We start from the raw sequence: 135,000 nt of genomic DNA on the forward strand, positions 1-135,000 counted from the left end.
ATGCAGAGAGAGAGAGAGAGAGAGAGAGAGAGAGAGAAAGGCTGGCTGTAGGAGTTAGGAGAGTATCTTGTGACGAAGTATAAGTATGGTAAGGTCAATCTGTGAAGTCAGCTTATGTTTTTTTTTGCGTAATAATTTGTTTTTCTTTTGGAATTTTCGTTGATGGTTTTTTTTTATATCTTACATGTTTGTTTGTTTTAGTTGTTGCGGCTATTGTTGTTGTTGTTATTGTAATCACACTTAAATTGTCGTTTTTTCCTTTTTGAAGCATGAATATTTGGCAACAGCGAGTAAATTTCTAACTACCTTTTAAAAGAATTTAATTTATATGTATACACACACACACACATACACACACACGCAGAGAGAGAGAGAGAGAGAGAGAGAGAGAGAGAGAGAGAGAGAGAGAGAGAGAAAGAGAGAGATTTAAGTACGCCTGTATTTAGTTGACCTTTGACATCAACATCATCTGATGTCTGCATAGGTTGTGCACGTGCTACGAATTATTTAGACATTTAATGACACTAGGATCAAGACATCGAATACACGCGCATCAGACACACACGCATACAAACTCATACATACTTTCATAAACATACATCTATCCATCCATCCATCCATATATAAATACATATATACATACATATATACACACACATTCATAAACACATACATACATACATACGTACATACATAAATACATACATACACAATGTACATATGTTGTTGGCACTCCGTCGCTTACGACGACGAAGGTTCCAGTTGATCCGATCAACGGAACAGCCTGCTCGTGAAATTAACGTGCAAGTGGCTGAGCACTCCACAGACACGTGTACCCTTAACGTAGTTCTCGGGGATATTCAGCGTGACACAGAGCGTGACAAGGCTGGCCCCTTTGAATTACAGGTACAACAGAAACAGGAAGTTGTGGTGAAAGAGTACGGCAGGGTTCGCCACCATCCCCTGCCGGAGCCTCGTGGAGCTTTTAGGTGTTTTTCGCTCAATAAACACTCACAACGCCCGGTCTGGGAATCGAAACCGCGATCCTATGACCGCGAATCCGCTGCCCTAACCACTGGGCCATTGCGCCTCCACTCAATGTACATATACAACCGTATATACACCCACGTTCAGGAAAACATCCACAACTTTGCGCCTCAATAAACCACTGTTGTTCCTGAAAGTTCCTACACCTCGAACCTTGGATCTTACAATGATACACAAACACACACACACACACATATATTTATATACGACGGGCTTCCGCTGAGTTTCCGTCTACCAATTTCACTTACAGGCAGAAGACACTTGCCCAAGGTACCATCCAGTGGGACCGAACCTAAAACAAGCAAAGCGAGATTCTCAAGCACATCTATGCCTGCACCTATAAAGAAAATATTTTTTTCACGTCTGGAAAAAATAGATAAATAAAATATAAAAAAACACAGTTGGAACCTCTTTTGATCATGAGGTCTCCGTGATCATTATTGACCCGAGGTTAAACCACAATAGCAACATGTCTTCAAACATCATAACGGAATCACTGGAGCAGCATACGTCTAAGCGCTTAAATCTCAACACGTCACCAGCCACTTATATACGCAGACAAGAATGGGCCCTTTAATAAATTCTGTTTGGTTTTAGTTAAAGGTGCAATTATATACACGCGCGCACACACACCTATACATACTCCAGCGTACACATGCATATATGTATGGTAGAAATCGTTTATTGTTATCAGTAATAATTTCGTCATGTGATTATCGTTTTCAAAATTAGTGGATTCCAAACACGTTCAGAATATTATGACCTCTATATGCTTCATGTTACTGGTTATTGTTATCAGAGAGTCTGCTCTATAAACTGATCGCAATAAGCGGCTTCCAGTCTCGCTCCTTCTATTTTTCTCTCCCACATACACACACGTGTGAGTGTGTGTGTGTTTGTGTGTGAGTGTGTGTGTGTGAGTGTGTGTGTGTGTGTGTGTTTGTGTGTGAGTGTGTGTGTGTGTGATTGCATCTTTCGGCGGGGAAGGGCCAAATGAAATAAAGTTACATATAAGTTCACGCGCACGCACATACACACACACATCCGTACACACATACACACGCACACACACACAAGTACATACACAAACGTACACACACGCTCTTTCTCACATACACTCACTCTCTCACAAACGCACACACTCATGCACGAACATCAACACGTGCACTCATACATACACTCACATACACTCTTCCTCTCTTTCTCTCTCTCGCTTTCCCTCCCTCTCTCTTCCACACACATTGAGAGAGGATGGAGGACAGACAGACAGACAGGCGGGCAGATAGACAGGCAGACAGACAGACAGGTAGGGAAGGAAATAGACATGTATATGGATAAAGAAAAGTGTCTTTTAAATAGTCTTTTTGTTAAGTGGAAGACAAATAGAATGTACCTAAATGAAACAATGAAGATATGTTGTTACAAGCGGAGAAAGTTTGTTAATAGGAAATTAAATATGAAATAATTGCGTTGGGAAGTGGGACGAAAAATATAAAACCCCTGACGTTTGAGAAAACGAATGTAAAAACAATGAGGTAAACAAAGAAAGAGAAAGGGACCAAAGACAACACAAAATAAAAGAAGGAAACCAGAATGGAACTATAACAAGTGGACTATAAAGACGAAAATTTGTCAAATATAAAAGGAATTATATATAAAAAAATCTTTTTCTATGAAAATAAACTGTTGATAGATTTCAAAGAGACCCTAAAAGAATTGTAAAAAAAAAAAAAAGAAGCTTGTAGAAGGTTTCAAATAAATACTAAGAACTTCCAACTGTAGTTAGATTAGCAATTAAATGAGTATTTTTAAAAATCTTTGTTCGCTATAAATAACTTTGAAGATCACAGATTGTAGGTTTAACCCTTTAGTATTTAAACCAGTGGTTCGCTACAGGGTTCCATATGGCCCCTGAGGGTCCATATAAGATTGGGGGGGGGGGGGACATGGTTCGAAATTTTCTCAAGACACCTGATGAAGGCTGGAGGGTATATCAGCCGAAACGTTGTGTTATCAACAAACAAGATGAGGACAAATATCTGTCAAATGTAAATAATGTAAATAATGAACATAATTCCTCATCTCCTAAATATAGAACTGAAAGAATCACACCATTAACACCTCAAATCTATGTAAATGTAAATAAATAACAGAGTAATCTGAATGCTAAAGGGTTAATATCGTCTGGTAGCGGGTTTAGACACTTGAAACAACCTTAGGATTGTACAGATATACACTAGTACAGATATGGGCCAATGAGAATATGTGTGGTTTAATCTTACTGCACGACACCTTCGACAACAGTCTTCAACTATAACCCTCGGGCTGATTAATGCCTTTTGATTGAAATTGGTAGATGGAGACTGTATGGAAGCCCGATGAATGTGTGTGTGTGTGTCTTTGTGTCTGTGTTTTCCCTAACATAGCTTGATAACCAGTGTTGCTTTGTTTACGTCCCTGTAACGTGGCAATTCGGCAAAAGTGACCGATCGAATAAGTACCAGAATAAGTTCCGTGGTCGATCTGTTCGACTAAACTCTTCAAGACGGTGATGCCCCAGTATGGCCGAAGTATAATAATTGAAGCAAGTAAAAGATAAAAGATAACATCACTGTAAAAGTTGAACATTTTTAAAGGATGAAGGGAAGAACAAAGAAGAAAAGCCAAATATTTTGAAATAAACAGAAAGGAAAAATGAACAGAGGAATTTATATAAATAGTTTACATTTTCTTTTTTAAAAAAAGTGTTCTGTACACATTTTCCATAGTTTTATTGATTCCTCCTAAAACTCAGAGAAAACTCTTTGTTACATAAGGACATCATACGTGGAATTCTTCCAAAGCCACAGCTGCTGAATACTCCGACAAAGATAAGAATACATGTATCATTATTATTCTTACATTTAATGTATTCCTAACTCATTCAGTTTACAGCAGCTGGCAGCACCGTGTGATGGGTGACTTCATGTCGCTATTGAAATTGTAAGTAATTCTGTCAATGAATCAGCCCCATCACAACTTTACGCAAGTTGTAGCCACTTAGAAACTATACAATACAGATTTCTTTGAAATTAGTCACAGTGTCACGATGTTTGTTAAGTGAAGGATGTATGTGTGTGTGGGGGGGGGGGGGAAGAAAGAAAGAAGGAAGGAAAGAAAGGAGGAAGGAAAGAAAGAAAGAATGAGAAAAAGAAATGGTAAGATAATTTGATTCAAAGTACATATACACAAGCATCTAGATGATGCTAATTGATAGATGAATATACATCTACTTTCACTGGTAGTAAACACGTAATTACTACTACTACTACTACTACTACTACTACTACTACTACTACTACTACTGCTGCTGTTGCTGCTGCTGCTGCTGCTACTACTACTACTACTACTACTACTACTACTACTACTACTACTACTACTACTACTACTACAGCTGCTATTACAAACTTTCCAAATGTGAACCAATATCGATTTCAAATGTTGGCATAAGGCCAACAAGTTCTGGGGGGGGGGGGGAGTAAAATCGATTACATAAAGCCCAGTGTATAACTGGTACTTAATCTCTCGTCTCTGAAAGGATGAAAGGCAAAGTCAACCTCGGCGAAATTTGAACTCAGATCGTAAAGACAGACGAAATGGCGCTGGGCATTTTGCTCAACGTAATGGGATCCTACATTAAGTAGCCGCACCACAGCAATACACTTTTAGGAACCGTTGTTTCCTTTCTTTTCCTCTAACAATTTTTTGAAATTCTTTTGTCTCCGATTTGGCAAGAGATAGAAGAGATAGAAGAAAGGCGGTGAGCTGGCAGAGACGTTAGCGCGCCGGAAGAAATGCTTAGCGGTATTTCGTCTGCTGTTACGTTCTGAGTTCAAATTCCGCCGAGGTCGACTTTGCCTTTCATCCTTTCGATGTCGATAAATTAAGTACCAGTTATGCATTGGGGTCGATGTAATCGACTTAATCCCTTTGTCTGTCCTTGTTTGTCCCCTCTATGTTTAGCCCCTTGTGGGCAATAGAGAAATAAGAGATAGAAGATCACCTATGACGCCAGACTCTCACCTTCATTTTTACCACCACCACCACCACCACCACTACCACCACTAACACCACCACCACCAACACCACCACCAACACCAACGCTACCACCACCAACACCACTACTAGACTAACACTTCACCTCTACTAGAACTACTCATGCCACCACTACCACCACAACTACAACCCATATCACCAACAGCACAACCACCACTATCACAACTGCCTCCACTACCATCACTACCACCCATACCACCACCACTGCCACTACCACCACCACCACCACCACCACCACTTCCACAGCAATCATCACAATCACCACAACCATAACCACCACCGGTATCATCATCACCGACACCATCATAACCATCTCCACCATCACAATTAAGTATCTTATTTAATATGCGTTTTTGAATATCTTCCAATACCATTTACTGTCCGTCTACCCTTTGTCCCGCGTGTCTTGTGGCTTGTAAAGGAGTCGGTGGATCGTTAATTAATAGCTGTAAAAGTCATAGAAGACTGCACGCTGGCTTATTAAATGCACTTGATTACTTCCGGTCGCACACAAGTAAGGAGTTCCGGTCTCCTATGAACGGAGTCTTTGAACTTATAATGAGAAGCTGTCAAAGTCTGAAGTGCTGACCATTTTCTTCTCTTTAAATATTTGTGTGTTTACAGCACACTTTTCTTCTGCGTTTAACGCGCGCGCGCGCATAAATGCATACATGCACGCACACACACACTCACTCATTTACATATATATATATATATATATATATATATATATATATATATATATATAGATAGATAGATAGATAGATATTTGTTTGTGTGTGTGTATGTGTGTGTGTTTGTCTCCACTACCACCACTTGACAACTAGAGTTGGTGTGTTTACGTCCCCGTAACTTAGCGGTTCGGCAAAGTAATAAGTACCAGGCTTTAAAAAAAGTAAGTCCTGAGGTCGATTCATCTGATAAAAAAAACTCTTTAAGTCGTGCCCCAGCATGGCCACAGTCTAATGACTGGAACAATAAACGATAAAAGATATGCACACACACACACACACACACACACACACACACACACACGTACTCTCATATCATCCATCAGTAAATATTTATATGAGCATTTGTTGAACACTTTTGGTGTAAAATACCTCGTTAGGACTAATTATTGATTACCCATTGGAGTAATTAAATATCTTGTTACCGAGTAATTACATCCCTAGAACAGTAACAACGAATTATTTTATATCTAGCAAGATTTTTCTTTCTTTTTCTTTTTTCTTTTCTTATTTTCTTTTGTAAATAATCTTTAGAAATATACTTATATCGGTTTACGCTTTAGATAAACGCTTATAGGGTAAGCAGCTTAATTTTCTAATATATTTATAACGCTTGTGGTGCAATAAAATGTAACCAAAAGTTTGAAATTAAAGATATAAAATTAAATAATACATTCAAATTTTGGCACAAGGCCAGCAATATAAAGGAAAAGAGATACGTGACTGGTACTGTATTTTATCATTCTTGAAATGAGGAAAGATCACATTAACCGCAGTGGGACTTGAGCTCAGATCACAACGAACCGGGTGAAATGCCACCAACCAAGCATTTCGTGTGATGTGTTAACGGCTCTACTAGCTCGCTCCCTTTGTAAAGATAAACTGCTCATAAGATGATAGAAATAGTTAACTTCAATGATATTTTGTTGCGGGAATAAAAAATTTAAGAAAAAAACAGTTGCTTTAGTGTTGGGAATAGAGCATTTAAATACAGACGTCGTATAGCCGAATAGTTGAGAAGTTGACCTCGTATCTAGAAGATCCTGATTTCGGTCCCAGAACTAACATCTCTGACAAATGTCTACTTTCTTCTTATTTTTTCAAAATCCCTGGTCTTCTGAGTGACATAGGTCACATGGAAACTGTATAAATTACAGGTATAATCTCCATCGGGAGATTATACCTGTAATTTTAAAAGTACAACTTTACCTCGCACTCCGTCACTTTAGAATTACTTGTAGATTACCCGTAACTGTGTCTGTGGAAGGCTCAGCCACATATATATTACTTCAGGAGCAGCTAATTCAGTATATCTAACAATTGAATCTTTATCGTTTCTTCTTTGCGTTGTTTCTTCTTTGCGTTGTTTCTTCTTTGCGTTGTTTCTTCTTAACTCATTACGTTCTGAGTTCAAATTCCGCTGAGGTCGACTTTGTCCTTCATCCTTTTAGAGTTGATGAAATAAGTACCAGTTAAGTAGTGGAGTCAATGTAGTTACCTTGACCCACTCCCCTCAAAATTGCTGGCCTTGTTCCAAAGTTAGAAAGAATAATAGAACAATACTTCATGTGACTACTTTGATGAGAAAATGTTGAAGTGTGCTTTTGCAAGAATTGTGGGAGCAAGAAAAATTTTGGCAATGTAATTCTACACTCTCAGAATCTATGAGGAATTGACTGCTTCTTTTTAATCTTACGCTGTATACACATATATTATAGCTTCAAATAAATCACAATTTTTATGAAGTCATTGAGCTCTTTTGGTGAAAAGAACATCGTCGGGACGACTAATTATGAAATATCCTGCGGAGTACGACTGTGTCTGATTACCAAATATGTATCCTCCAAGGAAGTTTTTTTCCATGTTGATCACTTTGAAGTAGCTTTTACTAGCAAGATAGTTTCATTGGGTGGGTATATAAATGCCTGTTTTTCAATACGTTAGTTCGTTCTTGACAATTTTCTTTTACTTTTTATCGAGCACCCTCTGACTAATAGCCGGGAGATAAAGTCCGTGAAACAGCATTTTGTAGCGGATCATATACTATAGAATATTTCAATATAAGTACGCAGAACATATTCAGAGCGTAAGAACATACATACATACATACATAGTTGGCACTCCGTCGCTTACGACGACGAGGGTTCCAGTTGATCCGTTCAACGGAACAGCCTGCTCGTGGAATTAACATGCAAGTGGCTGAGCACTCCACAGACACGTGTACCCTTAACGTAGTTCTCGGAGATATTCAGCGTGACACAGAGTGTGACAAGGCTGGCCCCTTTGAAAATACAGGTACAACAGAAACAGGCAGAAAGAGTGAGAGAAAGTTGTGGTGAAAGAGTACAGCAGGGTTCGCCACCATCCCCTGCCGGAGCCTTATGGAGCTTTAGGTGTGTGAGTGTGATACATACATACATACATAATATGTGTGTGTGTGAGAGAGAGAGAGTGTGTAAATATATGCTCATATGTATGCATATTAACGCAATAGAAACAAATCAAGAAATATACCCACATATTATTATATGAATTAAATGCAGGATAACTGAAGAATACATGAAATCGTTTTCAAAACTTCATTTGGTTATACGAAACTATAAAGTAATAATATATTGATTTCAAATCTTATCCGAAAAGACAAAAGGCAATTTGAACTCTGAACGTTAAAGACAGACAAAATAACGCTAAGCATTTTGTTCGTATATTACGAAGCACAAACATTAAAACTTTTAATAACAATAATAAAGTACAAACATGCGAACTCGCGAACCAATAACTAAAGATCAATGTAATTCATGAATTCAATGGTGAACGCGAAGGTGGTAAACTTCACGACTGCAACTGTTATATTGACTACATAAATACAACAGCCGATTTATCATACGCTTACAGCAAGAAGCAAATTTAATGCGCAACACAGCATAACACAAAGCAAAACTATTTAGGGAAACATTAGCAGACAACACTCCTATGCGCTACAGACGGTAACTGATGGAAACTTTCAATACTCATAAAACAGCACAATGCCAGAATAAACAAACAAACAACATATAAGGTCGAAAACAAAGAAGAATGACGTATAAATTTTCAAATATTGGCAGTAATGTTTGTCCCAATCATATTGACTTTTTTTTATATATAAACAACAGCAGATGATAAATTTAAGAACGTCACTTCCCCACCATAAAAAAGCAAATAGCGCATAGGAAACTATGAAGAAAAATAAAGACTTTATAAAAGATAAAACTAGAACACAGTCGTGTATTCATCATGACATTTCCACATAGATAGCTAGATAGATAGATAGATAGATAGATAGATAGATAGACAGATAGATAGACAGACAGACACACACACACACACGCACATACACGTGTGTATATATATATATATATATATATATATATATATATATATATATATATATATATATATATATATATATATATATATTATATAACATGCATACATATATAGATGTAATATAAAATACACTCTTTCATTATGTGTTTATTTAGTTGCTGCGATGCTGGGACACAGCTAAAGATGTTATGATATGCTGACAAAACACATAGAAATTCCTGCTCTGAAAGGAATGCTGAACCCCAATCCGTACTCATATATAGTGTCATCTCGATGGGTCTGACGCTGTTGTCTTGCTGAGCAATTTCATGGCTTCTGATACTCCGGCATGTGTCTGACCTTTACAATGTACTCTGTCTGGATTTGTGTTTTCCAACCAGGGTCATGCAGCACTTTTAGGTGTCACTATCATAGCCAAGAGGCGCCTCGCAAGCGTCTGATATGTAACTCTATATCATCTAAAATGCTTGAGGCTAAGAGTGGTCTTTGATACTTTGATTTTATATATAAAAAATGTTGCTAGTAATATTAGCAAGTCAAGGATACCATCGGTATATGTATTCTTTCTTAACCGGAACACAATAAGCTATGGGTCAAAGTTCATGTTGCGAACATGTAGGCAAAGGCAATCTCCTGTGTAACCAGAGCTTTCCTTCCTTCATGGGACATAGCAGCATGGCTTAGATACAATTGAATCGTGTCACGGTCATACTCAACAAATGAAAATGAAAATTCGACCTTATTCACGAGAGAAGTAAAATATTCCCGAGCTCAAAGCTCCCTTCCCGCAGGTGTGCATCAATGTTGTATGTTTAGCTAGGGTGGGTTTTTTTTCCGGTTGTTGCTAGCGGTGATATGTCTTGTGTGGAGGCGCAATGGCCCAGAGGTTAGGGCAGCGTACTCGCGGTCGTAGGATCACAGTTTCGATTCCCAGACCGGGCGTTGTGAGTGTTTATTGAGCGAAAAGACCTAAAGCTCCACGAGGTTTCGGCAGGGGATGGTGGCGAACCCTGCTGTACTCTTTCATTACAACTTTCTCTCACTCTTTCTGCCTGTTTCTGTTGTACCTGTAATTCAAAGGGTCAGCCTTGTCACACTGTGTCACGCTGAATATCCCCGAGAACTACGTTAAGGGTACACGTGTCTGTGGAGTGCTCAGCCACTTGCATGTTAATTTCACGAGCAGGTTGTTCCGTTGATCGGATCAACTGGAACCCTCGACGTCGTAAGCGACGGAGTGCCAACAACAAGCAAACAACAAACAAATATGTCTTGTACGAAAGGATTATATGTGGCTTGTGGGGTATTTCTTTTGAAATAAGTGTAAAGATGTTTAATAAAAGTCCCCAGAAATGGTCTTACGTCATTTGGGTATTTTTCTTTTAAATCTGTATATGAGATGTTGTCTATGTATATTTTATATTTTATATTTTCCGGCATGTTTGGGTGTGTTGGGTCTGCATACGGGGTGATATGTTTATTTTTATTCATCAGTTCTACTAAGTTGGTGTTGTTCGTGTTGAATGCGGTTAGGTTTATTACTATACCTGGGGATAATGGGTTGGGTGTTTGAGTTTTGTGTGTGGGGTGCATGCGGGTGTTTCGGTGTTTTTGATGACAGTGTGTGCGGGGGAGGTATTCATCCTTTTGCATCATTTTTGAAAAGAGTGAAAAAGATATAAAAATAAAGACGGTCTGTGTTACATCGTTTTCCGAATTAAGTGTTATATCTCGAAACTAATTACATTACCAACGTAAGTTTAAGGTATGCTTGGTATACCTCTACTCCTTTCCAAGAGAGAGAGAGAGAGAGAGAGAGGACATTTAACTTGGGTGGCAAATTTAAGCAGTCACCCAGTCGAACATCACCATACAGCCCTTGGGTACCTTTAACTGCAATGATTCAAGCCAGATCTCAGCTTTGAGGATAACTTTCTCCCTTTACCCCCTCACTCGTCGCCACAAAACTCCCCAAAGGTCATCAGCGTTGACCTTCCTCTTATAAGTCATTAAAAAAATTACACGCAGTCGTTTATTCGAAAGAGCTTTCACAGCAGAAGAGATTTCTTTTTCTTTTCCTTTTTTGTTATACTTCTGTCATGTATCAGCTTTCATTTACTTGCTATTTCTCACATTAACCACGCCGAACCTTCTCATCCTTCCAAACAAACTATCGGCTCTAGAAGTCTTTGTGTTCACAATCACGGATCAAAGGAGACACAAAGGCGAAGACGTGGGTTTCGTTTTTAGTTTCATTTTTATTTGCTCATTTTTTTATTCCTTTCTTTTACCTGTTTCAGTCATTTGACTGCAGCCATGCTGGAGCACCGCTTTAAAGGGTTTTTTTTTAGTCGAAGAAATCCACCCCAGGACTTATTCTTTGTAAGCCTAGTATATAGACACTTACACACACACACACACATTCGTGGAGGAAGCGCTTCAACTTTTTCTATCCAAAAAGGTATTTTGCTTTTGGCGTTCGTATTTGTTACTGTCTTTGGTAGTTGTTAGTCTCCATGGGACTTCAACTGTACAATATATCTATCTTCTATATATCGTTCATCGCTACCGACCCTTTTATAGAGAGAACATCTCTATTAGACCTGAATTTCTCAATTTCAACCTCGTTCGTGCTCATTTCGTTTGTGTTTTCGCACATATCCACGTTTTGCGTTCAACACTTGCTCCAAATATTTCATCAAAGCCCACACAAACCTTTTCTTTTTACCCAGAATTACTAACATGTATTTTCTGCAATCTTTTGCTTTCTCATATGTATATTAAATAAAATCCTTTATTACACCGAAAGAGAGACCTCCCACTTCACACGCTTTATGTGTGGTCTTAGGTCCTTCGTTGACAACTCAAAGTCTGTCTCCGCCCTACTTTTAGTCTCCTTATTCTCACGGAGAGGCAACAATACGTTTATTATACTAACTACATCACTTAGTATTTTTCCAGAACTTCGTTTGGGAGTGTAACACCCTCCTTAATATCTAATATCTTACTGCACTTCCTCTGTCTTTTACAGACACCATGGTGCAGTCAGACCTTATTTTGTATGAAACTTAATGCACCAGCATGGTCTTCTATTTCGACTTTCTGTTAGTATTTTCGTTTGTACGATATTTCCCCCGAATTTCTGCTGTTGAGACGTTGATATTATCATTTTATTATTGTTTCTGATGCACTTTGCATAAGGTCGCCATATCTGAACAGTCAGATACAACACTTTATACCTTCATTGACAGCTGCCATGAATCTCCGTGGCCCCCGATCAATATACACTTTGGGCCTTTGACATTATATCTATCTATCTATCTATCTATCTATCTATCTATCTATCTATCTATGTGTGTGTGTGTGTGTGTGTCTGTAACTTAGCGGTTCGGCGAAAAGATTTCCAATAGAATAAAGTACCAGGCTTAAAACAAAAAAAACATAAAAAAAGTAATGAGGTTTAATGACTGAAACAGATAAAAGATATATATATATATATATATATATATATATATATATATATATATATATATATATATATATATAAGGACGCTGTCATTACAGACTACAGTTGTTTATAAATCTTTGAATTCTGGACTTTTGGATAATTTTAAAGAATTTTCTCGGTCGTAGATTTTGACTCCTGAATCCAGAATATGTCCTGGAAAATACGGGCGTATGTTAACTCTAGCTCTACCCCATATCAGCGCTGATCGAACAGACATGCAATCACAGGGTTTTCACCCGCTATAGTATTTTTGTTTATCCAGGTCACCCCTGGGGGGGGGGGGGTCTGTGAACATGTTAAGCTGACAGACCTTACAATATCCTGGGGTCCGTGGGAAAACTCAATTAAATAAAAAGGGGTCCTTGGTAGTGAAAAGACTGGGAACCACTGATATACATTCTAAGTAGGTGTTGAAGACCTTCACAAACATGATACTGCTGACCTTTTTATTCGTTCTCCCTTCTTATATAATCAGACGCTGAAGAATTTCGTGGAGTTCTTTTCTTACTTTTTTATTTATGAACCTTCTTTTGTTGCTGCGTAGCCTCGATCTCACCCTATTCTCACCCTCGATCTCACCCTATGGCGGCGTTAAAACTAATTAGAACGACTTCGTCTGCTTTCCATCGTTCATCACTATATCAATTTACGAGCAACGGGAATTTTGAAAAACTAAAACAACAATACTAGCAGAACAGTTACATGCGTGCACACACACACACACACACACACACACACACACACACACACAAACACATGCACATATCCTGCCACTAAATTTACCGAGCGAAATTATTAGTGGTTTTTGATATGTCCGTCCAACCATCGTTACTTGCCAGCTTTACTCAGTACACCCGGTTTCGGTCCTGCTTTTCGAGGTTGTTATAGCTTCAATGTACAAAGGCATCTATCTACTCGATTGTCCGATTAAATGTTGTTGTTGTTGGCACTCCGTCGCTTACGACGTCGAGGGTTCCAGTTGATCCGATCAACGGAACAGCCTGCTCGTGTAATTAACGTGCAAGTGGCTGAGCACTCCACAGACACGTGTACCCTTAACGTAGTTCTCGGGGATATTCAGCGTGACACAGTGTGACAAGGCTGACCCTTTGAATTACAGGCACAACAGAAACAGGAAGTAAGAGTGAGAGAAAGTTGTGGTGAAAGAGTACAGCAGGGTTCGCCACCATCCCCTGCCGGAGCCTCGTAGAGCTTTAGGTGTTTTGGCTCAATAAACACTCACAACGCCCGGTCCGGGAATCGAAACCGCGATCCTATGACCGCGAGTCCGCTGCCCTAACCACTGGGCCATTGCACCTCCACCTTCATTATATATACCGCTTTATTCGAGTAACACACGTCCGTCTATAATTCTTAATATTTCTGCTTCACAATATTTAGTTGCTTTTGTTTAGATCATGATTTCAAATCCCATCCAAGTGAATTTTGCCTTTCGTACTTCCAGGGTCGGTAAACTAAGTCTCAATCTATAAACTGGGGACTTCATTAATTATATACCCCCTCTATTCAAAAACGTGTGCCCTTGCTTCTGTATTGATTTCAAATTTTGGCACAAGGCCAGCAATTTCAGGCAGGGGCATAAGCCGATGACATCGACCGCATTGTTCAACTGGTACTTATTTTATCGACCCTGAAAGGATGAAAGGCAGAGTAAACCTCGGACAGTAAAAACGGACGAAACGCCGCTAAGCATTCCACCCGCTCGCTGCCTACCCTTGATTCTATATTCTTTTCTACTCTAGGCACAAGGCCCTAAATTCTTGGGGGAGGGGCCAGTCGATTAGATCAACTTCTGTATACAACTGGTACTCAATCTATCGACCCCGAAAGGATGAGAGGCAAAGTCGACCTCGGCGAAATTTGATCTCAGAACGAAATACCGCTAAGCATTTCGCCCGGCGTGCTAACGTGTCTGCCCGCTCGCCACCTTCTCTTGATTCTATATTAGAAATTTTGTATATGTTCGATGTCAATAGTACTCCCCCGAAAAATAAGAAACAATTCTTTATATAATTTTATAGCCCATACCCTTGTAGTTCTGAGTTTACTTTCTATTTCTCTGGAGTTCATAAAATAGGTTTGTTCTACAAAAAGTTGTGTTTATCAATAAGAAACTTTTCTGTTTTGAAACAGAATTCGTGTAAATACTCATATGAAACACATATGAAAAATATATTATAGTGTATCTGTTAAAACCATGGCATTCGTAAAATAGGAACTGATAACAGTGTTTCAAGTCCCTTGGGTTTCAAATGTAGGTTTGAAACTTTGCTAATCTCATTCTTAAAATTGTCACCGTTTAATAACAGTAACAACAAAAAACCAACACGGAAACCTCTACGTAGCCGCTCGTTCTGCTAGAAATACCAACCAAATTGACCTCAATCTACTTATGTCACACAAAAGGGAAAGACACATTGGACACGAACACCATGTCGCAGCCGGAATGATCATAGATTTTATGGAGAATTGCTGACCTGGAACTAAACCGTAAGAGCAGGAATAGCAACGGCTTCCAGATTCATAGGAAAACTATTCAGTTTACTAAGCTTTCTTTTCCTTCTTGTTAACACAAGTCTGGAAAATTGCGGTCATAACAGAGTTGATCACTTGATCTATGGTTACGGATTCATCACTTGAACGACACACTTTCCATAGATGACAAGTTAGTCGAGGGAAGATACCCCAGAGAATATTCTACCTACTAAATATAAATTCTGTAGGGTACCACAGTTACGTTCAAGTGTTGGTGTTCTTCCTGAAATAATTCGGCAATTTCTCAACGAAACTTCACCAAAATTTGCTAACATACCTGAAATCTTCCCAGAATAATGCACGAAGGAAAAGAAAAACAGGGTCGAAGTTCTTCCTGAAAAAAATGTCTTTTGTAAGTGTCATTGGAAGTGTTTCCATTTCATGTAGCATACCGAGTCTTTTTTCTTTCTTTCTTTTTTTGTTTTGTTTTGTTAAAGGCAGACGGTAAAACCACTTTCCATCGATAACGGTAATAAAAAAGTTTGAGCGGATATATCCACTTTTCGCGTTGAAAGGGATAATAAAATTTCAGTCCATTGATTCTGTTGGAGTTATCATCCTTGCTTGTTATCTCTAGATTTTAAACTCTCCCGGAAGAATATTTTGCATTCTAATTATCTGGATATCCTCATTTAATTCACTTATATCACATACATATTTCATATTACATGGATATGACTCTATCGTATATGTATCCTCATAGAAGAACTCCGTTCCATGAAGCTATAAAGCTAAAAAATGGACGTTCAGAGTGGGAATTGTTCAGCAGAGGCAGTACAATGTTAGACCAGGAGGAGGGGTTAAATACGGAATGCAATTGGTAGTAGTAGTTGCGCTGTGATATTAAGCTTGTAGTGATCACAGTAGGGATAACATGAAATTAATGGCAGCGACGGTTGTACGGCGGTCAGATGTGAGACGATGAGTAGTAACGATGGGGAGTGTTAGTAAAATGCGAGATTTAGAGGAATTGTAGGATCTATTTCAAAACGGGGGCACCAGTATTTTCTTAACGAAACACTAACGAAACACTTTGAAGCTTGGGACACTGGTAGAATGTGTCATATAAAACATCTTTTACTCTTAGTCTTCTTAACAAAAAAATGTACATCGCAAGTTATTCCATGTTAAAGTTGTCGTATTTCTGTAATTTCAACCAATCACTGACGTCTATTCAGCTGAATAGAGTTACTGCTGGGCGGTCATAAAAATGTTATTCCCTGTGACATATTTCATCCGGTTTAATCGTAATTTATACGCATATATTGTTTATATAATAAATTACGCTGTGCGTATCTATGTGTGTAACAATTTTAGAGTTCGGATTCTAGAGTTAGGGTTAGGGTTAGGGTTAGGGTTAGGGTTAGGGGATTAATACGATATACACCGTTACAGTGCTAACTGTTTTCAACTGAATAGACGTCAGTGATTAGTAGAAATTATCGAAATAAGACAATTTTTTACATGAAATAAATTCGAATACAAAAATTTTTTTCTGTTCTATAACACAAAATAGATAAGTATACGAAGTTTGAAAGTCTTTCAGTACCAAAAACACTACGTAAAACATTAATGAAAACTGGTGCCCCCGTTTTGAAATAGATCCGAATTGTATTGGTAGTAGTAAAGGATGGTGGCAGTGGTGCAGGTGATGGGTAAATGTGAAGCTAAGAGTGGTGGTGTGGTGGTAGTGACGGTGAATTGTAAGAGTCAGGTTGCTGGTGGTGGACGTGGAGGCAGCGGTGCTCGTAGCGATGTTGGTAAGGGTTAGGGTTAGGGTTAGGGTTAGGGTTAGGGTTAGGGTTAGGGTTAGTTATGTTTAAAGGTAAAAACTAACACTAAGCAGTGTTAAAATGTAATGCTGAGGGAGTGGCAGTGGTGGCGACGGGGGTTAGAACTGAAATTTAAAGAAATGGTGATAGTAATGGTAAAATGTAAGATTTACGGTGGTGGTGGTGGTGGTGGTGAGAGTGGACAAAAAAAAAATTAGCTACCATGGGTGGTGGGCAAAATCACCTATTTTGGGGAGGGGTAGTAAGGTAATAGAGCTGTTGGTGGTGGTGGTGGTGGTGGTGGAGGGGAGGTCAACGTGTTTCATCCATTAAAAGATCGGTCTAGCATTTTATCTATTCCCTTATCCAACAGTGTTCCTTTGTTTGGAAACAGTACATAGCCCACCACTACCATCACCGTACATAGCTTACCTCTCTCTCCATTATAATCGGTAACATACCTCACTTCACCCAAACATAATCTTTTCCCCTTAAGACTCCCAAGTTTGTCGTTTTGTTTAATCCTTTATTTTTATATTTACATCTTGTTTTGTTTTTCTCTCATAGGAACTCAGTGATATCAACTGTTTTTCGGTAATGTTTGACGTATGACTTAAGTGTGTTTTGTTGTGGCGAGACTTAACTCCCAGCATCTTTCTCTATCTATCTATCTATCTATCTATCTATCTATCTATCTATCTATCTATCTATCTATCTATCTACCTACCTACCTACCTATCTATCTATCTATCTATCTATCTATCTATCTATCTATCTATCTATCTATCTATCTCTTTTCTCTCATACGCGTTTTCATTTTATCTCGTCAAAATGTCCTATCCCCTCCGCTTCTCTCTCTCTCTCTCTCTCTCTCTCTCTCTCTCTCTCTCTCTCTCTCTCTCTCTCTCTCTCTCTCTTGCTCTCTCTCTCTCTTGCTCTCTCTGCTCCAATACTTTTCCGCCAGACCACCACTGGTGGTTCCAACGGCATCAGCGAAATATTACTGAACCATTACCAATGCACTCAGTATCTCTGCCAGTTATCAAACGTTTGTTGAAAAAAAAAGTATGAAAGTATGAAAATATGATCTATCACTTACTTCGTCGTTGTCTTGCTGACACTGGAGAGAAAGAGAGAGAGAGAGAGAGGGAGAAAAGAAAGGGAAAGAGAAAGGAATGAAGAGAGAAACAAAACAAAACAAAAAAAGAGACCGCCCCATTGTAAAGTAGAATAATAATTCAAAGAAAGAATGGTAGGGAAGGAAAAAAAGATAGAATGAAAAAATTACAAAAATGAATTTGAAAAAAATCACAAACGCCCATCTTGAGAAAAGAACAGAAAATATAATGGTTTCTTTTTCTTATTTTTCAAACAAGAGCTGTCTTGTAAGAATAAGATTGTATAAGATGCAAGACGCAAAGTCTCCACTACTACTACTACTACTACTACTACTACTACCACCACCACCACCACCACCACCACCACTACTACCACCACCACCACCGCCGCCGCCACCACCACCACCACTACTACTACTGTTACTACATGGTAGGTAGTAAACCTTTTCAGTGAATTCATTTTCCTTTTACATTTAGAGTTCAAACCCTACCGAGATCGGTTTTCCCTTTCATAGTCTCAAGGTTGATAACAAGAAATACCAGTAAAAAAAAAAGAACAAAAAACCCCCAAAAACTTCGGATCGATATAATCGATTACACAGCTCTAATCCCTAATCCCCTAAACCATAGGTTAATCTTTGAAATCATTATCATGCTGGGATGATGATATTCTGGTCGTTGTTGTTGTTATTGAGTCTCAGGTTTGCTCCGATTCGAACTCAAAAAGTAACGATAATAATTTTATTTAAGCTTAGCGTTGATATCTGTTGTTGCCCAAATAACATGTAGCATTGTTAACATGTAACCACACATCGTGAAAATACATTGGATGGTCTAATTATGATATGCTTCTTAAACGGGCTAATAATATTAAAATATTCTGCTTCTTTTGCACTGCCGATTCTATTGTTGGTTGATATCTGGAATTTTTTTTTTATCAAGAGATTAAAAGCGATTTGAATTACAAACCACGTCCTTTACTTTTAATATATATATATATAAAAAGTCATCCATGACTACAAGAAAATTAACCGACAGACAGAATTTCGCGTTTATTATTATAGAAGATATAATTAATCGTAATTCTGGCAAGAACGTTTTTGATAATAGGACTTCTAGACTAGCATTGAACTGAGATTAAATAACAACTTAGCTCACGCATAGAATCAAACAAATGAACAGAGAAATACAAAATCAGTTTTCTAAAAAAACATGCGCGGTGGCTCTGGATCACTATTATTATTATAGACGTTCATTTTCGACCTTCTTATAATCCTTACAATCTGAACTGGAATTGGAATTTTGAATACGAAATCAAGCAGTACAGAAAGTACACATATACAAAGAAATATACATTTGAAATTATTTATTATCTCCCCCTTTGGGAGTTCTATTTATTTATTTATTTATTTATTTATCTATTTATTTGTTATATCTTTCTCCGTTTTCTTCCTCTGTTTAGACGAACTTTCCTACCTTTTCGGACAAAACCTTTTGTAACCTTCGTCCTGTCTTTGTCCTTACATGTTTTTAATTGATATTAGCCCTTGTGGCTAATAAAACGAATTAATTATTATTGTTATCATTCAGAATAAGTACCAGTTGGACACTGAGGTCGATGTGATCGACTCATCCACCCTTCTCAAATTTTCTGCCCTTATGACAAAATTTGAAACCATTATTATTATTATTATTATTATTGTTGTTATTATTGTTGTTGTTGTTGTTGTTGTTATTTATGAAATTCAATTTCGTCTCTCATTGTTCAATGTTCAAGTCCTAATTATCTCAACTTCACCATTCGCCGTTCCAGTTTCGACAAAATAAATACTACATATGTATCCCAAGCCGAATATGACCGTTACCAATAATATTTAGTGTTCTTGTGTGAATTCAACTAATTGTTATTACTTCAATTCCAGCAATGATGAATTCGCAGAACTAGTAGAACACTGAACAAATACCTTGTCTGAAATCAACGAAAGTCTTCCTGAAACATCTCACTCTCTAACTCCGCCAATACGCCGCCTTCACTAGGGGATCGAATTACCTTATGGTTCTTAAAAGGGTTAGTACTAAGACTCTCTCTCCTCTTCCTCCGGTGATTCTATTATTGGTTGATACCGTATAGAAATATTTCTATCAAGGGATTAAAACAGAGTTGGATTACAACCGACTGACATCGCGCTGGGAGAAAAGGAGTCGGATTTTGATGATGGCTCTTTTTAACCTGCTCTGGAGATAATAGAAGCCTATCTTTGTGCTGAATGTTAGAAACCTTGCAGCTCTTCCTTACACCCTTTCTTCTACCTTTTCTTTCTCTCGCTCACTGAAACAAACACACACGCATACATAAAGATAGATAGATAGATAGATAGATAGATAGATAGATAGATAGATAGATAGATAGATAGCCAGATAGATAGATAGATAGCCAGATAGATAATGCTCACTTACATCAAGCTTCGCAAATATGAAATATCCTTAATTGATAAGTCTAATTTAACCAAAATTAGATGTGCTTGATTGATCGGGTTGAAATAGTGTGAACTACAGAAACACTTCCAGAAAAAAATAGAGTAGAAGGGAAGTAGGGGAGAAGGCAAAGGAGGAGGAGGAGGAGGGGAGAGGGAAGATGTTACGTAGATCCTGTTAAACAGTAGCTTGTCGGTTCAAACATCTTGTCCTATCTTTTTGTTTCTTGACGTTGATTTTTCGACCTTCTTATAAATGTTAGTAAAATATATATCTGTAATATATCAGGTCAGTTTAATCTTTATAACTTTGTGTCGCTACATCAATGTGAGAAATCATTTATATCCAATTTTCAGCGTAGCCAATCAGGCAATATCTGCTCGTTTATCTAAACATCCAATCACAGCACGAAACTAATAAGACTTCCATTTTCTCATTTCAGTTTCCATGTAAAAACAAATTGGGATTTAGTCCTCTTGTTTATATTTCTTCGAGTTACATTCTCTGTAGCTATTAACGTCCTGTTGAGGAGGTTATTGAACAGAAACGTAGACACATAAAAATCTATGGTGTTCTGAAATGTCCTCAGTAGGGGTTTTTGGCGTCCAGCGCCATCTGTTGATCTTTTAACTCTTCTGACTGTCAAAATTGAATGTAAAATATAGACATGGCATAAAACTGGCGCAAGCGTGGCTGGGTGGGTAAGAAGTTCGCTTTGCAACCACAGGATTTTTGGTTCAGTCCCATGCGGATGGGAAAGCCTTCTTTTTTCTGTCGAGGGCTTATATGCTCCGTTATTAGACTATTTTCGTTAGTCATTGGACGGTGAAAGGCATAAGCTTTAAGCTTATATAAAAATACCACTATTATTATTTACAGGATTGCAAAATACGGCACCGTATAATAAAGCCATATTGTAAAAGGATGTAACAAAGTGCTGCCAGATATTTTGCCTGCCGCGTTATCGATTCTGCTAATCCACCGCCATTTTATAAAAGTCTTTTAGATATTTCAGTCTGAAATACCGCCGTGAACTTTCAATGAACTCGTGAAAAAATGCATTACAACTGCTTTTGCTTGATATCAAAGTTTCCTTCGATGAATCAATATCATATTTTATTTATTTGATTCTTTTATTCTATTTCGTTTCATTTCTTTATATCAGGAATGTTCTGGAAGACAGCTTATGTTAAGAATACCATAGTTTGTTAGAATGTCCAATTTCATACTTCAATATTTGTGTGTAAAATAAGCTGTCCGTTTCTTCGTTTCATTTAATGCTCTACTTGTACAATGTTGCAAGGCGAAAACATCATTGTAAAATCAATTATTAGGAATAACTGACTATTTAACTTTTACTACATGAAATATTCTAACATTAACTTAACTATTATTTTTTCATGCGGACGCGGATGACGTCTTTGACGAATTAATTTCAGAGTTTTGTTGTTACTTTTTAAATATGAATACATTTAAATATGAATACAGCCTAGATACTCAAATGTAAAATCTATTTGTTCATTCGTCTAATTACTCATCTTTCTATGTCAGTCTGTCTGACTTTCAATAGCTCTATTTATCTGTCTATTGATTGATCTGTCTTTCTCTCTGGCATTCTATTGATTGTCTTTCTTTTTCTCGCTTTCTTTTCCTTCCTAATTTTATAACAGAAAGATATGATTGTTAATGTTTTCCAATCACATTTCCTATTTCCTACAAAACATTACGAAATATAAAATGTTGGCGAAGGTGGGAAAAGAATGAGAGTCAATTGAAATGTTCTGAGTTCAAATCCTACCGATGTCTTCTATGTACTTCACCACTCTGCTGTTGGTAATATAGTTACGAATTAAGATGTCCTAAGTCCAGCCAAGTTGTCATTATCAATTGTTACAAAAATTAAATTTCACTTAAATTAAAAGAAATCGGCAATAATCTTTTCTACTGAAAGTACAAGGACTGAAATTTGGTTGAAGGGGTCCAGCCGATTATATCTATTCTAGTGTTTCACTAGTACTTGATTTATCGACCCCGAAAGGAGAAAAGTTAAAGATGACCTCGGCAGAATTTGAACTCAAAATGTGAAGACGGACGAAATACGGCTAAGCATTTTGTCCGGCGGTAGGGGGGGCGGTGATGGCGGCGGCGGCAATGGCAGCGGCAGTGGTGGCGGCGGCGGTGATGGCGGCGGCGGCGGTGGTGGTGCTGATGGTATAGAGGTAGACGTTATGTTGTTGTTGTTGTTAGTGGTGGTGGCGTTGGCGGTGGGAACAGGGTTACTTAGTTGTGCTTGTGATGTAGGTGGGCTCAAAGATGAGAACGTTAAGTAGTGATGGTAGTGGTGGTGGTGGTGGTGGTGGTGGCAAATGTGGTAAGGATGGGGGGAAGGAGGGGATGCGGGCAACATGAGAAGAAACGCTTCTTCCATTCCTTGTCCCATTCTTATTCAATTATCCCAGCTGCTCTAATATTGTGTTCTTCGGTGTCTATAAATACTTGAAACTACTTGAAGACATAAAACATCTGATGTTTACTCTCGCCATTCGTTCATTCTTTACGTGACATAACCATCATCATCATCATCATCATCATCATCATCATCGTCATCATCATCATCATCATCATCATCATCATCATCATCATCATCATCATCATCGTCGTCGTCGTCATCATCTTCAGTTTCTCCTTCGACTATGTCTTTAGGATTTCTGCATGACTAAGTTGCTAACTAAAGAACAATAAAGCTGGTTATGTACGGTATTTCATTGTTATTATAAACCCTGTACGTAACATTTTATATATGTATATATATATGTATGTGTATATGTTTATGTATGTATATATGTATATGTATGTATATATATATATATATATATATATATATGTATGTATTATGTATGTATATGCATGTATGTATGTATATATATATATATATATATATATATATATATATGTGTGTGTGTGTGTGTGTGTGTGTGTGTGTGTGTATGTATGTATGTATGTATGTATGCGTGTATGTATGTGTATCCATGTGTGTCTGCGTGCACATGTATTTATGTTAGGTACACAGACACACACACATATATATATGCATGTGCGAGTGCGTGTGCATACTTATGTACGGGTATGGCAGTACTCATTAGAGTACCACCCTTTACTGAAAGAAAAATGCGGTTAATCATCATATTCAATGTTAACTGGTTTCAAGTCGAATGCACGCCACCCACAAACCCACCCACCCGCCCACCCACCCACCCACCCACTGACCTCCATCACTACCACCTCCATCACCACCACCTCCATCACCACCACCTCCATCACTACCACCACTTCAACCAATTGAGATGACCTCATCAATTAACCCGACCCTAATAAACTTGCTATAGTTTCGTTAATCTTATGTTAGTAATCTTATAAGTGTGGGACTACTCTTTACTCTTTTACTTGTTTCAGTCATTTGACTGTGGCCATGCTGGAGCACCGCCTTTAGTCGAGCAAATCGACCCCACGACTTATTCTTTGTAAGCCTGATGCCGAACCGCTAAGTTACGGGGACGTAAACACACCACCATCGGTTGTCAAGCGATGTTGGGGGGGACAAGCACAGACACAAACATACACACACACACACATATATATATACATATATATACGACGGGCTTCTTCCAGTTTCCGTCTACCAAATCCACTCACAAGGATACGCAGGGAACCATTGATAGTCACATTGAAACCGACGACGTTATGGTTCACTGAATACTATACAAAATATGATAAATAAAATTAATAGCACGTCAAAATTCTCCAGCCGTTTCGTTGTCAATCAAATATACAGAACAACAAAAATAATGTAAAGCGAAAAAATAAGAGTCCAATGTTAAGTTTTACACTTGTGATTTATTGTTAGGAAATTCTTACTCTTAAATTGTATTTCATCTCAATGATTCTATAAATTCAAAATATGGTCTTTGATTAAAACGCCCTTATAATAGTAAATAAAGTGATTCCCGTCTTTTTACACGAAAAGAAAAATTACACTTCTGAAGTACTTTACGTCAAATTCATTCATTCCGATATGATTTTTTGATGGATTCATTTTGAATTGGTATCAAAATCATATTTTTTCAACGTGTCAGCGAATCTAGCTATATTTCATCCCCAGAAGACTAAGTGGGGAAATGAATATTTTATAGAATATGTCTTATTTAATATTAGATATAAAAAAGAAAGAGGTATTAGTTTACCACAGAGATGTTCGTTGATATGAATTATTGTTTTATTCCATATTAGCAATATTTTCGCAACTGAGCCTCATCGCAAAAGATTGACACAAGGATTAAATATATTTATTAAAAACGTATAACTTTGTAATTTCAACCACTTCTACATTAGTAACCAAATAGAGCAGATCAGAGGAAAATCTCACAATTTTTCGACTGAATAACTTGTTATAGAGGACGAAATTTGTAATAACTAATTAAATTACCAATATATGCGACAGCCATGAAAGAACACTGTTAATTCAGAGTGTCTCGGTAAGTTAGACATCTACTCCTCGAAGTTGGTTAGTCTCACGTTACCTTCACTAAGGCACTCCCTACTAATTCATATCTCCTCTTCTCGTGACCCAATGGTCTTCTCCGCTCAGATCCCACACAGACCACTTACCTAGTCCTTTCCCACCTACGTGTGTCGCATCCCACTGAAATTTCCTTTCTACGCATTTCTTTTTCTACAGCCATTGGCTTGTAAATGTTCATGGTGAACGTTCAACACGCCGATATCACGATCTGGGAGACCTCCAAAACTTACGAGAACAACCTCTTCCATCCCGATCAATGAGCAAAACACGAAAAAGCGAAAAACAAAGGCAATACCTACTTAGCCAGTACTTACTTAGACAATCCAACTTAGACAGACCCCACTTAACTAAATAAATTTCTATTTTCCTGCATTCGAGTATGTTTTTGCTTGTCTCGCAGTAAAGCCTGGCCTAATTTCTTCAACTTTGGTATTTGTCAAAATAACTAGAAATAACATGTAATCAATAGAAAACAAGCAAATGCCAAACATCTTTTAGTATCAGAGAGAAAACACCACATGCACACACACTCACACACACACTCATACACACACACACTCACACTCGCACAAACACACACATGTATATGAATACATACATGCACTCAAGCATATACACATACATATACACGTACACACATACACCAAACATACGCACGCACACACGCATACACACGCACAAACACACACACACATATAGTGTATATGTACTTATGCGTGTGTATCATGTATACAAACTCTCAAACTATATAATGATATTCTAACAGCCACCATTCCAGTAAATAACGGCGGTCATTTTGAATATTTTTTTCAAGAAATATTTTGATTTAAATTGGTTGCGGTGGCGGTGGCGGCGCGGTGGCGGCGCGGTGGCGGCGGGATTGATGGTAGTGGTGGTTGTTAACAGAATTGGCGGCGACGGCGGCGAGTATGGTAGTGATGGTGGTGGCTGTGGTGATGGTGAAAGAATTAATTAATTAATGTCTAATGACATTGAGTTAATGGATAAATAATAATATAATGAATAGATATTTGAATTTTTAAAAAAATAGTAAAAGATGAAGTCGATCGATCAGGAAGTATTGATCGTTTTCTAATTAATCACATCAAAGCTAATACAAAATAAAGTAATTAATCACCTTCAAATAACTCCTTAACTTCAGAACGACACGGATAATTTATGAGTGATTTAGTTGTTATTTCTAGTAGATCGGATGACCGCATATAGGCTCACACTTTGATTCGCTTATAGTCTAATTTTTGTTTCTGTTTAGCTCCAGCTTATCTCTGATCGTTGGAGGCGCAATGACCCAGTGGTTAGGGCAGCGGACTCGCGGTCATAGAATCGCGGTTTCGATTCCCAGACCGGGCGTTGTGAGTGTTTATTGAGCGAAAACACCTAAAGCTCTACGAAGCTCCGGCAGGGGATGGTGGTGAACCCTGCTGTACTCTTACTTCCTGTTTCTGTTGTACCTGTAATTCAAAGGGTCAGCCTTGTCACACTGTGTCACGCTGAATATCCCCGAGAACTACGTTAAGGGTACACGTGTCTGTGGTGTGCTCAGCCACTTGCACGTTAATTTCACGAGCGGGCAGTTCCGTTGATCGGATCAACTGGAACCCTCGACGTCGTAAGCGACGGAGTACCGTCAGCAACAACAACAAGCTCTGATCGAGAAGACGTTCCATTCACGAGTATTCTGTTTATTTTTGCAGATAATAAAGATTCAAGGATCACATTATTCAATATCCAGTACTTATTCTGTCGGTCTCTTTTTGCTAAGTTACGGGGACGTAAGCAAACCAGCATCGTTTTTTAGACGGTTGTGGTGCGCAAAGACACACACACACACACACACACACACACATTTATGCAAAAGACTTCCGCTCAGTTTCTGTCAACGAAATTCACTCACAAGGTTTTGTCGACCCGAGGGCTATTGTAGAAGACACTTGTTCAAGGTACTAAGCTTGACACTGAACCAAAAACCACATGGTTGCAAAGCGAGCTTCGTAACCACTTAGCCATACATCATGGCGCCTGTATCAAATATCAACAAGGCATCAAACGCCAAAGGGAGAACCTCTATGCCGCCGCCTTACTAGAAATAGCTATCAAATATTTAATACGTATCTGGGTAGCCAAATTTTCCTGTGAAAAACTAATCTATACAATTCTTGTAAATGTTTAAGATTTACAGCTTAGATATTTCGAAATTTGTGCCTCTAACAGTCGGATACACCACGCCAGAATGGGCCCTTGACTCATCCTACTTGTAAGAGGAAGTGTAAGAGAATGAATTGAATGTAGGAGCTAACAGAATAACGGAATGAGAGAGAAAATGAATGCAAGCCAAGAGCGAGAGAGAGAAAGAGGGGGAGAAAAAGCATGCGCGCGAATGTACGTGTGTATATGTGTGTATGTGTTTGTGCCTGTACGCGCATTTGTCGGTAGAAACTGTGTGTTACTAATACGTTAGATACTCGACTCCTACACAAACTTGGAAATCAAATATTGCTGTTGAGTATATTATGTGTAATATCATGTGTACTATCATCGGCTTTCTTCAGTCTAAATAGAAAACAGAAAACTACCGTAATGTTTGATGTGTAAAGCTCTGTACTATAAAAAGAAGAAAAAGAGCATGAAACCAAACCAAGCCAAACAAAAGATCTTTAAAGAGGGCGGTAACAGAACAAACAATGGAATGTAGTGGATGAAAGTCACAACAACACGTGACCGACATTATCTACCGCCCTCAGTGTTTTTTTTTATATTCCAATAAACTATCATATTTCTTCCGTTGGTTCATCTCAATGAAAATAAGCGACAGTTTATTAAGAAGACCTGAAATGCCTAACGATAAAATCTTCGTCAGGTTCTTCATCATTTATCCATTCTGAGGACATGCGCTTGTGTGTATATGTATTTCTATGCATATAAATATGTATGAGGTTATTTTCATTATAAGTAAAAAATACATAAACTTTCGAAATACAATCGGCACCAATATATAACTGGTACTACTCTGAAGTAAACCAGGGATACAAAAAGAGAATGAAACAAACAGATAATAATCCTTTCCTTCTGTCCTCATATTTGAATGTTGAAGACGATACTGAGTTCCCATGTATTAGCATAACGCTCGGGAATTGAAAAAGTCTTTAACGTTTCGAGCCTACGCTCTTTCACAGAAAGGAACACAGAAAGAAACAAGGAGAGAAAAAAATGTGTGTAGTAGTCACCGATCTATGGTACATATATATGTATATATATATAGAGAGACTTAGAAATATTAATCTCTCTCTCTCTCTCTCTCTCTCTCTCTCTCTCTCTCTCTCTATATATATATATATATATATATATATATATATATATATATATATATATATATATATATATATATGTATATATATGTATATATGTATATATATATATATATATATATATATATATATATATATATATATATATATATATGTATGTATGTATATATATATATATATATATATATATATATATATATATATATATATATATATATATATATACACACATGTATGTGTTCGTATGTATGTGTATATTATTTTTTCCACTTATGGCCATGCTGGAACGCCGCCTAGAGGAACTTTAGTCGATCCCAGTACTTATTTTCTTTTTAAGCCTGAGCCTTGTTCAACTGATATCAAAGGTCAGAAGAACAAGAGTTATGATGTCCAGACCTTTCGAATGTCTGGAGTGAAATGAAGTATTTTCTACAACTTAAATACGAAACGGGCTTGCGATCTCAATTTATTTACGTAATTTAGCATATTCTTTTGCTATCTACTGATGGTTCAAAGAGAGAAAAATAACAAGTATTAGGAAATATGTAAATCATCAAAGAATATATTATCAGATGTTCGAAAAAAAAAGGGGTGGGGGAAACAATCAAGTTTAACGGATTAGTCACTTATATAAGCATCAAACGTACACAAAGATAAACACACGTGCACTATCAGTCACAGTTCATGCACGCAAACTCATATATACATACACTTACACAATTATTACAGGCATGAGATTCAAATTCGGTGAAGATAGGAGACGTATGTTGCAAGTTCAGTAGGTGTAAGCTGCATGTGTTTAGAACCTCTTCATTATTCGGTTTATACTCCTGCCTGAAGTAATTTCATTTCCTTTTGTATTCTTAAAAAACACTTAAGATAATCATAAAGATCTTACAGACTCATCCTAATACTACCCTATAAAGCTATGACCCCGTGAGCTTGTAAGCAATCAGTATTTCAATTGCCGAACACCATGGAGTTAAGGATTGTCAGTGAACCGACTCTACTACGTCTATGTAAGAATATAGAGTTAAAGGAAATCAAAGGATAAAACCAACCATATCTAATGAGAATCGTGGTATTTCTGGCACAAAACTAGGTTTGGCTGTTGTAGTTACTGCAGGAGACTTCAAGAACTCCGTATATATATGTATATATATATATAACATAAATGACAGTGATAAAGACATTTCAAGATAAATGTCCTGCTGCTAAAGAATATGCGAGATATATTGGTACGTCTATTAACGTGCGGTCTACCTTAGTCTACCGCAGTATTTCTGGCTTCTGCTACCGTAATGCATGGTCTACCAAGACCACATTTCACCTCATTATTTGTTTTATGTTATTTCCATTACGCTAACTTCTTGTTAATTTTGTTCTTTCTAATGCCAACATCTTTACAACCATCATCATCATCATCATAGCCGTCGAATTCTTTTCTCTTTTTTCATCAGGAGTGGCTGTGTGGTAAGAAGCTCGCTTCCCAACCACATAATTTTGGGTTCAGTTCCACTGCGTAGCACTTTGAACAAGTATCTTCTACTATAGCCTCTGGCCGTCCAAGCCTTGAGAGTGGATTTGGTAGACGGAATTTGAAAGAAGTCCATCGTGTCTTCGAAACGTCTAGTTAGAATAGAGGCAGCTGCCAAATATTAATAAAAATATGTATATACCCGTGTTTTGAATTCTATTTTACTTTACTTGTTTGCATCGCGAAACCTATATCTATCTATCTTATTTCTTTATTGCCCACAAGGGGCTAAACATAGAGGGGACAGACAAGGACAGACAAAAGGATTAAGTCGATTACATCGACCCCAGTGCGTAACTGGTACTTAATTTATCGACCCCGAAAGGATGAAAAGCAAAGTCGACCTCGGCGGAATTTGAACTCAGAACGTAGCGGCAGATGAAATACCGCTAAGCATTTCGCCCGGCTTGCTAACGTTTCTGCCAGCTCGCCGCTATCTATCTATCTATCTATCTATCTATCTATCTATCTATCTATCTATCTATCTATCTGTCTGTCTGTCTGTCTGTCTGTCTGTCTGTCTTATATGGCGAAGAACAAAAAATTACAGAAAAAGAAAACGACAAAAACAGGGGTTGATTTTACAATCCGTGTTACTAGTCTGACGCTCAGGAATGGAAGCAACTAATAGCTATAGACATGTATCTTTAACCGCAGATATTTGGAATCTGGAGGTGAGATTCTTGTAGCTAATATATGGGAAATGTCACGTGTCGTGTACAATTTTTATTATTATTTTTATTCTTTCTCTGTCAGTTAATGTTGGTACCATAAGCAGAAACAGCTTTGTCAAAACAAAAGATCACCACGATAAAACGGGCAAGAACCGAAAATACATAGCTTCTCTTCAATCATACATCATTGGCACCGAGAGCAAGAGAAAAAAATAACACGGAAACAAAACAAAAAACAAAACAATGGCTATCTCTTTTTTTCTTTATACAAGAGCAAAACTAAAGTTTGCTACAAGAACAGGGTTAAAGGATAAATGGCAAAAGAATGGCGGTGGTGGTGGCAGCGGCGGCGGGGGGGGGAGGAGGGGGAAGGAGGAGTGGTTAACCAGGAACACAAAGAAGTTAGATCGCGTTCAGGATGTATCGCAAAATAGCAAGCTCAATCAATAAATAAATTTGGCACAGTTGCTGAGGGTGAAAAAAAAAATAGTCCCAGAGCGAATTGAACTCCTGTCAGTGTTCACCGGACACAACGTGACATTCATCAATCATAGCTGACAACGAAACAAATTCACGTTTGACGACAGAAGCGAGGGGAAAGAAAAAAAACAAAATTATGATAAGAAAGAGAACCATTCTTTACTAGCTATGAAACAAATCAATCGAGGTGTCTATGGCTTATTGTGACGCACCAGCCTTTCGTGCTTCAATATAAAATAATAAATTAACAGGAATTTTCAGTCAGACCCATTGCTTGGCACCTTGGGCAAGTGTCTTCAACTACAGCCCGGGGCCGACCAAGCTTTGTGAGTGAAGTAGGTAGAGGAAAATTGAAAGAAGCCCGTTATATATATATTTCTTTTTTTTTTTTACTTGTTTCAGTCATTTGACTGCAGCCATGCTGGAGCACCACCTTTAGTCGAGCAAATTGACCCCAAGAGTTACTCTTTGTAAGCCTAGTACTTATTCGATCGGTTACACATACATATAAACGCACACACACACGTATATATATATATATATATATATATATATATATATATATATATATATACTTTATTTAAAAGCAGCAGAAATATAACAAAAAACTGTTACTCGGAGTTTCACGTTCCCGATTAACGTGAACGTGAAACTCCGAGTAACAGTTTTTGTTATATTTCTGGTGCTTTTAAATAAAGCATATTACTCTACCTCTGGTATTTGAGTACTCTGTTTTCCACCTTGTTGCATATTTATGTACTTACTCCAGTATATATATATATATATATATATATATATATATATATATATATATATATATATATATATATATATATATATATATATACATATATATATATATATATATATATATATATATATATGTATGTGTGTGTGTGTGTGTGTAGATATATGTATATAAATATGTATGTACGCATGTGTATGTGTCTTTGTGTGTATGTTTGTTTGTGTGTTTATCCGTGTGCGTGTGTCTGTCTGTGTGTGTATCATCATTGCTTGACAAGCGATGCTGGTTTGTTGACGTCCCCGTAATTTAGTGGTTCGGCAAAGTAAAAGATAGAATAAGTACTAGGCTTAAATATATATATATATACATATATATTATTGAGGTTGATTTGTTTTCTTCTAAATCCTTCAAGGCAGTACTCCAGCGTAGCCGCACACCAAAGACTGAAACAATTAAATGATAAAAGATAATATCCGGCGGGCAGATAGAACCGGTTGTTATCAGTTTTAAAATCATTGAGCGAAACCTTGGAAACATTGTTCCAATATGGCGGACGTCGAACGATTAAAACCACAAAAAGTGTAAGATAACAGCAATGAAGCGTTTGAGTTTAAGAAGGCTTCGCCAAGAAATACTTTATGTTAGTTTGTAATTCACATTTGACTAAACATCAAAGAGATTTGTAATTCACTAAGTTATATGTGAGTCACAGACACAGTAGGAATGACCTTTTTATTAAAATGTTTGTAAATGTTGTCAAAGCATATCTGGAAACCGCTATATTAATTATGAATCGTACAATTTAAGAGAAATATTTTGAATGAAATCATAAGTGACGGCAGCTGGTTACTATTTCCTTCTTACTATACTGACTAACGTTCTCTCTCTTTCTCTCTGTATCGCTTTCTCTCCCTCTCTCTCTCTCCATATATATATATATATATATATATATATATATATATATATATATATATATATATATATATATATATATATATCTTTCTCTCTCACTGACTCACTCTCTCACTCTGTCCTGGGTACAGGACGTCATAGAACGTAAACAACATGAAATACGAAATATGAAAACATGAAACACGAACTTTTTTTGCGAACAACGAAAGAATCAAATGGAAAACAAGACAAGCAACATAAAGAACGAGCCTTCATCAGTTGTCGGCTTGTTTTCTACTCCGAATTTCGTTCGAGCAAGATACGTCTTTGACAAAACTGTTGCTCCCGCAAAGCAAATTAAATAAAATTTGGGATTTTGCGGAGGGTCAAAATTGGTAACAAAAACAGGACAGTGAAAACAAACAGAAAGGGCTGCTAAGCCTAAACAAGGGGAGATGGCGAACGCTGGAGGAACAAGCTTTGCTGGGAGCCAGACAAGAATGCGTCTGATCCTTGCAGCTGATCGGAAGGAAAGAAAGAAACTCAAGTTAGGAAAAGAAAGATGGGCGATGGTCACGTGTAAGCAACGAGAGAGCAAAGGAGGAAGAGTGAAGGAGAAAGAGGGGCAGACAGAGAACGGCAAAGGGGAAAAGAAAAGAATTAGAGAAAGGATGAGAGAGAAAAAACGATGAGAGAGAAATACATATATATATTCTGTTGTGTCTGGGGAGAGTCATTTTCTTATCGTGCCTTAAAATTTAACACACTCACCGTTAAAATTTCCACTTATTTTTATTTTCCTAAAATTTTCGTTGCGTCTTGCAACCTTTTCAATAGTCAAGAAAATGACTCTCCCTAGACACAACAGAATATGCTTCAACACACGAAATCACATAAAAAATCTTGCAAACCAAATCCAAAAACGATATATATATATATGTGTATATATATATATATATATATATATATATATATATATATATATATATATATATGTATGTATGTAGGTATGTAGGTAGGTAGGTAGGTGGTGATTTTAACGGTGATGGTGGTGGTGGTGGTGGTGGTGATGGTGGTACTTATAAAGTTTTTGATTTCTTGTTTTTTTGCTTTGTTCCTCACCTTTTTTGCATAATTAAGGCGCCTTAGCGACTCCATAATGATTCTAAATAACTTTGAAAGGTAAGGAATGTAGTGCTAAAATGATGTCACTTAGTTCCTCCAACCTGAAGACTCAATCATATCATAAAGTGAAAAGCAAAAGAATATATAATAATAACCCTTAAAACTTTACCCGCCTCTCTTCTCTCTTTCCCCATCTTCAGTGATACACTTCCTTTCTTGCACCATCATGTCGACGAACGACCCCTAGTGACTTCCTCGTCAAGCACACAAGGCCTGACAAGGAAGAATTATAGAATACAAAAGGTAGTTTCCTGGCAACTCTTCTTCTTCTTCTTCTTCTTCTTCTTCTTCTTCTTCTTCTTCTTCTTCTTCTTCTTCTTCTTCTTCTTCTTCTTCTTCTTCTTCTTCTTCTTCTTCTTTGTTACCAGACATCACCTTGCCAGTCACGGTTATTTCCGAGAAAGAAAAGAGTCGTTATCAATTCTTTACTGGTACTTTATTTATCGACCCTGAACAGCTGAAGGCTTTAAATGAGCTTGGAAATATCTGACTTCAGAACGCAGAGATCTTGAACAAATCCTACCAAATGATTCTATTCGAACTGACAACGTCAATTTTCCACATTACATACATCTAAGAGAGAGGTAGATAGACATTAGAGGTATATGTATGTTTGTATGCATGTGTGTAAGTGCATATACTTTCTGTGTTAGTTTACCGATGTATCGTTTCCATAAATTTAAGATCAATTAAGTACCAGACGGAAATAAAAATACTAGTGTCGATACCAATGAAGGCGGTGCCCCAGTATGGCCGTAGTCCAACAACTATAACCAATAAAAGAAATATAGAAGAAATTTCGGTCGAAGATTTAACTGTCAACGAGCTCTAAATTTCCAGTTTCTTATTAACTTTGTTCATAATATCATGTTCAGTTGCTTGTTTTGTTCTGAATCCTTCTTTAGCATTTCAATCCGTTTACATTATCTAAGACGTTCTTTTGCAAATATCATACTTTTTATGTATATTTTTTTGTTGTAATTAGCAGTAGTGATTCTAGCATGCTGTGCATCGTATACAGCAGAAAATAGGCTAATTTTCTCTCTCAGCATGGAACATTCTTCGTGAAACATTCTGGCTCTCGCATACACAGACAAACATACACATACACGCACATACACAACTTCACTCCCCCCCCTCTCTCTCTCTCTCTCTCTCTATCTATCTATCTATCTATCTATCTATCTATCTATCTATCTATCTATCTATTTATCTTTCTTTCTTTCTCTCACGCACATAGACACACTCAGTCACGTACGCGCACGCATACACACAGAGCTATCTGGAATAATTTATATTAAACGGAATGTATGACCGTATCTGTGTGCTCCTCTAACCGCCGCTTTCACGTGCTTGTTTAAGGGCTGGTGAAATGCATGTAATTAAGCATATAACTAGCAGAGATAAGCCGACAACGACTGAATGAAATAGAAAGCAAACAGCAGAAAATGATGTTTTCATAGAGCCGTTTCTCTCTCCCTCTTCTTCGCTATCATTGAATCAGGAATTGTGCTTTTGTTAGACGACAGGAAATTCAGACAAACCAAGTGGTATTTAGGCATTTATTTACTTTTCAGCTTTCGTTCACTTCATATATTTGTTGTTATATACTTCTGTTTCAGATTTGATATATTAGCCATATATATCTCATGTGCATCTTTAACTCTGAGCCATTCTTGGATGGTTCTAGCCACAAATCAGTTTTTCTACGAGAAGTTGTTTGACCCTCGCTCGGGAGAAATGGATTCTGTTGACAGTTTTCCACGATCCTGTTCACAACCGATTCAGTAAGATGGGAAAAAGGCGGTGAGCTGGCAGAATCGTTACCACGTCGGACGAAATGCTTAGTGGTATTTCGTCTGCCGCTACATTCTGAGTTCGAATTCCGCCTAGGTCGACTTTGCCTTTCGTCCTTTCGGGGTCGATAAATTAAGTACCAGTTACGCACTGGGGTCGATGTAATTGACTTGATCCCTTTGTCTGTCCTTGTTTGTCCCCTCTACGTTTAGCCCCTTGTGGGCAATAGAGAAATAAGATGGGAAAAAGGAAGAATTTGACTCTAGTATTTGACTGGTACTATATTTATTGACTCTAGAAGGATGAAAAGTAAAGTTCACTTAAGTGGGACTTGAACTCAGAGCAAAGAGAACCAAAACTTCTACAACAAAATACTTTACTCCTACGCTTTAATGACTGTCAATTCGTCGTCTACTTCATTAGTTGGAAACTTCCTTCGATTTATCAATTTCAACCATTTCACGCTACAAGGGTTGGGGAAAATAACGGGAGCACCAAAGGTTACTTAACTGTTTTTTCTATTGGCAATGTGATAAATTCAAAACCTATACTTTATGATATTGCCCTGTTTTTCTTTTCCTTTTTAGCAATTATTTATATTTAAGCAAATTTTATCTGATTTCCAAAGAGGTAAATGTAGTAGTAGTAGTAGTAGTAGTGGTGGTGGTGGTGGTAGTAGTAGTAGTAGTAGTAGTAGTAGTAGTAGTCTTCAGCATCAACACCAAAACCAGTATCTTCACTATCGAACAAGCAAGAAACTAAATAAGCGATCGCTAGAGTTGCGTACTATAGCAACAGGAAGTACTGTTGTTTCACTTCCCAACGTCACATACCCATACATATCTGTTCAAAAATGCGCAGCAGCTTGAACCATAACAAAAAGCATTAACAATCTTACAATATCAACAGCATCAAAATCAACTTTATTGCGCTACAGGATGTTATCATCATCCACGATATTAATATAACAACAATGGAAGAAATATCCTCACTACTTTTAATAGAACATCTAATATTTGTAATTAACTTAGATTGGTCTAGACAGATCTTTTCCTTTCACAGCGGGATAGATAGGTTTTATAACATAGATAAAATAACACATATAGATATCACAGATATTTATAAACTAGTCTATGGTGTCGCCACAAAGGAAATGCAAACTTCCAAATTAAAAACCAGCAACACGAAGCTTTTTAATATAACAAACAAGCAAGGCAGAATCCTTAGTGGCCGAGCTGGCAGAATCGTTAGCGACGTTTCGTTCGTTTTTACGTTCTGAGCTTAAATCTTGCTAAAGTTGACTTTCATCCTTTTGGGGTCGATAAAATAAATACCAGTGGAGAACTGGGGTCGGCGTAATCCTCCTTGTCAAGCCAACTGCAGCGACTTCCTTAGACATCACTTTCTACCTCAGGCAATTGAAAAAAAAAAAAAAAAAAAAAAAAAAACGAGCGCTTTTATAAACTTCATAAAAGTTCAATGGAAGTAATTCTTATTTCTTTATTGCCCACAAGGGACTAAACATAGAGGGGACAAACAAGGGATTTAGTTGATCACATCGACTCCAGTGCGTGAGTGGTACTTAATTTATCAACCCCGAAAGGATGAAAGGCAAATTCGACCTCGGTGGAATTTGAACTCAGAACGTAACGGTAGACGAAATACCGATCAGCATTTCGCCCGGCGTGCTAACCACTCTGCCAGCTCGCCGCCTTTCAATGGAAGTAATTCTACAAGGAAGCAATTACCGAGGCTTTCAAAATTCAATAATGTCATAAACAACAACATAGTTCAATCTCGAGTTCAAAGACTCGTAGGACAGGTTACCTGGTTTCCATATCGGACAGGTGATCGAGATCATAATATCTTCCCCTGAAGGAAACATCAGTCAGTTGCCGAATTACTCGTTTACAGCTGAGCGGACTGGAGCAACATGAAATGAAATGTTTTGCTCAAGAACACAACCCACCGGTCGGTCCGGGCATCGAAATCACCATCTTGCTATTGTTTGTACAATGCCGTAACCACAAGGCCACACGCCCTCACTAATCAACAACTTATATATATATATCTGTAAAAATATGTGACACTTATTCAGTAGCCATGATAAAACTCCGAGTTTCGGATGCCAGGGTGGGAGCCCACGCCAACATCTCTTCAGTTATCCGTCCATTGAAAATTCCTGTGAAAAGATGCTGGTGTGGGCTCCTACCCCGGTATCAGAAACTCGGAGTTTTATCATGGCTACCGAATAAGTGTCACATATTTTTACAGATAAATTCCTCTATTTACATAATATCGAGGTCTCTTTCTTTCTTTTGTTGTCCTTCCTATCAATATATATATATATATATTACAGATCGTACCCCTATCACCACGACTACTATTACTGCTCCAACCAAGAAACCGGCCGACCAACCTATAGGCCAACCAACCTATAGGCCAACCGACCTATAGGCCAACCGACAAGCAGCCGACCAGCAGCCGACCAGCCATCCAACCAACATACGACCCAACATCATACATCCCAACATCCATTAACCACTTTGTCTGAATCTTAGACAACAACACAAAAAAAGCACACCGAACAGATTCAGTAACGCCCTCCTCTTTCACTTCCTCCTCTTCCTGCTACTCTCTACTTCGCTCACTCCAGTTGCAGCACTCCCACCATCACTCCTCAGCCTATTGTTCTGCTATCTTCCTTCTCTATAAACTCTGCTTCCTCCTCCTACTACTAATGCTAACCCCCCACCATCACCACCACAACAACAGCACACACACACACACACACTATTTCTCCTCCCACCACAATACTATTTCTACTACTACTGCTACTGATGCATCCGCCAAGTATTGCAATTTTCAATGTCTTTCATTTGCAACACTCGTGCGTGTGTGTGCGCGCGCGCTTCTTCGTATATGCATACCGATATCATGCACGCTTGGCAAGTATTGTAATGATTGCTGTACGTACCAGTGTTCATACGGGTGTGTGCGCGCGCGTTTGTGTGAGTCATTAACTGCTTGAGAGCGAATTGAGTGATCTTTTCATATATTTGCACGCTCTCACATACGCGCGCACGCACACAAAAAATGTTATAGTTAAACCCATATATATATATATATATATATATATATATATATATATATATATATATATATATATATATATATATATATATATATATATATACATACATACATGCACACAATAACACAGATGGGTTGTGGTACACTGCATCTGTTTCAGATGTGTCCTTTATTACTGAAAAAAAGTGTTACATTATGCGAAAAAACCGTTTTCTTCGGGTGAATAAAGAGAAAATTTAACGATTAGAAGTTTTCAAAATGGAACATAGTGTAAGACGACCCAACCAACCGTGGATCGTCTTACAACCGCAACCGGGGCAGTTGAGTCGCATGATGCAACACTTTTGTTCATCAATAAAGAACACGTCTGAAACAGCTGTAGTGAACCGCAACCCATCTGTGTTATTGTTTATTTTTCACCAAACTCGGAAGCTTCCATACGTTTGGATCTCGAGTCTATTCGACTGTGGAATACGTCTAGTTAATGTACCCCTGGGTGGGTGCCTTTGATGACACGTTGTGTATTCTTTCCGTATTTGTGAATGTATGCATAACTGGAAGGACAAACCCGTATTTACTTTGGTACGTACGTATATGTCCGTACACATTGTTGGTACACAGGTGCGCTATCTTCCCGATTCTACCTTTTACTATTTGAATACCTGATTCTTTCGGATCCGGAAAAACACCCCCCTCCCCCCCTCTCTCTCTCTCCCTCACACACACACACACATACATGCATTTCAGGATCCGTAAGAATCAGGTATTTAAATAGTAATATATATATGAGTGTGTGTGTGTGTGGTGTGTGTGTGTGTGTGTGGTGTGTGTGTGTGTGTGTGTGTGTATTATCGGGTAATAAGGATTAATAAATCCAGGCAGATATCGTGTAAGCACTCAAAGTTTAAGCGAACTTGGTTAACCACATCAAACGATAATATACCAATTGATCCAAATTGAATTAACATATACGGTAACTGTTGTGGAACTCGCGGAGAAGCTTGGATTTGGTCATTCAACCATTCATCGATACCTGCGTGCCATTGGAAAACGACCATCTTTGGTTTCCAGATGAAAGGTGTTCTTCCATCATGATAGTTCTCGACTACGTAAAGCGAGAATGGCATTCCAAAGGCTGGAACGGTTTGAATGGGAAACGATGCCCCACCCACCATATTCGTCGGACATTGCTGCATCTGATTATCGTTTATTCCGCAATCTTCAAAACCATTTGGACGAAAAAAAAAATGAATTCTGTAGACGGGGTCAGAACAGTATTGGAGAAGTATTTTTCGCCACGGACAAGTAAATTTGCAAGAGGGGCCTTGGAAGTCTATCAGAGAGATGGAAGAGAATTGTAGAAAATAAAGGGAAATATATTTTAGATTAAAAAAGAACTTTATCTTAATTTTGAAAAATAAAAGAAGTATGAAATAAACCGCATTATTTATGGGATGACCCAAGAAATTCAAAGATCGCTTACAACAATTTTAAGAAGTCCAGAGTATAACAATACCAAGAATGGAGAATATCACATCTGGATAAAGATGCGATATTCTCCATTCTTATTGATGTTATACGTTTGTATGTGTGTGTGTATGTGTGTGTGTGTGTGCGTCACCACCGCTTTTCAACCGATGTTAGTTTGTTTACGTTCCCGTGATCTAGCGGCGTTTCGGCCAAAGAGACCGATAGACCAAAGTACTAGACTTTAAAAAACAAGTACTGAGGTCGATTCGTTCGATTAACAAGTGCACTAGCATGGCCGCAGTCCAATAACTGAAATGAGTGATAAAAATTATAATGTACATACATACATACATACATGCATACATACATGCATGCATGCATGCGTGCACACATACATACATATGTACATAAATACACACACAAATATATGTCTGTGTGTGTGTGTGTGTGTGTGTGTGTGTGTGTGTGTGTGTGTGTACATGTACGTGCATCTACACTCTAACGCGCTCGCACGAGCGCTACTATTTATAAGTGTGAGTGTGCGCGTACATCGAGTGATTATACGCATATGCCACTCACAGACATATACGTGCTGTTGAAAAAATAAAAGGCGTTGGTGGGGGTGATGTTTCTAAGTAGTGGTAGCAGGTTGTGTTTAGCAAAAGACATAGGGGGGAAGTTAGAGAAAGTGAAGTGATGTGGTGGTAGTAGTGTGAGGAGTGTGCTGACGAAGGTAGCAGTGGTGGTGGTGGTGGTGGTGGTGGTAGTACTGCAGCCCTGTTTCACAGTGTTCATCGCTGGAGCACGACATGAAATACAGGCGAACGAACGAAACACTAACTAAATATGTGGAGTAAGTTGAAGACGGATATTTCCGAGGGTCGTCTACTACATATGTTGTTCAACAAATACCACGATCGGAGAAGGCGAATACGAAAGTAGATTTACAAGAGAGAACAAAAGAAGAAAGAAGGCCGACGGTGTTTACGTCCGAGAAAATGAGAAAAGAAGCGGAAGATGAATGAAAAGTAAAAGATATTCAGTTTTGACATCATTTTGTTTCTACTTTGGATGTAATTAGAAGTGTCCTGCTTGTGTTGAAGCAACTATATGGGGATTAATTAATTCATTAATTAATGTTTGCATTTATCCGAACTTTCAAAGCGTCGTCTAGAAAAGAAAACTCATTTAATGTTACACACACACACACACACATTAATAGTCCGTTTGCTGTTCTAAGATTTTAAAAGACGTGTTCGAAACCGTGCAGGTTACGGATTATATATAAAAAAAAATATTTCTTGTTGTTGTTTTCTTGTAATTTAAACGCATCTTTAGATACGTGTCTAGGATAAACAGGAATTAACACAAGTTTTGGATTACCTATCTTTCTGTTGATATTGATAAACTAAAGAATAACGATAGAGCAACGGAACCATAAAGAATATTCGAACTTCTTTCAGGGCAAAGTTATTAGATTTCTTTACTGATTACTTTATTTGCTTTTTCCGTTACTGACTTTCTGTTTATTCATTTTTTCCTCTCTCCACTTTAATTCGTTTTTATTTTACAAAACGTATTTGCACCACAGCTTATTAAAAATAACATGATTTGTAAGCATTCATAACATCTTTATAAACTTTGACATTGCGGCGAAATGTTAATGTAAAGCCTATATACACCTCTCTCTTTCTCACTCGCTATATATATATATATATATATATATATATATATATATATATATATATATATGTATACTTGAACATATTATTTAACCTTATAGTAAAAGATTGAACTAATGCTTAATTGTATTCTTAATCTGCACCATTAATAGGAAATAAAGTAATAAAACTTCGGAAATTAACGAATGAGAAGCGAGTTCTAACACGCCTCGATTCAACTACTAAAACATTTAGATTGTTTTTTTAAAAAATTTAATTAAACGAATCCAACATTTATTCCAGCCGAACATTCCTTTTCAAATACGACACTGTATAAAACGTATACGAGTGTATGGGTGTCAACGGTTAAGCATCGTTGACTTTCTTAATGGGTTAAACTTATTCATATCTTCGACTAAGTAACTGGACTAATGAGCATTAATTCGTGGCTTTCCGTCAGAATTATGACTTTCATATTGTTGAATAGTTGTCTATATGTAACACCATCTCCTACACCAGCAGTTAGCAAGTTCGATCCTCTGTCACACAATGGACAGCGGAAGTTTCAGGAATCTTACCAATACCAACAACAACGAAGACGTCTGCAGAGACAGTTGGCTCAACAACCAGCCAGCTATTGTTTAGAAATCTGGGACGACACTACTGTACCTTGTGAACAGGACTTAAATAACATATGCGTCAATGAAAATTGGTCTCTTCTGGATTTTACCAAACGGAGAGACCATGCATCTTTAATCGCATCGTCATTTATAAACTCGATTGATTCTAACATTGACAAAGACAGCAACATCGATACCAATGTCCAAGAATATGTTGGTCTTGGTCTACAAAGCCATCAACGCAAATTAACCAATCATCAAAACAATCCATTATTTTCTTGGGGTCAATGGAAAAATACATGTTTTCAAAGATGGATGACCTTATTGAGGCGTCGTTTGAGTACGGCTCGACTCGGCGACTTAGTTATTCCAGGCACTCATAACAGTGCATCTTTTTCTGTATCACCAAATGGTACTTTGGTGGAAAAACTTTGGATTTCACGAGTTGCTTTAAGCCTTGGATTTAGTAATTATTTCAGCTCGTGGGCCCGAAACCATGACGACGGATTAGGTGCGCAGCTTAATGCTGGTTACCGATGTCTTGATTTACGAATCGCCTTGCTACCAAATGGAGGATTTTACTGGTGGCATGGCATATCTGGAGAGGCCATTGAGTCTGGCTTAAAAGAAATTGCTAATTTTGCGACAGAGAATCCAGGAGAGATTATTATACTTCTAATCTCTCACTTAAATGCACCCGGTAACGGAATTCAAGAGAAATTACCAATGCCAGGTGAGTCTAAGATCAAACTTGGTAAATATTTATTATCTATTTTAGGACCAAATCTTGTCCTAACACGAAACATTTCTTTAAATCCTACCTTATTAAGTGTCATCTCTACGGGACGTAATATCATTGCTCTGATCCGGGAAGATAAAGATTTAGTAAATGCCTTCCCGGATTATTTCTGGAGCGATGTCAACAACGAAACAGCAGTGGAAATGTTTGAACGAAGAACTAACCCTCGGAGTATGTTTACACATCGTTCTGACATTATGCAGAAATATAAGAGGAATTTTCCTGACAGGTTAGCCATCACACCGGCTTTTGTGACACACAATGTTCCAAATGTGTTGGGAGGAATATTAAGAAGCAAACGCGTGGCTTGGGCTCTTTCGTTAGTTTTGACAATTATGTTCTATCGATTAATCCAATCGTCCGAAAACAGGAACTTTACTAAATTCTTTTGTACCGGACTAAAAAGACGGAGTCCCGTAAAAGCTGCTAAAGTCACTGTGATATACATTATGATTATTATGATATCTGTGTATTTAGGGCATCTGCAGCATAGAACCATACTCAAACTTTTTGGATTCGAGGGCAAAGCCAGTAATTTGCTAGAAATGGCCCGAATAGCCAATCTTTGCGGAGACGATCCATCGAAAGCTAATGGAGAGATAATGTATAAAGGTATTAACACTATGATCCGACACTGGTCGGATAGAGAACAAGAATACAGACTGAACATCGTTCTGGTTGATGATTTTTCATCCAGTCAAGCGGTGAGGACAGCTATACAAGAAAACATTCGGAGAACAGATGTAGACAGATATAACACGAAAACAAAACTTAGTTGACGAAATAACAGCACTGAACGCATCACACAACTAGATACATTATCGTCCATACAGTATTATATATATATATATATATATATATATATATATATATATATATATAAACAAAATCACAACTACAAACAACAAATCAATGCAATTAAAAAAAAACAATCCATTCCAAAAAAATGTTTTCTTTTTATTTTTTTTATATTAAAATATTTAGATACTGTTTTGTTTTAGCTTTTGTTTCTTTTAAATGCACTTGTTAAATTATTTTTTTCTCACATTTTTCTCACATATTGTCCGCAACATACTTCTTAAAATGTCTGTTTCCATGCTTTCTCTATCACACACGGACTTTCGGACTAGCAGTCCACATAAGCTCGAATTAATCTGTTTTAGCAGGGATTTTTACAATTGTTTTGTATCAAACATTTCAAAACAATCAGGAGTAGAGGGGTGGCCTTTAAAAAAAAATAAATCTTATTCATGTTTTAGAAACGTTTTCTACCTCCTCCTCATCTTACCTTTGGTGGAATCGCAACCGCGACTAAAGTCATTCTTTTTTTTTTCTTTTTTTATTCTCGTTATTTTTCGTGATTTTATTGCATTCCACATTTTGAAACAAATGTTCTTCGTATTTTTTCAACCCTCCATCCCCACTTTCATCGAATTTTTCACGATTAAAATGAAATTGTTTTGATATTTTTTTCGTTATTGCTCGTCGTCTTTTTCATATATTTGTGTCATAAATAGCCTAGTACTTATTCTATCGGTTCCTTTTGCCGAACCGCTAAGTTACGGGGACGTAAACACACCGGCATCGGTTGTCAAGCGATGTTGGAGGGACAAGCACAGACACACATACATATAGTGGCTGTGTGGTAAGTAGCTTGCTTACCAACCACATGGTTCCGGGTTCAGTCCCACTGCGTGGCATCTTGGGCAAGTGTCTTCTACTATAGCCTCGGGCCGACCAAAGCCTTGTGAGTGGATTTGGTAGACGGAAACTGAAAGAAGCCCGTCGTATATATGTATATATATATATATATTCTAAAAACATTTCAAAATTTTCAAATTTGGTATATTGAAATATTTTTCCACGTTAAATCCGATTTTGTTATCTATTTGTTCCAGAAAAATAGTAGAAAAATGTCACTGAGGTTTAAAGTTTAATCAATTTTGCCTAATCAGAAAACAAGATTTGAAAGTCGGCATTTTCTGCATGATAACCGTCTGTCACAAAATGAAAGCAAAATCTTTACGAGGGGGGATTTTTTTAAACATACGAAAGCCAAGCATTACGACGACCAAAGTTGTAAGAACTTCTGAAGTTTTGATAAGTTTTAATGAATAAAGTCATGTGAAACGGTCGAACAGAAATGTAAATAGTTTAAAAAGGGAAAAAATCGTCAGCGAAGTTTCTTTGCGAAAAATTGCACAAATCTGTCCTGATCAAGAGACCTATCTGTCAGGGAAGGCATGGCCTGGCATGGAATAACAAAAATTTATATAAGACATTCTATTGTAAAAATTACCCGGCAACGACGGGCTATTCAGCTTGTATACTTATATAAAAGACCTTGACACGTACATATACTGTTACGCAGACATCAACACTTACATGACAAGAGTGAATTATATATAAATATTGTAACTTCACATTTAATTACGGAACTCATCTGTATAGTTTCACATTTTCGCTTTATCTCTCTTACTTTTAGAGTTCAAACCGCTGGTGTTTTTGTTTGGGTTTTGTACGTGTAAAACATTAGTTCTCAACCAGGGTTCATGTGACCCCTGGTGGTTCTTTTTACTCTCTTTTACTTGTTTCAGTCATTTGACTGCAGCCATGCTGGAGCACCGCCTTTAGTCGAGAAAATCGACCCCAGGACTTATTCTTTGGAAGCCTAGTACTTATTCTATCGGTTTCCGGGGACGTAAACACACCACCATCGGTTGTCAAGCGATGTTGGGGTGACAAACACAGACCCACAAACATATACACACATATATATATATACATATATACGACGGGCTTCTTTCAGTTTCCGCCTACCAAATCCACTCACAAGGCTTTGGTCAGCCCGAGTAGAAGACAGAAGGCACTTGCCCAAGATGCCACGCAGTGGGAATGAACCCGGAACCATGTGGTTGGTAAGCAAGCTACTTACCACACAGCCACTCCTGCGCCTATAGGATATAAGATTTTGGTCAGTGGTGGGGACACTAGCAAAATAGTAAAATTGGGGATCCTCAGTAGTATTTTAAAGGTTCTTGAAAATAATTTTACTTTAGATGTATCTATTGCAAGGCACAGTTAGATTTCTTTCTCTAACGTTTTAATGTTTTTGGCCACTGAAACAGGTTCTCAAAGTATGTGCTGTTGTAAACATGTGAACATGTGAAATTTTGAAAGAAGTATCTATAAAACTGTGGAGGCGCGTGGATTAGTGATTAGGGTGTCAGCGTCATGATCGTGAGATTGTAGTTTCGATTCCTGGACCAGGCGACGCGTTGTGTTCTTGAGCAAAACACTTCATTTCACGTTGCTCCAGTCCACTCAGCTGGAAAAAATGAGTAACGATGCGATGATCTGGCGTCCTGTCCAGCTAGGGAACACATATGCCATTGAAACCGGGAAACTGGGCCCATGATCCTGGCTAGGCTTTAAAAGGGCGCGTTTATTTATTTTATTTATCTATAAAACTAGTTTTTAAACATTGAATGGTTATGAGTATCCACCAGAATAAAATAGGGCGGAATTCTGCTTTAAGTACGCCATATAACCCCTCATAACTTTTAATTTTGGGGAATCTTCACGGAATTTTACTTGCGAATTTGTATTTTACACACGAAAATTCACACGACTATTTTAAAAATATTTTTCGAATTAAAACTTTTTAAAAAATTTTTAAAATTTTGTTTTTTTCTCAACCAGAACCGACCTGGTGCTAAACAACAACAACAACAACATCAACTACTACTACTACTACTACTACTTACTCTTTGCTTTCGTGGCTGTTTCTGTGACACATGTGGATGCAAATGTCATATTAATTCATAACAGTTTAATAACCGGAAGCTGGAACACGACTTAGAAAATATGAATGAAATCTCTCTCTCTCCCCCTCTCTCTCTCCCCTCTCTCTCTCCCCCTCTCTCTCTCCCCCTCTCTCTCCCCCTCTCTCTCCCCCTCTCTCTCTCTTTCTTCCTCTTTCTATCTCTTCCTTATCCCCTTTTTGACATTGTACCTTCTTGTTTTCCTTTCTCTCTCTCTCCTTCCCCCCTCTCTCTCTTCCTCTCTACTTCACAGTGTGCAGTAATAACTTCATTTACTAAGGTTGAAGGACGACATTATTTTATGGTACTGTACTGTAACATTTATTCTGAAGATTGTTATGATTCCCCCCCCCCTGCAATAACATTTTGATGCTGGTCACAAATAATGAATACAAAACAACGCATTCACAGGCTCCGCATATACCACACCTACCCAGGGGACTCCTTACACAACGAAACAAAACAACATCAATGAAAAAAACCCACTGGATGGAAGATCAGAAGAACAAGCTACGTATATGGGACATGTATAACTATGAGAAGACGTCGGGACTAGAACCCACATGTAATGAGTCCTATACTAGGTTCCCCTTGGGAATCAATCTTCTACATTAGCATATATGTTCAGTCAGTTCTTGTAAAACATCCCAGATACGTTTGTACATTCTCAGAACCAGGCTACTCAAGACGAAATGCTGTGCGGTTACGCGCTTGCTTTGCGAAAACGTGATCTTAGATTCGTTCCCACTAAACGTCACCTTGAGCAAGTGTCTTTTACTGTAACCCCGGATCGACCAATGCCTTGTGAGTGAATTTGGTAGAATTTGCCAACAGAATGTGGCGGTCCTATAAAGGACCATATTACTGTTCTTGAAGCCCCAGAAAAACATCATTCCCAGCTGGCTATCGACACACAATCTGTGTCTGTATAGTATTTGCAAGGGAGGTGATCACTCCCTTCTCCTTTCTAGGACCGCCACATTCTGTTGGCAAATAAACTTCACTATTTGGTACTGTTACTGTATATCCCTCGCTGAGAGATTTAAAACAAGTTATTTTTCTCCATACGAGATCAGCAACTGTGTGTCGCTTAACGAATACATAGTGTTTGCGAGTGGAGAAAGCTTTCATCAACAGCCAGTAATTGTCTCTACTGAGGACGGGTCTGTGAGTATCGCATGATCTGTGAGTATCACGTAAGGCTGGAGGTGGGAGCGATGACCTTCCTATACGGACACAGACTGTGTCGATAGCCAGCTGGAAAAGATGTTTACCGAGGACTTAAACAACAGTAATATGGTCCCTTATAGGACCGTCCCATTCTGTTGGCAAATAAACTTTACTATTTGGTTCTGTTACTGTATATCTCTTGCTGAGAGATTCAAAACAAGTTGTTTTTCTCTATGTATTTCCTATTTGTGTATTTCCTTTTCAAAAACGGCAAAATGTGGTTTGAGAGGAAATTTGGCTGCTTTTGCAAGCGTGGAGGCTCATTCGTTAGTTCAATCGTCGTCGTCGTCATCGTAGTAGTAGTAGTAGTAGTAGTAGTAGTAGTAGTAGTAGTTTCAGATGCTGATGCTTATGTTACTACTGCAGCTGTTATTGTTGTTTAGTTTCACGTCTTTCTTCTCCTAAATGTGCAGGCGTATAATCAAAGGCATCCGTGACTGCCATCACATCTTTTATTCACATTATCTAATGTGTCCGCCCCCCCCCCCCCATGGAATGCGATGCGAAGAAGACTTGATTATTACATCTCGCATCCAGGACTATTATCTATTGTTTTCTTTTCTCCAAAGAACGTAGGTAAAGAGGCGCGGCCCGCTTTACTGATATGGGGAGGGGGGGGGGAAGCACTAGGGAGTCTGCTGTATAAGCTTTACATAAGGCTGGGTGGCCCGGAAGGCGGGGAAATCAAGGGCTGCCCAGGGCGCCACACGCCCTTGCTACACCACTGCTTTCACCTATGTAGCGTGACAGGAAGAGGTTCTGGCTTCTGTGTTTAGCAGGTCGAGCAAGTACATAGAAGCTCACCCTGATTGTGGGAATTAGAGAGTTAATATACATTCGGTTACATTAATCGCGTCACGTGGGTTTAATTTCGGTCGTTGGTGTATTCATTAAAAAATGTAAAACATGAAGAATTCAAAACTTGGAATAACAAACCAAAATATGAATTCTGTATATTATATATACATACATAATATATATATATATATATATATATATATATATATATATATATATATATATATATATATATATATATATATATATATATACAGCAAGTGTCATGTGTGTCCCAGTTTCAGGCCTATCAGGCGTCAGCCTTGTTAAAGGGGTTATTTGTCTATAAAGTTAAGCTAGTAAGAGCTGCCTTTCAGACACACCCTTCTCTAATGGTACCAGACATTTAACTATTTCTGTTTGATACGGTTTTTTTAATGAATATATATATATGTATATGAATGAAACTTTTTCTTTCCTTTTGAAGCGTGTTTTTGTGTTGCTGCTACTAATTACACGGACACTCACACAATCACACACAAACACACACACACGCACAATTATATGTCTATCGATGTAATGTATGTGTGTGTGTGTGTGTGTGTGTGTGAAATCGTATACATATATATGTGTGTATATATTTATGTGTATCTGTGTTTGTGCCCCACCATCGATAGAATAAATAACGGGCTTTAAAAAGTACTGGTGTAGATTCATCCAGCATGGTCGCAGTCACATGACTCACACAAATATAACAATAAAATATAGAAGATGAAAGACGGTCATAGTTGTAACACCTTTCGTTATCAGTATGCGTGAGTGTTCCTGTGTGTGTTCGTGTTTGTGTGCAGATACAAGTCCTTGTGCTTGTCCTCTGCCGCTTGACAACTGGTGTTGGTTTGTTTATGTCCTCGTACGCTAGTAGTTTGGCAAAAGAGATTAATAGAATAGGTACCAGAATACATTTGCATGTGTGTATATCTATCTATCTATCTATCTATCTATCTATCTATCTATCTATCTATCTATCTATCTATCTATCTATCTGTCCGTCGATCTATCTGTCTGTCTGTCTGTCTCAGACAGACAGATCGACAGATAGATAGGTAGGTAGGTAGGTAGGTAGGTAGGTAGGTCGTTGACTGAACACTATTCAATTTTTTTTCTCCGTGTTTTTCTCCTTGTCTCCGTATTCTTTCTGTTGAAGAGCGTAGCTCGAAACGTCAAAGACTTTCCGTATTCCCGAGCGTCATACTAATATATACTTTTGTTATTTACACCACCTGTCCTCGTCTGTTGTTATTATTTGTATATTCTCCCATAGATAGATAGATAGATAGATAGATAGATAGATAGATGGGACATAGGATCGGATACCTTCACTTGAGAGGATCTCCTTGGGAGCCTTCACGAAGTGTCTGAAGTGCTACGGGAACTGCATTTAAGACAGATGACCCTACTGTGTAGCGAAAGGGGTTAGAGTTTGTACTTCGTTGAAATTAATGTATGTCTCTCCTGAAAAAGTTTCAAAACTTCCAGAATGCAACTTCTATAGCCCACCCCCTCTCTCTCTCAGCATCGGGCTCACTATCATGAGGTAGTGAGTTCGATCCCCAGACCGAGCTGCATGTTGTGTTCTTGAGCAAGACACTTTATTTCACGTTGCTCCAGTTCACTTATAGGAATGACTTGCGATGTCACTGGTGCCAAGGCTGTATCGGCGTTTCCCTTCTCCTTGGATAACATCAGTGGCATGGGAGAGAGGAGGCTGGTAGGCATGCGCGACTTCTGGCCTTCTATAAACAAGCCCGGACTTGTGCCTCGGAAGGGTTGCAACCCCATGGTCATTCATGACCGAAGGGGATCTTTATCTTTTGTGCCTTGTGTGTGTGTGTGTGTGTGTGTGTGTGTGTGTGTGTGTGTGTGTGTGTGTATTTTCTCTCTCTCTCTCATATATATATATATATATATATATATATATATACATACATGCATACATACATACATATAGATATATATATATGAGAGAGAGAGAAAGAGAACAGAATAAGCGAGTGTGAGCGAGAAACTATATAGCAATATCTTTTGACTTGGCCACATGTTATTCTACTGCATTTAAAGTAAGTTGTGTGTATGTGTGTGTGTATGTGTATATGTGTGTGTATGTGTGTCTGTGTGTGTGCGTGTGTGCATGTGTGGCCTATTTTCTGGGGAGGGATGGTTCGTTCATTTCATAATTTCTCTTTACAATTCCATTTTATTTCTTTCACTTTGATTAATAACGGTTGTCTTAATAACTTTTAAAATGTCATTGTGATATATTAGCGTTAATACATGTCCACTTGCGCCAGCTGCAGCAGTCTAAGAAGGTCAAATAAGTAAGCATGTTTTAAACTCATCCTTTGTCCACTGTGTTTATGTGCATCTAAGGGTATTTACGATGTTTCATATAGGTTTGTAATATATGCTTGTTGTCTTTATCAATTTGTTCGTTGTTACATTATATATCTAAGACTACATATGCATGCTCTATTATAATATATGCATTACAGGACTTAATCCCTGTGTGTATTCTTTATTCTTTTTACTGATTCCAGTCAGTTCACAGCAGCCATACTAGAGCATCATCTTCAAGAGTTTTAATCAATCATATTGACCAAGGATTTTTCGTCAAATGGATAAGTTTATTGAATGTATAAGTTATGGTTTTTAACCTAAAGGGATACGATTGGAGATGGCTTACACTGGAAAACATAAATGCTCACACACACACAAACAAACAAACGAGCAAACACAAACGCAACAGGTTTTGCTCCAATTTTGCCAATCTAATTCAACTTACAAGCTGTTGATAAACTTCAGTAGAAAGTAATTCCCCAAGGCGCTGCACTTTGAGATCGAACACGGAATCATGTCGTTATAAAGCGAATTTTTTAAACTGCATTGTCGGACATATACTGTTTTTTATTGATTTATTATGGTTTTATCAGAGTACCATTTTAGAGGATTTCTTAAACAAATGAGAAGGTATCCTCCGACCGGAGAGATGCCCTGATTGCCTACAATCAGGATTCCGTTACTGACATTCAAAAGCCAGGGAGAGATGTTAAACTGGGCGATGGAGTAAGCCTTTGTTTAAATAGTCTTCTTGGATCAATTTTTGATAAATAGAATTCTGTATCTGCCATATAAAAAGAAGACTATGTAAACATGTGTACTTAAAAAAAATTCGTTTTACACGAATTTTTTATTTACTGAAGAATTAATACTGCATTATCTGTCTTATTAATACAGAGTGAGGACTGACAGAGACATCTTACGGGCAATATATCCTACGATATTTGGATCCATTTACTTTCAAGGTCGACTTTGCTTTACCTCTTTCTGAGATCAATAGAGTCTCGTCAACAACTACTGGGTCGCTTTAACAGATAACATCTCACCTCCGAAAGACTGACTTTAGAACTGTTAGGTCTTATAAATAAGTCTCTGTGCATCTGTGTGGATGTGAGTGTGTGTATGTGTGCTTGCTTGTGTCTTTGTGAATGTGTGTGTGTGTGTGTGTGTGTGTGTGTGTGTGTGTGTGTGTGTGTGTGTGTGTGTGTTTGTGTGTGTGTGATCTCTTCACAAGTGAATAGTTGAAAACTGAGAGTTAAAACTTCGTCTCGAAATGTAACTCGAAACGACAAACAATAAAGAAAGAAAAAAAGAATGAAGACAATATGCAGTTTAATTTTTGAGTAAACCACCAAAAAGAACATAAAAGAAACATACGAAATAGTTCATTCAGATTAATATATCAATAAGTTATATAAATATCAACTTCAATTCGATTTTAAACAGCAGAAAAGAAACTTTGTATGAATCACATTGTTATGACATTATTACGTCACTGTGACGTAATAATTACTTGGAATTCTCACAGATTTTAAACAAGTAGGAGACGGTGTTTGATGCCTTGAGAAGATCATCTAATACAAGTTTATATTTGGGACAATTGACGTAAGTATAAAAAACGATTTTTCTTCTTCAGCTTTCTAACTTTTCAAAAACACCCAAACAATATAAAACGATTTTGGAATAAACATAATTTAGCTGTAGCTGGATAAAACTTGGAGAAATGTTTTTACTATGTCTATTAAAAGTAGCCTTCGTTACTATGGCAACAGTCCGGATACTTAGTGATTAGACCTCGTATATGAAAAGTAAAACTTCAATCCATTAAAAATGCTTCATAAAATATATATATATGTAAAATAAATATTCCGATATGAGAGGCAAACATACGCATTGAAGCAATACATATTCAGTGATATTTAAATCATATATATTTGAACATACAGGATCAGTTCGTCGCATTAGAGGTGCTAATATTAAAACTCACAAGTGTATATGGAAAGTTCGGAGAGAGAAGTCCAAATTAAAATCCAAATGTGAAAATTAACGTATACAGCCTACGACCATTTCAGGAACGTAGTGGTAAGAGTAGATATCGATTTAAAATCCACTCGAGTGTCCCTATTTCCTTCATCAGGGATACTAATTGTTGGCATGAATCGAAACATCGCGACTCAACACATCGTTATAAACACGCCATATCTCTTTATTAATACACAGTACAATTTTCCAAATAAAAGTAGTTTCTCCGTGACAATAAGAAAATTAACAAAGGTGAATATTTTTTTAAAGGTGATTTGTTTATTCAGAGACTCTATCGAAACAATTTTATTGTTTTGCTGCATAATTTTTGGTTTCTCACATAGTAGAAGACACTTGCCCAAGGTGTCATGCAGTGGGACTGAACCCGGAACCATATGGTTGGGAAGCATGCTTCTTACCATAATATCACGCCTGCGCCTATCCATACAGCCACACCTTCGCCTATATGTATATATTTGTATGTATGGAAGCACTTGCGCGTGCGTATGTGTGTATATTATAGCCTTAACTTGATAGCTCAAGCTGCTGGGTACCCACTTCATTTTGAAGTTATTGTAGAGCACTTACATGTTTTGTTTTCTGCCTCACTTGGGCGATGGCATGTACTGAGAAAACATGTTAAATGCCTCACTGCAAAACCTTTATGTGAGACCAGATGGGAGTGCAAATTAAAATGTGTCAAAGCCATTAAATATGAATCATAGGAATTCGGGAAGATCTTTATGAACTTTCAGAAATTCCTGTCTCTGATCCTTGCAATGCGACATTAAGCAGAGATTTGTATGGCAAAACGAAGATCACAGTTTACTCGTATTTCTGATATGATATTTTTAGGCAGAGTTAATGTTGTCAAGCAAAACTATGCACAGTGGCAATATACGAAACTATCCACTGAAATTTCGTTAAGGAATACTCTAATTAATTACTCTATTACCGTGCAAATGGATATGAAAGTGTACTAGTAGCAGTAAAAGAATTAGTTATAGAATAGATGCAATACCCATTTATAAAAAGAAAAGAAAAAAGAATGAATACACCGAAAAAAGGCAGTTGGAATATGAGTGCTTTGCTAAGATTCCAAATATAATGTATTAAAAATAAAATTTTAAAATCATTTTTTCAATGCACATTCGATACAGCTATTCATTTAATTATCAGAGATTTGAATATTGACAATTTCAATAACACGAAGCGATTTCTAAATAATGTAGATTTGAGAAATGACGTTAAACTGAGATTAACATGTTAAGATTCGGCGGATAAGTTAAGTTGTCCATAATAGCATAAGTATTAATAGATATGATCTTTTAACTAAATTTTATGTTACAAAAGAATTATTTCTTAAAAGGTTCATAGCTTCGTTTCGAAACAATTAAATTAATCAATAAGAAAGTTACAGGCGTTACAAAGTCAAAAAAGTTGGCGCAGGTGTGGCTGTGTGGTAAGTGGCTTGCTTACCAACCACATGGTTCTGGGTTCAGTCCCACTGTGTGGAACCTTGGGCAAGTGTCTTCTACTATTGCCTCGGGCCGACCAAAGCCTTGAGTGGATTTGGTAGATGGAAACTGAAAGAAGCCCGTCGGTGCTCCAGCATGGCCGCAGTCAAATGGGGTGGCGGCGATGGCAATGGCAATGATGATTGTGGTGATCTAAAACCATGAACAGATTTTGCGATTACACTTACTCTAAAGCATTTTGAGAGGGGGGAAAAAAGCGTTTTCTCTTCCCTTCTGTACTACAAATATTCGAGGTCAAATGCATTCACTTTAGTTTTGCAATAACACAAGAGCTATCATAACCCTCGTACATCATAGTCAATAATTAGTTTTAATAGCTGTTTTCTACTATGAAGCAGTTTGCCATTTCCAGTGCTGCAGTTATTCAGTAAGGTCTTCAGTTTTATACAAATTTCAGCATATTAAAGTTAACCTCATACACAACCCGTTCTGCGATATACACACTGAAATGACATTTTCAGATATAAAGAATAAACAACAAAACACCCAGCGCTAAATCGGAATTATACATTCCAATCTGAAATAGAAATACCCAGAGAATTATTATAGAGCGGGTACATACAGAAATACTTTATATATTCTACGGTGTGTTATCTATTTACCTCGTTCCATAAATACCAAATCAACAACACCGGATGTTGCATTTTGGTTAATGAGCAGACTGACTGTGGGAATATTTGGTGTTCAAACTGCATTCAGCTTGCATCCTGCTGCTGTTCAGCCTCAAGTCTGTTCTGATCAAGTCTACGCATGATCAAAAGCGTTCCAGCCATGACATTTCGTTATGCATGTATGCATGTGTGTGTGTGTGTGTGTGTATATATATATATATATATATATATATATATATATATATATATATACTTTTACTTTTGTCATTTGCGGCCATGCTGGAGCACCGCCTTTAGTCGAGAAAATCGACCCCAGGACTTATTCTTTGTAAGCCTAGTACTCTTTTGCCGAACCGCTAAGTTACGGGGACGTAAATACACCAGTATCGGTTGTCAAGTGATGGTGAGGGGACAAACACAGACACACATATACATATATATATACATATATACGACGGGCTTCTTTCAGCTTCCGTCTACCAAATCCACTCACAAGGCTTTGGTCGTCTTTGTCTTTCATCCTTTCGGGGTCGATAAATTAAGAACCAGTTTCGCACTGGGGTCGATGTAATCGACTTTATCCCTTTGTCTGTCCTTGCTAAACTGTTATAGCAGAGACTCCAGGAAAGAAAATCTGAAGAAGGAATTGTAATTCCGAAATATCATCGGACTATAGATAACCAAATTACAACAGGTATATAGTCCATGTTTTGTTCTATAGTGCATTGTTGTACCATTCTAAACTTTTTATTCTTTCCTAATATATATATATATATATATGTACGAACGTATGTATGTATATGTGTATGTATATGTATACGTATATATAAATATATGTATGTATGTTTATGCATGTATGTATATGTGTATGTATGTATGTATGCATGTATGTATAACCACATGTGAAGTGGTCTACACCTATCTGGGTTTGTTTGAGTCTAACTTCTTGTTGCTGTTCTTGCTGTTGAATGCAAAACAAAAAATTAAGTGAAGACTTTACAAAGCGAAGCTATATAAACAAATACAGAGAGGATATATAAGACATATGATACTAGATTATATACACACGGTGTCGTGTAGAGATGTATAAACAAGAACAGAGAAAAAAACCCATCTTACTCGCTTTTGTTTCTCAAAAGTCTATTGAATTTTTTGAATGATTCTCTGAAGTGACAATAGAGGTTTTATTTTCAGACAGCCTTGGGGAAATATTGTGCCTTAACCCTAAAATAAACAGAATCCAGGGATTTTTGTCCCTTTTTGTGGTTTGGGGCTAAGGTTGTCTATCTATCTATCTATCTATCTATCTATCTATCTATCTATACACTTTACAATACGGTTTATTTCGTTGTTTGTTTATAGTTCTCAATGCTTCGCTTTCGCTTCGTAAATTATCGTAGTATTTATATTTTTCGTTTATTTTCATTTTATTCATTACTTTTTACATCTCTTTGTAGTTGTTTGTGAAACCCCTACTTTTCAAAGATGTACAGTTTGTATAAACGAACCTGTGCAATGTACACTAACGCGCAAACGATGCTCAAATGTTTACGAGAGCGCGAGCATGTGTGTGTTTTGAAGATGGGTGGTGGTAGCATTTGTATGTGTGCGTGTAAAAATGTGAGTGCATTTACAACATATATGTAGTCTCCCCAATCATGCCATAAACAACCAGGGGTCGATATGAACAGTTTCTACTTTTATATTAAACTTTCAATAGGAAAAATTACCCATCCTTTGTCGATGGAGCCTGGTTATACAAAGTAATTAGCGCTTAATCATATATATATATATATATATATATATACATACAGAATTCATTATTTTGTGGTGTCAAATGCCACAAAATTCCATCTGTTGCAAATTCTAGAAGCCCTTGTTCTTCACGTCCAGCAGCAAGGACTCCCTTGCGTGTGCGTGTGTGTGTATTTCTCTCGCACTACCCATCCTTCGCAGCGTCTGTAAAGCCCCTGCTCCGAATGTTTCATATCGCTCGCTTCTGGTTCGAAGCTATTATCGCGAAGTGTAACACAGACACTTCGCGTAACATACATATATATACATTAGTGAAATGTCATATTAATTGTCTTGTAACTACCATAAAAACGTTCTAAAAATGATCAATGTTTTGCTTCTGTGTTTTTTTAACACAGACAACGACCATCTGTTGGCAGTATAACTGAAATGGTTGAGGTTCTATCCTATATATGTCTCTGTGTTTGTGTGTGCGTTTGCGTTTTTGTGTGTATCTGTGTGTGTGAGCGCGCGCGGCTTTGTATTTAGATAGGCAAACACTTATACTTACATGTATGTTAATATGTACATACACACACATATATAAGTATACATATATACACACACAAAAATATATTGTGTTGGCATGAAAGTAGTTTCGGCTTTTTAGTGTGAAATAAGTCGTTTTTTTTTTCATACAAAGAATGATCTTTAATCAATTATATATTTTCCATTTTTGTTCGATGACCTTCTGCCATCTTTCTGGCAACTTCATGATTCCGCGCTCATAGAATTTCTGGTCCTCATCAACCAAAAACTGAAGTAAGTACGATTTTAGGTCATCATCATTATTGAAAGTTTTGTCATTCAAAAAATTTTGCAAACTTCGAAATAAATGGTAATCTGATGATGCAAGATCAGTACTATATGGTGGATGTATCATCACTTCCCAACCAAACTCCAATAATTTTTCACGAGTTAACAAAGATGTTCGTGGTCTACTACTGCTATTTAGCCATAAGCAAAAACTCAGAAACATGTCCCTGAATGCAGGCTGGGCTGGGTGGAGGAGTTTGTCTCCCCCTCGCAAAGATAAGGACACAGGAAATGTGTCAAGGCCAACAGAAAGCGGTCCAGCTTCCTAGGGCTAAATAGCAGTAGTATATTCCCTTATTGGGACAGTCACGTTAAGTTGACAACATACAACTACTTTATCGCATCACTACTGCTTAAGTCTCTCTGAGAGATTTAGAAATGTATTATTTCTAATATATATATATATATATATATATATATAGAGAGAGAGAGAGAGAGAGAGAGAGAGAGAGAGAGGAGAGACAGACACACACAAACACAAAGACAGACAGACAGATAGATAGATAGATTGAATAGTAACACACAAATTGTGTCTAAATCAGCGACAACAGTCTCGATAGAATTTCATTCAATGTAATCGTAAAAGATTAAATAGTATTATGCGATTCCACCATCATCAGGCATAATTTAAACGTTCAATCAAGGACATACCTTGTCAATCAGGGACATAGTTCAACTAGTGTTAAATGAAGAGAGATAGAGATAGATAGATAGATAGATAGATAGCTGCATAGACAGAGAGAGGGGAGAAAGGGAGAGAGAGAGAGAGAGAGAGAGAGAGACAAGTAGAAAAGCACACATGCACACACACACACACACACACACAAACACACACAAAGGTATAAACATACACGAAAGTGAGAGACAAAGAACTAGATTAATCCGTCACTATGCTAACCTGATACTACATTGAAAGTAAGAATGATAGGACACAAAGTGAAATATGCAAAACAATTCAGACAAAATATGCACAAAATTACAGAGGAGACGTAGAAAATTGCCGTTTATTATAGCAGAATCTAAGCCCTGTATAAACTTACAGCTGAAAGGTCATCTCCATGTCGTTAAATTGTTTAATTATCTCATTATTCTATCCACTATGGCAAGTCCTTGGTATCAGTATACACGAAATGGTTCCAGCTTTAAAATGCGTGTATTAACCATGTGCCTTACTTATCTTCCTGAAAACTCAAACCTTCACAAGGAAATATTGATCCTGTAGAAAGGGTGCTGCTGCTACTATACACAGAAGCCTTTTTATCGCATTCAAAAGGAAGCTTGTTAAAAATTATATATTAGCGACGGAGGTAGTACTGATATCGAATGGTAATATTTGTTGTTGTTGGCACTCCGTCGCTTGCGACGTCGAGGGTTCCAGTTGATCCGATCAACGGAACAGCCTGCTCGTGAAATTAACGTGCAAGTGGCTGAGCACTTCACAGACACGTGTACCCTTAACGTAGTTCTCAGGGATATTCAGCGTGACACAGAGTGTGACAAGGCTGGCCCTTTGAATTACAGGCACAACAGAAACAGGAAGTAAGAGTGAGAGAAAGTTGTGGTGAAAGAGTACAGTAGGGTTCGCCATCATCCCCTGCCGGAGCCTCGTGGAGCTTTTGGTGCTTTCGCTCAATAAACACTCACAACGCCCGGTCTGGGAATCGAAACCGCGATCCTATAACCGCGAGTCCACTGCCCTAACCACTGGGCCATTGCGCCTCCACTGGTAATATTTATGCCCACTTAAACGTGAATGTTCTGTTAGAACAAACTATACTGTGGTAGATATCTCGAGAGAAACTCTTATATTGGCTTTTGGTACAAAATGCTCTCTTGTTCATATCGCTAGCGAAGATATAAACCTTCGCTGTCTCCAGCGCCGAGACCACCAGATCACGGGATTTCGACCTTTCTTAATGTCGTCAATGATGGACGCTCGACCGCAGTGGCACTGTAATATTTAATAACATTTACATTAGAATTAGTCTGTCTTGCTCAAAACACACGCTGTACGAAGATTGCTGATTCCTTCGAACTGTTCTCCCTAGACCTCACGATCTCAGATGCTTCAAATTTCTAATGAATTTTTGCAGCAGCTGTAGTGCCACATCATTAATGTGAATTATGGCTGGTAATGTTTACTAAAGATCTCAAAAAAGATCAAACACTACAAGTTTAATCAAGCTGCTAATATCGATTAAAATGTTTGCGTTTGAAATTCAAGCCAAAAGCTGATATTAACAGGACTAAAGTAGTTGTTTGTGAATAAATCTTGGAGAAATTATTGAACTTTATCAATCTATATGATTCCGCCAATTAAAATTATAAGATAATGCATCAGTTCTGTGTATCATCAATGTTTTTTAAATAGCAAATCGCATTTCATCTTGTAGTTGGCATGTCGAGTAATTTATTCATGCAATATGCAATTAAAATATAAAATTACTGTAAATATTTAAAACTATTGACGGTTTCATAAGTGAGTTTGCCCGAAAATAGCAGTTCTTGAACCACGATAAGTTATACACATATACATGCACACATTTACACATTTGTGACTCCCTGACCGAAAATCATAGTTCTCGAGTTATACGTACGTACGTACATACATACATACATACATACATATAAGACTTGATGAAGATAGTAACATTGACATGAAACGAAGCCTCCGTTGGATTCGTGATCGCTACATCACATCACACTTCGAGGGCTATGCATTTGCAGTCCAAGAACAGGAGATTTTTACTAAATACCTAATCAATGTATTGCTTATATATATATATATATATATATATATATATATATATATATATATATATATATGTATGTATGTATGTATGTATGTATGTATGTATGTATGTATGTATGTATGTATGTATGTATATATATATATATATATATATATATATATATATATATATATATACATAGGCACAGGAGTGGCTGTGTGGTAAGTAGCTTGCTTACCAACCACATGGTTCCGAGTTCAGTCCCATTGCGTGGCATCTTGGGCAAGTGTCTTCTACTATAGCCTCGGGCCGACCAAAGCCTTGTGGGTGGATTTGGTAGACGGAAACTGAAAGAAGCCTGTCGTATATATGTATATATATATATATATATATATATATATATGTGTGTGTGTTTGTGTGTCTGTGTTTGTCCCCCTAGCATTGCTTGACAACCGATGCTGGTGTGTTTATGCCCCCCGTAATCTAGCGGTTCGGCAAAAGAGACCGATAGAATAAATACTAGGCTTACAAAGAATAAGTCCCAGGGTTGATTTGCTCGACTAAAGGCGGTGCTCCAGCATGGCCGCAGTCAAATGACTGAAACAAGTAAAAGAGTAACAGGAATTACAAAGATTTACATATTAGATTAAACATGTAAACGATTTCCTATTCAAAAATGTACAGACAGAGATTCGAATAATCATTCTTATTAGCAAATGAAACGTATGTAATGGTGAATAAATAATATGAAAAGATTTTGTGTTTTTGTTATATGTATATATGCCTTTATCACTCTTCACATATGCAGTACAATAATAGCTTAAATGTGGATCGAAAGCAATCATATTGATATCAAATCACAAGTTTTACTTCATAAGAAGTTACTACTCGCTAATATTATGAACAAAATGAACCGCAAATAAGCTTGCAAGCATGAAAAACCCAGGAATTAAGGAGTAATCGCTTTGTTTCGAGATGTTTTTATTATAGTAAACCTCAAAGTTATTTGAGTGAAACTGCTTTGTAAACATTAAAAACTGAATAAAACCAGCTTGTTATCTCGATATCATGTTGTTTCTACTAATTATTTTAATTTTGACTCCGTATAAATGTCTCTTAAGTACGGGCTGTCACAATGATAGAAATTCCTGGCAAAACAACATTATCGTTGGAGATGAACCATAAGAAGAAACAAATGTTCTTTTAAGCTGCTTGAGTGACTTTAGCTGCTCTCAGTTCTAGTTTCGTTCATAACAGGTTGCTCCCCACCACTCTCTTTCTCTCTAACCTTTCTTTCCTTCTTTCGTCCTTACATTCACATATGTTTTTCTTGTACTCGCCAAAACGATTTATTTTTTTTACCAGTTGTTTTACAAGTCAAGCCCGGCCCGACCAAACAGCTCTGGCGATTTCGTCGTTTTCCAAAGTATCTAGGTGGGCTAACAGTATTATTCTTTCAAGATAGTATGATGTTATTTGAGGGAAGGAAATTCAGCAGCTATTTTTAGCAAGCCGAGTAGCCATGTTGAGACTCCCTTATTGGCTTTATTTGTTAGTTTTCCTTGTTGTTGTAATTGCTAGCAATTATGGCTGTTGTTATTGTTATCAGTTTTCCTAATTTTGTTGCTTAGCTTTCAGTTATTCCCTATATTATTTCAACGATAATACCGCACAACTTCATCCTTTCCATCATCATCCTCATTCGCTTTATCTTCTATTGTCCATTTCTTTCCTTATCTTCTTCCTCATCCTCCCCCATCTTCTCATCATCGTATCCGCCTCCTCCTTTTCTTTCTTCCGTTCCTTGTCATCATTTTCATGATCATCATCTACCCTCCCCCATTTCACTCTTCCCCGTTCTCCCCCTCCTCATCTACAACATCAACGCCGACAACCCTACCAACGAGTAAACAGAAGTATGCGATAGTTAGTTCCCCTGGCAATGTTAGCCTGCCCTCGATGACATGTTCACGGAACGCTAGACGTCATCATGGCTATTATCTTGCTTCCTCAATGATTAATGTATTCAGACATTTTCGTTTTTTCCCCAAGGGAAAACATCTTGCTCGAGTCTTACTGCTTTGCTACATCAACGTTTTCTGTTTGATTAATACCGGGTTTTTATTTTCGTTTCATATATTAATCAGAGATAACATGGAGCATAAACGCGCTCGTACACACACATACGCACAAACACATATGCGCGTATATATATAGATAGATAGAGAGGGTGGGGGTGGGGGGTAATTATGCGGATAATCAAATTAGATATATTAAATATAACAGTTTGAGTATGAAATACAAAATATGCATATATGTATGCATGCAAAACGAGAGAAAGTGAAAAATGGAGACTTTCAGAAGAATACATGAATAAAAATATCTAGATATCTATATTAATAGATCCGACTTACACAGAGCACAAGAAACAGAGTAGAGATGTCCACCTTACATCACTCCTTGTCTCTAAACCTCAAAACTAGTGGTTTCTCATTGCCCCATTTACTAACTCAAGAATTCCAGCCTACAAAATATGTGTGCTCTTCATTATGAAACTGAAGAATTAATACAACATCAAGCTTTTTTATTCTTAAACATTGTCTTTCAATTCTAAAATTTTTTTTTCTTTCCAGAAGTGACCCCATTTTTAAATTCAGTGATCTTTTAATTGATTCCAACCTTTTTATGGAACAAAAACTAAAGAAAATTTGTAATGTTGATTTATCAAATAATTTGAGCACAAACCACTTTATCATTGAATAATGGGGATTTGGGGGTTTGTAGCTGTAGAGACTATTCTTTTCCTTGCTACTGGGCATCTTTCTAGAATTGTTTGCCTTTGGAGAACTAAATTCTTTCAAACATTAACAAGAATTCAAGTACCTTCAGGGAGATGTGGATACCCTTCACAGAGTGAACAAAGAACATTGCATTAAAGGTGAGACTCTGCTTTGTCAATGAATAGTAATTAACAGACTCGTAATAGTAATTAACAGACTCAAGTACTAAACAACACACTCACACACATATTGAAGAAAAGGCGGTGAGCTGGCAGAGACGTTAGTGGGCCGGGCGAAATGCTTAGCGGTATTTCATCTGCCGCTACGTTCTGAGTTCAAATTCCGCCAAGGTCGACTTTGCCTTTCATCCTTTCGGGGTCGATTAAATAAGTACCAGTTACGCACTGGGGTCGATATAATCGACTTAATCCGTTTGTCTGTCCTTGTTTGTCCCCTCTGTGTGTAGCCCCTTGTGGGTAGTAAGGAAATAACACATATTGAAGAAAACAAGAGTGATGCACTTTATAAATTCAAACAGCAATTAAGTTATTTGCAGTAAAAATACAAATTTACTGAAACCTAAAAGCTATAAAGAAACTATTACATCATGTGTATAAAGTAATGATAACAGGAAAAATTTATATATATATATATATATATATATATATATATATATGAAAACTTTCATGATATTAAAATAGAGTTCTTTGAAGACACAGAAAGATGTTCACACAATGAGGTTGCTTCCTTTACATTTCAGAGGTAGTTGAATATTTCCGGGAGTTCACTGTAAAGTGCAAAAAAAAAAAAAAAAAAAAAGATATCATTAGTAAACAGAAAATCATAAAAAAGTAAGCCAAATAGCTGAGATAGTATAAAATGTTCTGTATGGGGAATGAACTGTAATTTTTCTTTAAATTATGTTGCTTGGTAGGAAAGAGATTCCTTTTTGTACAATCCCAGATCAGGAAAGTTTCCGTATACAAGAGTTTTTAATGGCAGACCAATATTGGTCATGCACGCAAGCTTCCCCTTTCCATGCCACCAGTGTTATACAAGTCTGTTACTCTAAAAATTCCACCAAACTAATTATGAACTTGAAAGGGTGAAAAGTGAAGTTGATATCAACAGGATTTTAACTCAGAACATAGAGGGCCAGAACAAATACTGCAAGACACTCTATTCAATGATGTAATGTTTCTGCTAATTAACCACTTTATTATAGCTGCAGTTTGTATCTATACATAGTTACAGGTGGAGGAAGTAATTGATGATAATGTTATCATAATGAGAGTTGCAAAATTGTTACTGGGTTGCAGAATTGTTACTGTGTTAGTTGCATAAGTGAGATGACCTGGCTTCTTGCAAATGAGCCACTGGATTCTTCTTCTTCAGTATTCATCAACTTGTTTATTATTTTGTTTGAATTCATTATAAAAAAATAATGTCAAATTAGTATTACTCCTTGTATACTTGTTTTATTCTTAGAGTATTTCTTCCTGAAATCGGGAATAAGGAAAGTGGGATAGAGTTAGCAGCAACTGCTAGATGTGGAATAGATGTGTTTTGCTTCCATTCAACTTACCTGATTTACTAGCAGATGTTGGTCTTGGTACAGAATCAGAATATTTTGGAGTTGGTGGAGATCTGTTTTGTGTATTTCGGGAAAGAGAATTACTGGAACCTTCTACCGGTGTTCTCAAAATTCTTGGACGGGACATAAAAGCTTTGGAGTAATTACCACCTCTGTGTAACAAAAGAATAACAGCATATTGTTTTGTGTTGTTGTTTTTTGCTAGTTGACATTGGCAGGAAATCGAATTTGGAAAAGATTACAATTAAATACCACAAATCACTTATCAATTAATCAATTACACTGAGTAACACAATTTTTGTCCTTGGGTATCAACTTTTATTTCCTATTTGCTTACCCCTAGAAAGTATGGAAAACGGCTAATATTTCCTTCAGACTTTGCTTTTGTGACATTTATTCAAATCTCAAAGAATCCCTCTCAACACGTGGCTATGAAGCTCCCCCACTACTCCTGCCCATCATCAGAGATGCACATACTCTCAGCAATTGAAGGACATGCCCAAGTGGTTAAGGTCAAGCAACTGAAAAGCAAATCTGTAGTATTGAGCAGGATATTATTTTGTTTATTTTGCTGTAATGATATTTCTGCTTCAGCAACTCTATGCTGAATCTGTCTGGAAAATGTAATGGAAAATGGATCAGTTTCAAAACATTGATGTCCAGGTTACGAAAGCAAAGTTTGAAGGGAATAGCAGTTATTTAATTTTGATTTCTAGATAGAAGCAAACAAGAAATAACACTTACTAATCAAAGACAAAGAAAGAAAATTAAAAATTTTGTTACACAGTGTTACCAAAATTCTTATAGGAAAAGCAGTATAGTGGAGAAGTATAATGTAAAACACTTACTCAGCAATTGATTCAGCATCTTGGGTTTTACTTTTCTTTGATGTCGTTGATTTAGAACTCCCTGTTGGACTTGGAGTATTGTTTTCTCCTAAACAAAATAATAAACAAATAATATAAACAAATTCTTTCTTATAAACCAAAATTTTCCTGAATTCTCTTTCATAGAACTATAGAAATTTTTTACCAGAAAAGTATTAATCACATACTCTCAAAAAAATTAGTCGTTAAAACTATTTCCTAAACATTATTACCCAACAATTATTCCCTAAGCAATATTCTTTAACCATTATTTCTCGAGGCCATTTCCTAAATATTGGTTTCAAATTTTGGCGCAAGGCCATTAATTTTGGGGAAGCGGGAATGTTGATTACATCACTCGCCATGTCCAACTGATACTTACTTCATTGATCCTGAAAGGATGAAAGGCAAAGTCGACCTTGATGGAATTTGAACTCAGAGTGTAAAGACAAAAGAAATGTTGCTAAGCATTTTACCCCACATGTTAACAATTCTGCCAGTCCCATTTCCTAATTATAATTCAATCAAATTATTCACTAGACATTTTTTTTTTAATGGTTTAGTCAGGTTAGGAGCTGCAGTTTCCATGGACTTGCAAAGCCTCAGAGCGGTAAAAGAAACAAATCAAGATGGTTGTCAAGAGAGCTGGAACAAAATCTTGCAACAGACTGGGCTTTTCTAACAAATTACAATATTTACTTACTGGAAATTGCAGTACTGGCAGTAGGTGGTGGTTGACTCCCGCTGCGAGTTGGTGGTCGCTCCAAGGTCTCGTTAATCGGTTCAATTACAGTATAATTTGGAACTCTGTCATTACTAGAAATCACAGCATAAAATAATTTACAAGAAAAATTAAATAACACACATATAGTAGACTTTATGAATTAACTGAGTCTACAAAAATATTTCTAGCCTTGCTTTAATGAGGTCAACAACAGAATGGTTTTATATCAAATCAAAATAAATTAGATACAAGAGAATGTTACTTGTTTTGTACTAAAGATGAGCCTCATCGTCATCATTGCTTTACATCTACTTTTCATGTTGGCATGAGTTTGATGAGTTGATACTGTTCTTCAAGATAGATCAGAGAATTACATCTTGCCTTAAGTTTCAGTTTGGGCTTGATTTCTATGGCTGGATGCTCTACCTAACACCAAACACTTTAATGAATGCTTTCTTTGTTGAACCAGTACTAGAGTGGTGGTCAACAAAACCAAATGGTTCGTTTAACTCCATACTTAACAGGGTCTACTACGCAAACTTTATCATAGTAACAGCACCAGAAGGAGTGGGGAAAGAGAGGATGGTAAGAGGTGGATAAAGGGTGAGGAGGGTAAAGATTGATGTCCATATCAAATGGCGGTACTGGCAACGGCCACGTTCGAAATGGTGTATTTTACGTGCCACCTGTACAGGAGCCACTCCAGTGGCACTGGCAACGATCTCACTTGAATGTCTTTACACGTGCCACCGGCATGTGTAGCATTTTGTCACTTTTGCAGACGAGTGCTTTCAGCTCTTCCAATACTTACTTTGTTTTAGTTGGTGATATATCAGTATTCTTCATTTGGCTTGGTGTCACTGGACGTTGCAGAGGTTGCTGTCGGCCCATGATGTGATCTTGGGGCTGCTAGAAACACAAACAATATAATGTCATACTGAATAGACTTACAACAACAACAAACAATATTGGATAGGATTACAACAAACAAACAAACAAACAAACACTACCTTGTTTATTTTTAGCTACAACTAACAACTACCACCAACTCCTATTATGGGTCAAATCATGTACTGTATAAATGAGTGAGCTTCTACATGGTCACTTGACCTGCTAAAAATAGCAGCTGACTAATACTTATTTCATCATTCCTTGACAGATGAAAGGCAAGGTCAACTTTATGAGGATTTGAACTCTTAATATAAAGAGATGTGACAAGGTATTCTAAACTTTCTCCAACCAATTCTGATATTTATTGCTCTTTGTTGCTCTCAAGGTGGTACAAGGCCTCAGATCACACATTAAAATTTTATAAAAGAAAGACTGGGGCATTAGATAGTCTTTCATAGTTGTCTTAAATATGCTATTTTTGAGTTCAAATTCTGTCAAGGTCAATTTGTCTTTCATCCTTTCAGAGTCAATAAATAAGTGCCAGTTGAACACTAGGGTCAGTGTAACTGACTTACCCCCACCCCACTGAAATTGCTGGCCTTGTACCAAAATTTGAAACCAATATTGAAATGGCTCTCATTCTTGAAGACTTACCTTTTTCCTCAAAAGATATTCGGTTGAAAGCAGTTCTTCTCCTGCAAGTCGTTCAGAATTTCCTGGTTTCACTTCATCATCTTTATCAAGATCTGGTTCCATCTCGAGATCTTCCTAAAAACAAAAATGAAGAAGAAAGTGTCAGCTGCTGTAATTTTATTTTAATCTTGTTAAATGGAAACTATGTAGATGCCCCTCATATATTTATATACATGTATGTGTGTGTGTGTGTGTGTTTTATTATCTCCTTGCGTTGACATAGCTGTAAACAAGTGTCACCATCATACAAGCAGTGGCCATCATTTTCAATCTCTCATATAAACATTCCTGGCCACGGGAAAATATTATACTGCTTAGAAACTGGTGAGAATTAGTAACAAGAAGGCGACTGGCTACAGAAAATTCTGTACAACTTAAGTACAGAATGGCTTTGCAAAATAATAAGTACTGGGGTCAATTTATTCAACTAAAATTCTTCAGGCAGTTGCCCCAGTATGGTCACAGTCTAATGACTGAAACAAAAGATAAAAAAAAACTATAAAATAACAACCTCATCCTCTTCATCATCTTCCTCTTCATCCTCAGAGTCTCTGTCATTAAATGTTTGATCTAAAAAACAGAAAAAAAATGATTTAAGATTTTCAGATACCATGGCTAACCAAAGAACTGAACTGTTTTCAAATTGTATATGTGTTACATTTAAACCACCAAGAGAAGTCATTGGTAGAATTGGTATCTCAGGCGGTGAGCTGGCAGAAAACGTGAGAGGTTAGATGTAGCTGGCTTGAATATTAAATAAGTAGAGTATTTGGGTTGGCTATGGCCAGTTTAAATGCTAAAGGTTTAAAGGACTCAAAATTCCAAGACTCAAATACATCATGATTTGGAAAGATGTTTGAATGTCTACACTACATGTTTGCATTATTTACTATGTCAACTTGTATGCTGGAAAATATGGTCTCTGTAAGTACAACAACTGCACCAACAACAAAGATAATAAAAATGTCTCTCACCTGAATTTAACTGTTTGATAATATATTCCAACTCCCTTGCTGAATGTCCTTCTTTGATGAAACCTTCAACAATTTCTTCAATTCCCTAAACAAACAGGAATAATATTAACATATTAATCTTTTCAATTATAGGCACAAGGCCTGAAATTTTGAGTGAAGTGAGGCTAGCCAATTACTTCTACCCCAGTGCTCAACTGGTACTTGTTTCATTGATTTCCAAAAGAATGAAAGGGAAAGTCAACCTCAGTGGCATTTGAACTCAGAACATAAAACCAGAAGAAATACCAGTCAGCATTTTGTCCAGCATGCTAACGCTAACTTGCCACATTAATAGTAACAGAGTAATGCAAACTAACATGTAACACAAGACAATGATAGTTGTAGGAACTGTGCAGTTGTAGTAGTATAGCTATGGAATGGTCTGCCCTAGACAGTGCTTTTATGGGAGCAGCATTTTTGGGTCTGCTAGATAAGCCTGTATATGGAGCAGGAGAGCAAGGAAGGGTGGAAAACTCAAGGCCTGCCCCAGATGGAGCACACTAACTATGTCACTATCATTGCTGAAAGTAGTCAAACCTCCCACAAATTACACACTACTGTTTGAAAAATAAGTATAATATAGTCATAGGTAGAATATGCTTGAAAACATAACAAGATGGTCATGGGTGGAACCTTTTCCCCATAAGGGAATCAGAGCTGAACAAAAAAAACAACAAAAGTAGTATTACCTTGAACTCGATATTAGTATACAGCAAACAACATTGAGAAAAGCATAGCACAAACACGTTTGTGTTTGTTACCCACCATCATTTGGCACATAACATAGCAGGTAGCCAAAAAGAGACTGATAGAATAAGTACCTGGCTGAAAAATAAGTATTGGGGTCAATTTGTTCAACTAAACCATTCAAGGTGGCGCCCCACCATGACCATAGTTAAATGACCGAAACAAATAAAAGATAACTCATTTCAAACCTTTCATGCACACAAGATGTTTTTGAGTCAGAAAATTCTTACCATATCTTTGGCAGCTTCACGTACAGAGGGAATGGCTAAAATGCTGTACAGAACACCATTCACATAAGGAAGAATCTAGAAACAAAATGAAAAATTATTATTCAATGGAGATATTTAATAAAACATGTTTAATAGACATGTTATTCAATAAAAGGTTGATTCAATTCAACATTACTAATGCTCCATGAGTGCAGAATATGTCTATCTAGGAACTCTGAGACTAAGGAAAGGACTTCCTTGGCATAACTTAGATCCTGATCAACCTTGACAAGACACCCACCTTCTCACTCCTTACTCACCTGGATTTATAATAGCCAACATTGCTTCCATGAGAAACAGCATTCGCTCCAGCAGCAGTCTGAAGTTTTCATCAATAGGAACACTAACCAACCATGTTATTGACAGTTGAGATACACCATGTTAAAAAACTTTAAGCCATTGGCTACTGATAAACTGGAAATACCACACTAATGCCCTAGACCAGTTACCTCTCCATGTGGGAACTGGTGTCAAACAACACTGACTAAATACTGACACCAACATCCCGTTTGCTCTACCACATAGGGCATGTAATGAAATGGAAGCCTAAATATTCTCACTTAGAAGCCATTTTAAAATCTCTTTTATATTCTCTTTTGTGACAAATATAGCACATAATCTGACCAGCAATCACAATACCAGTAGCAAGCTTAAATGTTAAAGGGTTAAAAATAGAGACAGAACCTGGAATAAAAAAACTTTGCAAATTTTCTACTGTAAAAGATTTTCAAGAAGTAATAAGAAAGTAGTTACCTCTTGATAGTCATTCCCAAGTCCGAGAAGGTCAGTGAGGACTTTCAGTGCAGTCGTAGGGTTGTTAGCACAGCGTTTCTTACCTTAAATTAGAAATAAGCCACAAATGAATCAACCCTCTTGACACCAACCTGCATGCAACCACCTCTGGTTCATCATCATCATCATCATCATCATTGTTTAACGTCCGCTTTCCATGCTAGCATGGGTTGGACGATTTGACTGAGGACTGGTGAAACCAGATGGCTACACCAGGCTCCGATCTGATTTGGCAGAGTTTCTACAGCTGGATGCCCTTCCTAACGCTAACCACTCTGAGAGTGTAGTGGGTGCTTTTTACGTGCCACCAGCAGGAAGGCCACTAGCAGAGATACCTGGCATGGTTCAACATTCCAGAGAGGGTGATTTGAGGGTGGAAGGGGAGGAAGGAATGTTTAACATTCCAGAGAGGGGGATTTGGGGGCGGGAAGGGGAGGAAGGGGTGGAAGATTTGTGCAGAGAAGGGGAGGAAGGAATGTCCAACATTCCAGAGAGGGTGATTTGCAAACGCATTGGATAATGCAGTCCTAGAAAATAAGATGAAATGGTCATAGCTGGAACAATTTGATCACATGTCTACTTGCTTCATGTTGACCCAGGGTTAAACAACAACAACAAGAACAGCAGTGGTAACAACAGCTGCAGACAAAACAAACACAACCCATCATTCGTCTTACCTGCCGTACGGAAACAGAGATTCATTAAAAGTGCCACAGCATATTCCAGTGTGTAATCAGAGACTAAATCATATTCTTCCAAAAGACTGATTAACCATTCCACAAGATCAACATTAATCATCAAACTCTGGAAGTTACGCCTGATGATAAAAACAGAAAATCAATATCTATTTCAGATCAATAAGTATTTCTGTTAAAAATTAAAACAAAAAAAGCATATGAATAACAAAAAATAAACTTAAGTAATAATTATGAGTTGCATGGCCTAGTGGTTAGAGTGTTCAACTTATAATCATAATATTGTGAGTTCAATTCCAAGACAGGGAAATATATTTTGTCCTTGAGCATGGCACTCCAGTTCATATTGCTCTAGTTTATTCACCTGAAAATAAGTACCAGCCAAGTGATGGAGCAGTTGGAACTGCTGCTGTGAAAGAGTCAAGAACAGATCTATGTCTGCTCACAACTACCCAGGCACCTAAAGCAATTAGTGAAAGCAGGGTACCTGTTAGCAAGTCATTTTCATTCATGGGTAACAGCTGGAGTAATAAGACTCAGACCGACCAAAGCCTTGTGAGGGAATTTGGTAGATAGAAACTGAAAGAAGCCCATCACATATGTGTGTGTATGTGTGTGTGTGTGTGTGTGTGTGTGTGTGTGTGTGTGTGTGTGTGTGTGTGTGTGTATGTATAAGTTTATGAGTCTGTCCCTCCCACCATTGCTTGACAACTGATGTTGGTGTGTTTATGTCCCTGAAACTTAGCAGTTCAGCAAAAGAGACTGATAGAATAAGTACTAGGCTTACAAAGAATAAGTCCTGGGGTCGAATTCTTCAACTAAAGGCAGTGCTCCATCATGGCTGCAGTCAAATAACAAATAAATGAGTAAAATAGTAATTGTCTGACACTTTCCTAAATCAGAAGATTTTCTACTCAGCAGGTCCAGTCCTTTGTTGTGTAGTGTCAGTGTTAGCAATGACTCACCTCAAACTCAGCTTCTGGAGAGTCCCAAGAATCATTCCACGAGTCAGGGAATTGCACTGTTCAGCCTTCATATTATCAATGAGAGATGCCATCAAGCCAGGATTGCGAGCCAAATATGACCGACCTGAAAACACAAGCAAAAAGGAAATGATAAAAAAAAAAAAAAGAAAAAAGAAAAACGTATTGAAATTAAATCCCTGCTGTTTACCTCAGTTTCTAAATCAAAATATAGTGACAATAATTATGAAGGTGGTTCTTGCATGGTGATGATGATGCTGGCAGAGTTGGTGGTGGTGGTGGTGGTGGTGGTGGTGGTGATGATTTCTGTAAGAATATTGCTCCATTCTCGCATGACGTTCTTTAGGTTTAAAATTAATATTCTGGAAGGTTTTTACTTTTATTTATTCATTTATTTCTATTTTATTTTTTCCCCAGAAATCCATAATGGCCTTCCATATTTCAGCAAACCATAATTTGTTACTTGTGTTCACCAAGCAATATAGCAATATTCATATATATATATGTATATATATATATATATATATGTATATATATATATATATATATGTGTCTGTGTGTGTGTGTGTGTGTGTGTGTGTGTATGTATGTGTGTGTATATGTATATGTATGTGTGTGTATATGTTTGTGTGTCTGTGTTTGTCCCCCCAACATCGCTTGACAACCGATGCTAGTGTGTTTACGTCCCCATAACTTAGCGGTTCGGCAAAAGAGACCGATAGAATAAGTACTACGCTTACAAAGAATAAGTCCTGGGGTCGATTTGTTCGACTAAAGGCGGTGCTCCAGCATGGCCACAGTGAAATGACTGAAACAAGTAAAAGAGTAAAAGAGTAAATAAGCATTACATTTGACAGATTAAACTAAATGCTGGCTAAGAATTGCTTCAATGCTCCTCTAATCCCTGGAACTCCCAACCTAGGAACCTCACTTGTATAAAGTCATACTCAGGACAAATTACCATGGCACATTCACCAACACTCACTGAAATATAGGAAAATCCTCACCAATTCACACAACAGTATGTGTAAATACTCACCAACACTCACTGAAGAAATGGTATTTATGAGACGAGACATTGCGCCAGTCAAATCAGCTACTTCAGAATTTAAGATCTTTGGTATAATATCCTAAAACAAAATATTGAACAAAGAATAGTTAACCAAGCTAGTGAGTATATGTGTATGTGTGTATGTATGTATATGTGCAGGAGTATGTATGAGTACAGAGTTGTACAGAGTATGTAAGTGTACAGAGTTTAGAATAAACAAGGAGGGAAAAAGAGAGTACTCAATACAGGGAGTTGCCAAATGCATCAAAGATGAAATTTCAAAATTCTAGACTCACTTTATAAGGACCAGATGCAGCAGCACAGCCTAGCAAGTCAGAATGTACATAACTTGTGATGTTTATTGTTCTTTGCTGTGTGTTTGTACGGGTCAATCGCTGCAAACAGAAATAGATCCCATGGATTACAAGAATTTCTCTCTTTTAATTGTGGCAGAACGGTTAACATTGCCTGTTGCAGGAAGAAATTAGAAACAACTGGGCCGAAGGATTTAAAAAAAAATATTCATTCGTTCACAAACTAAACATGCCATTTTTTTGTTTTTCCTTTAGTCAGGTGTGTTTCTAATCACTAACCCTTACCTGTTTCCAAGTAATAGCAGCATATATATATATCTACAATACACAAAATATTTTAAGAAGTTTTTAATACAATTCCTAATAATACTGTTAAAACATATGATCTTTTTTAAATGTTGAACGGCTAGGAGGGTACAGAGGTATGAGAAACATTGCTATACATCGCTGCAGAAAGTCCTAGATATACAAAAAGATGAAAACTGTAAAATAATTATTGAGCATAAGAGAACCATCAAACAATATTTTTTCTTTAGAAAAGTACAAAGAAGTTGAAAAGATCCAGTGAAAATAGTAAAATGCTGCACCAAGCTTTTACTCACCCATCGTAAGGCTTGCAGTAGCAATGATTTGCGGTGATTGTTAGCTGACAAGAGATCGGATTTCACTTTGGGGAAATCTAAAGGCGTGTCCCCTTTTATCTTACTTGGAACACTGCAATGACAGAGATCATTAAAAATTTTCTTTAATATAAACTTATGACAAAACACTGTTCTCTATATTCAGAAAAGAAAAAAACTTGATACATGCTTCCCAACCACGAGGTCTTCAGTTCAGTCCCACAGCATGGCACATTGGGCAAGTGTTTTCTACTATGACACCAAGTTGACCAAATGGATTTGGTAGATGGAAGCTGAAAGAAGCCTATCCTGTATATACATTTGTGTGTGTATGTGTGTGTGTGGAGGGGTGTATGCCTTTGTTTAGACATCATTTAATGGTTGTAAATTAATATTAGCCTCATACAAATGAATTTGTCTGTTTCTAGTCACCAAGGGAAAATATTACCTTCTTTAGAAACAGGTGAAGGTGACACAAAGGGAAACCAGTCATAGAAAATGTGCCTCAACAAATTCTGTCTGACCCATGCCAACATGGAAAAGTGATGTTAAATAATGATGATATGGTTAATGGAAGCAACAAAGATGCAGGGCTGATGGAAGGAGAAGAGGAGTTTATTTGGCTTATAGAAGGCATGAAGGACTTTATTTTATTATCCATATTAAAACAACTATTTTAATTTTTTCTTTTGGCTTATCAAAAGCAAAATATAAAATGCAGAAAGTTGTTGCTTAGGAAAAAGGAATCTATTTAGCTAAAAGTAGTAGTAAAAAAAAGTGGGGTGTCTTTTGAAAGGAGTCAAGATTGTATTATCTTTTGGGGATCAATAAAATAAGATACTAATCAAATACTAGAGCTGATTTAATTGACTAACTTCTCACAAATTTCTGGCTTTTATGTTTATGTTAGAAAATTTCTAAAGATCAACAAGCTTCAATAATGCCAACATGGATTTTTACATCTCAAGAGTCAAATGTTTCAGAAAAATATACAATTTTCAAAATAACCATGGAATTTCCACAGCTACTGCTAGTAACTATCATCATCCCCATTATCATTATAACCTTTTATTCCAGTCAATTAAGTGTGGGGTTATTGAGCCACCCAGTCAAGCCATCCAGTAGCCCCTTTGTTTATTAACGACAATTAATTAGACTGTCATAGATACAATGAAATTAATGGCAATTCAATCAGTACACAATAACATAATCAACCTTACTCAATAATAGATGTCCGAAGAGCTTTTCCAGCAGTTCCAGGCCGATTGAAGTCAATGGATGGTTGCTTGGCATGTGTAAATAGGCGTTTGCAGATTTGTTGGAGCATTTCTGGACTGACCTGAAGAAAATGAAAACCAAAAGCAACAATTCTTAATACTGAGAGTTGCTATGTAGAAACCTTATCTCGTGAGGGAGTCTTTATGATCACTTGAGTCAACAAAAGAGTCTGTATGAAGTCACTTGAGTCAACAAAGGAGCATGTATGGAGACACTTGAGTCAACGAGAGCCAATATGGAGTCACTAGAGTCAATAACAGAGCCTGTATGGAGACACTCAAATTGACAAGAGAGTAATGAATGTAATGAATTAACAAAATTGTAGGGGACCCCCTACAACCTATTGGACCAATAGCTTCATTAGGTCTAAATCTAGCCCCCCCCCCCCACACACTACATAAAGTATAATATAACAGAGTATGCAATGTTTTGTTTTCTAGATTTACAAACTTACAGTATTTCCTAATGCAGTTTCTTCTAGAGCATCAACCAAATCAGCTGAAATTCCAATGAGGTCATGGTAGTCTCCCTGAAATTATAAAATACTTATTGAATGAAGTCTCAGTTATGTAATGGGACTGGTATAACCTACTATAACTTCCAACCCCCTTATGGACAAGTCTTTGGGAATTATTAATTGGCAGATTGGTTAATTTGCTGATATATAGACAGACAGACAGATAGACAAACAGAAAAACAGACAGACAGGCAGATGAAAAGAAAAACAGACAAACTGAAAGATAAACAGTGAAACCTAAGAGATAAAAGGATTGACTGATATGTGACTGATGGAGTGATTGATCATTAAATAAGTTGACTGAGCAATATATCATTGACTGACCATTAGTTAAATAGATTGAGTGATGTATAGCTAAATTGATTGAGTAATCATTTTTGGTTAATTGATGGATATATTGATTGATTCATTCATCAATTTATATATTTTATTGAATGGCATCACATGATAGTTGTAAATGAAACTCACTTCCATACAAGCAGTGTTGTTCATTTCCAATATTCTATGAAAACATGTATTACTATGGGGAAATATACCCTTGCTTGGAAACAGGGAGGGCATTCAGCTGTAGAAAACCTGTCTTAATAAATTCCATTAATCCATGCAAGTATGGAAAAGTGGACATTAAAATGATGAAGTTAATGAATAACTAAATTAATTTATTAACAAACTGAATCAAACATTGGTTGATTAATTTTTAGAAGGATTGCTTGATTGATTACCTGATTGCTTATTCGCTAATTAATTTTAGGACACCTCTGATGAAATATTTCTTACTCTTTCAGAAAATAGTGTGGTATTTAGTATTCCTAGATCAAACAGGATGCTGCAGTACCTGTGACTTTTGCAGAATCTGAAATTGGTTTTAAATCAATACATTTGCTGTTCAGAATCAATATCCATAGAGTTGACATCTGTATGAGACATGTGGATGGTGAGGGGATACTGGGGATTTGATGATCCAAGTAGGAAGGAAGGATTAAAGTTTTCCTTACCAGATAACTATCTTGCTAGCATTCAGTCTGAATATTAGTTAACTCTGTAAATATTGATGCCGTATTGGAATAGTTGTATGATTAAGAAGTTTGGGTTCAATCCCACTGCATGGCACCCTGACACCTTATGCAAGTGTCTTCTACTATAGCCTTGAGCTGACCAAAGCCTTATGAATGGATTTAGGAGATGGAAACTAAAAAAAGCCCATCTTGTGTGTGTGTGTGTGTGTGTGTATGCACACATACACTTGTCTTGACATCATGTGATGGTTGTAAATGAGCATGTTGTTCATCTCCAGTCTTACATGAAATATTACCTTACTTGGAAACAGGTGGGATTTGGTGACAGGAAGGGCATCTGGCCATAGAAAATCTGCCTCACCAAATTCCTCTAAGCCATGCAAGCATGGAAAAGTGACATTAAATGATGATGATGATTACGTGTGTGTGTGTGTGTGTGTTGTCTGGAGTATTGTAGAATTAATGAGAGTATCAAATAAAAAATGCCATCAACCTTTTATATCCATCATCTCAGTTTTGTCTTTCACCCAATCTAGGTTGCTGAGGTAAGTACCTCACAAAGTTCTGTAGCTAATATAGTTGACACAAATCTCTTGGGGGTGGGGTGGGGGGCAGTGCCATAGTATGGCCACAGTTCAATCAATGACCAAAACCAATAAAAGAATAAAATACTGAAAGTGTAGAATGAATGAATGAATAAAAGAATGTACCTGAAGTTTGGCATTGCTCTTCATATATCTATGCAATTCTGTGTTACTGAGATTTAATTTTTCTCTAGCTTCATGTAATTGTTCACGAAGTTCTGAAAAATGGACAGGAGTTTATCTCAAGTTATCAATAACTCTTACCTGGTTTATTTATCAATCTCAACTTCCAATCTTTCAAACATAATTTACATTAGGTTTATCAATAACTATTTTTGTATGTAGGACTTGTTTATTTCCTGCAATTTATACTTTCCTTATTACAGCACAAGGAACTGTACCTGCTTCGCAAAATATAAGGTATCTTCCTTACTACACACAATATAGGGTACTTCTATGCTATACATTACAGGACATTTGTGTACTGTACAGAATATTGGGTACTTTCCTTCCATGCACAACAAAAGTAACTCTCTGGACAAGGCACCACACACACACACACACACACATACACTAGAAGGTATTTCCCTACCACACAAAGTTGATACACCATACTTCAAATATAGATTTGTGAGAGATGAAATTATTTACTGAAGGACATTCAGCTTTGCTCACTGTTGTAGTCCTACACAGACAGAATGATGGCCATGGCTTGTACATCTGTAATCATAAGTCTGCTTCAACAGATTTGACCCAAGTAAATATTAGCAATATAACCATAGGTCTGCTCAGGCAGTATATCGTGGCACACTGGTGTGCCATGAAACAATGCTAGGCATGCCACAGTGTAAACTGAATATAAATTTTTCCCTATAATTTTAGTTGTATTTTTAGTTCAGGTGTGATAAAAATAAGTGTACTGCAAGTGAAAAAAGGTTGTGGAGCCCTGACCCAATGGACTAAGCATCATCAGAATGGCTGGAATGTTTTTCCAGTGGTCCTGAGAGGAAATATCAGCAACATAGTCACAGCTTAAACATCTATGATGATAGGTCTGCATAAACAGAGTTGATCATGGTTCAAGTATCTGTGATCATAAAACTGCTTGAATATGGTTGATCTGGGAATAAACACCTGTAACACAACCACAACTCACACACTTTTGGTCATAAGCTTGAACTGGGCTGACTTAGAAATGAACAACAATAATAAATAAACAGGTACTTGGTAAAATAAAATAGCAGTCATATACAGGGGTTTATTTTGTCATATACAGGTATGTATTTTAGCAACCCTTGAAGAAGTAAATAAGATTGATAGCTGTAATATACTAGGGTCAATTCAATCAATAATAAACATGTATCATTTTGGCCAATGTGAGAAATAGTTATTACTACATACCTTCAGTTTGAGCAGGTGATCCTCTCTAAACATAGTTAAGGTGTGAATAATAAGGAAACTAAATAATAGAAGTTATATATACACAACAGTATTTTATGGAGCAGATATTTTCCTTTTCCTTTACTGAGGGAAGTGATCTTGCATGGATCTGGCTGTGGTCACTAAACAAATAAAAGAACTGAAAAAACTTTTAGTCTTTTGAATGTAGCCATACTAAGGTACCACCTTCAAAGCTTTTAGTTAATTATATATCCACCTAGATATTTTATCTAGTACTCATTTTATCACTTTCGGTTCATTGAATGGATAAGTACTCGTTGGTATAAAGGGATGTAACTTACACAATAAATACTTCAATATATCATGTGATTACATGACCAACCAGGCTATCATATATATATATATATATATATATATATATATATATATATATATATATATATATATATATTAGATGAGATTCAGTACAGCCTTTGTTCAGTTAAATCAAGGTTAGAGAAGAAGACATTAACACAAAGTGCTATGCAGTGAGACTGAACAAGAAAGGGAAAATCCACAATTAAGTAGATGTTCTCAACTAAATTTTATAAAGAAGATAACAAGTAAATCTATATTGCCTAATAAATCTTATAAACATGATAGCCTCATGTAAATTTCATATAAGAAATATTCAAGAGACACTATACTTATCGAAAAAAATTCAAAGTGCTGTTGTTATTAAAGTAGAGACAAAAGTGGAAAGCTAACAGAATTGTTAACTCATGGGGCAAAATGGTTTGTAGCATTTTGTCAGGCTTTACATTCTGAGTTCAAATGCTGTTGAGGTTGACTTTGCCTTTCATCCTTTCAGGATCAAGTACCAGTTAAGCACTGGGGTTGATATAATCGACTTATACATTCCTACCAAAACTGCTAGTCTTATGCCAACATTTGAAGCCATTATTAAAATAGAGACATCTAGATGTACACAAGCAAAATTTTTTATGACTCCCAACAAATAAAAGTAGAGAAGAAAATATTTGACATCGAGAAAAAGATACATAAAGTTGAAACAACTGGGGTTGATCAGCTTTTGTAGAGAGCAGCCAAAATTGTTGGAAACGGTTACGCAGATCCTCTACCCAGGATGGCTGTGGAAGAAGAGAAATAAAAACATTTTTTGAATACAAGAATACTAAGCAAGAATTCATTTGAATAGTGGTGCATGCCCATTATTTAGGGGGTACACTGGACAGCATTTCCCCCTCACTATTCAATGGTGTACCCTCAGATTTACAGTGATACACTTATTTCGAAATTCCACTTTAGCACTATTATAAATTTGTGTCCAACCAGAATATTGTGTGTGTATGTGTATATATATATATATATATATATATATATATATATATATATACACACACACACAACAGGCTTCTTTGAGTTTCTGTCTACTGAATCCACTCACAAAACTTTGATCAGCCCAGAACTATAGTAGAAGACATTTGCTCAAGGTGCCACACAGTCGGACTCCAACCTGGAACCATGTGACTGGGAAGCAAACTTCATCCTATGCAGTCCTTGTTGATATTTAGCACCAGGTCATCAACCCAATCCAGAAAATCAGTTATCAAATAGGCATAAGTATGGCTGTGTGGTTAAGAAGTTCACTTTGTGACCACACTGTTTCAGGTTCAGTCCCACTACATGGTACCTTGGGTATCCAAAGTGATACCCAAAGAGGGACGGAACCTGAAACTACATAATGTAAAACAAACCTTTTAAACCAAACAGCAATGTCTGTTAATCTGGATTATATAGATGAGATTAATAACCAAAAATGTATCTTGACTCTTACCCATGCCGGAGAACCACTTTGACGGGTTTAGTCAAACAAACTGAAATCAGTCCTGTTTTAAGTCTGATGCTTATTCTCTGAACCAAGCTACATGGACAGAAACAAACCATCACTGGTTATGAAGCAGTGGGGGTATAAACACAAAGAAACACACACATACACTCAAACACGCACACACAATAAGCTTCTATACAGTTTCTGTCAACCAAATTCACTCACAAGGTATTGGTCAACCCAGGATTGTAGAAGGCACTTGCTCAAGGTGCTACATAGTGGGACTGAACCCAAAATATGTGGTTGCAAAACAAGCTTCTTAATGACACAGCCACGCTTGAGATTTAATAGCCTGAAAGGTATTATCTATATGAGAAAAATAAAAGTAAAAGAAAAAGACTGGCATTCCATCGGTTATGGCAACAAGGATTCCAGTTGATCCAATCAATGGAACAGCTCGTTTGAAAAATTAACATGCAAGTGGTTGAACGCTCCACAGACACATGTACCCTTAATGTAGTTTTCAGGGAGATCCAACGTGACACAGAATGTAACGAGGCTGGCCCTTTGGATTATAGGTACAACTCCTTTTAGCCAGCTTAGAAGACTGGAGCAATGTAGAATAAAGTGTTTTGCTGAAGGACACAAGCACCGCTAGGAATTGAACTCATGATTGTACAATTCTCAGCCGAATACCTTAACCACATGAGAAAAATAACTCACCTGAGTACTGTACACATTTAATCAGAGCAGGTAAATCACCTTACCTTGAATAGTTCCTTATAGGAAGGATGACTTGTTGGGTTCTGAACAAAAGGTAAGGCATAATATGGAAGGAACGCTGGTGTCTGGCTCAGCTCAGCCCCTTGGGTTTCTAGAAAGTTCTTGAAAGTAGCCATTGCTTGTTCACTATCCTAAAACAGAAGACAATATGGAATAATGTAAAATCAGTTTCTTGAATATGGATATTATATAGGAGAGTATGTTTACTATTTTGTTGTTGTTGTTATTTAGATCAAGGTCAGCCCTAATCTATCATCAAAGACATTCTAATGGTGACCATCCTGTCTTTTGCTTTCAGACAGTGTATCTAGAACCTCATTATTTAATACTTTGGTCATTAGTGAGAGAAAGGAAGGTTGATTCAACCCTTCTAGATACCAACCCACCCAGGACCACCCTTGGTTCTATAATACAAAATTGTTTTAAAGAGATCTAAATTAAATTAACATGAAATTTTGATGGAAGGTTTTATGTTTCAAATGCTTGCTTAATACATTCTTCATTATTTTCAAAATTATTTGAAAAAAAAAAAATCACTTTTCCACAGAAATATAGTTGTAAAAGGGTTAAGGTACTGAACAACCAGTCAAAAAGTTGATGGTTTCAATCCTAACATTATCTGAGCATTACAGCTGGGACATTATCCTGACATTATCAGAGAATTACAAACATTTAAGACCCAAGCACCACACTTCACTTGCCAGTTACATCAGTTTCTGTCATGGAAAATTTAACCATTCAATAAATGGAGATCAAAAAAATAACAAACAAAGAATCAAGCACTTGACTGGATGTTTGATTTTTTATCACTCTTGGTACATGGTTTGGGGACACAGCAGGCCAACGGTTGTTCTGTGTCTGTTCACTATCTGATCCTGGCAGAAATTTTTGTTGTTTGTAAGAAACCAAAGCTTGGAAAAGTGGACTGATGATGATGATGATGATGATGATGATGATGATGATGTTGATGATGATACAGATTTCAGGAGTACTTCATACTTTTGTTGGTAATTTGTGACGCATTGGATAAACAGCAAAATGAATCCATAGTGTAAACTCCAGTTTCTTAGCAACCATGTCAGTACTGCGAATATCTTGAGGAATATTTGTATTCCACTCACGCAGAAAATCTTTCCTCTTTCCTAAATCGAAATATTCAAGGACATTTTTCTGCAAAAAGAAAGAAAGAAAAACAAAAAAAATGTTCGTATTTATATAGCACTAGCAGAAATACCCGGCGTTGCCCGGGTTAAAGAGAATAATGAAATCTACAAACGCCGTCTAGACTACGCATCATCTTTATATATAGAGATATATATACACACACGCACCCAAACACACGTATATATATGTATATCAATATAAATATATGAAAGTCAATGAAGTTTCGTAAAAGAAGGTGATCATGTACATACTTTCTTGCTGTTGTGATTATAACACCTCATTGTAAACTATGTTCCTTGTTTTCCCTTGTGGAGCATATACAAATAGGTTTTTTGTTGCTGCCCACTCTTGAGCAGCCAACATACAGTTGTCCATGTGAGAAGCAGGGCTCTTCCAAGAGAAGACCAGCTACAGACAGTGTTTGACCCTGATATTTGTTTATGGACATGGCAAAAGTCACACGAAGGGGGAATTGTAGTCTTCTGAATGTAAAAGGAATGTCTGCTCCTGATGGAGTAAGAGGAATTCTTGGAATAAAGACGTCATCCCCTTTTGCACATCTAGAAAGAATGGTAGCCTCGATAATGTGTGACATCATTTTCTAAATAATGCTCATCTGTTATGTTCGGGTTAAAATTTCATCAACATCAAAAATATATGAATTTTCATGGGAGTTATGGCCGTTATGCAAAGAATATAATTTCCAAATTTCATAAAGATCCATTCAGTACTTTTGACGTAGTTTTGGATAAGAAAACAAATGACTAATGTGTGTGTTTGTGTGCATGTGTATGTGTGTGTGATGGGTGTATATATGTATAGATATCTGTATGCATGTATATATATGTATATATGTGTACATATTACATGTACATCTATATATATATATACATCTACACATATGTATACATATATATGTATGTATAGATCTATATATATATATACATATACGTGTACATCTATATGTATACATATACATCTCTCTCTCTCTCTCTCTCTCTTTCTCTCTCTCTCTTTCTCTCTCTCTCTTTCTCTCTCTCTCTTTCTCTCTCTCTCTTTCTCTCTCTCTCTTTCTCTCTCTCTCTTTCTCTCTCTCTCTTTCTCTCTCTCTCTCTCTGAAAGTATCTGTCATTACAGTATCAAAATGGTGTACATATACATGTATATGTATACATATACATCTCTCTGTCTCTCTCTTTCTGTCTCTCTCTTTCTCTCTTTCTCTCTCTGTGAAAGTATCTGTCACTACAGTATCGAAATGTGATTGTTTCAGTTAGTGGAATAGTTTCATTTTTAAAGTGAAAGTATTTGACATGAGTGTTTTTGTTTCACTTTTGACACGTAATACTTAAATAGTGGAGGAGATATTATGTTGCCGTGTGCTCGAACTCTGCAAGAAGTTAATAATTTTTTTTGACTAAAACACAACTGGAACCCTAAGTAAGGCATGTGTAAAATTTGAATGAAATTGGTTGCGTAGTTCTCGAGTTTTAGGGATTCACACAGACAGACAGACAGACAGACAGACAGACAGACAGACAGACAGACAGACATTCTCATTTTTATATATATAGATAAAAGTATATTCAATTATACATGTACTAGCTCAATTGAAACACTGCCTACAGCTGTTCTTCCTTTCGGCAGTTCAAGCTGGAGTTTAGGTAGGAAGTCAACTTGAGTACTATCTATATATACCTATTGTCTGTCTCACTGTCCTGTTCTTGTTTACACTTTCACGCTCCGCAAAAATTTCCAAATTTAAATTAATTTGCTTGCGGGAAGGACTGCTCCAACGAAGTCACGTATTGTCCTTGCCTTCGAAACGCGGAGTAGATGGAACAGGGACAACTGAAGAAGGGTAATTTTCTTTATGTTGCATGTCTCGTTTCTCTGTTAGTTTTTTTCGTTGTTCGGAAAAAAAAAAGTTCGTTTGCTGTTTTCGTCTTTATGTTTTCGTTTCTCATTGTGTTCAACGTTTTTTGTGATGTCCTGTACCCATATATGCATGTGTGTATACATATAGATGTCGGTATGTACATATATGTATGGATATATGCATATATGCATATAATTATATATTATATATATGTGTGTGTGTATATATATATATATATATATATATATATATATATATATATATATATATATATATATATATATATATATATATATATATAATTATTATTTTTATTATTAAGAAGGCACTGAACTGGCAGAATTGTTAGCATGTTGGGTGAAATGCTTAACAGTATTTTGTCTGCAGCTACATTCTGTGTTCAAATTCCACCAAGGTTGACATTATCTCTTATTCTCTCTCTAGAGCGACAAAATAGGTACCAATTGGAAACTGGGATCAATGTAATTGACTTCCAAACTTGCTAGCCTTGTGCCAAAATTTGGAGCTGAACAACCACAGCAACAATATAAAATAAGTACAACACTGAAAAGTAAGTATGGTGGAGGAGGGGGTGCAGTTTTGTTGGACTAAAACCCTTCTAGGTAGTGCTCCAGCATGACTACAGTCTAATGACTGAAATAAGTATAAGATAAAGCTGCACAAAAGGTGGTGGGGAGAAACAATATTTAGAGGAGCAAATTAATAAAGGATAAAATAATTACTTGAGTCGCTTTCTTCTGGTCATCTAAAACTAATTCAGCTGAAATTTCACAAATTGGTTTAGACTTTTGCTGGCATTCTTCAACAAACGTCTGTTGAGCTTGTTCATAACCGCCAAACTCGAGGTACTGCAATTATAGAATAACAGAAAATATCATGAAGTGTCGAGAGAAGAAATGTCATGGGTTTCATACATACATCAAGAGAGAGAGTACATCAAGAGAGAGAGTACATCAAGAGAGAGAGTACATCAAGAGAGAGAGTACATCAAGAGAGAGAGTACATCAAGAGAGAGAGTACAGTGAACTGACTCACATCCTCTAAATCAATCAGTGACATAGTGATGTGTTGTAAAAGATTCTCCATCAGTGATTCTGAAAATGAATGTATAGGTGCAGCCGTGTAGTAAAAAGCTTGATTCCGAGTTCAGTTCCACTGTATGGTACTTTGGGCAAGTGTCTCCTTCTATAGCCTCAGGCCAACCAAAGCTTTGTGGGTGGATTCAGTTGACAGAAACTGAAAGAAGTCCATCATGTGTGTGTGTACGTGTGTGTGTGTGTGTGTGTGTGTGTACATGCACCTTTGTGTCTGTCCCCCCCCCCCCCCAGTACCACCATGTTTACATTCCTGTAACTTAGTGGTTTTGCAAAAGAGACTGACAGAATAAGTACCAGGCTTAATCAAAGTAAATTCTGAGGTCAATTCATTCAACTAAAAATTCCTGAAGGTAGTGCTCCAGCATGACCACAGTCTAATGACTGAAACAAGTAAAAAAACAGAAGATAAAAAGATACACTCAGAAGTACGTATGGTATACAAGCACACACACATACATAAAGACTAATGAAACACATGCATTTGTCTGATAAAGAGGCAGGCATACTCATTCCAGGGCTCAACGTCACTTTTATGGATGCAGAGGGGCTGGCATGGGACCACATGTGATGGAGAGCGCTGGTGAATTTGATCGGCTCAACAGATGATCTCTGGAACCACTAACCTGAGATGGTCCCAGCCCCATCAAGTTAGAGCAGAAACAAAGCACTATATAGCTAAGCCCCTGCAAGTTATTAACAGAGTAGATACCTATATAAATTCCAGTCTGATCTACAGATTGGATTTGGTTTCTACTTTAAAGCGAGTGTTACGTGTTCAAACATGCTTGAGACATATTCAAACCTATAAGAAAGCCGTTCACTGTATTTTGTCACGGAGAACATTTTCACTGCAGACAGATAGGTGTAAACACACTGAATCAGCATGCAGTGTTCCCTAACCAGACAGGAATGCATGCATTCCTCTTCAGTACCAGAAACCAAAGAGGCAGATATTGCAAACTAACAAGAGAGACAGGTCCTTTTTTATTATATTCCTGTCATCATACAATGACCGGTTGCAGTATTCAGCACTTTGTTGTAAATAAAACAAAGGGTGACAGTGTTATGCAGTAATGTGTATAAATACAAACTTATTACCAGATCAAATGTGTTTGAGGCATATTCGAACCCATAACAAAAAGACATTTACTGTATTTTGACAAGGAGAAAATTTCCTGCTGAAGACAGACAGGTATAAGCACACTGAGTCAGTTCACAGCACCTACCACAAACACACACACACACACACACGCACACACACACACACACACGCACACACACACACACACATCATAATCATTTCACATCTGTTTCCATTCTGGCATGGGTTGGATGGTTTGACAGGATCCAGTGAGACACAGGGCTGCATCAAGCTCCACTGTCGAGTTTGGCATAGTTTCTACAGGTGAATGGCCTTTCTACATGTTGGTGTGTGTGTGTGCTTGTGTGCTTGTGTGTGTGTGTGTATGTGCATTTGGAAAAACATGACAACACTTACCTCTTTCACAATAGCATTTAACTCTCCTTCAAATGCAACGACAGGCCAAGGCCTCACAGAACCAGACATAACCTGAAATATACATGTGTGTGTGTATATATATATATATATATATATTCCATATAAATTCCATATTTTGTCATTTTGTCCTTTTGCTGAATTCCTTCCAACCACTTGAAGTTTAGCTCTGATGTAGTTTAATGAATGTGATTTTCATCATTAAATGCAAAACTACATCAGAACAATAAATTTGAAAATAATCTAGTGAAAATTTGAAAAACTTCAAAAAGTTGGAAGAAATTTAACAAGATCTGCTTATTGCTTATTTCTATTTTGATGCATATATTTACACATTTACAAGATTGTTTTATGTTAAAAATTTGGATTATACCTTCAATTTTGTTCTATACTTAAAAGTTGCTAAAAGCCAATCACTTGAAACTCTTATATGTAGAAAATTTGGACACTGTCTCTGATTTTGTTCCACAGTTAAGGTGTTGTAAAGCATAAACACATAGTTTAAGTGATCAAACAACTAAAAAAAAAAAAAAAAAAAAAAAAAAAATCATTGTCAAAACTAACATCTGTCCATTTACAACAGAGCCCAATGTTGTTTCTGTTGGTGAGTCTTTCCCTTTCAACTGTCCAGTCTGTCTGACTTTAAGCAGTTCTTGTTAATGCTCTATAAAGATAATAAGTTTGTTGATTGTTTCATTAATTATTTCTAAATACAATTAATTGCTAATTAAATAAATAGAACACTGCAGATTAGCCTAATTCATAACAACCAGTGAATTATTAATTAATTTTCAAAACATGTGTATTCTTCTGTAATTCTAAATTTCGTTTTCTTTTTGTTCCTATTTTGGCATAATATACCAGCCTAAAAAGAATGGTGAACTGACAGAAATGGTTGAGACCACGTGGTTTCAAATCCTACAGGCACTGATTTTTCTTTCATCCTTCTCAAGTTAATAAAATTAAGTTCCAACGAAGAACTGAGTTTGAGCTTAATTGAATACGCCCTTACCAAAAATTACAGAGCTTGTGTATATACTAGTGTAGTGAGGCTTCAGTTGAGTTTTGAACCATTACTCTCAACTCTGCCCTGCTCAGGGCCATGACATTCCATCATTAAAGGCAACATGTTGTTATAAGAGGCATTGATGCCTATACAACTATGGTCCAACCAATTACTATTGCTACTTGTTATGGCTGATTCAGTGAACTTAAAAGGAAGTGAGAAAGTTTTCCCATCAAATCATCAAATAGCTTGACCAAAAGTTCTAGACACTTTTACTTACAGTTATAAAAAGTTAGCCAATTCAACCTCAGATAGAGCCATCCAGAACCTGCACTGAATTATGTCACTGTATGTGATGGTCCCGTACCCTCTTCCGCTTTTCATTACTTAAAATCTTTGTCATGTTTGACAAAAGAGGTTGGCTTTGGGTTGTAATGTCAAATATGCACTCACTGTTCCTTTAAATTAAAAATATGTTACACATGTAAATATAATTGATGTGTGTTAATAGGAATATATGAAAATTCAAATAGTAGTGTGACCATTCTTGACTTCACATGGAGCCACCTAATATTGTGTACTACTAACAAAGGATTAATGATTAACGCCCTCCTAAACTAGAAACCAATATACTACCCCTTACAAACTTTGCTGGATGATGAATGCAAGTTTATATACATATGGGTATGTGTGTGGTGTACATTCATACATATGTAGATGTGTGTATTTTTTTCTATTTTAATATCCACTTTCACATGTGTGTGTGTGTGTGAGAGAGAGAGAGAGAGAGAGAGAGAGAGAGAGAGAGAGAGAGAGAGAGAGAGAGAGAGAGAGAGAGAGAGAGAGAGAGAGAGAGAGATTTCCTACAAATACCTTTACTAATATTGTTGCAAATCACATATATCAACAAAATGCAACTTGAAATTTCGAAAAAAAAAAAAACGATGCTATGCATGTCAGTAGATCTGTGTGCGTGACCACCGTTTTCTTTTTCATAATACATTCCGATATAATTGTAATTTACACCATCTGAAAGACATTCATAGAAAATTTCATAAAAAGTAATTATTTGTCTGAGAGTTATGAGGAAACAAAATCGAGAGAGTACACTTGCGTAGGTGCGCCATATTTTCTTTAACTTTTTAATTATAATATACTATTTTGAATATTCTATGGGATTTTTTAAAAACAAACACCCTAAAAATGAATAAAACTCTTCGATAAAGAAACGTATTTAAAAAGGGTTCGATGAGAATAAATTTTCGTTACCTTAACAATCGATGTGAATGCTTAATTATATACACAAGTCTTATTTCATATACGTATACCTATAACAAATATTCTCTTTGTAATAAATCTGTCCCGACATATGTCCGGATAAACGTCATTTTCAATGAAATAATGTGTTATTGTTATTCATTGCCTAGCAACCATGCGAATCAAAACATCCGTTTTATTCCATCAATACATCCTACAAATCATCAGTGCTTATAGTTAGCGAAGGTGAGGAAGCGAGGGAAGGAACATGCCTACAAACATCAATGGTGCCTGAGAAAAATTCATAATGACGAGTCCTGTTCTACAGTGAATTACCGTCGTAACACACACACAGACACGCACACACACACGTATATAAAATACACCCTCGCCCACTATATATACTGCTTAAAAAAAACCATTCGCACACACACACACACACACATATATATATATATATATATATATATATATATATATATATATATATATATATATATATATATATATATATATATATATATATAAGTAAAAGGGGGGGGGGGAGAGAGAGAGAGAGAGAACACAGCTAGTATTTCTCTTTATCATTGTTCGAAGTTGCTTGTTTTCACTCATCGACTGTGCGAACGTTTAAAAACTGACAACTCCGAGTGATGGCAACACAGATGAGGAGAAAACAACCACGAACCATAACTTATACGCTTTGAGTACTTTTTCTCTCATTTGTGAAAATAAACCTCATTCCATAAACACACACACACAAAGTGTATATAAGTAATAAATACACACACAAAGTGTATATAAGTAATAAATTTAAAACAAATTGAAGCTGACTACTAAAATGAAAATAATAATAATAATTTCAAAATGGGTATCAAAAGAAATTGTTTTGTTATTTTAGAATTTTTAAAAGAAAATTTCCGCAATTAACGCGAACATATCTAGAGTTATGTGCCCTCGATAAGGTTACCATAACAACGAAGTAAACAAAAATATTTCTTTAGTTTTAAACAGTCATTTCGCTCTAGAGTTCAGAATTAATCCCGCCACAAGGATTTAATGCAAGCTTAAATGATATTTTTTTTGTTTTTGTTGACCGTTATTTTATTGATTATTGAGATATATTGTGCTTTGCAAGCGATATGATTTGCAGTCATGTGTAGGAACTATGATGCTCACACCGTGTGAGACTTGAAACACACTCGTACACACACGAAAAGCCTGAGCTAAGATTATTTTTCTTTAATAACGATGCTTATTATAGGATATCAAAATTTGTCACTGACCATGTATGACTAAATCACTAGACATCTTTTTACTCCACTTATATCGTCACATAATATATTTCCACATTTTCTGCTAAGAGTTGCGTCCCTTAGATTATATTTATCTCATTCTTTAACTTAACTATTTTGATATCAACCCGCCCAAAACTTCCTGTTTTAAAATGATCCAAGTTAAAGACTTAATGAGGACAAAATTATTTCATTAGATTTTCCAAACTGTGCCTATGTTTAAAAATCAATACTCTTAGAGTGTCAGATTGCCGGAGCATCGAACAAAACGATTTGTAGTATTTAGTTACACTCGATTTCAAATCCTACAAAGGCTAGTTTAGCCTTTTTCCTTCCAGGAGTCGATAAAGTAAACATTAGTCAAGTTCTAAGCCCAATTTTATCGACTACAGCTCTTTCTAAAAAGTGAGTGACCTTATACTCATTTTAGGAGTCTTATGTAAGAAAGTTTACAAACTTAAAACATTAGGATTGTTAATCATCGCTTCTGAATAACTTTAATCAAATTCATTCAATTTTGAAATATTTACATAATAAAAATATCGTTTTTAATTAATTTCGGATTTTTAAAGTTAGAAATTATAGTAAAACACAGCACTAATAAATGTTATTGGTTTCTCGAGAATTTTCACTTTCTTAAATGTATTTTTAAAGACAAATCAATGTTTCAAAATCTAATATTATCATTAAAAAGAAATAATGGTAGTAGTACCTAAACAAATTATCTTTCAATGAAAATGTTCAAATAAACTGATTGCTAAAAAAAAAAAAAAAAAAAAAAAAAAAAAAATATGTACTGTGTTCTTACCATTTCAGCTGCCTAAATCATGTTCACTCTACTTCACATCCAGGGATTCCACTATACACCATAAATATTAATCAATAGTGGCAAAATTATTCCTAAACTCTTAGTATCGACGAGAACAATTTCAACGGCGACTGAACAAATCTATGATATAAGGCATTCCAGCCATGACCACCAGGACATAATCTGATACGTTCTTCCTTCTTTAAAATTTTAAAAAAAAAAAAAAGGGCGTCTTGGAGGAGAAAATTTGATTTAATACAACAGAACACAAAAATGCTGCATGATGAGAGATATAGAATCGTCGAATGGTTTCAAATTTTGGCACAAAGTCAGCAATTTTCGGGGTTGAAGTGAGTTGATTACATCGACTCCAGTGTTCAACTGCTACGTATTTTATCGACCTCGAAAGGAGGAAAGGCATAGTCGACATCGGCAGAATTTGAATTCAAACGTCTTCAAGACGGGCGAAATACTTCGCGTGCTAACGATTCTGTCAGGGTTTCTTTATTTCCCATAAAGGGTATACACAGAAATTGGCACAACACATGTGGAGACATAAAAAACATAAGACAGACAAATAAATAGATATAAAAATTAAAATTAAAAACGTATGATGTACATGCATGATAACAATGAAATGAATATGAAAATGAACTACTTGCCCCACCAAGCAGTCTCATTTCTTCCTTTTACCATTTATAAGGTGTGTCCCTTAATATATCCCCTCAATGCTCCTTTATTAAGTCTTTGTACTTCGAACTATCTGGTAACTTTTTCATGTTCGCGTACAATCTCCAATATAGGACTCCTTTTTTTATATTTGGATATCACATCCTTTTGGCTTTGAGCCACCATTACACACAATTGCAAGCCTATAATATTTATGAATTCCTCCATGTTCACAAATTTTGCCTTTTACCACCGCCTAACCTCACAAATCAAATCCTCTTCTGCCTCTTCTGTCAACAAACAAACATAATAATTCTCACGCGGAGGGAGCTTTTGTAAATCCTGTAATGTCTGCTTTCTTTTTTCTTTTTGTTTTGTAAAGTAGGGGGATGGGTGGGTTTGGTGTCTGCGGGTAAAGGGTGGGACTGAGTGGGTGTGGGTGAGGGTGGGGCAGTTTGGGGTTCCATCTCGTTCTGTCCTTTCTTTCTCTTTTTGCCAGCTACTGTCCATACTTCCTCCTTTCTCTGCGTTTCCTCCAATATCTCTTGTATTTTTTCTGGCCCCTTTTCCTCTTTTTCTGTTGCTTTCTGTGTGGTACAGTGTGCCCTAATGTGGCCCTTCTGGCCACATTTAAAACAACGAGGGACTCTTCCCTCCACCCACACTCTTAGAATCCGATCGACACCGTTTCTAAGAGTCCTTCCAGCGTTTCTACTTCAGCTTGAACCAGTAGGTCTAGCGTCTTGCCTTTCCATTTTGTTCCTTCTATTTCTGTGGCCTGGATGACGTCTACCTCCTCCTTATTTCCGAGAAGGACCGCTGCCGGAACCCAAGCCACATCTATATTGGGCGGGATTTCTTCTACCCTAATCTTGGAAGTCTTTCTTCCAAGATAAGTGGGTAGAAGGATCACTTTATCTGCTCTTGCCGTAGTCACTGCCTGTTGCCTTGGCACTTCCTCTGTCCTAAAATGGACAACAATAGTTCCCTACGAATTTCCCCTTCCTAAATATTTTACCTCTTTCATTACCGAGCATAACGCCTTTTCAATTTCCTCCTCCTTCGCATGTTCCAATCTTTCTTTTATCGAATATACCTTATACACCACGATCTTTTTTTCCATTTCCTCTATCTTCTTGGGTGTTGACAACTTAACGTCACCACACTCTCTGTGCGCCATTTTACCGTCTTTGTCAATATTTGCTAAGTCTACCTCTCTTCTTTTTTCTTTTGTCACTCCTGCGAAGTTCTTTTTACCTAATACTTTGTCCATCTTATTCACCACCATTAATTAGTTCTCCCTCTGAAGAAGCCAACTCAGTGCCACTAAGGTCTGAGTAAAACATATTTCTTTTTGCCATTATCCTGGCTAACTCTCCTTAAAGCGAAGAGAAAGCACCTCCAGTAAAACCGCTGCAAAGCAGCGCAAAAACAATTTACAAAGTGTTAAAAAACACTGACACAAAATTACAACTGTAAAAATAACTTGCAAACACTCAACGGCGTGGTAACGATTCTGCCAGCTCCCCGCCTTAGACTAGTCGAATATATATTGGCTATGTCTTTGTAATTCAGTATCTCTTCCACGCATCTATATGCTTGTAAAATAAAAGCAGCATAGCACCTATGATTCTCGGAAACCGCTTTCATGCTCAGAATTGTCGAAGCACGGAATGAACTACCCTCGTCAGCTGTTTAAGTCAGGACACCGAATATAACAAAAATTCTATTCATCCAACATTGCCCCTGACGTATCTGCACCATTTCCTCTTTGTGGATATTTTATTATTTCTGTCTTTTTGTGTTTTGTTCTGTGTACAGTGCATACACTTTGGGCTTTTCTTCAGTTGGCTTCTTGTTGCTTTTTATCCTTTCTAATACTCTTTTTCCGACACTGTACAATAATCTTATTATCATCACTCAAGTAGCGAGCTGGCAGGATCGTTAGCGCGCCCCCAGACAAAAATGCTTAGCGGTACTTCGTCCTGCGTTCAAATTCCACCTCGGTGGAATTTCAGGGTTGATAAAATAAGTACCAATCGAGCACTGGGGTCGATGTAATCAACTTAACTTCTCCCCCCGAAAATTCTGGCTGTCTGTCATAATTTGAAAATCAGTATTTTAATGGCTATTGACAAAATGCACTATCAGTTTATTTTCATTTATTTCTCTCAAGGCCAGATTTAGGGGTAAGCTAAATACGATACAGTTAAGGGTTTCACATTCAGAAGGACCCTCTCAAACTCTTAATTTCTTTTTTGTTAGTCTTCGATTACTATTCCAGTCCCATTCGCCTCATAAAGCCACAAGGGAGCTTTATGGGATTATTAGTTTATTCCATAAGCACACAACCTCAAATCTGTGTGAAGAGAACAGTACTTGACTAGTATTTTATTTTATCGACTCCGGAAGAATGAACAGCAAAGTTAACATCAGCATGATTTGATTCTAAAGCGCCGCTAGTAAATACCGCAGATATTTTCCCCGACGCACCAACGATTCTGCCAACCCATAGTTTTATTTTAATTTATGTTTAAATACCGGTTTAATCCAATTAACGGTAATTAGCTTTATTAACTAATTAGCCCTACTATTTTGTTTTAATTCCTTAATTACACAAATTTGAAAGATTTTTTTGTTCTTTTCATAATTATGATTAAACGTCAAAAGTTAAATTTTGCGTTATTTTCCTTATTCGGTCAATAATTACCAAATATGGTTTATAAGGTCCCATAGAGACAACTCTCTCTCTCTCTCTCTCTCTCTCTCTCTCTCTCTCTCTCTCTCTCTCTCTCTCTCTCTCTCTCTCTCTTTCAGGGACCACCAAAATTTTGAGAAAGATCTTCCTCTCCAAAGAGGCAAACAATTTAGGTCTTAATAGACACAAGATGTGATCTATTTCTAGCACATTGAATGTCCACGTTAGTGGTCAACGTTATATATATATATATATATATATATATATATATATATATATGGGAATGCATGGTGCTGATTAAAAAGGAAGAAAGGATAAAGGTGACATCGCCTTTCTTGCGGCCGAAAGCCTCTTTTCGCATGTCGAGCGAAGGGAAGTGCTGCTTTTGGTTAAGGCTGACGCAAAAGCGGGTGTTGCTCCTTGGTCTGGGAATATAGATTACAATTTCGCACAGGCTGCTTTCTTGGCTCACTTCTTCAGGCTTCTACACGGTGTCTGCCGGTAAAATTTCTCTTACTCTATTTGGCTCGACCCGGAGCTATGAGAAAAATTAGCACAAAATATCGAATTAGTGTACACATGCTTAAAGTCAAAGGTGTCTCAGCCTTGACTATTCCCTCTTTTGTTTAGTACTACATCTAGGTAATGTATCTAGGACTACATTGCCCAATATGTTGATTTAAAAACGACAATAATGATTTGAGTGACATTTGGCTGCTATTTCTAGCAAGTCTAGCTATCGTGTAGAGTGTTTCACGTGAACCAGATTGTTGTCAACCTTGGTATGCAATTCTTGGTCTGACCTCTTTTAATGTTATCACATAAAGACGTATTAATAATAATCTCATCTAGGTCATCCCATAGGACGTCCCATTTAAAAATAAATCACTTTTCTTGGTTGTATTTTTATTGCAAAATTATATTTATATGATAATACTTCTTGTTTTGTTTTGTTTTGTTGACAACAGGTTGTGCAGAGATTAGGGGGACGTAACTCTAAATTTATTGATAACGATCATAGCAACGTTATGAGTTTTGCGGCACGTTAGTGACAAATGTCTCCCTCGTTTATGAGGGGAAAGTGCAGTCAGCTAGGACTCTGCCCTCTCCTTCTTGCTGATAATGATAATAATATAACAGTAAAAAGACAGGGAACAGTGTAATCTCTTTAAATATTGCTATAACTTTTAGTTATATAATTCGATCAGAATACACTGTCTCTGAGTTTAATAAGATATCCCGCATGCGATCCACTCCTTTCGTACTCGATGGTCATCTAGAGGGTTGCAAAACTGCTAACGTTCTTTGTTTGGGGTTAAGACAAAGCAAAACAAGGAAGCAAAAAAGACCAGAAAGAGAAACAGAGAAAAATCATTCAACATAGCTATGAATCTTCTTGTCATCGGATCTGCGTGTGTAGCTATTTTAGCGATATATAGCTACTATTCCCAAGTCCGCTACTTCAAAAACTTACCGAAATTCATCGATGGTTTTGTTGACCCAAGATTTAAGCAAGTAGAGGATGCATTTAGGTAAGACTAAATCCATTAAATTCCTCAATCAACGAGTTCAAATCGAATTGTTTTTGCTCCGTTAAATTTAACCGTTCGATTTTGTCGGACACGAGTTATCGTTCTTGTATTTATGTCGTTCATTGACGAAATTTCTCCGACTACTATATTCACATGCCAACTAAAGTGCGATCAGCTGTGTATAAGGTCAGTTGACCGACTAGAAATAGCAGCCGTATGGCACTGTCATGGTATTAGCTGTCAGAATTGAAAGTAGAACTGACAAGGAACGTTACTGCTGGTTTGAGTTGATTCTTTGGCTACTGACTAACCGGAGCTATCTATCTGTCTGTCTGTCTATCTCACTATCTCTCTCTCTATCTATCTATCTATCACTCGTTCACCTCTGTTTGTGTCCGTAGAATTTATCAAATTAGAAAACGCAAATTTAATATAAAAATATATTTTCTGAAATTGCAAATTATTTAAAATATAAAAATATAATTTTCAACAGAGAGAATTTATCAAAATAGAAAACAAATGAAGTTTGAAGTTTAAAAATAATAGGATCGACCACTCACGATTAGCTAGCGCGGACGCGCGACTGCGCGTTCGGGACCACTCTGCTTTAGTAGTACCTTTATACTCTGTGTGTTTTCAAACGCATGGATATAGGTGTCAAATTTGTTCCAATAACTTTCGAGTGATAAATAGATAGAGAGAGACAGACAGACAGACAGATAGCTCGCTCCAGCCAGTCATGGTATTAGCTGTCAGTAGCCAAAGAATCAACTCAAACCTTGTCAGATTTTTCTACTTTCACTTCTGACAGCTAATACCATGACAGTAGAACTGACAAGGAACTTTACTGCTGGTTTGAGTTGATTCTTTGGCTACTGACAGCTAATATCATGACTGGCCGGAGCTATCTATCTGTCTGTCTGTCTATCTCACTATCTCTCTCTCTATATATATCTCAGATTTTTCTACTTTCACTTCTGACAGCTAATACCATGACAGTGCCAGCAAATCACATACCATTCCGTCTTTAATGAAGAAAATATTTTTTCCTTTTTTTTTTTACGCTGGCTGGTAGTAGTAGTTGGCACTCCGTCGCTTACGACGTTGAGGGTTCCAGTTGATCCGATCAACGGAACAGCCTGCTCGTGAAATTAACGTGCAAGTGGCTGAGCACTCCACAGACACGTGTACCCTTAACGTAGTTCTCGGGGATATTCAGCGTGACACAGTGTGACAAGGCTGGCCCTTTGAATTACAGGTACAACAGAAACAGGAAGTAAGAGGGAGAGAAAGTTGTGGTGAAAGAATATATCAGGGTTCGCCACCATCCCCTGCCGGAGCCTCGTGGAGCTTTAGGTGTTTTCGCTCAATAAACACTCACAACGCCCAGTCTGGGAATCGAAACCGTGATCCTATGACCACGAGTCCGCTGCCCTAACCAGTGGGCCATTGCGCCTCCACAACGCTGGCTGGTAAGATGTGTATAAAGGACTTTTAAGTGACGTTTTCACTTGTCTTTTCTTAAGATTCTGTTGTGTCTGGGGTGAGTCATTTTCTTTTTGTGCCTTATAATTTAACACACTCACCGGTAAAATTTCCACTTATTCCTTATTTTTATTTTCCTAAAATTTTCGTTGCGTCTTACAACCTTTTCAATAGTCTTGAGATGTTATCTCAAAGAGCTTTACTCTAACCAATCAGCCTAAGCAAACGATAGTAATTTGTGTTAAGTAGATGGTTCTTGTACATGGTGTGGAATAGTGTTTTGTTTACTGTTTACAACAGTCACCATTTTAGTTGATAGATATTTGAATATTCTTGGAGTCTTCGTTTAGCATCGAACGAATCATGTATTATTAGGACGATTATAAAATAAGTTGTCAATATATCACGGTTATCCTACCAACGTGGAGGCGCAATGGCCCAGTGGTTAGGGCAGCGGACTCGCGGTCATAGGATCGCGGTTTCGATTCCCAGACCGGGCGTTGTGAGTGTTTATTGAGCGAAAACACCTAAAGCTTGCTGTCAATAAATATAGTACCCAATGCATTGATTTGCCCAGTGGCCAACTATAGCACCAGACCAACCAATGCTCTGTGAATGAATTTGATTGCCGGAAACTGCCCTAACCACTAGGCCATTGCGCCTCCACAGAGTAAAATATAGAGAAGAGTAAAAGTAAGACTCTTGGATAGAGGTGGTGGTGGTGGTGGTGGTAGTGGGGATCATGCACAGTTTGTTAGGTCAATAGCAAAAGAGAGAGAAAGAGAGAGAGAGAATGTAAAGCAACAGTAGTAATGTGTTGGTGAATGAAACATGACAAACTGGTTCTTATCATTCTTCATGATTAAAGTCCTGAGTGATAACAAACATTTAACTGGAAATGTAGAACTGCTCCACAAAGGCCCAACAAAGAAGACACTCTGTGGGGTGGTTTGACTTCCAAGAAATCTCTCAGTAAAATGGAAAAGAAAAGAAAAAAAAGACTTTGTTTTTATAAGAGAGAGGACATGTTGGATAATGTAGTCCAATGTACACTATGCCAGGAAGAAAATAAAGCAAATATAAACAAATAAATAAAATGTGAAATGATCACTGCTGGAATAATTTTAATGATAGGTCTGCTTCACCAAAAGTAATGTGTGTTTAAACAACAACATGAACAACAAAAACAGCACAGAACAAAAAGAAATAGAAGCAAAAATTCCACTCGTGCATAGAGGCAGGCATGGCTGCATGGTAAACAGCTTGCTTTCCAGACTGCATGGTCCCGGGTTCAGTCCCACTGCTTGGTAACTCGGGCAAATGTCTTTTACTATGGCCTTGGGCCAACCAAACTCGTGTGAGTGAATTTGGTAGATAGAAACTGAAAGAAGCCCATTATGTGTGTGTGTGTGTTTTGTCTTTGTGTCTGTGTTTGTTCCCCCTCCACTGATTTGAATGTGTTTACATTCCTGTAACTTAGCAGTCCAGCAAAAGAGACCAATAGAATAAGTACCAGGCTTAAAAAAAAGAAACATTGAGGTCAATTCCTTCAACATGAAATTCTTCAAGGTAGTGCCCCAGCATGGCCATGGTCAAATGACTGAAACACATAAAAGATAAAAGATACAAGGTGGAAAATGATTAAGATAAAACAGTAAAAAAATAAAACTTAATTATTGAACACAGCTTTGATAAACACTGATATAGCTTTAAAAAAAAAACATTATCTGTTCTTGGATCATTTACCTACAAAACTTAAATTTTAAACATCATTGTCAAACTAAATATTCACAACAATGCTAAGTTAGCCTACTTATTAACCTTTGGGTTGATAAAAGAATTCACTTGTAAATATTAAGTCTAAAATCTAAACATAGAGTGTTGCAATGAAAAGCAAAATGTGAATATCTGATAGCAAATGATATGTAAGATTATATATATTTTTAGGTAGAGGCATAGCTGTGTGACTGAGGAGTTCATTTTGTAGATACAAGGTTCCTGTTTTGAAATTTGCAAGATAGCATGTATGGAGATTATACACACACACACACAAACGTGTGCATATGCACACACATGCATGTACACATACACACATGCACAGACACACACACACATGCTCACACACACACATACTCACACACACACACACACACACATCATCATCATTGTTTAACATCCACTTTCCAGTTGGATTTTTACAGTTGGATGCTCTTCCTATCACCAACCACTCAGCAGAGTGGACTTAGTGCTTTTTATGTGGCACAAACACAGGCGTGGTCAGTTTTGGCAAGGTTTCTTACCAGTCTTTTTCCAGTACTTATTTTATTGGCCCAGGTGGAGTGATAAAAGGTGAAAAATGTCTTCCCTAATAAATAGTAACTGGATCTCTGTTAGTTTCAACAATGAGGTTTCAGTTGTTTGATCAATGAAATTGCCTGATCATTGTGTAAGTGGCTGAGTATCCTTTAGACAAAAATATCATTGATGTAATCCTCAGGTAAAATTAACATGATCTAATGAGTTTGCAAACTTTTTCTGTCAGTCTCATTTCACTCATAAGGCTTGGGTCACCCTAAGTCTTGGGGTACTTGCCCAAGATGCCATACAATGCAATTAAACCAAGGATCTTGTGATTCAACGTAAACTTCTAAACTATTTGGTTATGCTGTATCCACAATAGAAATTGTTATCTTGTCCTGCTTATGTATATAATCATGTTTTTGTTTTTTCTTTTTGTTTTTCTTTTTGTTCCTTTCTCACAGGCACAACTAATAAATCCCTTCAAACTCACCTTTTTGTACTTTTATTTCTTTTCTAGACAAAATGTCAACAACGAACTTGAGCTTGGTGGCACCTTTGCTGCCTATTATAAAGGAGAATTGGTGGTTGATCTATGGGGTGGTTATGCAAATACAGAATCACCCTGGAGAAACGACACACTAGGTACCATATTCTCTGTTTCCAAAGGAGTGGCTGCAATATTAGTAGCCAAATTTGTAGAGAAGTAAGTATCTATTACAAACAAGTTCACATAATGGTTTAAATTAGTTTGCGAGGAGAAAGGGAGATGACCTAACATTTCAGGCAGGGCCCTTTATTTGTTGTGAGTAAAATAAAGTGGTTTCTTTTTTAGGACAGGGGTTTTATTTGCAGTGAAGAAGAGAAGTGTGACATTTAAGGCAGACGTCTTCTATCAAAGGTCCTACAGGAAATCTCAGCCTACTCTTCTTATTCCATTACTCCAATTCCTGTACTGCTTCTATTTATTATTTATCAACACCTCTGCCAGGGGTGTAGCCAGCCCACTTATGCGTACCTTCCTTCACTGGACACGAAACTTCGCTTGTGAAGACCGGTTGAGGCAAGTGAAATCTAAATCAAACTAAATTCGATGACTGGCACCCATGCCAACGTCGTCTCCTTCATTGGACACGAAACTCGGCTTGCAAAGACCTGTTGGGGCAAGCGAAAGTGAAATCGTGATAGCACCTGTGCCCAGTGTCGCCTTCCTGGCACTTGTGCTGGTGGCAGGGCTACCTCAGATGGAGAGAAACAGGAGAGAAAGATAGTGAAAATGTGACAGGGAGGAGGCAGGGAACCATACACTCAAGTTACAGGTTGAGGCATCTATCAAACTAGTCTGGGAAATTTCTGATACTACCTCGTAGTGAAGTGGACCAGGTGTTGGAAAGGTGAGACTTGTAATAATAGTATTCTGCTAAACTAACCTCTGTTACTGCAACAGAACACCTGAATATGTGTTGACACTATTTCTTTGCAGGGGTTATATTGATTATAATCAGAAAGTCAGTCACTACTGGCCAGAATTTGCTCAGAATGGTAAAGAATCCATTACAGTTGGCATGTTGGTTAGCCACCAAGTAAGTTTCCTAATTATTTTTATTCTATTTTTTTTTCCTTTTCTTTCACTTGTTTCAGTCAATGGACTGCGACCATGCTGGGGCTCTGCCTTGAAGGATTTTTAGTCAAACAAATCAACTTCAGTACTTGTTTATTCTATCAGTCTCTTTTGCAGAACTTCAAATTTATGGGGATGTAAACAAACCTACACCTGTTGTCAGGTGGTCAGGGTAGAGAAGAAACACAAAGAGACATGCATGTGTGTGTGTGTGTGTGTGTGTGTGAGAGAGAGAGAGAGAATTTCACATAGCTCCATCTACCAAATTCCAATCACAAAGTATTGGTGAAACTATGGTTATAATAAAAGACATTTATTTGTTCAATGTGCTTTAAAAATCAGATCTGTCCTTAGAAAAACCAATGAAGTCCGCACTCTTGATATATTCTCACACTTGCTTTCTCTTCTTTTTTTCAGTCAGGTATAATTGGCTTTGATGACCAGCTGCAGTTCTCTTTGATGTCTTCAGACTATGATCGTTTTCTGTCCATCTTGGCTGCCCAGAAACCCCAGTGGACACCTGGTAAGTAAATCCATCACATTCTTTTTCTTAGTATATGTGTGTGTGTGTGTGTGTGTGTGTGTGTGTGAGAGAATGTGTCTATATAAATTGTGATACGGCTATTGTTCACAACAGAACATGTGTGCTACCTGTGGAAAGGTGTGCCATTCAGTTGGAGAATTAAAAAGACATGTCAAAAGACTTCATTCTTTGGCACTTGTTCCTTCTGTCAACCAGCACAACTGTGCATTATGCAATAAAATGGGAAAATCTTTGGCAAGACTCCAAATCCTTGTTTGAGTGTCCATGTAAAAAGAGTAAGGACTGGCTTACTTGAAATGTCTTAACTGAGGAAGATGTGCATTCAAAATATTACTATTTGGTTTAAATTTATTATGTATGTATATATATATATATATATATATATATATATATATATATATATATATATATATATAGATAGATAGATAGATAGGGTGATAAATTGAATATTAATTCAATTTAAAACCAAGTGGCCTAGCATATAAAAAAATCTGAAAATTCAGAAAAAAATTGTATTAGACGTGTATAAGGGATGACCACTAGGTGGACATCCAATATGCTAGAAAGAGGTCATCAACGACCCAACCAAAAAGAAATCAGGTTATTAGTTTTGTTTTATGGTGCTGAAACTTTGACCCTCAACAAAAAGCTTGAAATTTACAAATATAGGAATGTTAAGAATGGTTCTGAATACTACATGGTTCTGAATACTACATGGTTCTGAATACTACATGGTTCTGAATACTACATGGTGAGCTCGCCATCTTAATCGCCATCACCACCACTACCATCATCATCATCATCATCATCATCCACTGATGTCATTGCTGTTGTTATTAACATCAACATCATTACCATCATCACTGCCATCATCATCATCATTGTCATCGCAGGGTTTTAATTAATTATTGATTAACTCTTTTATTCATTGGTTGTGTATATATTTTTGTGATACAGGAACTAAAGTTGGATATCACGTAATAACTTATGGCTTGTACATTGATGCATTGCTGGCCAAGGCAGATCCCTACAAGCGTCCAATTGAGAGAATTTTCCGAGAAGAGATTTCAGAACCATATGGTATGTTGCCATTCTTTACATTTTTGAGTGTGTGTATGAATGTGTGTGTATGTGTAAATATATGTTAGTATGAATGTGTATATGTATGAATGTGTGACAACATTTAAAACAATCTAAGTATGTATGTATGTATAGATAGATAGATAGCTATACATATATAGAACAGGGATTAATCTTCTATCTTCGCTCCTTTGCGCCACATGGGCTCAACTCCCCTCCACTCTTCATCTAACCCCCTCCTCCTGTCTCTCTCCCCCACCCTCCCTCCTACCACCCATCTCTCCCCTCCCCCACCTCCTGCTCCGACTCCTACTTCTTTGTATGTCTCTTCACCTCTCTTCATACTTCTCTCCACTCCCACTTCTCTTCACCCCTACTCTTTCTCTCCTCTCTCTTACTCTCACTCACTCTCTTCTCTCGTACTCCCCCCTCTCTCACTCTTACTCTCTACACTCTTACTCTCCTACTCTCTACACTCTTACTCTCTCACCCTTACTCTCTCACTCTCTTCCCCTCTCTCTCACTCTCTTTCTCTCATTCTCCCCCCACATACCCACCTTCCCCTCTTTCTCTCCCCCCATACCCACCTTCCCCCTCTCTCAATCCACCTTCCCTCTCTTATACCCACCCTCTCTCCTCTCTTCCTCTCCCCTCCTATACCCATCTTCCCCCTCTCTTACATCCACCTTCCCCTTCTCCCTCCTCGTCAACACCCCCTCATAAGCTCATCCCACCACACCCCAACACACTCTTACTCTACCTTCCCACTCCACCCCATCCAATTCCTTACATACACCACCCACCCCTACCCACATACCCCACCCTACCCACAGACCCCTACCTCTACCCCACCCTCAGCCTAACCCACACTCCACCCATGCCTTCCCCACCTCCCAACACCCTCACATCACACCACACCAATACCCTCGCATCACACCACGCACACCACACCAATACCCTCGCATCACACCACGCACACACTACAACTGACCAACTACTTTCTCCCTTTCTCCCTTCCCCATTTTCACACTACATACGTCAAGATCACCAGCATTCTACCTCCCACACACAGCCCCTCGTTCCCGATCACCGTTTGTTATCTCCCCCTTTCTTAGCTCTCCTGAAATAAGAATTTCTAACTTCCTGTCAGCCATTGTTATGATCGGCCATTATTATGATTGACCGTTGACTGAACACTATTCAATTTTTTTTCTCCGTGTTTTTCTCCTTGTCTCCGTATTCTTTCTGTTGAAGAGCGTAGCTCGAAACGTCAAAGACTTTCCGTATTCCCGAGCGTCATACTAATATATACTTTTGTTATTTACACCACCTGTCCTCGTCTGTTGTTATTATTTGTATATTCTCCTACATATATAGAAGATACATAAAAACAAAGTAAGTGTTCTCATGTAAAATTTTATGAGAAAGACAATGAGCTACATGAAATTTACTTTCCATTGCGATTAGGGGGCTTAAAGGGGGCAAGCACCCCCTGTAAAATTTCAAATACCTCCAATTTCAATGAAAATAACAACATAACTACTAGGTACTAAATAAAGATGATTTCCAAAATTTCACCATCTTACAATATTATTTAATCTCACCCAATAGGGTTTATAACAGAGGACAGAGCCCCTTTGAAAGTGCAAATACATCCACTTTTCATGGAAGATGCATAAAATTGGTAGAATCGGTTGTATAATTGATAAAACGATTTGTAGTGATTATTGTATTTCCCTGTGTTCAGGACACTATTTTTTTTAAAGTAATATCTCATGAAAATTTACATGTTGAAGACTGTCCATAGCAGAACTCACATCTCTTATAAACATGACAGGTGTGCTTATGACATCAACAGTATATATATATGTACATATATTCCTGTACTTCACCAGGTATTGACTTTTTCCAAGGAGTCCCTTATGAGGAACAGTATCGTGCTGAAACAAGAATTTACATCAAGTCTATCTGGGACATTCTGCCTTACCTTTTCTCAAAACGGTTCTTAAAACTGTGTACATCAATGTGGTTGGACAAAGACAACTATTTAAAAACGAGTGTCACAACTTTTCAGGTGAGTTGTTTTATTTAAATCCCTTCTCTCCTTGGGATAGAGTTTTTATTGAAGCTTTGCTTCTCAGTTGAAGCAGTTGAGAATAGGAAGTTCAGCCTTTTATTAAGAGTGGTGAAATTGCTGGGGCTAAACAGGCACAAACTCTCAGTATGTCTCTGAAGGCTTGTGGCAAGAACCAGGAGAAAACAAGTGTTATTTCGTCTGCTGTTACGTTCTGAGTTCAAATTCTGCCGAGGTCGACTTTGCTTTTCATCCTTTCAAGGCCGATAAATTAAGTACCAGTTACGCACTGGGGTCGATGTAATCGACTTAATCCCTTTGTGTATCCTTATTTGTCCCCTCTATGTTTAGCCCCTTGTGGGCGATAAAGAAATAAGAATATAATTATTTTATTGAATGTTGATGTCTAATTCAATGCAAATTTTACTTTTACAGATTGGTACATCATTGTATTCCCTGTCAGACCGACACATAAAGCGACTGCCATGTTCCAGCTTCAACGGTTATGCCACAGCGCGTGGTTTAGCCAAGTTATTTGGCAATATTGTCAATACGGGAAATAACAAAGAAGGAGATATCCTCTCAAAGTCTACTGTTGAAAATATTGATGATGTTGTATCCAGTCAAATCGATGCTATTTTAAATTTCCATATCGAATTTGGTCGGGGTTTCACAATTCACAAAAATAATAAGGTTAGTATACATTTGGACACTTTATGTATGTATATATAAATATTTTTGTATATGTATGCAATTCAGAAAGTCCCGTGGGCTGCAGGTTGCTCATGACTAAAATTCTGGGCAAGGGACTAGTCGATTATATCGACTGCAGTGTTTCACTGGCACATGATTTATCAGCCCCGAAAGGATGAAAGGCAAATTCAACCTCGGCAGAGTTTGAACTCAGAACGTAGCGACGGACGAAATACCACTAAACATTTCCTCCAGCGTGCTAACAATTCTGCCAGCTCGCTGCCTTAATAATAATAATCCTTTCTACTATAGGCACAAAGCCTGAAATTTGGGGGAAGGGGACCAGTTGATTATATCGACCCCAGTGTTTCACTGGTACTTAATTTATATATGAAAGGATGAAAGGCAAAGTCGATTTCGGCGGAAATTGAACTCAGAACTAAGCGATGAGCGAAATACCGCTAAGCATTTCGCCCAGCATGCTAACAATTCTGCCAGCTCACCGCCTTAATAATAATAATAATAATAATAATAATAATAATAATAATCTTACATGTATATTAAATTTATCATCCTTTAGGGCCAGAAAACGTTTTGTCACTATGGATTTGGCGGCCAAGGAGCATGCGGAGACAAAGAGAAGAAACTTAGTGTTGCTTACATATCAAACCATTTGAATCCATTTATATTTGGAGCAGATGATCGATATAATTCTTTGGTAGATGCTGTTTACAGATCTGTTGAAATGATTGAGAAAGAATCAGCATAATATATAATGTAAAAATGTATTATACTAAATGAAATAAATTTATTGACTCAAAGAATAATATCTCGTAAAATCATAATTTTTCAACATATTTATCATATTAAATATCTGACAGTCATCTGTAAAGGTTCTTTAATTGTCCACCACGGCACACTGGTGAATCTAGGTAGCTAGGTATACCGCCATTTTAAACATTTATAAATATATAATTTGATAAATATGCAAGCAGTACGTTTGCTCACCAGTTTAAAACTCAGTCCAGCTAGGATTGAATTAAGTCGCATGAAGCAGTGTTGGATAAAATATATTCGTGTAAAGCCAGATGAATGAAGATCTGCTGCTGCGGCAAGCCTTCGACAACAGAATGTCACTATACATATCCCAGTGGACATCAATCCATGGAAATATGTTTTTGTTCGGAATGACGGTATTCCTCAGCAACTTCGTCCACCTATTCCGGCCCTTACAAAGTAATCGACAGGAAATCAGCAGTGAAAATTAAGAGCACCGCAACAAACCACAGCACGTACCCAAGGCTCAGTAGTGCAGTGAAAGCACGTGGTAGAAATAGTAATAATAATAATAATAATAATAATAATATTAATAATTAATTCTGGTTTTATTGGCCACAAGGGCTAATATAAATTAAAAAACATGTAAGGACAAAGACAGGACGAAGGTTACAAAGGGTTTTGTCCGAAAAGAAGAAGAAAAAAAACGTTCGTGTAAACAGAGGAAAAACAGAGAAAGATATAACAAATAAAACTCCCAATAGGGGGAGGCGCTTCGAAAGGTTACACGTGGAAAGACCCATAAAAGCCACGGGAGCCTGGTCAGAAAAATAAGAAAGGGGTATAGTAATTATAATAATGATAATAATAATAATAATAAATCCGAGTTAAATTCACGTAACAAGGTGTTAGTCATAAATTTCTTAGCAGTTCCAGTTGTTATTTACAGTTTCAATGTGTTCGACGGGAATATGAGCGAAATAAGGAAGATTGACAAGAAAATCCGTAAGCTGCTGACTTATCGATCACTGAACAACGGCAGACGCAGTTTGTCTTTACCTTCCCAGAGTCCAAGAAAGTCGAGGCTTGATCTAATTTGAAACCACCGCGATTGGACTGGCAAAATATTTTGAAATATCCAATGATTGGATGCTAAAACTCGTTAAAAACCACAAGAGACGTAAGAAGTTTGATTCTGTCATGAAGGAGAGCAAAAAATTTACTTGTGACTTCATGTACGATATTCGGATTGAACAGCATGATGGAAACGCGGCAACTGTTGTTGCAAAGAAGGTGAAATCAATGGCAAAGCAAAAAGTGTTTGAACAATTGACTGATAGGTCGGAACAAAAACCTCTGCATAGCAAATTTGCAGCCCGTAGCGAACAAGCTGATGTAGACCAGAAGCACACGCATCAATGCATACGGAGCTCAGGGCTACAGGCAGAAAGCGAAAGCTTTATCTTAACTGCACAAGATCAGAGCTTATTGACCCGGTATTACTGGAAACCGAATGGTAACCATCATGTATGTAGTATGTATAGTTGGATGGACGGTTGGATGGCTGTGTGTGTGTGCGTGTATGTGTGTGCGTGCGTGTGTGCGCGCGCGTGCATCAGTTTTTTTTTAGGAGACTGTCGATCGAAAAAACTCTACAGTTCAATAAAGAAACTCAATACGCAACAAATGCAGATGTATTTTTTCCCCAATATTTTCAAGATATGAATTCATGAAGCACGTGCAGCAATTCAGTTATTGTTAAAGAATATCCAAAAATGGTCCGAATTCCTGAATCCAGATCACCTGCTTTTTGATAGTCAAAGAACAGAATAATTTTATGTATACAAGCACGCATTTGAATGGATATAAATTATTCTATCTATCTATCTATCTATCTATCTATCTATCTATCTATCTATCTATCTATCTGTTAATCTATTTAACTCTCCTTTTCTCTCTCTCTCTCTCTCTCTCTCAGTATATATATCTGTCTGTCTCTCTATCAATCTATCTAGCTACATATCTTTCAATCTGTCTTTATCTCTCTCACTCACTATACACGCACAAACACACATTCATAAGAATGAGGTGTGTGTGTGTGTGAATGTGTGTGTGTGTGTGAATGTGTGTGTGTGTACGTTTGTGTGTGCGTGTGAATTAAAAGAAAGAGGACGCAATCCAGTTCCCATTGTGAGTACTTGACAAAAGATTTCTATCAACATTGATTAATAATTAACACGTGAATTGGAGACTTTTGTGCTTTTTGCCTTTGCTTATTGTTTGTACTGCTTGTAAAATGTACGAAGCAGACTCTGGGAAAAACTGAATACATTCTTCTCTATGGACATATAATCTATCGTCACCTTGAAATATTATAGATTTGTGTGTGTGTGTGTGTGTGCGTGCGTGCGTGCGTGTGTATTTGTGGCAAGATAGATGGAGGGAAAGAGATGTGTATACGCAAACACAAATGTATATACATATCTTATCGTCTACTTGCTTCAGTCATTAGACTACGGCCATCCCGGGACACCACCGAAAAAAAAAAAATTTTCTTACAATTTTTTTGACCTCAGTACTTATATTTTTTAAAATTCTGGTACTTTTCTATCGGTATTTTTTGCTGAACAGCTAGATAATGAGGATGTGACAACATCAGCACCGGTTTTCAAGCTGTAGTGCGATATACACACAGCTATAATGACACATTCATAGATATATATACATACGACAAGCTTCTTTCAGTTTCCGTCTACCTACCTACCTACCTATATATATATATATATATATATATATCTGTACCATACTATACTGACGAGCGAAAGCTAGATATTATTCTAGTAATCGTGAAATCGTTCAATGTATAGTTGAGTTCTTTTTTAAAAAGAGGATGGTTTTTTTAAGAGTTGCTTTTCCTCGCATTCGGTAAAAATGTGTTTATTATTGAAGTCTAGTGTGTGGCATTATTCTGTAGTAATGCCCTTATATAGATTCCCTTCAACTCATGCGTTACTATCTTAAAAATGAAGAAAATTTTGGTATTAGGAAAAGGAACGTCAATGCTGACCTCAATCTGGGAAATGAAAGGCCTGAACAGGTTGAATTCTACAAGTATCTTGGAGCCTAAATCTCTGATGAAGCCATACGAAAGAAAGAAAGTAGGACATGGCTAGCCGTGCCAAGAATGTCCAGGGAAAAGCTTGAGAACGTCTGGAGTGGCAAAAGTATCTCGACTAAGTTAAAAACAAGGCTAGTATCAGTACTCATTTGGCCAATAGCCATTCATGGCTGCGAAGGATGGACTCTGAACAAATTTGACGAGAATATAATCAATATGTTTGGAATGCGCGGGGGTATAGGAGAACGTTACGAGTCTCTTGCAAGGACCGTCGGGTAAATGAATGGTTGTTACAACAAGACGGTGAAAGACGATAACTTTTGAACATTGTGAAAATCAAAAGCTCATCTATTATGGCCATATTCGAAAGAAGCAAATGTCTGGAAAGCATTATCTCGAGAGGAAGAGCTGAGAGTAGTAGATCAAGAGACAGGCAAAGAATGCATGGATGGAAAATATCACAGGATGGTTGAACTAAAGTGGTCGGGCAGTGGGAGAACCCGCGCTTAATCGGGAAGACTTTTGTTGTAGTGCCATCGACACACTGCAGACGTACGGTACATGACGACGACTTGGATAATGCAGTCCTAGGAACTCTAGGTTAACGAAAGAAATTGTGATAAATAGACTCTTTTACTCTTTTACTTGTTTCAGTCATTTGACTGTGGCCATGCTGGAGCACCGCCTTTAGTCGAGCAAATCGACTCCAGGACTTATTCTTTGTAAGCCTAGTACTTATTCTATCGATCTCTTTTGCCGAACCGCTAAGTTACGGGGACGTAAACACACCCGCATCGGCTGTCAAGCGATGTTGGGGGGGACAAACACAGACACAAACATATACACACACATACACATACATATATATATACATATATACGACGGGCTTCTTTCAGTTTCCGTCTATCAAATCCACTCACAAGGCTTTAGTCGGCCCGAGGCTACAGTAGAAGACACTTGCCCAAGATGCCATGCAGTGGGACTGAACCCGGATCCATGTGGTTGGTAAGCAAGCTACTTTATTTCATAAATAAAGGCATTACAAAGCAGCCACTCCTGCGCCTATAGACTGATTATATATCTGACATTAATACCGGGTGAAACCTCTTTGTTCATAGGTAGACTTAATAACGGCTGATCTGGAATTAAAGAACAACAACAACACCAACAACAACAGAATGTCGATCATTTTTTGATTTGTGAGTAATGCATAACTGCATGTTGTTATTGTTTAACCATAGATCATTTCTGATCGAACAGATTTATGACCAAGGACAATCCATTCATAACCACGCCGTTTTCCTTCTTTTAAGATGATAGAGTGTGATTTAAGATGATTCGAGGTGGCAGCGGCGATGATGGCAGTAGTCGGAGTCGATTCATTTGACTAAAATTCTCCAAGGTGGTGCCCCAGCATGGCCGCAGTCTAATGACTGAAACAATTAAAAGATAATAAATAGAGATAAAATATTGGGTTTTATTCTCATCGCGGGCCCCAGAGACAAATGTCTTTAATTCTAACCTCGGGTCAATCCAAGTTTTCTTGTGTGAAATAAGCAGAGGAAAACTGTGCGGAAGCCATCGCATGGACTATATTTGATGAGCTGTGATTTGCTCTTCTTTGCTTTATTTATCACTGTTTTAGAGTCATATGCGCTGCACTTCCCCTTCTAACAAAGATAAAATGAAAACAAATGGAAAATAGTTAAGTTAATGTTGGTTTCACATTTTTGCATAAGACCAGCAATTCCGAGGGAAGAATAAGTCGATTACATCAACCCAGTGCTCATTTTGTCAATACCGAAAGGATGAAAGGTAAAGTCGACCGCGGTGGACTTTGAACTCAGAACATAAAGACAGACGAAATACCTCTAAGCATTCTCGCCGGCGTTGCTAGCAATTCTGCCAGCTCACCTCCGAACATATGTAATACCTAGGACATATGTAATATCTAGGAGCAAAGCCATGTAATACTGAACAGTTTTATTTCGATTGATATTAGAATAAAAGACGGTCGATATTTTCAAATTTCAAATGGTCTTAAAATATTTCTTTAAAGATAGGAGGCCATTTTACTTCGTCAAAGGAAAAAGAATGAAAGGTAAATATCGTTTATGCCGGTTATCAGTGATAGATAAATCGTTAAACCTTTGTTCTTATACAATGATTATATGATTATATGATTAGAATTTTCTTTATGACATTTTGAAGTTGTTACTATCATTTTAAGACAACGTATAATTTACTTAAGCACAAAAGTCTGATATATTCTCTTTTTTCTTTGTTTCGTTTTTTTTTTTTAATTTTAAGAAGTAGATGGTATAATTGATTTGTACGAGCATGATTGATTAACGTGGCAGTTATCTAGCTATTCATCCTCTTCATAGATAAAAACATTTCCAAGGACGGAGGGGTCACATCACTTGCGTAACAAAAAATGTATTGTTTAAGTTACAATGCAGACTTAATGTCTTTATGTGGACCTGTGTAGTGTATGTACATCTGCACACATAATTGGGATCCATCATATCCAAACCAAACCAATAAATGGCGCCAGTAAGCCGTTTTTTTACAATTACAGTTAATTTCTATTATGGTTTTGAAACTGTTTCAATACATACATATAATACATAAAATATACAAACATAAAATATATATATGGGAGAATTTACGAAAAAAAAACAACAGACGAAGACAAGTGTAAACAACAAATGGATGTATTAATATAACGCTCGGGAATAGAGAAAGTCTTTGACGTTTCGAGCCTACGCTCTTCAACTGAAAGGAACACAGAAAGAAACAAGGAGAGAAAAAAAATATAAATGTAGTGGTCAGCGATCAATCATGGCGAATGCCGAACAAAAATCATTAAAACGTTTTCACGTAAAACAATGCAAAGATGTATTGGCATTTATCGAAGTGAAATGATTCTAACTAAATGGAACTTTAAACGAAATTCCTTATTTACGCAGGGTTTTTTTTAAAAGCTACTTTCGAACTTTATTTTCCTACTTTTGACGATGCAAACACACCAATATCCTTAAAGCTGTGTTTTCAATTTATATATATATATATATATATATATATATATATATATATATATATATATATATATATATATATATATATATATATACAACAGGCTTCTTTCAGTTTCCGTCTACCAAATCCACTCACAAGGCTTTGGTCGGCTCAAGACTATAGTAGAATATTTAAACAATTTCTAATTTTCTCAACGCTTGTTGAATATAATATGGAGACTTAATACTGTAGGATAATAGGTTAAGTATTACAGAATAGTGATCTAATATAGCCTTAAAACTCTCTGAAAGACGTTGAACGGATTGTGACATACGTTGGAACAATTTGCAAATACAGAGAAATTAATTAATGAATTGGAAATTTAATAAGATTGCTAACAACAATTATGTGTGTATGTATGTACGTATATATATATATATATATATATATATATATATATATATATATATATATATAATACAAATGATATATGAGCATATGCATGTACGCATACATATATGAACATACCTACATCTACATGTATATATAGATGCATATCCGGGTACAGGACGTCAGAAAAATGAACGGGAACATAAAGCACAAAAACGGACTTTGTTTACAGACAACAGAACGAACACATAGGAAAACAGACGGGTCACTTATGGAATTATTCCTTCATCAGCTGCCTCTATTCTAAACTAGGCGTTTCGAAGATGGGGCAGAATGCGCTCTTAGAATAACTCTTCCTGAGTAGTGGATTAACCCACTAAACAGAGGATTCCAAGGTAACAAACACAAACCAAGACAGGAAAAATTAGACAGTGACATATATATATATATGCATACACACACGCACATATATATGCGATGGGTTTTTTGGGGTAAGGAATGTCCATTTTTACAAGTCTGTAAATAATGATAATATTTTATGAGGTTAAAACTTATAAGCGATTTCCGTGTAATAACCAAAGAAAATAGTCTAATATTGCCCCCTCGACGGAAAAAAGTATGGTCTTCCTACGCATGGGACTCGAACCCACAGAATTTACAACTTTGGCGACCCATTCACAGTTCACATTTTTAGCTAATACCTAACGACATGTTTTTGTCTGGTTAGGTTGACATTGTCTCTTTGACCTAACACGGAGAAAGAACTATGTAATTGCACGGAGAGAAAGAGAGAGAGAGAGAGTGATGTGTGATGGAGGGGAGAAATTGTTGAAATATAGGCAGACAGATAGGTAGAGATAAATGGTATAATTTACGCACACATATTGGAGTAAATTTCTTTTGCTTAAATTGCTTCTAATAGTCAGCCCTCTTATCAAGGAACCGGGTGGGGTGTCTGAGTGTATCGAGTATGTGTAGCTGTTGTCTTATTTCTATTAATGTAGAAGTAACTATGTGTGTTTTTAAGTGAGTGTGTCTGTTTTTTGAAGTATGCATATTTAGGCGCAGGCGTGGCTGTGTGGCAAGTAGCTTGCTTCCCAACCACATGGTTCCGATTTCAATCTCACTGCGTGGTACTCTGGGCAAGTGTTGTGAGTGGATTTGATGGACGGAAACTGAAAAGAAGCTCGACGTATTTATAACCACATCTGGGGCAAAACTAGTCGGTGTACAGCACTTACTCGGTATTACCTGTATCATTCGGGTCTGGTTGACTCCATTACCCTTCATAACATTTATATATATATATATATATATATATATATATATATATATATATATATATATGTGTGTGTGTGTGTGTGTGTTATTTCTTTACTACCCACAAGGGGCTACACACAGAGGGGACAAACAAGGACAGACAAACACGCATTAAGTCGATTATATCGACCCCAGTTCGTAACTGGTACTTATTTAATCGACCCCGAAAGGATGAAAGACAAAGTCGACCTCGGCGGAATTTGAACTCAGAACGTAGCGGCAGACGAAATACTGCTAAGCATTTCGCCCGGTATGCTAACGTTTCTGCCAGCTCGCCGTGTGTGTGTGTGTCTGTGTTCGTTCCCCCGCCATCCTTTCACAACCTATGTTGGTGTGTTTACGTCCCCGTAACGTAGCGGTTCGGCAAAAGGTACAGGTACAAAAAGTACTAGGCTTACAAAATATAAGTACTGGGGTTGATTCATTCGACAAAATATTCTTCAAGGCGGTGCCCCAGCATGGCCGCAGTCTAATGACTGAAACAAATGAAAGATAAAAGAAAGCAAACAGTAAACCAATCCTTTCAATTCACTCTAACCTAATCAGCCCCATTCCATAAGACCCCTTCCGATGTTTGTTGTTGGCACTCCGTCGCTTACGACGTTGAGGGTTCCAGTTGATCCGATCAACGGAACAGCCTGCTCGTGAAATTAACGTGCAAGTGGCTGAGAACTCCACAGACACGTGTACCCTGAACGTAGTTCTCGGGGATATTCAGCGTGACACAGTGTGACAAGGCTGACCCTTCGAATTACAGGCACAATAGAAACAGGAGGTAAGAGTGAGAGAAAGTCGTGGTGAAAGAGTACAACAGGGTTCGCCCCCCCCCCCCCCTGCCGGAGCCTCGTGGAGCTTTAGGTGTTTTCGCTCAATAAACATTCACAACGCCCGGTCTGGGAATCGAAACCTCGATCCTATGACCGCGAGTCCGCTGCCCTAACCACTGGGCCATTGCGCCCCCCCCCCTTCCGATATCCCTACATCAACACACAAAATAATGAAGGTAAAGAAACTGTTGCAAAGCCAGCTTCTTAATAACTCAGTCATATCAGTCTGAAAAAAATTGTTAACTACAAAACATAGAAGGAACTCTAAGAGATGTTAAAAAACTGATCCCACCAATGCTAATTCGGATCTAAAAGATGGCCACAGCTAGAATGTTTTTGATCAAAGTTCTACTCAATCAGAGCTGACCAGGGGCTAAACGAAAACAATAACAACAATTATCTTAGTAATGTATCTATCCAAACACTCGAAAGGAAAAAAAAAAAAAAAAAAAAAGAAGGCTTAATTTATTAAAACAATTACATTGGAATTACTATTAAGTTAGTCTCGCCATTATATTAAAGAATTTCTTACCGATTCGGATAATAAACACTTGTCATTTAAATTCCGTAGAAAAGCTATGTAATTATACTTAATGGCATCGTGGTTTGTGTCAGCTCAAACTGGCAGTCCGCTCGCTTGAAGAGTTGCTGCTACTGGTGCTGCTGTTTCTGTTGCTGCTTCTGCTGCTGCTGCTGTTGTTGTTGTTGTTATTGTTGTTGCTGTGCTTAACCCTAGGTCAGACCTGATCCAACAGACCGGAGCAGGTGTTACAAGGATAATGTAAACCAACGAGGGAATATTTATGCGAACACTTGATCTTTTTTGGAATTAACAACCAAATCTCTTGTAAATGACACATTGGACAATGTAGTCTTACATACACTATGCCTGAAAAAAAAAACAAGAACAAAAAAGTGGTTTGGTTATACTTGAAACACCTTTTATCAATAGGTTTGTTTGATGAAGATTGACCTGGGGTTAAATAAAATTGAAATCAAAGACAACAAAAACAACACGAATTTACAGAGAAAACCCCAAGTGGTTTCTGATATGGTCGGAATAGCAAAACCAAATCTTTCTCAAAACACATTCTGTCTTGATGACACATTCTATCATGTATGAGCAGAAACATTATATAAGGCAGTAAGGCGGTGAGCTGGCAGAAAGGTTAACAAGCCGGAAAGAAATGTCTAGCGGCATTTCTTCCAACTTTACGTTCTGAGTTCAAATAACGCCGGTGTCGATTATGCCTTTAATCCTTTCGGCCTTGATGAAATAAGTATCAATTGAGTCTTGTATTCAATGCAATCGATTAAGCCCCTACTCCAAAATTTAAGGCCTTAAGGCCTTGTGCTTATAGTAGAAATGACTGTATAAGGCAGTGAATTGCTTTGATCATTTGAGCATCAGAGAAAATGTCTTGCGGTATTCCTAAAGTTCTTTACGTTATGATTTCAGAACACAAAGAGTCAACCATCTTCTCTTCATGGATAATGTCATTGATAATGTCATTAGTGCTCACACTTAACGAGCGCAGGGGCCATTGCGCCTCCACGACATTATCAATACTGTAACAAGTATATGTTACTGATAGATGTAACGGATGCAGTGTTTGTTAGTAGCGATAGAGATTTGTTCAAATTTCGTGGGACAGTGCGATATGTACCAAATGAATTAGGACAAAAAAGTGAATTTTTATAGATTTTATTTTTAAACTGGCACTCCGTCGGGGTTCCAATGACAAGGGTTCCAGTTGACCCGATCAACGGAACAGCTTGCTCGTGAAATTAACATGCAAGTGGCTGAACACTCCACGGACACGCATACCATTAACGTAGTCCTCGGGGAGATTCAGCGTGACAAAATGTGACAAGGCTGGTCCACTAAAATACAGTATTACTCATTTTTGCCAGCTGAGTGGACTGGAGCAATGTGAAATAAAGTGTCTTGCTCAAGGACACAACGCGCTGCCGGGAATCGAACTCACGAATTTACGATCGTGAGGCGACTGCTCTAACCACTAAGCCACGCACCTTCACAGATTTTATTTAGCCGTTACACTTCGTCGATCGAGACCGTGTACGAGGGATGTAGTAGTCGACTGAACGGCTCAGATAAAATATGTGGATATGCAGAGGTGCAGGCATGGCCGTGTGGTTAAGAAGCTTGCTTTGTAACCACGTGCTCTCGAGATCACTCCCTTTGCGTGGCACTTTCAGTGTCTTCAACTATAGTTCAAAATCACTCACCTCGTGGGTGATCTTGATGGGCGGAAACTGAGTAGAAGTCCGTCCTATTTGTACATGTGTGTCTTTGTTTTTGTGTTTGTTCCTCACCCACCGCTTAACACCCAGTGTTGGTTTGCTTACGTCCGCGTAACTTTAAATACTAGACTTAAAGAACAAGTACTAGGGTCGATTTGCTCGACTAAACCCACCAAAGCAATGGTACAGCGTAGCTGCAGTGCAATGGCTGAAGCATGTGAAAGGAAAGCATGTGAAAGGAAAGCATGTGAAAGGAAAGCATGTGAAAGGAAAGCATGTGAAAGGAAAGCATGTGAAAGGAAAGCATGTGAAAGGAAAGCATGTGAAAGGAAAGCATGTGAAAGGAAAGCATGTGAAAGGAAAGCATGTGAAAGGAAAGAAAGAAAGAAAAAAGAAACGAAAAATATGTGATTAAGTAATGTCATGTAGGTTCGAGACAGGATCAACATCTTTATCTAAAAGTGCGCCAAAATCCAAAGAAGATTAAAAGGAAATGTTTGTTGTGAAGGGTTGGCAGCGAAACTTTACTACCAATAACTGTGTTTATCCCCCACCATCACTTGGCAACCGATGTTGGTGTGTTTGCATCCCTGTCTCATTCTACTTTATCACTTTACCTTATCCCATTCCCCTTATGCAATGTATCCCAGTCCCTATCAGACTCTCTCTCTCTCTCTCTCTCTCTCTCTCTCTCTCTCTCTCTCTCTCTCTCTCTCTCTCTCACTCACTCAATCTTTCTCACTGAACCTTTCTCACATTTCTCGAAAGAAACTCTCAATAAATCTCCCCCACCCTCAATAAGTTCTTTTCAATCTGTCTCCGTCCCTATCCCTCCATCTATTTGCCCCAAATCTCTCTCCGTTTCTCCCTCTTTCTTTTTACATTCGTCTCCACTGTTCTTCCCGCCACACAGTTATGTCATTCCTTCTTGTACGCTAAGCAAACCGTTGCCAGCAGTACATTCTGCTGGTGATCACCATTCTCCACTTCAAATATTTGCACCTAATAAAAATGTTTTATCAACCAAGCTAGATTTAGATTCTTGCTCTCTGTAATTTCAAATTACTACTTTCAACAAACATTACCGTTCGTCTGCATGAATGTGTTTATACTTATGTGCGTATATATCTCTCCCCCCCCCTTCTCTTCCCCCCCTCTCTCTCCCTCACTCCCCATCTTTCTCTTTCTGTCATAGAGTGTCTCTTCACACACACACACACACACACACATGCACAAACACACACACACATGCACACTGCACACACACGTTTATATATGTATATATATGTATGTTTATATGTATATATATATATATATATATATATATATATATATATATATATATATATATATATATATACACATGTATATATATATATATATATATATATATATATATATATATATATATATATATATATATACACATATATATATATGTGTATATATATATATATATATATATATATATATATATATATATACACATATATATATGTATATACACACGCACACAACACACATATTATTGCGTGTGTGTATATATATATATGTATAAAAGATGTTTAGATTTATTTCTGGACTTTAGTGTTTATCGTATTTCTTGTAATTATTGTTATTATTGAAGTCTACGCCACAATTTCAAAAACAGTGAATAACAAAGATATTCTAAAACAAGAATTACTAAGACATTTTGTTTGTTTGTTTCTTTTTTTTATCCCTCCCTTCTCTCTTTTTCTCTCCTTTTTTATACAGTTTTTTTATATTCACTTCTATTTTGATTTTTGTTTTGTTCTTCATTTGGTAAGGAGGGAACTTCCACTTAGTCGTCTGCAATTTTCGTTTATCATTAACCCGAGTGACGTCATAGGTGACCAGTCGCTTGTATTATAAATTCCAGTGAAATCGCCTGCAGGTGTCTAGATTCGTACTTGTTGCCAACGGTTCAAAACTAAGTCTTGAAGGCTTATTTCCAATTCTGTTTTTAAACGATTCACTACATTAACTATTGACATAATGGCTGGAATTCCACCTCCCAATAAGAACCCAGAGATTAAGTTTACCAAGGTACAGTAATTTTATCTTTAGTCTTTATTATATTCCTGTGTCGATAAGTAAAAAGAAAAGTTTTATACCGTGTATGTGTGTGTGTGTGTGTTTGTATTATGATTATTGTTATTATTATTATCATTATTATTATTATTATTATTATTATTATGCAACAATGTTGTTCACAGTGACTTGAAGTCCTACGATTACTTACATACAAAGTCACTGTCAACAACATTCTCGTACAAGAATAATAAATTTGTACTCTGCAAAAATATAGAGTAACCCATCAGATTAGTGTAAATCTGTTTTAATTATAAATAAATAAATATAAATGTGCCCTTTTAAAGCCTAGCCAGGCTCATGCGCCCGGTTTCCCGGTTTCTGTGGCGTATGTGTTCCCCAGCTGGACGAGATGCCAGTCCATCGCAGCGTTACTCATTTTTGCCAGTTGAGTGGAACCGCCATTTGTCGTTCACGACGAGAAAAACCATCACACACACACACACACACACACACACACACACACACACACACACACACATGTATGTATTACATGTGTGTATGTATATTATATTTTCGTTTCCCATTAATCTGAGTAACGTCATAAGTGACCAGTTTTTTTATTGTCACTTGTAATATAAATTCCATTGAAAACTTCTCCAGTTGCCGAGATTCGTACTTGTTGCCAACGGTTCAAAACTAATTCTTGAAGGCTTATTTCCAGTTTTGTTTTTAAACGATTCACTTCATTAACTATTGACATAATGGTTGGAATTCCACCTCCCAATAAGAACCTAGAGGTTAAGTTTACCAATGTATAGATGTGATGATCATAGCTGGAACGACTTCAATCATAACTATGTCCGATCAAAGTTTACCTATGTCACAAAACTAGTCAACGTGGGCGATTTTGGTTGTTCTCCATGCTTGAAATAACTGCAGATCTCTGCAAAGAACATATTGAATAATGTAATCACTGATACAGTATATCTCAAACAACGAGACGAGATTACCAGGCCTGGTTTGTCTTTGGTTATCAGATTGCTTGATCAAGGCCGATCAGGAACTAAAAAGCAATAACGTAAATGCAAACAAGGACAATGTATAAATAGTGAGACAGGTCAGATCCACTGGTGGTCTACCAACTCATGATTCCTCTTCAGTCAAAAGATCCAGTCAGTTGGGATTTTTCTCATCTCAGCTATTTGGTTACGTCTCAAATCCCTCAGATCAAACACAGACGTCTTAAAAATAAGAAGTTAAGCAAATAATGTAGTTGTTGAATAATGAAGTCCAAGATACATTATGTCTGTGAATAAAGAAAGGGTGGTTACGACTCAATCACCATTGATTAGAGCTATAGCCGAACACAACTGACTTGGGATTAAAACTTAACAAAAACAATATTAAAATTACCACCATGACCATCACCACTTACAGAAACTCAACAAAAGAACTTGTCTATGGATATCGACGAATTATGTGGATAGCGGGTTACTACCTGTAACCTAAGGTATCCACAAGTTTTCAGCAGTCTTTCAAGTGCTTAGAACCATCCTGATAATCCTTGCTGTCCCTAAGAGACAAACTTTCTATATGGTATTGCACTGGGCATTCTACTTCAATCTCCTTCAGCCATTTGTCTTCATCTTGGATTACTGTTCCCAACCAATTATTATACGCACGACCTTTACTGCTCGTCCCATATTTTCTCCATTCGATTCATGAAGCCTCTTTTATTTGGCTTACTTCACAGCCAGCATTCTATTACTATTTTGTTTACATCTTTTCTCCATTTCATTCTTTTCTTTTGCACTTTTGACTACGATTTTGGTCCTGGTCAATAGCTTGATGACGTTCTGCCGGAGCTTGATAAGATACTCCCGACTTGCCCTGCATGACACCTTCACTGCTAACAGTTACAGTCCCGTTAGCGCAGTTCTGGTTATTATTTAATTTTGACAGTCTTTCTAAAAATAATGATCTCTGTTAGAGGATGCTTAGAAACCTAGGGTGATGATGAGCTCTTCATGCGTTGCTTTCATTATACCGGTGCTCTATAAAACTCAATCGATTGATTCTCAATAATGGCGTCATTGGTCGATCGTTCAGTCAATTATATTTGCCTCGATTTTTTGCTTTCAGATTTTCATTAACAACCAGTTCGTTGATTCAGCCAATGGCAAGACTTACCCTGTTATCAATCCTTACACGACGAAGAAGATTTGTGACGTTCAGGAAGGAAGTAAGGTAAGCAAGAAACCGTCATTATAAACCTATCGTTAACCATTTTCGTTGGGTGGCCAGCATCTCTTATCTTTTTCTTTTTATTTGTTTCACTCATTAAACTGTGGCCACATTTTAATTTTCAAAACACTTTTGTTCTCTTATGCCAACAAATGTACGATGATGTGAACACAATAAGACAATAACGCATGCGCAGTTGTATCACATATATGACGGAAATATGATAATGATAATGATGATTCTTTTTGTTTTGTTGTTAATTTTTGGGGGATATAAATGACATTGATCATTCGTTGACATAGTTCTCTTTATCACATTATTAATTTCTAGCTGTATATTTTTTGAAGTTCTTCTTATGTTATGAATATTAGCATTGCGAAACCAATGGTCATTCTCTGACCAGCCATAACAATCAGCTTCCTAATATAATAATTTAGTCTTTCGGCAAAACAGACTGTTTAAATAAGTGCCAGACTTTAAAAAAAAATGTACTGGAGTCGATTTGTTCGACAAAACCCATTAAGGCAGTGTCCCAGCATGGCTACGTTCCAATGATTAAAACTTAAAGGTTTGAAATAAGCTTGTCGAGTGAAAGAGACAGTACTCATGACTTTTGTAGGCCCTTCTAGACTGGCGTGATTGATGTGGTTGACGTTTTGTTTAAACATTTGAAAGCGAACGTTAGCAAACGGAGTAAGCTTCTTTATTTCATGAAAATTGGCCATAAAGGCCTTACATAGAAGGGAAAGCTTCTTACCACGCAGTCACGCCTGCGCCTATGAGAAGAAAACTGGATGAAATGTTTCAGCGAGTGCTTGAAGGTAGAGGCAGACAAGAAGACTAAAGATTGGCAGGTGGGATAGTCATGTTTGGAGAGATTGCTGAAATATTCGGAGGATTGGTATTGTGTTGTGTCATAAAGTTGATTTGTCGTTGCATTTAACTCTGTCAATCGCATTTACTTTTACAGACTGACATCGATAAAGCTGTCCAGGCATGTAAATTAGCGTTCAAGCGTGGAACACCGTGGAGACGCATGGATGCCAGTCGCCGTGGACATCTTTTATATCGTCTGGCTGACCTTTTTGAGAGAGATATAGCCCACTTATCAGTAAGTATGAACTCAGCCATGATAAACAGTACAGTGAGGGCGATACTTTACTGAGGGGAACGAAATAATTCGAAACTTGCGAGATGTGTGGAAATCCCACGGAGCGAAAGAAAAATCAAGTGGAGTTATTTAAGAAAGAAAGGATGATTTACATTTTTATTGCATATGAATCTAATTATTTCCCGTGCAGTAAATGATAGAAAATTATACAATAACAATCTATACTATACTTAATACATACATAATTCTTCAGAATTTAATTCTCTTGAAACTGCAAGATCGATATATAATTGCATATTCCTTGTAATTGCAATATTTTATCATAATTACTTTACTTTATATACAATGTGCACAAATCGATATAGAGAATATACACAATGTATTCACTTACGCGGTTAGTTTCAATTCCGCTGCAAATAAAAAGAGAAAAAGAAATAGCATCCACGGCTGTTTCGTGAAGTCATTTCACTTCCAGTCACAATAATATACTATATTATCTTAAAATTTCCCTCTGTTCAACACACACACACACACACACACACACACACACACACACACACACACACTCTCTCTCTCTCTCTCTCTCTCTCTCTCTCTCTCTCTCTCTCTCTCTCTCTCTCTCTCAGTTTTCTCTACCGCTTGCTCCAACAAACTTTTTAACCATGTAATTCCCTTCTTCATGTCGAACATTTTTCTTCTTTCCTTTCTCTTTACCTCTCACTTCCCCTAATCATGCTATCTCACTCATTCATCCTCTTCCTCTCTTTCACTCTCCCACTCCCTCTCCCTCTCTCATTCTCCCTCTCTGTCGCTCTTACTCTACCTCTTACTCCACCGTCTGCGCTCTAACAAACTAAAACGTAACGTGTGAACGAACGAGCAAGCAGGATTATAATATAGATCTCAGTATCCGGAGTTGTCTTCCGTACTTGCCGGAAAAATGAATATAATATTCATTTATGATTGACTAATATTAATGTTTACTTTTTCCACAGTATGTTTTTTTTAGCTAATTATTGTTCTGTGTGAATACTAACAATGTAATTTAGGAATTTTATGAGTTCGCTCAGGCATAGCGATACTAATAACCTGTTGTTAGATCTCAATTTATATATACTTTAGAATAAAATGTTAGGCAAGTACAGAGCGTTATAAGAACTAATAGAATGACAAGGGAACAGGAACTACGTAATTGACTTCATTGGCTTACAGATGTTTCTGCTATAGGGAGCAGTGCACTCAGAGGTTAGTACTTGTGCATCACCTTATAGCTTCCGCGAAAACTTTAAAAGAAAGTATATCTTTATTTTGGGAAAGCATTTAAATATACGGATAAGGTTACCTTCGTAATATTAAAAACACATAAATAGTGGTACATATAGTTTGAAGCTCAAGACAATGAATCGGCCGGATTAGATCAATAGTTCTCAAGCTTTTGCAGCTCAGTACCTTCACTTATTTAAATAGAATTTAATTTGATCTTTTAAGTAGCTTGTTGTTGTTGATGGCATACTGAACGCGTTCTTAACAGCTTGTTTGATTAATAAATTACTGGTGAGTTTAAGTTTGTTAATATATACGAAATTTATTATACAAAGCCGTTTGAAATCTTATGTATATATTAAAACAGAAAATATTAAATGTATTTTATAGAGTTTGGAAACTTTGAATACAGGCAAGCCCTATAAGAATTCTTACCAAGATATGGTACACAGTGTCCAGATATTGCGTTATTTTGCTGGTTGGGCGGATAAAAATATGGGACAGAACATTCCTGTTGGTAAGTGCCAGCTTTACTAGCAAATTTATCCACATTTACATAAACACATGTAACTGCATGAAATTAATATGAATGAATGAATAAATGAATGAATCTCGCGCTTGTTTTAGTGAATGAGAGTTCCATTTATTCGATCAACGGAACAACGTTATGATACCTATGGCTGATTACTCCTCAGACACTTGTATCTTTAATATAATAGTTTAGTAGACTCAGCCTGATTTCGTCTACAATCTTTCGCTCACAAGGTTTGAATAGCCTTTGGTTAAATATATATATATATATATATATATATATATATATATCATATATTATAAATTTAAGAAATTAGAGATTGTTTTATATGTTAGATAGACATATAAATGATTTCCTATTAGAAATTCTTTAGACAGGGAAAATTAGATAAGGGAAAAAGCAGATGTGCTTCAAGAGGAAACAACTGGGATTTACCCTAACTATCAACATTGTGTGTGTGTGTGTGTGTTTTCTATAGACGTGTTTGCGACCTATAAGTACGTAGCTTTACAAGTCATAAATATACATCTTAAACACCTGTATGACATACAAACATTTGCGTCGTAAATGTGGTGCGATAAGAGACGAGTTGACTCTATTCGATCCTACTGATTCTATCATTCTCCTTTACTTATCACTGTAGGTCTGTATTCCAACACAGTCCTATGGAAATTAATTCGGTGCTGTTATTTTTGCGTGTATGCTTGTTTGCCTGTTTTACCTGAATTGGATGATAACGATAATACTTTGAAGATACTGTTGCTATGTTTTAACCCCTGTTTATCTCATGTTTTTACAGATGGTGACTTCTTCAGTGTTACCAAACATGAACCTGTTGGTATTTGTGGCCTTATCATACCTGTAAGTATTACTTCCAATCAATATCCATCTACGAGACGGTGGCGAACAGCCAGAATTATTAGCACGCAAGGCAAAACGCTCCGTGGCATTTTGGCCGTCTTTACGTTCTGAGTTCAAATTCTGCCGGGGCTGACTTTGCCTTTCATCCTTTCGAAGTCGACAAAATAAGTACCAGTTCAGCACTGGGGGTCATGTAATCGATTTATCCCCACTCACGAAATCGCTGGCCATATGCCAAAATTTGAAATCAATATCCATCTATGAGTAATTGATTTGAAGTTTATTAATTCAGCTAAGCTAAAACAGATAGACTCTATTATTGTCCTGTACTGCGTTACTTTGTATAGTTGTGGAAGAATAATCATTTTCGATCTTTCCGTCCACGCATATCGATTTGTACATGCCTATCCGTGAGAGTGTTTGTGCATATGCATATGTCTCGGTTATGATAACTTCTGATATGTATTTTGTATAACGTAGTAAAAGGCGATCAAACCATATCTAGTGAATGAAAGTGGCAGTAGCAGAATTAAACTGAGAGTCTATTTATTACTCTCTTTCTCTATGTGTAGCTAACATTTTGTACGCATTAGTGTTTTGTTTTATGCATGTATTCTCATGCATATAGTTGTATATCTAGACATACTCATATATACTTAAATGGTAAACTTCTAGAAAGTTTAACAGATTTATACAGTTCGAGTGATATCTTGGATCTGTAGTCTTCGAATCAGTTTTCTCCTTTCTAGTTTTGAGAAGCCTAATTTCTCAAGATTGGTGTTTAGGCAGTGTGTTACGTATCCCAGTGTCCTAATGATTACAGGTATAAATCTGAACTTTTAATCGGGATAGAGTAGCTGTAGATTCCTCAATAGTTCAGCGTACGTATTTTCTTTTCCGCTGATCTTTAGCTTTATGTTAACATCCGCTGGGCGGCTGATTTCCACAACTGTATAGTTTCTCTTCTCTGTCTCAAATCACTATGTCAAGTCTATTATGCTTATATTTTATTCAGGTTTTCAAACGGACATTCCACCAGTACTCCTTTTTATTATGAGTGGCTATGATTTCTATCATACTGTGGCTGCTTATTTCTTTGTATGTATGTGTGTATAAGTATGTATGCATGTATGTATGTATGTATGTATTTGTAATGTACATCTCTATTTCTATATGTATGTTTGTATTACAGAATTATATTACATAAGTGATTTCTAATTAAATTTAGCTCAACATAATTGTAGTCTGTTTTCTTTTTTATTGTCTTTAGTGGAACTATCCAATAGTGATGATGACTTGCAAAATGGCCCCTGCTTTATCATGTGGTAACTGCATTGTAATCAAGCCTGCTGAGCAAACACCTCTCACTGCTCTGTATTGTGCATCACTGGTGAAAGAGGTCAGTAACTTTGTGCATTATTATATTAACGGTAGAATATCCGTGCCGTCAATAATGACTGCGAATGGTTTACTAAGCTTTGTAATAACTACCACATTTTAACGTGTTTTATGAATAATCGATTTTGCTAATTGGAGGTATTGTTGAAAAGCGTATATGATAAAAGTTGATAATGAGGGTGTAATATATGTGTGTATGTGTGTGTGTGTGAGCATGCATGTATGTATGTATGTATGTATGTATGTGTACTAGTATAGATATTTGACTGAATATCACCTGAAGAAATGGAATGGTTATGTAACAGCACAAAATTACGTAATGTTATCTAATAAGTTTATAATGGACTAGTATTTGGAATAACCACGCTATTGAAACACGTGTAGTACTGTTTTGAACAATCCATTCGTTTTTGTCTACTCTGTGTGTGTATGTGTGTGTGTGTGTGTGTGTGTGTGTGTGTGTGTGTGTGTGTGTGTGAGTGAGTGTTTCATGGTAATTGTCCTTTCTAAATTTCACCCTGCCTCTTCGTTTTTCTTTAGGCTGGCTTCCCACCAGGTGTTGTAAATGTGGTACCGGGATATGGTACAACATGTGGCCAGTCGATTTCATCACATCAAGACATCAACAAAGTATCTTTCACTGGATCAACTGAGGTAAGTGCTTTCAAATTTTCTTCATTGTGTACGTCTCTCTCTCTCTCTCTCTCTCTCTCTCTCTCTCTCTCTCTCTCTCTCTATATATATATATATATATATATATATATATATATATATATATATATATATATATTTAGCAATAATAAATCTCTGCGTGAGATATAAACAGTAGCAGCACGACATCGTGAAGTATATATAGCATAATCGAAGCAGCAGTAAAGCAGTAATTCATAAAAGCAACTATCCTCGATCGTGAAATATGAGACTGTATCCATGTTAGAAATTGTCATCGTTATATTCATTGATTGAAAAATTAAACTTCGTTTCATCTCCTGTGATTCGTAGTTCAAAACTTACCTATGTTGGCTTTAACCGTTCGTTATTCTTGAGATAAATACCAGTAATTCGCTAATGAAGACTCAACTGGTTGTAACTCTTCCACTAGAGAAAGTGGGCCTTGTTCTTGTTGTAGCTTCTGTAATTTTAGTAACTTTGTTCATTTTCTTCAGGTTGGCAAGTTGGTAATGCAAGCTGCTGGTAGCAGTAATTTGAAACGTTGCTCTCTGGAACTCAGCGGAAAATGTCCTCTAGTCGTCTTTCCTGATACTGATCGTAAGTTTAGTATTTTCCGTGTGGGTATTCTATACATGGATATTTACTGTTGGAATGGAACTACAAGTACTTTTTCTTCTTTGTTTTTTCTTCTCCGCATCGCTCTCATTTCTTACTGCAAATCTCCTCGTACAGATGTAATAATCCTTATCTTCTACTATTACCGTCTCCGATGAAGGGATACATTGAATTTTTCCTGAAACAGCTGTAAGACATTCTACATAAATATAAATTTACTTATGCCATTGGTCTCTTTATCTCATTCTTTTTATATATACATATGCTAATACACGACCCATGTTATATTCCCCATTCATGTTGCATCCACATCTGGGGCAAAACTAGTCGGTATACAGCACTTACTCGGTATTACTTGTATCATTAGGGTCTGGTTGACTCCATTACCCTTCATAACCTTTATACACACACACACACACACACACACACACACACACACACACACACACACACACACATAACCGTCACGTCCTTTTGTATACCTAGGACTGCATTACCTAATGTGTTCATTTTTCGTGTTGATAAAATGTCTTTTCTGAATATTTGGCTGCTGCTACTAGTAAGTCGAGCAACCACGTAGAGGATCGGATTAAACAATTGATCCAGTATGTAATTTTCTATGTATTTTTAATGTTTTAGTTGATTTTGCCGTGCAACAGGCTCACGAAGCTGCTTTTGAGAACATGGGTCAATGCCGCTGGTCTGGAGCTCGAACCTACGTCCATGAGAGTATCTATGAAGAGTTTATAAAGCGATCAGTAGAACATGCAACCCAAAGGAAAATTGGTGATCCTTATGAACTGGAGACTGAACATGGACCTCAGGTAAGTGCATTACGGGAGGAGAGCTTAATGAGAAATCATCGTATTTGCCGGCGTATACGGTGCACTTCTTTTTAATATATTCAAATATATCCAGTTGTATTACAAATGGGAGACTGAGTGTTGTAAGCTAAGGAGCCTGATGAGCACTAGATTGTACCGCTATATCCAACAATTGATGCTGTTAATAAAATATTGAAAACGAACCAGGGATATCACAGTTTGTACATATTTACGTGGAGGCGCAATGGCCCAGTGGTTAGGGCAGCGGAATCGCGGTCATAGTGTGAGTGTATGTGTGTGTATGTGTGAGTGAAAAAAGCTTGCGTGGATGTGTGCTTGTAAAGATATATGTATTTATGAATGAACGAACGGACGGACGGACAGATGGATGGAAGCACCATCATTGTACACCGTCCACATTGCTTTCTTTCATTTCAGATTGATGAAGAGCAGTACAACAAAGTTATAGATTATATAAAGAGCGCACAGGAACAAGGTGCAAAGTTGAAATATGGCGGTAACAAGCATGGAGACAAAGGCTACTACATCGAACCAACTGTCTTTTCTGATGTTTCCGACAACATGAAGATTGCGAAGGAAGAGGTAAAACGATTTATATTTTCAGTTATGGTTATTATTATCATTATCTTTTCGGGGTACGTCACAGGCTTCCACACAGTTTCCATCTCCCAAATTCTCTCAAGGCATAGGTTAGTCTGAAAGCGACTGGCGCCTTGTGTAATTGAATACACTAGCCCAAGGTGGTGCGCCGTACGACTGAACCTGAAACCATATGTCTGCAAAGCGAACTGCTTAACCACACAGCCATATCTGCGCCCACAAAAGACTGATCTTAAAAAAAAAATTTAAAAAAATGGATGAAGATAATTAAGTTTATACGATCTACTCTCCTAATAACTTCAACCCGCTGGAATAGGCTTTCATGTAGGAGCTGATTTACAAATGTTGGTATTAGAACCTTGAGCAGATCAATATTATCAAACCATCAAAGACATCAGCCATTCCACCGCCCCCCCTGCCCACTTTAGTATTCAGATTACTCTTCCGCATTATCTTGTAACTTCGAGATTTCGAGAATAAGATTGTTTAACTTGTTTCAGCCATTTGGCTGTGGCCATGCTGGAGCACCGCCTTTTAGTCGAGCAAATCGACCCCAGGACTTATTCTTTGTAAGCCTAGTACTTATTCTATCGGGCTCTTTTGTCGAACCGCTAAGTTACGGGGACGTAAACACACCAGCATCGGTTGTCAAGTGATGTTCGGGGCACAAACACAGACACAAACATATACACACTAATACATGCATACATATATATGTATATATATATATATATATGTGTATATATATATATATATATATATATATATATATATATATATATATATATATATATATATATATATATATATATACATATATACGACGGGCTTCTTTCAGTTTCCGTCTACCAAATCCACTCACAAGGCTTTGGTCGACCCAAGGCTGTAGTAGAAGACACTTGCCCAAGGTGCCACGCAGTGGGACTGAACCCGGAACCATGTGGTTGGTAAGCAAGCTACTTACCATACAGCCACTCCTGACATTCTAGGATAGGTGTGTGCAACGGGTTTCACCAGTTTGGACATAACAGAGGTAGAATATTTAGGCCGGGTGTGGTTAGTTTAAAGGCTAAAAGAGTTAAGTCTAACTTTAAGTTTACTTTTGTTTTCTGTCCAGATTTTTGGTCCGGTGCAGCTGCTGATGAAATTCCGTGATCTTGACGAAGTAATCGATCGCTGCAACCAGAGCGACTATGGAATGGCTGCTGCCATTTTTACCAATGATGTCAACAAAATTATGACTTTCACGAACGCCGTCAATACTGGCACAGTTTGGTAAGTCTTGACACGTACATAGGCGGCATTTCATTATTCTAGTATGATTTGGTTGCTTCTGCTGCTGTTTATCAGACCCCCCCCCACCCCCATTTGTGTGTGTGTGTGTGTGTGTGTGTACGTATATTGACGCATTAGGTAACGTAATTCAAGATACACTGTCTGAAAACATGCCAGTTGGTCACAGTTGGATTGTCTTTAAACATAGGATTCCTCGAGCTAAACAGCAACAATAGTTTGTTTTTTCTTTTCTATTCTTCCAGGGTGAATACTTACCACTATTGGTTCCCACAAGCACCGTTTGGCGGTTACAAGACATCTGGAATATCTAGAGAGATGTAAGTGCCTTACTTTTAACACACCCATCATTTCTTTAAATTCTTTCTAAATTTTTCTTACTCCGTGGAGAAGAGACCACACTTATGGAGTTTTCGGAATGTTAAGGTGAATCTGGTTTATATCTTTTATGGAAAGAAAGATCAAAGGTGAGAAAGTAAATTATATTTTCTACTATAGGCACATGACCTGGAATTTTGCTGGAGTGTCTAGTGGATTACTCCACCGGTACTTATTTTATCGACCCCCACCTCCCAAAGGATGAAAAGCATGATCGACAACGGCGAAATTTGTGTTCAGAACGTAGAGGTGCTAACCATTCTGCCAGCTCACTGCTTGTGAGAAAATAAATAATAATTGGAAAAGAAGGGAGATTTACAGGAATAAAATAGGTTTCGAGTTTTACACAGGTCTTGTATTTTGAAAATACTTTTCCAATTGTCGGAGGGTTTCGAATCGAATACATAACCAGATGTACTGAATCGGTTTTAAATTTTGGCATAAAGCCAGCAATTTTGGTGGAAGGTTAAGTCTATTACATCGACCTAAGTGCTCGACTGGTACTTATTATATCGACCCCGAAAAGGGATGAAAAGCAAAGTTGACCCCGACGGAATTTGAACTCAGAACGTAAAGACAGATTACTTTAATTATAGAGGAACCTCATTGTGAAGCCTTGTGAAGCAAGATGTCTGAAGAAGAGAAGTAGTGATATTGTCGAGATCAATCTATCTGACGAATGAAGTGGCTTTCGTCCTGGACACGACACGGCGGACACAATATTTCCACTACGGCAAGTATTTCAGGTATCGTGGGTGTACACTTGATTCGTGCGCGTGCAGCGGGACAACGGGATCTGTGGGCAGCCTTTTTTTTTTGCCTTGAAGTAAATAATACTAAGTCGAAACCTTTCAACTAAGAATCCATTTGACTTTATAAGGATATCCATCTGACTTTTGTGGTGCAAGATTCACACAAAAATAATTGTTCTTACTGATATCCATTAACCCAATACTTTATGATACTTGAGATTCAAATGTATTACAAATCATAAGATAAATTCTTCTTTTCAGGGGAAAATACGCACTTCGTGAATACACAGAGGTTAAAAGCGTGAGTATTTTGTTCCACTTGCATTCTGTCTATATTGCTTGAGTGTTACGATGTGTAATGAAGAGAAATTTCATTGAAGTTATTTCAAGATGTGCACGAAGATGATATAGAAAAAAAATCGGCGCAGAGTATCACTGAATAAATTGATGTAGAAAATGAGGTTGGGTGGATCCTAGCTTTGGCTAGTTGTTTAGCTCCACGTTCACTTACGTGTCAGCCTTAATTTTCGGCGCAAAAGATATTGTTACATGATACTAACACAAAGGGCGTTGCGAGTAACATACAAAACTTTCTAAGCCTAATCACGTGATCATTCTCTGCCAGTCAAATCGTATCCAAAATAGATTCTAATTTGAGCCCTGTTCCCTCTAAAAAATCAAAAGAATATTCGGATTCCAGTCAGAAGCAACTTTCGAAAATAGGAGAAGAAACCGGTCAAGTCTTTAAAAGTGAAAAATCTAAACGATTCCCAATGCTTTTTTTCTTCCTATATTTTTTACCCGTGTGGAATAAAATAACTTTGTTCTATACATATGCGTCTTTCTATCTCAACTCTCGAAAATCAGAGAATTCTATGAAAAGAGTTAACTCTTTAAAAGTAAAAAAAACGACTCCCAGTGCATTTTATCTATATTTCTACTCGTGTAGAATAAAATAACTTTGTTTTATATATATATATATATATATATAAAACTAATAATAGAACATAAAAACCTATGTTATGTTTATTAAATAATATCTATCTATGACAAGATGGAGTACTATTTTTGTTGATCTTACCTTCGCGGAACAATACACTGTGTGTGTGTGTGTGTGTGTGTGTGTGTGTGTGTGTGTGTGTGTACAATGATGCAACATATACATTAATCCATTATTTAAACATACTAATTGACCTCATTATTCAAACATAAACT

At 37.2% G+C, this 135,000-nt stretch overlaps 4 protein-coding genes and 1 long non-coding RNA gene across 13 annotated transcripts in view; 4 read left to right on the plus strand and 1 right to left on the minus strand.

The window, feature by feature from the left end:
* The first annotated feature begins 41,121 nt into the window (after positions 1-41,121).
* Positions 41,122-44,994, plus strand: LOC149132947 (uncharacterized). The gene has a single exon (XM_089360707.1). It carries the CDS (start codon positions 42,541-42,543, stop codon positions 44,305-44,307), a length of 1,767 nt encoding a protein of 588 aa, XP_089216833.1. The 5' UTR covers positions 41,122-42,540; the 3' UTR covers positions 44,308-44,994.
* A 5,402-nt stretch (positions 44,995-50,396) lies between these two features.
* On the plus strand, positions 50,397-62,335 carry LOC106870423 (uncharacterized). Its single transcript, XR_001409521.3, has 3 exons — positions 50,397-53,361; positions 58,453-58,483; positions 62,078-62,335. It is a non-coding gene; the product is annotated as an uncharacterized LOC106870423 (long non-coding RNA).
* Positions 62,336-64,546: 2,211 nt separating this feature from the next.
* LOC106870417 (lisH domain-containing protein ARMC9) lies at positions 64,547-98,535 on the minus strand. Of its 9 annotated transcripts, none has more exons than XM_089360714.1 (26): positions 92,755-94,676; positions 89,675-89,852; positions 88,371-88,442; positions 86,498-86,623; positions 83,711-83,881; positions 82,696-82,842; positions 81,138-81,227; positions 80,098-80,122; positions 78,823-78,914; positions 77,034-77,108; positions 76,522-76,640; positions 75,284-75,395; positions 74,664-74,762; positions 74,356-74,446; positions 73,299-73,422; positions 72,316-72,455; positions 71,600-71,682; positions 70,808-70,882; positions 69,792-69,876; positions 69,329-69,387; positions 68,779-68,892; positions 68,045-68,142; positions 67,213-67,325; positions 66,492-66,579; positions 65,635-65,795; positions 64,547-64,836 (listed from the first exon to the last, which is right to left on the minus strand). In XM_089360714.1, exons 3-26 carry the CDS (start codon positions 88,437-88,439, stop codon positions 64,799-64,801), a joined length of 2,394 nt encoding a protein of 797 aa, XP_089216840.1. In that variant the 5' UTR covers positions 88,440-88,442; positions 89,675-89,852; positions 92,755-94,676; the 3' UTR covers positions 64,547-64,798. The 9 variants fall into 9 exon arrangements, with proteins under 9 accessions (XP_089216840.1, XP_089216839.1, XP_089216838.1 ...); XM_089360713.1 differs by lacking the exon at positions 92,755-94,676 and adding an exon at positions 90,664-91,005; XM_089360712.1 differs by lacking the exons at positions 89,675-89,852; positions 92,755-94,676 and adding an exon at positions 98,214-98,535.
* LOC106870434 (beta-lactamase domain-containing protein 2) lies at positions 97,095-108,275 on the plus strand. The gene is made up of 8 exons (XM_014916513.3): positions 97,095-97,653; positions 101,957-102,142; positions 102,920-103,019; positions 103,475-103,580; positions 104,559-104,681; positions 106,577-106,755; positions 107,191-107,448; positions 108,029-108,275. The coding sequence occupies exons 1-8, from the start codon at positions 97,508-97,510 to the stop codon at positions 108,215-108,217; spliced, it is 1,287 nt and encodes a 428-aa protein (XP_014771999.1). The 5' UTR covers positions 97,095-97,507; the 3' UTR covers positions 108,218-108,275.
* A 12,809-nt stretch (positions 108,276-121,084) lies between these two features.
* The window catches only part of LOC106870422 (omega-crystallin), a 14,527-nt gene continuing 611 nt past the window's right edge, over positions 121,085-135,000 (plus strand). The window contains exons 1-13 of the mRNA XM_014916488.3: positions 121,085-121,233; positions 123,364-123,468; positions 124,436-124,576; positions 126,230-126,356; positions 127,171-127,232; positions 128,503-128,631; positions 129,171-129,284; positions 129,797-129,899; positions 130,557-130,741; positions 131,180-131,344; positions 132,480-132,637; positions 132,901-132,975; positions 134,047-134,086. Coding sequence (XP_014771974.1) covers positions 121,183-121,233; positions 123,364-123,468; positions 124,436-124,576; positions 126,230-126,356; positions 127,171-127,232; positions 128,503-128,631; positions 129,171-129,284; positions 129,797-129,899; positions 130,557-130,741; positions 131,180-131,344; positions 132,480-132,637; positions 132,901-132,975; positions 134,047-134,086 — 1,455 coding nt within the window. The 5' untranslated portion in view covers positions 121,085-121,182. The remainder of the gene's footprint in view (positions 121,234-123,363; positions 123,469-124,435; positions 124,577-126,229; positions 126,357-127,170; positions 127,233-128,502; positions 128,632-129,170; positions 129,285-129,796; positions 129,900-130,556; positions 130,742-131,179; positions 131,345-132,479; positions 132,638-132,900; positions 132,976-134,046; positions 134,087-135,000) is intronic.

This window comes from Octopus bimaculoides, chromosome 12, assembly GCF_046866305.1.
Source record: "Octopus bimaculoides isolate indiv1 chromosome 12, ASM4686630v1, whole genome shotgun sequence".
NCBI lineage: Eukaryota > Metazoa > Mollusca > Cephalopoda > Octopoda > Octopodidae > Octopus > Octopus bimaculoides.

Coding starts and splice junctions, on each gene's coding strand:
- LOC106870434 (XM_014916513.3), top strand. CDS start 97,508: ATGAATCTTCTTGTCATCGGATCTGCGTGTGTAGCTATTTTAGCGATA. Junction 97,654..101,956: donor CAAGTAGAGGATGCATTTAG/GTAAGACTAAAT, acceptor TTTCTTTTCTAG/ACAAAATGTCAACAACGAAC. Junction 107,449..108,028: donor CAATTCACAAAAATAATAAG/GTTAGTATACAT, acceptor ATCATCCTTTAG/GGCCAGAAAACGTTTTGTCA.
- LOC106870417 (XM_089360708.1), bottom strand. Junction 83,882..86,497: donor ACCAGAAGAAAGCGACTCAA/GTAATTATTTTA, acceptor TTCTTTTTGCAG/AAAAATGTCCTTGAATATTT. Junction 80,123..81,137: donor CCCAGTTGTTTCAACTTTAT/GTATCTTTTTCT, acceptor AACTATGTTTAG/AGAGGATCACCTGCTCAAAC.
- LOC149132947 (XM_089360707.1), top strand. CDS start 42,541: ATGAGCATTAATTCGTGGCTTTCCGTCAGAATTATGACTTTCATATTG.